Source organism: Panthera onca, chromosome D1 (assembly GCF_046562875.1).
Source record: "Panthera onca isolate mPanOnc1 chromosome D1, mPanOnc1 haplotype 2, whole genome shotgun sequence".
Classification (NCBI taxonomy): domain Eukaryota; kingdom Metazoa; phylum Chordata; class Mammalia; order Carnivora; family Felidae; genus Panthera; species Panthera onca.
Window position 1 is genome coordinate 12,940,512 of NC_138348.1, and position 138,378 is coordinate 13,078,889.

Sequence of the window (138,378 nt, forward strand, 5' to 3'; positions counted from 1 at the left end):
TGTAGCACACATGTTATTGACTGCCGTCTCTTGTCCATCTGAATTCTCTTTTCCCTACAAATGTCCTTGCACCTCCCAGATAAGCTACGTGCACTCAAATCCTGTCTCAGGGCCTGTTTCTGGGGAAACCCAATATAGGACAACATGCTATATGTCCAACTCTATATAAGGCCTGGGAATACAAGACCTAGCCTCCTCCCATTCTGGAACATATGGTTGTTTACAACAGAAGCACAATCTCTACTAATTGTTGCTGCCTATTACACACCCACAATGTACCCCTTACTGTGGCAAGCACCTTACGAAGATGACCTTGTATGGGAAGTAATTATTACCCCATTTTATAAAACCAGGCTCAGAGAAGTTATGGCCCTGTTCAAAGACTTGCCCAAGACAGACCATCTAAATGTGGCCAATGTTGCGATTCGGCTGTCTGCTCCACAGCATGTTCTTTCTACCCTTAGGATCCTGTGGCCACTTCCAGGACATGGTCATGTAGGGATGGGGCACAGTGGAGAGGCAGGGCACACTCCCTTACTCTTGGGTTCATCTTGGGGCCATAGGACTCCAGCCCAGGTGGACAGGAGGGAATCTCAATCAGAGGTGGGGAAGGAATCCTCGCTCCGTCAGGGAAGTGAACAGAAAGTAAGGAGTCAATGCCCTGAAGCCCCTTTCTTCCTGGACTCCTCAAACACATACAATTACAGATGGCTCCAGAGTCTTAGAGGTGAATCAAGAGCTTTAGTTTTTTGAGTGTGGCCCAGATTGGAGAAGCCACTTGCTCAAGTTCGCACAGTTGGTTGAGAAAGATGGAAATCAAACCGAGGTCCATTGTAGCTGCCGTTCTATGACAGTCTGCTGAATTCAAAGATGGTGGAACTCTGGAACGCTATTCCGGGTTCAGCCTTGGGCTGGGTGCTGGGGAGGATGCCAATGAAGAAGAACTTTCACTCTTTGCCCTCACAGACTGTATTCTGCCGTGGGAAGACACGGCTTCCCTTTATTCCAATATGAATAATAAAGAGTAACACTATTTCCCATTTATTAAGCATTTACTAGGTCCAGGTTCAATGCTAAGTGATAAGTGGACTTTGTCTTATTCTTCGTAAGTCTGCTGGAACCGTGTGTTGTGGCAGAAGTGGGCCTTCCAGCCTACGGAGATCCCCTGTGGGGGATTAATGTCAAGAGGAAGCCATGAAGGAGGCATTTGGGTAGCGGGTAACATTCTGTTCTTGATCTGGGCATGGTTCTGAGGGTGCATTCACTGTAAAAATCCCCTGAGCTGCCCACCATACAGCATACTTTATAAGATGCATGCTATATATCCACAAGGAACATTTTTTAAAAAGCAAAATTAATGAAATAAGAGGGCTTACATCCCCAAATATGGGTTTGTGTGTCATTTCTCATCTCCAACAGGATGTTGACTAAGTTCTGTAAAGCCAACTTGCTTACAACAGAATCCCTGGAGTTCCTTACACCATGCAAAGCACAGGGCAGGAGCTCAATCAACACTCAGTGCTTATTTGTTGATTAGGGTCACATTTCTAGTCCTGGTTTCCTGACAAGGGCCACCTCCCAACCCCACGTGCCAGGCAATGTTCTGGGAGCTTTATTAGAGGTGGTCTTATTAGATGTAGCGTCCTGTCATGAGCCTCCACTCATGAGGATGAGAAGACCAAGCCACAGAGGAGCTGACATTAACTCATGATTCTAAGACACGTCACACTACACTGCCCCTCAAGATAGAGAGACCCACCCTCTGTGCAGTGTGGGGCTGGGCTGAATCTTGAGACAGAGTTTCAAATCCCTATGAATATAGATGCAAACAGCAAGCCAGAACATTGGAGTCTCATGGATGATGAAAATGGTGGCCACACTGTCTGGGGCTAACACAGTTGGGCATATCAAAGAAAGCGAGGATGTGGGAGTCAAACAGATGAGGGCCACTTCTTAATAGTTGTGTGAATTTGGGCGAGTAATTTAACCTCTCTGAGCTCGTGCAGTAGATACGTAGACTAGAGAAGGCAATACCTAATTTGCAGGATGATTGTAAAATTAATCAAGTAGGACCATAGATATAAAATCCTTAATGAAACGTAGTCTTTGGTCCGTGGTGGACCTTCAAAAATATTATTTCCAGTTTTGAATCAGACAAGCTTCACTGTGGTCAGTGAGGAAGGAGGTCATTGAAGTCAATGGAATGTCTTTGCCCAGGGTTTGTGTGCAAAGAAAATAGGGTCAACAGGGAGAGGGGTAAGTCATAGAGAAGGGAGGTCAGTGAGAGGAGGCAGAAGGAAGGCAGCTTTGGGGTGGCTAAGAGGCTGGAAGGCCTGGGTTTAGGCCTGTCTCTGACTTGCTGTGTCTTAAGCTCTCTGAGATGCCGTTTCCTCATCTATGAAATGGATGTTCAAATTAAATGACACACATAAAGCTTATCATGGTGCTGGCTCATGGAACTAGCTGACTTTAGTGGTCATCCCAAACACAAATGAAATGATATCCCTGGCCTGGGCCCCGGATGAGTAAGAAAAATGGAGAGAGGGTCTAGCCCTCCTACTAGGGAGGCCTCAAGCTCAAAATCCGGAGACCAGGTTTTTGGGGGCCTGGAATTGGTCCATCCCCCAGCCTCCAAGACAGGAAGAGAAGCTGAGAGTCAAGTCCGTTGGGCCGGGGAGATAATGGCCAAGACCGTTACTCTGCAATTGGGTGCAGAAATGAGCTTTCAGATACTTCTCCATTTGTAGGTACCCTGAGGGAGTTGGGGAGAAGGACCCAGGCCTCTTCACCTTCTGGGTTACCTGTCCCTAGTGCTTTGAGTACTGGAAGGCTGGAATGGAATCCAAGAAACAAATATGCATGGCCCAGCTAGGATGTCACAGAGTTGAGACACCCACCTTGACAAGTCTTCTAGCTCTTGGCAGTGATATCCAGTCAGGGCTCAGCACTTGTTGGCCTTTCCTGTGTTGCACTGAATTTGGCTGGAGCTTGATTGATTAAAAATTTGACATTTTGTTCTTCATGGATTTTTTGGCATTTATTTTGATGTTCACAAAAGATTATATTAAAATATTGTTTCTCTTGGCCACTGAATTCTTTAGTGCCCTCTTAAATTCCACATCTGAGGCAAGTGCCTTGTTCACTTCCCCTAGTTGAGACCCTAGTGGTGATAGAGAGCTGGTGGGAGATGGGGGGTGGGGATGGGGAGGAGGGTGGCCCAGGGCGTCTGAATGACTCTGCATGAAACTTTCCATTCCAACTGCTGCCCCCTTGTTGGAAGATGAGCCTTGAGATTGGACAACATGGCATGTTCTAGATCAATGAACCTCAACTGGGGCAAGTTAGTTCCCCAGAGGACATCTGGGAATATGGGGAGACATTTTTGATCATCATGACTGGGGAAGGTGCTACTGACATCTAGTAGGTAGAAGCCAGGGATGCTGTTAAACTTACTATGATGCACAGGACAGCCCCCACAACAAAGATTTGGCTCTATATAGTGATAGAGCAAAGGTTGAGAACCTTGATCTAGATCCACAGCATAAAAGAATGAGCATAAATTTTTTCACACATTAAAGATGGAAAGAGAGAGAGAAAGGGGGAGGGGGGAAGAAAGAAAGAGAAGGAGAGACACAGACAGAAAGCGACAAAGACAGAGACACAGAGATGGAGAGACAGAGAGACAGAGAAGGGTTTTGAGCCAAAAAGACTTGCAAATCCCAGTTCTCCTGTTACGTGTGCAACCCTGACAAGTTGCTTTCTCTCTCTGAATCTCATTTTTCACATCTGTGAAGTAAGGATAACCATATATAAGGTGAAGGTGAGGATTCATGGATGTGATGCATTTAAAGGACCTGGTCCAGATAAGTGATCAGGAGGGCGGAGGCTCCCTTGGCCAACCACCTCTTCCCCACATGCTCTCCCAGATTCCTGGGATTCCCTACCTCATTAACTGGGATATTCACCAGAGGAAGGCTGCTCCTGGGATTAAGGGGTATTGTTCAGACTGGGGCACTTTAGGGGTGGTAATAATGCCTGGACAGTAGTCAGCTGGGGTCTTTTGGAACACACTGGGGCATCTGGGTGCCCACATATGGAGCAGGCCTTGGGAGATAGGTCTCTGGAGTCCCAGCAGGCATCAGGGCTCAACGGTGAGAGGACTGAGCAAGACTTAGTCTTATCAGCTCCACTGCTCCCCACCCCAGCCTGAAGCAATCATCCTGGCCTCTTCCCACTTCCCCAGATGCCCAGTATAAGAGCTGCCTCTGGGTCCCAGCAGCTAGGAGCACTGAGAGTGGAAGCCTCAGACTCCTGGAGGTGAGTACTTGACCCAATATGGCATGCACCTCGGAAGCTTGTCCTCAGGCCACCATCCTCTCCCCTCATTCCCCAGCATGAATGACAGTGGCCCTGACTCTGAGCAGGCTTATTCCTGCAGGGGCAAGTGTCTGAGCTAAGGGCCGTTCCAGGGAAGCGGTGATGGCACTTTCAGAAAAAGGGACTTTTGTACTTGAGCTGACACCCCATGTCCTTTTCCTAATTCTCCAGCTCAGGGTCTGTTCCCCAGGGGTTGGGGGAAGGGAAGGAATGCTCTAGTTTGTCCCTTAATCAGCCAGTTAACAAGAATTTTGTCTCTTCTAAGTGCCAAGAGCTGTGCAGACACACAGGACACCCACAAGGAAGGAGGCTGGAGTTGTGTCCCCATCCCAAACCTGAGTGGATATGAAAGGCCCACTGCTCCTGCTCCTTCTCCTTCTGGGGACAGTTGCTGCTTTCCATCTGGGTAAGCATCTCCTTCCTGTCTTACCAATCTTTCTCTTTTCTCCTATTTCCTGTATTTTTTTTTTTTTTTTTTTTTTTTTTTTGCCTCATGGGGCCAGGGCCACAGTCACCCCTCTCCAGTTGACCCAGCCCATCTCTGATTAGCCATCTCCTCAACTTAAAATCCACCCACCTGTGAAGATGAAGGGCTTTTCACAGGTGCCTCCACCCACCCCCACAATACACATCTCGGTACCAGCCAGAAGTTAGCATCTCATCCATTTGTGCTTATGACCCAAATGTTCTCTCCTCACCCAACACCAAGGAGATCCAGGATTAGCTCCAGATGGCTCTAGGAAGGTTCAAGTAGGGCCTTTGGCATTGTCCATGGTCCTGGAAGAAAGGAGACCCAGAACTGACAGCAGGTTACCTCTCCTTCCCAGAGAATTCTGCCTGCAGTCCGGACAGCCATGAGATACAAGTGGATCTGAGTCAGAATCTGGAAGGTTCAGGGGAGCAGGGAGAAGACCTGGCTCTGACTGATGAGATCATTCAGTCAGAGGGAGAGGAGGCCAAGGCTTCCAGCTGTCAGGTCACATCTGAGGACGGGGAGGCCATGGATTCGGACCTAGCTGCCCTAGACAAGGACTTTCAGTGCCCCAAGGAAGAAGACGTAATTCGAATTCCGAGCAGTCCTGGGTGCAAAACCTGCAACTTCCTGTTGGTGCGGCAGGCCCAGAAATTTAAACGTGCTCAGGTAAGTGGCAGGGAAGCTACTATGGAGGACTGGGGTGGGGGTGGGGGGAGAAGAGACTCGATTCAACCTTCTGTTCCCTTTTAGATTAGTGGTTCTCAAAACCTAGTGTGCGTCAGAATCCCCTAGAGGTCTTGTTAAAGCACACTTCTGGGTGAGCAAGTCTAGGGCGGGGCTTGAGAGTTTGCATTTATAACAAATTCCCAGGTAATGATGGTATTGTTTGTCTGGGGGGCGGCACTTTGAGAACCACTGATCTGGAAGGAAGGCTTTGGTATCAGAGACGCCTGCGTTCGAGCCTGGCTCTGACTCTCATGGGCCGTGTTACTGGGCGAGCCACTCCACCTTTCAGAGCTTCAGAACCTTCATTTGTAAAATGGAGATAGACAGTACCAACCCATTGGGGTTGTGGTGGGGATTAAATGAGATAATATGTGGGGAGTATTGGGAATAGTCCCGGGGTCACTAAAACTCTCCACAAACGGTAGCTATGACTATTCTGAATATTCGTAGTCATTGCAAAAAGTTCCTGACAACACAAAAGGGAGCCAAACATGGGATTGAGAGGGGCAGACAGGTCTCTGATTTCTGACCTGAAAAGGGATGAGAGGCTCTGTCCTGGAGACCCAGAGACTTGAGAAAAGCCAGCGAATTCTCTACCCTCCGTTTTCTTCTTTCTGCAGCGTATCTGCAGGAGGTGCTACCGAGGCAACCTCATCTCCATACACAGCTACAACTTAGATTATCGCATCCTCTGCTCAGCCAGAGGACTCAACGAAAATGAGGTCTGGATTGGAGCCATCAGCCGGCGCTGGGTAAGTGGGGCACCAACTTCGGGGGACAGGAACTTCTTTCTGATCGCCTCAAAGGAGCCTCTGCTGGCGTCTAGCCTCACCTCAGCAGCTGAGATGACCTTGAGGCAGCAGGCAGTGGAGTGAGAACCAATGATGGTGGGCATCTGGTCTCAGCTCCTTGCTCAGTGACTGCGTGCTTGTAGCCTGAAACGTGCCCCCAGTGGACATATATACACCAAAGAACTTGGCAGTTGTTGTAAATCAGGGTTCCTCCCTCCCTCTGTGTTCTCACCTTCCCCCAGAGCTGGCTGTTGAACATTTACCAGCGCATCACTGGAGTCAGGAGACAGGCTCCATGCTCGGCTTAGTCACTTACTAGCTGAATGACTTCCTCGGGGCCTCAGTTTCTTTATCTCTAGAATGGGGTCCTTCTTCTCTCAAGGCAGGTCTGGGGTCGTGGATAAATGAGTACCATGATGCTCGCTGCTCAGGTGTGGTCCGTGGACCAGGAGGGTCAGCAAACCAGGTAGCTTGTTAAACATGCCCAATCTTGGGCCCTACCCCAGACTTCCTGGATCAGAATTGGCATTTTAACAAGATTCCCGGGAGATTCGTATGCACAGTAAGGCTTGACAAGCCTGCTCTGTGCGACAGTTGGGAGTCCTGGTTGCTCTTGCATTGTCATGGCCTGCAAACCCTCAAGGATGGGTCTCTAGGGTATCTGGCTCCCCGCTGGGTGGGCAGTGAGAGGAGAAAGGAATACTCAGCATTTTCTGGACCCCTGGGTCTGTCTCTCTGGACATCTGTACTCTTACCCAGTCTATCACTTTAGTTCATGTGCCGGAGGTTTCGATGGACCGATGGGAGCTGCTGGAATTTTCAATACTGGGCCTCAGGGCAGCCTTTCCAAGGGCACGGCAACTGTGTGACCCTGTGCACCCCAGGTGAGGGGGACTGGGGCCACGGGAAGGGGAAGGGGAAGGGGAAGGGGTGGGGGTGGAGAGATAGACTCTTACATACTGTCCCTTTGAGTTACCCCAACACACCTCCCCAAACTCACACCTTCCCCTGGCTGGGGGGACATGTCCTCTGTGAGAAGGGCCGGAATGTAGGGATTCCTCAGAGCAAACCCAGGTGATGGGGAGCCCTGTCTGGGAGCTAGCTGGAGGCTTTCCACCCTCACTGACAGAGCTAGGCTCAGGGCCCGGGGACTGCTTTCCTTGCTCTGATAGGCGGAGTGACTAATGTGATAGATGAGAGTAGCAGATGTGAATGTAAGATATGGACGAGGGACCAAAGAGAGATGTGGGAACGAGGGCTGGCTGACAGATAATTCGCCAGCTTGGAACAGCACGGATGCCAGATGTGAGGGAGCTGGCACCACGGCTGAGACCGCATGTGCCGGAGTAAGACGGTAGCCATCCGCCTCCAGCTCTGAGACCCAGGCAGGTTATGACCCCCACTAAGCCTCAGCTTCCCGATCTGTGAAATGGGGGTGAGGGTAGCACCCACCTGCTGGCGTCACCGTGAAGATGAAACGGAATAAAGCAGTTAGCAGCACTCTCCCCGCCCCGGGGGAGAAGAATCACGTTAGCTGGTGGGGACGCGTGGGAACCACAGCGGCCAGATCATAACCCTGGCGGGAACCTGGATCCGGACCCGTATGTGGTGCCTGAGGAGGGGAGGACGGCCACGAGCGGCTGACGTCACTGTGCTCTCCGTTGCTAGGTGGTCACTGGCGGCGCACTTCATGCCAAAGGCGTCTGCCCTTTGTCTGCTCCTACTGAGCCCGTGGCTGCGGAGCCCCTGCCTCGGATCCCCCGCCCTTCGCACCCCCCCTCCCCCCCCGCCGGCCCCCGCGCCCCAGCTCTGTCCCCCAGCCTCTTCTGGCCATAAACCCAGACTTCCCACAGCATCTCCTGACTCCGTCTCTTTATTGCCCACGCTGGAGGGCCCCGGGTGGGCGCGGGGTGGCCAGGAGGAAGGGCGGCAGGGCGCCGGTGGGGGTGGGTGGCGGTGGCCGGTGGCCGAGCCCTGACTGGGCGGTGGGCTTTCCACCACCCTTCTCGGCCGGGGCCGGATTCCCCCCCCCCACCCTTCCCCGCTCCCCCAGGCGCTGGGGGTTGGCCTCATTGGTGCGGGGGGAGACGGGCCCTCCTGCTTTGTTTGGATCCGGGATGGGGAGCCGGGTGGGGTGGGAGGGGGGTGGCTTTCCAAGGTGGAGGCGATGTCGCCCATTGAAGAATTGAGGTGTACGTGGGGTGTGGTGAGAGTCCACCGGGGTAACCACGTGAGAGGGAGGAAGTCTCACCTAGGCCCCCTGCTCCTCTAGACCCGGGTCTTCCTGGCCTCAGATACTGGCCCCTACTTTGTATTCTCCCAGCCACCAGTGTGTGAGTTCACAGTCCCCAACTTCTGAGATGTGTTCTCCTCTCTATTCCCAGGTGTGTCCCCTCCCCCACTGCAATTCCCTCTCCCTCCTCCCCATTCCCAGCTTACCTCTGGAGAGGGAACACATTCTTAGGAGGGAGCTGCTTCCACCAGGAGGGCCTTGGGGGCAAAAGTTAGAGCGTCTGGTGGCCACGCGGCTCCCATCCTGATTGCACAGCCCGGGGGCCCAGCTTCTTTCCCTCACCTCACTTCCTCAGCCCCTGGGGACACCTAGCCAGAACATGTTGCATTTTCAGGCATGATGCTGGGCTCCGGGAAGGATCTGGCCTTGAGAAGCAGGAAGCTCGACCTGGGACTGGGCATTAAGAGGGCACAGAGCCCAGGGTTGTTGGAGGGGTGTGGTGGAGAGAGACAGAGAGAGAGAGAGAGAGAGAGAGAGAGGAGAGAATGGAGACAGAGAGAGAGAGATTGAGGGAGATAGATAGAGGATCCACTTATATGCTTCTTGGGGTATAGCTCTACATGGGGTGCAGGGAGAATGTACAAGTATTTTTGTAAGTGCCCAGCTACACGTGTGTATATGTATCTTGGTGTGTACATGAGTCAGTCTTTGTATATCTGTCTTTATCTGTGTATACGTGAATCTGTATTTGTAAATATATGCATAAATCTGTATGAGTCGGTGTATATTTGTGTGTGGAGTGTGGGTATATTTTCAACGTCTCTGTATATTTATGGATATGCCTGGATGTCTGTGTATCTCTGTATAGCTTTGCACCCTTACATGCCCGATTCTGTGCATGCATGTGTATGTGGGTACTTGTACATCTTCGACCCATATGTTTGTGAGTGTGTATGTATGTGCATGTCTGCCATACCCGTGTACAAGTCTACGTTTGTGTGTGTCCGTGTGTATCTGTTTAAGGCACGTGATGGGATGCAGAGCTTCAGGAACCAAAAGCACAGTATTCTCAGATGTGCTTTGGTTCTGAAGGTGCTGCAGTTAATGGCATAGGACAGGAATGGAGGACCATAGGAGAAGTGGAAAAGCGGAAGGTGGGTCCCCTGAATATCAGCAGGTCCCTGGCAACCGGATAATGAGCCTGGGCATTGCGATGAACGTCACCGATGCTGGACCCAGGGACTACCTGTAGGTACCCGTCTGCCTTAGATGGACATCAGGTAGGAAGCTCCTAATCACAGCATTGTTGGTCTTCCCAAGGGCAGAGAAAGGGGGCTGCCTGGGGGCCAGATCCCCAGCCAAATCCCTGCCTTGCATACTTCAACAAGCTAATTCTTGATGCTCAGCTTCTAAAAGAACTGTGGAATCTGGCTGTGGGTGGTGGGAAGGATGGTCAGCAAGGGAAGCTTTGCATAGGGAGCTCTGGGTCCGCTATTTTGGCTGAATGGCAAGCTCCCTCTTATCAGCCTCCACTTCTCTCCTTGATGGGGAATGAGCTGTAGCCAATGCCAATTGCCCAACATGTTGCCAGGCAATACGAGAGATAGAGAGAGGGAGGGGAATGGAGAGGAGCTCAGATCCTTGCAGACTGAAGCTTGCTTGAGGCACGATAGGGTAGATAAGCTACCCCTCAAAGGTCCAACACTGTCAGTTAGTGGGCCTTAACTTCAACAATTATATATTCATATCTTTGGATGTTTAAGGCCTTTCCATCTTGAAAAGTCCTTGATTGAAAAAGCAAATACTCTCGGGAGAAGAAACTCCTGAGAGTGTTATCTATTAATCCGTCTGGGAGGTTGATGGGTGGCTTGCGGAAAACAAGGTTTTGTGAGAAGGAACACAGAAGGGAAGGAGGTGAGTAACTGTCAGCGGCCACGGGCTGGGAGGGTTGTGGAGAAGAAAGGCCATTAAAAGTGGGGATAATGAGGCAGAGGGTGGTGTCTTCACTGTTTCCTCTTCCTGAGGACCCAGGAAGGCTGTTCCCCAGTATTCCTTGCGGTGAAGTTGGGGTCTTAGTCATGCTAGTGAGTCTGGCCAAGGCAGTGTGGTTGGAAGTGACATAAGCCTCTTCCGAGCCTGGCCTTTCGGTGGTCCATGAGCCTCCAGGTCCCCCTTCCCTGCCGCTCTTGACCTGGGCGCCCATGTGTCTGGGCACACCCACCAGGTGGAGGGAGGGGGCTGTCTGACCCACTTGGTTATATTAAATCATGAGGTTTTGAGGTTTTCTGGTTCCTGCGGCTTAGACGCCTAGTTTAGCCTGACACATAGAAGGCGCCAACAGATTTCCTGGGTTTTCTCAGCTGTGGCATGGAAGTCAACCTTGCAGACCCTGGAGTCCTAACGCTCGGGCTTCGAGGCCTGGCTCTGCCAGTCTAGTCCCTCCTCCTTACTAGCCTCAGCCCCCCTTCTGTACGATGAGGGTTGCAGTAGAGGACATGTGTCGTGCCCTGGGCCCGTTGGGCAGTTAGCTTCTATGCGGAGTCATTCAAGACGCAAGGGACCCGCCAGGAGGGAGCGTGGGCTCCAGTTCAAACTTGCACGGATCCCAGATTTCTTTCTCCATCCGGCAGGATTAGTAACCAGCCACAGCGACCCCTCCAGGGTGGATGGATCTCTCGCCACGATGCGGCAGAGCCCAGCCGGCAGCGTTATCACTACAGACAGCAGCCTTCGGCCTGGCACACCGAAGCCGTGACTTAGCGCAGCGTGGCTTGCCCGTCCGGCTCACCCTTGCGAGTTCACACGCTTGCGGGTGGGCCCAGGGGCGGCCGCCGCACCGAGGAAAGGGAGGACAAGGTTGCTTCAGGCTGCTCTGCAGGGAGCCCCCCGTGAGCCCTGCTGGGGATGCCTGTGGGTCTCCCAGCTCCAGAACCGCTGCCTCCACCGCCGTCTCTGCTGGTCAGATCTCTGGACGCGGCCCAACGCCGGAGGGCACCCCCGGGGAGGTGTTACCCCACCAGCTTGAGGATGAGGTGTGTGGGGGGGGTGATGGGCCTGATGCCTTCTCCCCTGGTGGGGGAGGGGGGAATCACTGGATTCAGGCCTTTGTGAGTGCCCACTGCTCCCACACTGGTCCCTCCCAAGTGACCCCCAAAGCTGCCCCCTCCCCGTCTCCCTGCGCCTTCTGTAGAGGGGCGAGCCCTCCATCCCTAGGCAAGCTCACTGCAGCTGAGACCACAGAGTCATGTCTCCGCTCCAGTTTTTCCAGACGTGGTTTTACTGGGAGGTAATGAAACTGATACTTTGGGGCCTCCCTCTTGCAGGAGCCCCTTCGGTTACCTAATTTAGTATTATTTTAAAAAGATACCCCAAATTGTATATCCTTCAGGCTTCCTTAAGACCTAAATCTGCTCCGGCTGAAGCAGCTGTGGGGAGGGGACAGATGCCCCCGGGGAGTTCACGCTTCCCTTGTGGGGTTGTGGGTGATGGGGTTAGATGTGGGTTTAAATCCCAGCTCTCATGCTTCCTGGCTGTGTGGCCTTGGGCAAATGACTCAGTCTTTCTGAGCCTCAGTTTATCTTCGAAACAGGGAAACTAATATCTACCTCATAGGATTATTCTACAGGTTAAATGAGACAATGTGCGTGACACTGGCGGGCACTTAGTAGTGCCTTGTGGCCACTCGTTATCACTGTTGTTCTCTCTACTCTTGGGAAGGGGGGCAGCTCAGGTGCTACTGCCCTAGGGGTCCAGGGAAGCAGACAAGGGCGAGGCAAGGGGTGAAGGGGAGAGTGAGGTCTTAGCAGGGAGGGCTACCTGTCTGCCAGAGCGCCGCGAGGCCCAGACACCTGGGTCCAGTGTGGCTTCCTGGGGTGAACAGTAGAAACGAAGGCCCCCCTCTCTGCCTCCCCCCCTTGCCTAGGTGGGTGCCCTAGTGGGAGGCCTGGAGCCCAAGGGTGAGCAGATGGAGCCCCGGAAGGGGCCCTAGTGGCCGATGGAGTAGGCCCCCGAATCTGTGGACCGCTTCTCCTCGGTGGTCTGGTCGCTGGGGTACACTGTGTTGGCCAAGGCGGTGACCTTCAGCGTCGTCTCGTCCACCTGCAGATAGAAAGGCTGGCATTATCGTGCTCTAACTACGGGGAAGGTCCTCCTGTGGGGACCCCACTTGGCAGACACAGCAGGTGGGGCTCACGGCCTCCTTATCCAGGAGCTCGAGCAAGTCTGCGTGATCCCAACAGTCTTTCCGTGCACCCCAAGGGCAGACAGGAACCTGAGCTAACCAGAAACGGAGAGGGGCAATGAGTAGATGGGGGTGTTGGCAGTGATGACCCACAGAGCCCCCAAGGGTCTCCACAGAGACCTTTCTTGGCCAAATCCCTCTTTTCTGGACCCCCAACTTGCACCGAGGCCCAATGAGCTCCCCTGAAGAAGTACCCAAAAGGGGGAGTGATTGAGAGTCCCTGGGGCCTAGTGCCACTCTCTGCCCTGTCCCTCCACCTCTCATGCGCCTGCCCCCACCCTCCCCAGCTCACCTCCTCAAACTTCTTGGCTTTGTACTGGTCGGCCCCCTTGAGGAAGTTCAGCAGGATGATGTCACAGAGGACAGTCCCCTGGAGGAAGAGGCAGGGTGGACTCAGTGGGGCTGCCCTGCGAGGGGAGGAGCGGGCTGGCAGGAAGCAGCAGTGGGCATGATTGCCCTCAGGCAGACAGCAGGCCAGGGGCCGGGAGGAGTCCTCCAAAGACACCTGACTGATGTTTCCACTTGGAAAAATGTCCAGGGGCTTGGCAGAATGTCTTCATCACCCGAATCTCCAGCTCCTGGCAGTGACCCCAGACCAAAATGCAGGGAGAGGACTTGATGGGAGAAGCGGAGGGTGAGGGGGTAGGAGTCCCTGGGAGCAGGGCTCTGTTCCTTAGGTCTGTGGACCCCTGGAGTCTCCTCCCTCACCTTCACGGTGGGGAACAGGAGCTCTGAACCAAGTCTGTCCCTCCCGCAAACGGGGAGGTAATGAGCTCTCCGTGACTGGACATGTTCACTCAGGACTGACCCAGTCTGGGGGTGGGGGACAGTCCCCTTGCCAGACTGAAGTATCTGGCAAGAGGTCAGGCTTTACATTCTAGGCAGAAGCAGGGCTTACCTGGGCCACCATCCCCCCCCCCCCCACCACCCCTAGCTGGAGCCCCACCTTGACTGGCCTCCTGTCTGAGCCTGGAGGGGCTAAACTCACCACTCCCACGGAGGTGAAGGCTGCCACAGAGCTGATGATGGTGGGGATGATGTTGAACTTGCCAGCCTGCATGCACAAAGATCCCGGAGAGTGGGCAGAGGGTCAGGTATGAGGTCCTGAGGCCTGAGACTGAACGTGGACTCGCAGCCAGAGAGAGCCCATGGGCGGAGGGTTCTTGGTGGACCAGCAGGCCCCAGCCCTTCACGCCCCAGCCCAGGCGAAGAGACTACAGATGTGACTAGCTGAGGCTCTCAGAGCTGGTCAGTGGCAGGACCTTGGCACCCCCCGCCCCGCCCCCACCAGAGGAGGCTCTTCGGGGCCCAAGACCGGTCTGGGTTTCCTCCCCTGTGCCCCGCCGTCACCCCAGCCCGAGGACTCACATTCCCGTACACCAGCACGTCAAAGCGGATGCCAAAAGCCTTCAGGAGTGTGCGGTATTCGCTGCCATTCTCCAGCTTGTAGTACTTGGCAAACCTGGAGGCCAGAGGCGGCAGGTGGGTCGCACTGGGGACTCCTACCTGAACCTTCAGAGTCCCCTGGAGCCTACAATCCGTGCTTACTGAGCGACTCTTATCGATGGTTTTGCTGGACGCCTGCCACCGTCCTCCCTGTGTGGTTAGCTGGCCCTCTGCACAGACGTCATCTTCGGGGCTTGTTACAAAGGCAGATTCCCAGCCCTCCCCCAAACCTGTGGAATCAGCATCTCTGGGGGTGGGGCCCGGGACTCTGCCTTTTTAAATAATATCCAGAGATGATTCTGATGTGTATGAAAGTCTGAGCTGTGCTAGACTCCACGCGTCTTCAGTTTTACTTGTTTGGGTATCTCAGGGCCCAGCTCTCAGCAGATGCTCCCCTCCCATAGGCTTGTCAGCCTCCTTGGGCTCAAAGCCTGGCTCTGCCACTTATCGGCTGTGCAACCTGGGGCCAGTTCCTTAACCCCTCTGAGACTCAAGTTCCTCCATTATTATTGGTCATAATATAGAAGTCCTGCTTCCCAGGACTGCTGTGAGAATTGAATGGAACCCCACACCCAGGGGTCTAGAACAGTGCCTGGAACACAGTATGCAGGCAGGAGATGTTTGCCGATGTTGGCTGTTATTATTGCTGAAGAAATACATTCGCATTTATAGAGAGGCTTTAAAAAGCCCTTTTAGACACCATATCTCCTTCTACCCTCATCACAGACCTGCTGGGTAGGGACGTGACTGCTCTGTTTTTCAAGCGAGGCTCTGAGGGGGATGAAGTAGCCCAAGTTCAGGACTATATCCTCTACACCTTCTCTGCCCGGGCTGCTGGGTGTCAGGAACCTTGCTGGGGACAGGTAGGAACGATCACCTTCAAAACGGGGGCCCCCGAGCACCTCACTGTGAAGATGCCCCGGGAGGTGAAGGGACTGCCTGTGGCTTCACAGTCAGTAAGCAGGTGAACTGCATTTGTTTAAAGCCAGTCGATCCTCCCCCCGCCCCCGGCCCCCTCCCCACGCCCTGCCCATGCTAGGCAAAACCCTAGTGTCAGCAAAGTGTAATCTCTTAACCCACGGCAGTAAAATGGGCTCCTGATGCCAGTGTCCCAGGAAAACGGTGAGGGTCAAGTGAGATGATGAAGGGGCTCAGAGAACCCCATAGGTGTGTGGACCTGACACGGGTCTGATGTGGTGCCGCGGCTGTGTCCCCATCAGTGTTTCTTTTTCTCTTTCTTTCTTTCTTTCTTTCTTTCTTTCTTTTTTTGTTTCTTTCCTTCTTTCATCTTTTAATATTTTTATTTTTGAGAGAGAGAGAGAGAGAGAGAGCATGAGCAGGGGAGGGGGCAGAGAGGGAGGGAGACACAGAACCCAAAGCAGCCTCCAGGCTCTGAGCTGTCAGCACAGAGCCCGATGCGGGGCTTGAACCCATGAACCACGAGATCATGACCTGAGCCCAAGTGGGAAGCCCAGCAGACTGAGCCACCCCGGCACCCCTCCCCTTCAGTGTTTCTGATCCCCACAGGTTCCCAGGCCTCTCCCAGCAGAAAGAGGAGTCTTGAGAAACTCCTTCCTCAAAGGGGTTTCCCGGACTGCTGTGCCGCCCCTCCCACAGCTGTTTGCATTTGAATCTGTACAGCGGGGAGAGTAAAATGCTCAGCCAAGTGCTGAGACAACAGAGGGATCACGGGTTTGGGAACAAGATCATCTTGGGGAAGAGTCATCTAAACTTATAAAATGTCAGCCACTGTCTGCTCTGGCTGTGAGGAATTTTGGAGTTAGGCAGAAAGGGGTCCGAAGCTCCACTCCATGTTGGCAGCTTGGCCTTTTATGTGGCCCAGCCCTCAGGGTTTCACTTTTCATGTCTAGGAAGAGGGGGTGCTCATGTCCCCCCTGCAGATCTGTTAGTGACGGGTAAACACGGAGACCCGTCCTTTGGGACAGGCACTGCCACGACACTTGTCGCCATCTCTGGGTTGGACACTCTGCCCTTCTCTGCAGGGCCTGGGAGCCTGGTCTGCAGAGCCTGCCTCGGCCAAGCTCCCTACCCTCTGGTTCCAGGTGGGTGCAGCCGTGGGAGGCATCCACAGGCCATCAGAGGAAGAAGGGGTGAACTGGGTCTGGAAGGAGTCTGGGCCCCACATTTCCCATGGGGAAACAGCCAGAGAGTGTGTGTGTGTGTGTGTGTGTGTGTGTGTGTGTGTGTCCCCACATGGTGCACCTGTTGCCCCGGACTGAAAAGTAAGGCTGAAACCTAGCCAGTGAGGGGAAGCTTCCCCAGGGAGCCTGACCTGGGAACGTGTGTCCTGTGGACTCTACAGCCAAAAGGGGAGGCAGGGGAGGGCAGGATGATCTTCTGGAGACAGAGACCCAGAGTAAAAATGGGAGTGGCCCCAGGAAGGAGGCTGAGAGGAACCCAAAGACCTAACCCTAAGAAGCAAAGTCTTGGAGGATGGGGACAGAGGGGAGGGGCTGGACCCACCTCCAAGATATAATAAGATATGGTCTGGGTGGCGGCAGAGGGCTTCACAGACCAGGCAGAAGGGAGTGGACCAGGCCGCACCAGCAGGAGGGGGGATGCAAAATAGACCCCAGAAGGGAAGTCACTCTTATGATGACGAGGAGGTCCAAGAATACAGTGCTCCAAGGAGGCCTCTCAGGAGATTTTAAAGAAGTCCAGAAAAGAAGCATCTGGAATGGACAGAGGCTCCAGGAAGTCCTCACTGTGGCTTTCAGGTTGGCCTGAGAAAAAGTGTAGACCATCACCTTCTCCACTCCTGTTAACTGAATACCATAAAATATGAAAATCTCTTAAGACAAGTATCTCACGCAGTTAATCTCATGAAGAAGGGGCGAGGACCCATTTTGTAGATGGGGAGACAGAGGAGGAGGTGACCTGCCTGAGCCGGGATTCCAGTCTCTGCCCTTAATCCTGAATGTGCTGCCTCCGAGCTCTAGGTGGCCAGTAAGGACAGAAGCAGACCTGGAGCCAGATCTCAAAGCCCATCTGTATTCTGTGTTCTGCTCACATCCCTGGAGAGCTCAGGCACCTGCTGTCCACGGGGACCGGGCCGGAGTGGGACTGTGGGTCACAGGTGTTTGGGGCAGGGCAGAGGCTGGCACTGCGCTCCCGAAGTCTGCATTCCCGGCCTGAGGCTACCGTCATGAAAAATGCTCTCACATTGACTCGGAGAACAAAAAGTCAGCATCCTGGGCACTGCGTTCAAAGCGAGGGCTGGCTAAATTTATCTTGGGAAGGAATGTGAAGGAACAGGGAGAAAAACCAAAGCGGACTTGGTTTTTCTCCAGCACCTGCCTTCCAAGAGGCAATACGTATGATAAGATCATTATCTCACCAACCACCCACCCTCGGAGGCGGGTTGGCAGGGACTGGTTCTCTTCCTGGGTAGGAGGGAGGAAGCACGGTGCTCAGGGAGGGAGGGCCCAGGCTAAAAGCAGGGAAGGGCCCAGGAGTCCTGACTTCTGCTCTCGAGTGTGGCCGGTGAGCGTCACGGCATCTGGCCCAGCCCTGTGGCACCAGGGTCTGGGGTGTCTTCTCTCTTGGCACGTGGCTGGACCATATTGCCCGCCCTCTTGCACTGAACTAAGGTGGGGGCCTTGGCTACTTCTTGCCAATGGAACGTGAATGGAAGTGAAGTCTGCCAAATGTGGGCTGAGGTGTGTTGGAACATCGTACCTTGTTTATCCTCTCTTTCCTCATGGCCGGCCACTGGGGAGCTAGGGGTGAACTCAGGCCCTAGGAGAGACTGATTCAAGAGGTGACAGGAGCCCAGCTCCCCGAACGACTGCGCTGACCCAGTGTGAACTGTGCCATGGGCAGTAAACAAACATTTGTGTGAAGCCTCCGAGCTGAGGGGGTGTTTGTTACAGCAGTTAGCAATATTTACCCTGACTGTTACAAACATCCATAATTTTCCAGCTGAGAGACCTGGGGTTCAGGGAGGAGAAGTTACCCACCAAAGAACGGAGAGTGAGTTAAAATTGGGGAGTTTTGGGGGCGCCTGGGTGGCTCAGTCAGTTAAGCATCTGACTTCAACTCGGGTCATGATCTCACGGTTGGTGAGTTCGAGCCCCACATGGGGCTCTCTGCTCTCAGGGCTGAGTCTGCTTCAGATCCCGTCTCCCTCCCCACCCCCAAATAAATAAACATTAAAAAAAATTAGGGAGGTTTTCAAGAGTAGCCAGGGAGAGAGCAAATTCCAATGATGCCACATGGCTAGGATTTTCCCCTCCAAGAGTCTTGGAGGTCTGGGCGTGGTTCTGTGGTCTTTGACTAATTTTTCCACCCTGGACAAGTGGAAACCTCTCTGAGCTTTCTTCCTCAACTGAGCGGTGAGAACAGAAAGAGCCACCGGGAGGACGGAAAAGTACCTAAAGCTTGTCCCTTTCCTTTCATATCCTAGGATCGTGATACATGAAACAATATCTATCCTGGAGAGAGTCCTACCAGTGGGAAGAACGGCCAGCATGTGCTGAGTGCTTACTACGTGCCCGGCACTGTGCCAAGTGAATGGCACTTACTAGCGCATTGAATACTCAACCCCGTGGAATCGTGCACTGCTGCTCTTCCCATTTTACAGATGAGGAACCAGGATCACACAGGTTGAGCAATTTGTGTAAGGTCCCCAAACCACCAGTCAGTGAGCGAACCTGGGATTCAAACTCAGGCAGTCCAGTGCCACAGCCCACACTCGTAGCCAGCGTTCTAGACTGTTCTTTTCGCTGCCTGACTTCTGTGAGATCCTGGCCAATTGCTTTCAGTTCTCCAGCGGGGGACCTTCTGTGTTGGGAAGGTGGGTCTCTCGACCCAGAGCCAATGACCCGGAGCCAATGACCCAGAGTCACTGGCTGGGAGCAGAACAGGAAGCACACGCCGGCCATGCAGTGTTGGGAGAGGGATGCCCAGCTTCCTTGTCTGTAAAGGGGATGGGCTGAGCTACACCGTGCCCGGCCCTGATTTCTCCCAAATCCTCTGATTCCTACCTCTCCAGCTTTGGTTTTCTCGGCTGGGAAATGCGGCTGGCGAGAGCGACGCCACCAACACCCCGCCGGGCCCAGTCCGCCTTCCTCACCTACTGGCAGATGCTCCCTCGGTGCCAGGCACCAGAAGTAACAGCCACACCACCTGCCTGCCTTCCTGAGCACACCTCATAGACACGGACTTCTTGCCTCTGCCCATGCTGTTCCCCTCCCCTCCCTTCCCACCTTGCAAACTCCTATTCATCCACTAGGGCCCAGCAGATATTTAGAGCACACCTACCCTTTGCCAGGCACTGGCACACTGTGCTAGGCACTGCTGATACCTTGGCCAGCTCTGCTCTCCTCACAGGGAGAGAAATACTAACAGCCACACATTCCCATAAGTAGCTAAAGCCCGACGTCGGGGCTGAAAAGGAGAGAGCACCATTCGAAGAGCTCATCGAGTGAAGAGCTAGGCTGGAGAGTCAAGGAAGGCTCTGTGCGAAGTGACATTAAAGCTGCGACCCGGAAGGAGAGGTGAGACGTGAGCAGGCCAGAGGCGGAGGCAGCTGTCCTAGCTGAGGGAACCGCAAGCCCTCTCGCGGGAAAGGACACGGTGTCTCTGAAGAAGCCGCAGGAGCTCGGTGGACTGGAGGACAGAGACGGGTGGGCCCGTGCGTGCGTCTCTTCCCAAGTCCACACTCGGCGACTTCACGCTTGTAGCTTCGAGTTGACAAGGGAGGCGTATTTACACCGCAGAGATGGGCAGACACGGGGAATCCGGTGTCTCCCTTTTCTCCAGAGCTGCTTTGCCAGCGTGGGGCGGAGGCTGTAACCGTAACGAGCTACCTGTCTTGCCTCCGCCCGGCCCCGGGGTCTCTGCCTCAGCACCTGCTGCCCCAGACTGTGGTTGACAGTTAGGACTTGGAGGCAGACCCCACACTCCGCCGTTGCTCAAGGGCCTACCAAGTGCAGTTGTCGCTGGTTCCCCAGATTCCTGACATCCCACAGACTCAGTTTAGCCACGTCGGCCTCCGGTTTCCCCCTCCTGACTCGGCCTCTCAGAAAGCTCCCGTTCTCTAGGTGGAGCTGCTAGAAGGTGGCAGCATCGGGCTGTTTGTCTCCCAAATAGAAAACATTTAGATGTGGCAGGTGGCTGGGTGGGAGAGTAGGCGCTGTCGGTGGGAACCAGCCCCTGTGGAGGAGAAGCGGGGACAACAGCAGAGACGTCATATGTGCGGAGTGCTTCGTCCTGCTGAGCGCTGGGCCCGAGGCTTCCACACTTCCTGCCTCCCCGACACCTCACGGCCGCCCGGTCCTCTGGCCGTCGGTGGAAGGGCTTTGAAACGACACCGTCCTGGGCTGGCACCGCGGCTCCCAATTAGCCCTCATCAGCTGAGGTGAAGCCCCTCACCTGGGGGCGTCTCAGTCTCCCCAGATGTGAAACAGAGCTGCCAGCAGGTGCTATGGGCTTGTTACGGAGGATTCTGTGAGCTGCTGGGCGTGAGGCACAGGGCTTTCGGGGAACATCATCCCGTGATCATCGGGCTGGAGAGAAGAACGGCCGCTCTGTTCCTGCTCCTGGGCCTGCCGGGGGCACAGACGGGATCTGAGCTCGAATGCCCCCCCCTTGCCGCTCCCCCGGGACAGGGCCCAGAAAGGAGACTTCGTGGTGGCCTCGGGGTGGCACAAGGACTTGCTAAGCTGGTGCCCTGTGAAAACAGCTGCTGGGGAGAGAGAGCGCAGCCGGGGCGGCAAGGAGAGAATGGAGCTGGACGCCTGAGGCCACTGCGCCCGGAAGGGGCAGGGAGCCTGGGGGGTGGCCAGGCAGGGCTGCAGCTGTCGGGGTCGGGAGGGTGTGTGTGCGCGCGCACGTGATCCCTCATGCTGCGAGCAGCAATAGATAAAGAATGAGTAAGTACAAACATCAATTACCGTAATAAATCATTTGTCAGATGTGCTTCTGCTGGGCAGGGTTGAAAGTACGTTCCGATGAGACAGGTCCATAAATAATAGTGCACGCTTCAGCAGCCCGACCTTCCAAAGCCTCTCCCCAGACACCCACAGGCACTGGTTCAGACTTCTAGAGCCTTATCACCTTTGAACAGCCCATTTCACAGAAGAAGAAACTGAGGCCCCCGGAGGGGCTGAGACTTGCTGAAGATCACACTGAGCATCTGGGGGGGGGGAGCCTCAACCACAGCCTGCAGGCCTCCTGCCTCAACCCCCCCCCCCCGGGGCTCTCTCTGTTTCACCTTCATTATTCTCGGCTCGCTCCGGCACAAAAGATTTGTCGTATAAAACATTTTGTTATTTGGGTTCAGGTTTGTATCACTTCCACTTGACCATAGGAACTGGTCTCGTTCACGTTTGTATGAGTCACAAAGCCTGATATAATCTGGAATTGGAAGAGATTTTCAGAGCCCTCCCCTCGTTAGCCACAAGAGGCTGGCCACCGCTGCCCGCTCCCGGGATCCCCCCAGAGAGGCGAAACTCGCTGCCTTCAGAAGCAGCCCAGTTCCAGCCTCGGGTGGCTCCAGCTCTTAGAAACGCTTCTCCACGCTGGGCTGACATTTGCACCAGTCGGCAGTCAATAACCGTCTGCTGAATGGAGAAGGGTTTTATCACAATGTACAAATCCCTTGGAAGCTCTCAGACATCTGTTTAGAAACGATCCCATGGAGTGATGGAGATTCCTTCCTAAAGCAGGGACACGTAACTGTCACAGCCGCAGAAAAAATAGCAGCAAACTTGCGGGATCCGGGTTGGACTTGTAAGGGAAAACTAGGGCCCGGAATGTGAGTTTCCAAGTGAAGGAAGTGGTGTTCCCAGCAAAGCTTTTGCCTGGTGAGAAGCAGTTTTGCCAGCTGAAATACACTTTTACAGTTGATTTTATACTGATAGGAAAATATCTCCTGGCAGACTCACTGCATGGGGAGGGGGGGCAACATCCTTGGAGCTGGGACGCCTTCCCTTAGCGAAGACCCCAAGCCATACTTACTTACTCATATTCTCGGAGCCTAATCAGCTTCAGGGACGGACATTTAAACAATGGTTTGTTGTTGATCTTTTTACATATTACTATTAATTCATCTTTGATGAGGCAGGGAAAGATCAACGGACACACAGTTGGAAGAAGTACCTACCCGAGAGCCAGGTGGCTAGCCGTCTGTTCCGGGAGTAATCTTTGTAGCCTCAGTTTCCTCATCTGTAAAATGGGGGTAACCATACGGTCCTACCGGGATACTTGTGGTTACCAGCACAGGCTCTGGAGGCTGTCAGAATTTGAAATCCAGTCCAGCAGTATTTGCTGTGTGGCCTTGGGCAGATAATGAAACCTCTGAGCATTCAGTTTCCAGCTATAAAATTCTTCAGAGTTGATGAGATAATCCACAAAGAGCACTTGCTAAGTCCCTGGCTCACTGGGTAAGCACTCAGTGAGGGTTAGCCATTATATTCTACAATAAAGTTGGTTGTTGTGTGGATAGGCTAGACAGGAACGTTATACAAGGCTGTAAAAATTCAGGATCGCTCCAGTGGCCTCTCTTCCACTTCCAGCTAAACAAAGGGAAGAGGAAAATGGATCATGGAGAATTCAAGCAAAACACACCCCCGTCGAAGGGGGCCTTCGAGTGTCTCTGGGGAGATGACGGAAATGGCTGCTTTTAACACATGGCTTTTGGAAGGAGAAAAATCCAGATTGCAGAAAGAATGATCAAAGCCAAGGGCACACTTTCGATTCTGTCTCTGTCGATTGGCCTAAGATCTTGCTGATCCACACGTTTCGGCGTGGAAACAGAGCAGGTGCCAGATTTCCGAGCTTCGTGGGTACATTTCCAACACGAAGCGATCACTAGAAACACCTACCGCATGAGGAACATCTCGCAGCTGAACAAGTGTTTTTTGTCCCAGACACCAAGAGAGGAAATCCAAAACCGCCTTGCCTTTTAGTCGCAAAGCTGTCTTAGCAGCGCTCGGGGGGGGGGGAGAAATGCGAATCAGACGCTGCTGAATGCATGTCCTTGCTTCTCTCCCATCATCCCGGCCATCGCTGCTGGGTGTCTCTCTTCTGGTTGCTTCCTTGTTGCAAACGATTTGAAGGTGGCAGGTGTGCTAGGGGCACTGGCTGTAGATCAGGTCCCTGGGTTTGGGCCCTGATGCACCTCTTCTTTAAGCTGTGTGACCTGGGGCAAGTGTCTACTGTGGGGGGGTGTGGGCGTGAGCTGTGAATCCTGACAAAATAGGTGTGAAAAGGCTTTGCAAACTTAACTCTGGGGGGCTCTTCTTCTGAGGTCTGGAGATGGGCTTTTTAAAGATCTTCAAAGTCCTGGAATCTCTCTGCACAGAAACGCAGAGAAAAAGCACTGGAGGGAAGCTCACCAAACTGTCCAGCACATTAACTTCCTGTAAGGGGAGCAAAACTGGAGGAGTGAAAGGGAGTGTCTACATATCGCTTGGATGTATTACTCTGAGGATGCATTTCTATCTTATTTGTGGAAATAAGGTGTTCCTTTTTTTTTTTTTTTTTAAAGAAAATGCCTGTCTATGAACACGTGCATCTTATGGGGCATTTGCTCCATGGGCTCCTCAGGGGCGTATGAGGGTTAGAGACCTCCCTGTGTCCATGAAGGACACCCCTGATCCACACTCCTGCCTCGGGCATCCTCAGTCCGTGGTTTGGGTTCTGGCTTTGGGTGGAGCCTGGCGGGGTCACAACTCCTGTCCTGACAGCGGTGTCCCCAGGTGTCAGTCACTGCTTCCTGCCCTCGCCCCTTCAGACCCGGGCAGTCACCGGCGTCCGGGTACTGGCCCCAGGCTCTGCGCTATCCTTTGTGGTTTTCCTACACCCTGCCCACACCTTTGAAACAGTCCCTTTATTAAACTCTCCTCAAATTACCCAGTTTGCATGTGCCATCTGTTTCCTGCTGGGACCCTGACTGCTATAGTATTTTTAATCCGTCTTTGTAACCATCTCTGCCCATATACTCATGCGCACTCATGTACATTCACTGACAGCGTGTTCACACACACACACACACACACACACACACACTCTCACGGGCACACTCAGGCACACAGTGCACTTGCACACTCACCCGCAGACTCACACTCATCCCCTAACAAACACACCCACTCCCTCAAAACCTTACACAATACTCACATTCACATGCGACACGGTCTGCCTGCTCCCAGCACTCTGGTTAAAATCCTGCTCTGGTGCACCGAGGGTCCACCTGGGATGCAGGGACCTGGCCCTTGTCTACACCGCTGCCACTGGGGTGCCTGTCACCTGCACACCACTACACCGGTGACTCTCGCCAGTTCTTATTTTTGGAAATGCTGTACTTCGTCCACTACGAATCCGGATGGACCCACCGATGGCAACTCTCAATGTACTTGGAAAGAGGCTTCATAAAAATACCACATTAAAGAGGCTCCTGGAGTGTTCAGCCATACAGAATAGACAGAGGAGTAAAAATAAAATCGTTCCACCAAGTTTCAGGTAGGGACAGATGGCAACCTCAGGAGATCACACAAACAAAGATTAATTTAGATGGACGGCACCATGTACTTTGGGTAGAAGTCGAAGGGAGACACATTCTGGCTCAATACGAGGTCACCTTTCCAATAACTGGAGCTGTCAATGAGGGACAGGCCATCTTGTGAGGCAGCCCCACGTCTGGGGCCGTGTTACAGCAAGACTGATAGTGGAGTTGGGACAAATGACCTCTCAGGCTCCTTAAGGTGTTTCTGTAACCTTGGGCAAGTCACTTCCCCTCTGAAATTTCCACTGCCTCATCTGTAAAAAGGCCACCTCAGTCTAGGGGTCTCCCAGGGGTCCTCATTGGCTATACATTCTCTAAATCTCTGATCCTACAGGAGAAGAGCGGCAAGAAGGAGGGGGAGGGAATTTGGAAAGGAGCTGCAGAAGTAATTAGTGATGGAAATGCGAATCTCTAGCTGCCTCTCGTCTGAGTTTGCAGATTAAAACAAGGCTGACTCTTGGCTGAATGATTCCATTCCCTCCAGAGCGAATGGCAACTGTAGGACGTTGAAAAAAAAATCTGGCCTGTGTTAGAGACGGAGCAGCAGGTGAATTTGTTTGGGGGACAAAAGGCCAGACCCTGAATTGTGCCTCTAGCAGCCCCTAGTCCCTTTAGCCTCTGTGGACCTCAGATTCTTTGTTTAAGCGAGGATGAAAATGTCAAGCACACAAGCATGTTTTCCGGAGGGTTAACACATAGGAATGTCCGTAGCTTTCGTGGATGCATGGAAATCAGCTGAGAAAATAGGGTTGTGTCCAGGCTCCCACCCTTCCTGGTTGTGTGGCCTTGGGAAACTTATTTCAGGCTGCAAGCCTTTGTTTTCTCACCTGTGAAGTGGGGATACGGTGGCACCTACATCACAGAGCATTGTGCCAAACAACGTATCGTGCTGGGGAATGAGGAGCTTTGTGGGTTCTTAGTTTTCCCGTGTCAGACACCCAAGTGTGGCCTGTGCCGAATTGGGCTGTGACCCTTAGCCTCTTATCAGAGGGCGGTCTGTGGCCTCCCCCGATGTGGGCGCTTGCTTAGCTTAGCCTTGGGGGTCCATGTGGTGCCAGTAGCTTGACGGGAACATGAGGGCAGTGGGTGGGCACCCAGGGGGAGGGGTTTGGGGGATCTTGGGCGGAGCCCTGTGTCTGTCACAGTCCCCAGATATTCCCCCACGCCAGAGCTATTCTTTGGGCCCCCTTGGAAACTCTTCTAAACTACAGGGGTTGAATTGAGCAGCTTTGCCCCTTCATACTCTGGCCTAGGAGCCTTCGGTGAGGCGGTTAGTTACCTGGGGTCCACACCTCTCACACAGCTCCCCGAAGGCCCCTGCAGAGGTTAGGCTCACAGGGTTCTTGGAGATCCTGGATCTGTCTGCCCAAATACAATCTAAGCTGATTCAGGACCAGTTCTACCTCGTGTCCTGCTGTGCCTGGCGGGAAGGGGGTGCGGGTGGCAGGGCGGCCATAGCACAATAAACTGGAGATCCAGAATGCCAGACCATTTCTTCTTTAAATGAAACAACTTGTTCTAAAACTGGGGGGGGGGGAGGGCACCAGTAGTTGGGGGCTTCATAATACACACATCCTTCACCGGCTCATCTGCCATGTAAGTTATTAGGAAAACTGAAGTGTTCCCACTGGCCAGGGGGAAGTTATGAAGATGAAAACTTTGCATTTTAGATCCTGAGAATTTTATTAATTACGTTGCTATTTTAAGCCACCATACAAATATCCTTTGTATTGATTTCTGTGTGATGTACCCACTGAATAAATATGCCAATTTCTGCCAGGGAGCCGAACAGTATTTTTAACCTACTTTAAAATATGTGTTGTTTCCTATGGTTTTTTAAAGTTTGGAGTTGATTATGAAAGCACTTTCAATTTTAAAAAATTCTTCTTTCCAGAGAATATACATATATATTTTAAACTATTAAATATAAAGGGTAATGGGATGTAGTTTTAGACGTAGTTTTAAAACTACAAATAAAGGTTAAGAAAAAGGTGAAATGATTACTTTTTCGCTTATCTATGCCATTATGTTGGAAAACACCACTATAACAAAGAAAGTTCGAGTAACCATTCTTTGGACGTGTAACTGAAACCTATTCTTACGTGTACCATTTTCCCTGATCGTTGCCTAGTCAACCCGTTTAGTGTATGACACTGTTGTGTGCAATCAAGGCCCTACCAGAGACCTCAGGATCTTCAAAAGTTAAGGGAAAAACAAAACAGAGAGCTGAAACTTTTCACACCTTGCTTACTAGGATCCTCAAGATAATGGCACTAAGGCCATTTCACAGATGGGGAAATCAGGTAGGGAGAAGGTCAAGGGCTTCGTCAGGGGCTTTCAGCTGGTTCCAAATAGTTAATTCTGGGTTCTTCTCTTTCCCCCTCTTCAAAATGGAGGTGATGGTGGTGGTGGTGGGTGTCAGGGAGAGGTTCCTTATGTCTCAAGGACATTGGGAGTATGGACCAGATGGTGCTTAAAGGCTGGTTTGAGCCCTTGGTTGGAAAGGCAAGAAAGAACCAACGGCCACCGTGGTTGTTCTTTGGGACCGAGATGAAGATGGACAGAACGGAAATACCTTCTTTCCATCTTGTAACCTGGCACCACTGTTGCCCTTGCTCTGTGGATTGAGAAACCTGAGAAAACTCAGGTGCCCGACAAGGGCTGCCCGGGCGTTCCTGAAGCACACTCCAGCTTCAGAGCCCGAGCTCAGAAGGGGTCAGAATCACAGACCACACCCTCTGGGAGGCCTTGGTCGTGCGGTCTCACTGCTGACCTGGCCGTGCCATCGCCAGGTGGCGGCACTTAGAAAGCCTTCTCTGATGTCGAGCTGAAGCCCGGGGTGGGGGGTGGGGGGGACCACGTGGCCCCCTTTCTTCTCCACATGCGTTGCTGCTGGAGGCGGAACTCTAGAACGGCCCCTGCCTCCTCCTCCTGATGTCCCAGGAGCCCCGAAATTACCTGAAGTTGTAGCCTGGGGAGACACTGCTCTTCTCGGAAACGCTGTCGAGCCTGGTGAAGGAGTATTTGGGGATGCACTGGTCCCAGGCCCTGTCGAGGTCACACACCCAGCCGATCTTAATGCCGAGGACTCCGCCCTGTGGAAGGGGGCCAGGTGTGAGGAGGCAGGGCTGTCTCCACGGCCTGGGGACAGGGGGTCATGACAGACAGACACGTGATTCTTCCCATTCTCCAGGTGGAGGGAAAGTGGTTCGCCCGTGCTGCTTCCTAAACAAAGTGCTGCACTCAGGGGTGAGGACCTTTGAGCCCATAAATCCCGTTTTTGTCTTCCGTCCCTTTGGCAGCAGGAAGGCTCCACGTGGGCTTTTTCAGAGCTCTAACGTGGAGTGTGAAGGCGAGGATGGCAGACTGAGGCTTGGCAGGAAGGGTGAGGGAGGCAAGGCCCCCGGGACAGGGGTGGGAGACCCCGTTGAGGCACGAAGCCAGTTGCAGACCTGGTATGCCTCCACCAGGTGGCGCTGCCTGGCCACGGCCCCGGGTTCCCGGGACCTCCACCCTCCTCCGCCTGCCAAAGGGCCCCGGGTCCTCCTCTAGGCGCTCACCGTGCTGGCCAGTTTGGCAAAATCCTGCCCTGCAAACTTGACCACGTCCCCCACCCGCAAGATGGGGCAGAAGGGGGCCTTTTCAGGGTGGAAACGGCACGTCTTCATGTCGGCGGCTGTGAGGTTGGGAAGGAGGTTTCCCCTGGGGAGGGAGGAGGAGAGATGAGAAGCAAGGGCCAGGGTTCACACGAAGATGGGCATACACAGCCTTCTCAGAGACCCTCCCGGCCCAGGCAGGGGGGACGGGGACCTGACATCTTGGACACTCGCAGGCTCCGTCACCTCTGTTCCTGCATCCTCCCTGCAACTCCGACTCCCCTCTCTCTGCATCAGAGTTGAGTGTGCCCATGTCTAACATCCCCCAGCACCCAGGCTGGGGCTCCCAGGGGCCAGGAGTCACGCCTGATTTCTCTCGGCACCTCCGTGGTAACTGGCATCGTGCTGCACACGCCCGATGCCCGCGGAGCACCGGCCGAGTGAAGGAGCCAACCAACTCCTAACTAGCTAGCGGGAAGGGACACACCCACTTGGGCTTGATGTAGGAGGAAAGAGGTGGGAACGGGCCCCTCAGGCCCCGAAGGTTGGTGGGATCTGGGTTCCAGGCCCAGGCTGACCTTGTCCCTCACCTGCCTGGAGCAGAACTCCCATCTGGGTTCTGAGCCCCGAGGCGGGAGGCTGGCACAGAGACTGGCCCCAGAGGCCTCCCTACTACTTGGTGGTCAAAACCAGCTGGGAGATTGGGAACAGGAGCCCCAGGGAGATGGGGAGACACCATGGAGAGAACCACGCGCAATGGGCTTCTCCACCCCTCTGAAAATGAGCTGGGGCGGGGGGTGCACTGCTTCCTGCTTTAGGGAGGGAGTTGGGACTCACTTCTCAAAGTTGAAGAGGGGGAAACGGATGCTGTTCTTGATGAAAATAGTGAAGTTCTCGGCTTCCATCATGACAGGCCTGTGGGTGAGAACAAGGGGGCCTTAGCTTCTTGGGAAGAGACAGGGGAAACAAGGTACTTTCGCCCAGGGACCACCTTTACTGCTGGATGTTTCCCACCGGGCACCTGGCCTTGGCCTCTCTGGGGCTGAGGGCCAGAGGGAGAGGAGGGTGGCAGGTGAGGCAGGGGGAAGGTGCCATCCTGAGACCACTTCCCGGCCCTGGACTGGACACCACTGGGGGTGCCTGTGACACCCTCTGCAGGCGCAGGGGTGCAGACAGAGCTCCCCACTTTGGCAACCGAGAGCTGGGGTGGGGTCCTCACATTTCCACCGTGTCCACCTCGGTGGGGCACCAGCCCTGGATCTCACAGGTCCGGAGCACAGAGCTATAGTTCACGCAGCGGCCGGTGAGGATCCCTGTAAGGGGAGCCACGAGTGCTGGGGGTCTTTGCCACTCCCTCACCCCCACCCCACCTTTCATCAGGGGACCCCCGCCCCCACACTCAGGGATCCCACAGGTGGAGGGGAGACACAGGGAGGGCCAGGGAGGTGGACCAATGGCACAGGAGCCCTGCCGAGCTCTCTCCCTCCTCTCCTCCTGAGCCCTAGACCAAGCCAGAGGGAGATGAGTCTCCTTGCTCCCCGGTCACGGTGTGCTCTTCCTTGCCTCTGAGGCTTTGCTGCAGTTGTTCCTTCTGTCTAGAATGTTCTTCTCAAAACCCTTCTATGCTGCCAACTCCTTCCCATCCTTCAGGGCCCATCTAAAATGTCACTGCCTCTAGGAAGCCATGTAGGGCCACCTACCTGGAGCCAATCTCTCTCCCTTCCCCAGCTCCCACTGTTCCTCCTTGACGGCACTTGCCCCCTCATGGCACACCTCTCTGTCACCACCATCCCCGGGCTGTGGACTCCTCTGGGGGCAGCCCCCACTGGCTCTGGCTCACGTGAGCATCTATAAATGCTGGCAGAATTCCAAGAAACAGGCCAATTCCCATGCTCTCTCCTAGGGTGGACTCTCCCCCATGGGGGATGTGCTGCCCTCCAGGGTCCCACTAACACTCTGGGGTTGTGGGGGGGGCGGCAAGGGGAAGGGGTGCACTCACCCCCACTCGGGAAGCGCTCAGGCCCACACTGGCTGTCTGATACACAGCGGTACTTCTCCTCGCTCTGTGGGGAGACAGGGCTGCAGGTGGGTGTAGGACCCTGCGCTGGGCCTGGATGAGCCTCTTGGCTCCCAATGCTTCCCCATAACTGGGGGCCTTTGGAGGTGGAGGTCCCAGGACGCAGCTCCAAGGCCGGAATTCGGACCTCTGCTCACACCCATGCCCCTCCCTGCCACCGCTCCCCACCCGCAAAGTTTTCTTCCTTGACCTGCTTCGTCCAACCTCTCTTCCTCCCCTCACCTCTGGGCAGAATCCTTGCATCTGGTTTTCAGTAACTATCATCTTGGTGATGATGACAAAGACAGAGGTACCCTTGGTAGGAGAAGGGAGAGAAAAAAAAATGCACCAATGACAATCCAGGAGCTGGGTATCACTGTTATCCCCACTCTACAGATGAGGAAACTCATACTTGGGGTAAGAGATTCAGCCAAGGTCACAGGGCTAATAGAGGGCAGAGGTGGGTCCAAGTCAGGTCTAACCATCCACCCGTCCTCTCTTGCCTCCCTCTGCGTGTTGTGCTGATCACAGGATGAGTGTGGCAGAGCCTGAGGGGGACCCTGCTTCCCTGATGCCTAGTGCTGCACTCTGGAGGGCAGGCCCAAGCACCCCACCCCACCCCTTCATCCTCCAGCTGCAGGAGAAGGGCTTCTCTGATCACCGATGCCACAAACCCTGGTTGGGGGATCCCGTCGGCACTCTCCCTACCTTGCCCCAGCATCTGGGCATCCACATAGCGCCCTGGGGGTAGTGGGACTGTACCTGGGGTGGGGTCACATAATCAGACACGTCCATGACTCTGTTGGCATAGCGTCCAAAGCCCTTGACCTTGGTTACGACGGAGGACTCAATGGCTGTGTCCCGCACCTGGTAAGCCTTCTCGTGTAAGAACACCCACCTGGGCAGAAGAGCAGGGATGGAGAGCAAGAGAAGAGAGTCTAGGCCCATCAGACAGAGGCCAGGAGAGGCTTCCTTCCCCAACATTAGACAGCACAGGGTCTGGCCCTGTGGCAGGGGGAAGGCCTGTGCTGGAGGGGAGACCTCACCCTGTGTTGGCTTAGAGTTTTTCCATCTTTCCTGTTTACTGCTTCAGGACCACTTTTAGACTTTTTCCCCTCCCCCGCCCCCCCATCGTGAAATTTTAATACTACAGATATCAGCTTATGTACAGTATGTATATTTGTATTTTACACATAAAAATTTCAAGGATAGGTTTTCACCCCCTTGGGGGCAGCATCGCCCCCTTGAGGGCGACATCGTCCCTTTGCCAACGCATCGTCATTCCCGCTGACTCAGAGGCCACCTCTTTGGCAGGCGACTGGAAAGGGGAGGGGCAGGGGATCCTACACCTCTGACCCTGAGCACCCCAGGCTTTGCTCATGGGTGAGCCTAAGTGCCGGCACATAGTAGGTGTGCGGTAAACAAGTCAGTGAAGGCATCTGGGAGCTGGACACTTGGTAGAGTCTCCACCTGTGCAAGCGCCAGATGAGGCTAGAGGAGGAGGGGAGGAGCAGCTCACTACCCGGCAGGTAGGAGTTGGGTTAGCAGGCGGCGGCCGCTGACCTCATTCCTTGGACTGTGCTGCCACCCAGTGGAAGTTTACCTGTACTGCCTTCTTCTTGCCGCTTCAAGCCATTACTTGGGCCAGGATCAGGGCGGGCTCCCACTCTTCCACCTCCGCCTCTCTCCCCGGACTCCTGGACCCTCGCAGCCTTCCCCAGCAGCAAGAAGGGCCTGCAGGCCACTCTTCCCTCTGCACTCCTGCGAGAGCCCTCAAGGCGCGAGCCACTCTTGGCCTCAATAGCAAACTCCCAGCCTGTAGCCAGTCCTATTAGCTCCGGACAGCACACGGGGAGGCAGATGCCGTCACTGTCCCCATTACACAGATGAGGAAGGGTCATCACACGCATTTGGAAAATGCTGCACACTCCTAGTTTTGGAGAAATACTGGTAACATCTCGTGGAATCCGGGAATGCACTTTGGGAATTGCTGGATTAGGGTCACTTTCTCATGCTAACCGAGGACGGCACAAGGTTGGGGTGGCCCATCAGATGAGGATGAGCAGAAGAAAGGAACTGGAGGCTGTGTAGTGTGGAAAGCACAAAGCTGGGGAAGGGTCAGGCTGGGAAGCTGACCTGAGGACTTTATAAGCAGGGAGTTAGGATTTCAGGCCTGGGAGTTTTCCAACCCCAGAAGGTTGTCTAAGAATGGGCTGCTATGGGAGGTGGTGAGCTCCACGTGCCTGGGAAGACTCAAGGAGATGTTTTCAGTTGAGAGGGGGTATTGGACTGGATGACCTGTGCATTCCCCATGGCGGGGAACAGCTCCGGGGTCATGCTGGGGGTCACAGTCACTTGTAGGATGGGCACCTACCCGTCCTGTTTATGTGAACACAGGCTGACGTTTGCAAGAGACTCTTTGTGCAGTTTTCAGTGAGAGGGCTGGGAGTTAGCCCCATAATGGGGCTTCCCTCACGGGTCTGAATTCCAAATGCTCTCCTGAGTGGGACAGAGGGGGTGGGGTCACAGCCAGCACTGGCGGGTGGCTCCCAACCTGTCACCTGCTTTATTGTTGCCGCCTTATAGCAGGCAACATCCTGATTAATGCAGCCTTAGGAGTTGTTCATATGCTTGTACAGGGCTCGAACGAACACCCTGCCTGTATGGACATCCGTGGTGTTGTATGCTTTACTTTCTTTTTTTTTTTTTTTTTTTTTTTTGCAAGGGGAGGGGTTTCATCAAGGTCTCGTAAGGAAATCTCACACACAAATCTCATCCACCATCTGACATCCAAATGAGTATTATCAGCTCACGGCTGGGGCCCTGCCCAGCGGAGGGAGTGAGGCCAAGGGCCCAGGTCTCCCTGCTCCCAGCTGAGCTCACCACTGCCCCAAGTAGAAGCCACAGTCACAATACGCCCTCTGGAACCTCAGTGTGCCTGGCCACGGAATAGCCACATCTCTGAGTGGTGATCTAATGACATGGTTTCCTAAGACCCCTTGCCCTGTCCATAAAGCCCAGGAACATCTGCTGATGAGAAGCGGGGTTCAGATCATTATCACCTAACCAACACAGCCCACTAAGTGCTCCGTGCGGTAAGGGTTCACTGAGTCCTTACCACAACCCAGAGAGACATTTTTGTCATTATTATTATTTTTTTATGCTTGTTTATTTTCGGGGGAGAGAAAGAGTGGGGGAGGGGCTGAGAGAGAAGGGGACAGAGGATCAGAAGCGGGCTCCGTGCTGACAGCAGAGAGCCCGATATGGGGCTCGAACTGATGAACCATGAGATCACGACCTGGGCCGTAGTCAGAAGCCCAACTGACTGAGCCACCCAGGCGGCCCTTAGGTCACACATAAGGAACCAGAGGCACAGAGGTGTACTGACTTGCCAAGCTGAGAGGTGGGCTCCAACCCGGACAGACTGCTCGGAACACCCTCACACCTCACACCCTGCACGGCTGGTCTTGGGGCTGCTGGCTCCCGGTCACCGGGGCAACAACTCTAGGCTTGGCACAGTCGCAGGAGGAAGGGCCCCTAGGGCTTGGAAGAGTAATTAACCAATTTCTTTCCTCCTCCTTCTCCTCTAAAGCTCCTTCTTGTGCCCAGTGGGTAGGAGACTCCACATCAGAATTCTCTCTGAGTTAAATAATAAGTGGGAGAATTTCAGTGGCCCCTTGGGGCCCAAGGACGTCATCAGGGCAGCTCAAAATAAGGGGATGCTTCATTTCCAGAACAGAGGGACTGAGTCTGTCTCCAGAGGCCAGGGCTGAGGAGATAGGGCAGGACTGGGCCTTCGATTCTTGGCATTTACTCTGCTACTCTGACTTATTTTTTTCTTGTGTTCCTGGTTTATTATTTATAGAGCGGAAAGCGGGTGTCAGCTCCTTGGCAGGTGGGATGTGTGGGAAGGAGGCCAGAGCAGCATCCCAGCCCCTTCTGTCCACCCCCAAGGAGTCAGGGAGGAGGCCGGGGAGTGGGCGTGGGGTGTGTGTGTGTCAGGAGGAGAGGGGTCTCTAAGGAAGGTGTGAGCCGGAGGGGGGGAAGGGGGAGGTGTGCTGGGGAGTCCATGAAATGATCATAGCTGCCATCTATCACTGACTCTCCCATTTCAGGCAAGGCACTTGACATGGCAGCTCGCCTCGCCATACCTCCCTGGGGCGGACATTCCTAAACCCATTTTCCAGATATGAGGCCTGAGACTTAGAGACATAAGGTGACCCGTCCAAGCCCCACTCATAGTTGTGTCAGAGCGAGGCTTCTAACCAGAGGCTCTTCCTTCCATGGCCTCCCCTTCATGGGGTGTGGAGAGGGGAGAGGGAGACCAGAGTGAAAACCACTCCTCTCTCTGCACCTGTAACGTGGGAGGTTCCAGAAGGTCTTCCCACATACTTGCCACCTAGTGTCCCATGGGGTGCCTAGGGTGCATCCAGGGGGGAGGATGGGGTGGTGGGCCAAGAAGGTGGAATTTCAGGCCCTTCTCTCTAAATGAGAGCAGCTCCCCTTTTAACTGCTGTATGTATTGAGCTTCTTTATAAGATTCAAAATGAGGCTGGATATTATGAACCAAATGGGGCAGCTGTGCAAATAGTGAGTCTACGGATTGGGCTGCTCAGGGGGAGGGAGGGACGGGGAAAGCAGGGCTGTGAGGGGTCCAAGGCACCATCAGCCACCACAGGTCCTTCTGATGATGAAGCACCAAAGGGCGGGGGGGGGGTGCCCCTCTGTCAGTTTGCAGGAAGGCACTTCCTTCAAGGAGGTCCTGCAAACCAGACATGGAACCACCAGCACTTCTGTAAACTCAGTCCCCAGGGATCTCCTATTTCCTCCTCAGCTCCCCAGAGGATCCCAAAGAGAGACTGGCTCTTAGGAAGTCCCACCCCACAGAGGAGACAGGGGATTGCCACCGGGGCCCAGGAAGGCCACATGAGAAACACCAGGAAAGTCTTGGCCTCTCTGTGCACCTGGCTGGGTAAAAGAAACCAGGGATGAAGTGGTGTGAACCCCAGACAGGCAGCCGAGGTTGGAGCAGGGGTGAGAGCATACGTGCAGACGATGAGCTGGTGTGTTACTGCAAATGCATAAGAGGAATGGTTGGCTCATGTTACACGTGTCCTAGTAAGGTTGTGCATCTGGTCTACCTCGCAGGGATGATATGGCAGAGATTCAAGTGTTAGTTACATGTTACTATCACAGCATTAAAAATCCTTCCAAATTCTACTGTGTCCAAGCCATCCTCCTCTCTCTCCGTATGACTGCACCACCCTTAACGGATTATCCTGTGTCCATTCCTACCCACTCCAATCCCTTGGCATATGAGCCAGAATGATCTTCCCAATTCAGATCTCATTTGTCTGTCTCCTCTCTCTCTCCCCCTCTCCTTCCCTCCCTCCCTCCCTCCGTCTCTGTCTCTCTGTCTGTCTCTCTCTCTCTCTCTCTCTCACACACACACACACACACACACACACACACACACACACTTCCCATCCATTGTCCTTCTGTACAAATGAAAGCTCTGAGGGTGTCTGAGGTCTGGCTGGGTCTGTGATCCCACTCCTATCTCACGCCACACTCACCTTTGCTCCTTCTGCTCCAGCCATAGAGACCTTCTTTTCTTCTCCCCATTTGCCAGGCCCTTTCCCTTTGCAGAGCTGGGTTTCTCTGCCTTGAATCCTCTTCCTTCCCTTTCCCCCACCCTGGGTTGTTCTTACTTGTCCTTCAGATCTTGCCTTGGGCACCACACCTCCAGAAAACCTTGTCTTAGCTCCCCAACCAGGTCAAATACCTCCATGCTGGCAGCTCTCTTAGCACCGTGTGCCTCTTCTTCAAATCATGGGCCTTGGTTGAAATTTTACATTTGTTCTTGGAGATAGTTTGATTAATGCCCATCTCTTGCACTGTAAGCTCCATGAGGGTGAGGGCCCTGTCTGCTTTTGCCCACTTTTCTGTCCTTGGTGCACAATGCCTGGCATGAAGAAATGCTCAGTAAATTTCTGCTAAATTAATGACAATGGATCATGAAGTCCTAATGGTGCATGGGCTCATGTGCACAGAGATGGGGCTCAGGCCAGGGGGCTGGGCTGCAGACTGCACGGATGTAACTGGAAAGAGCTGCTCCATGGGGAGCTGTCAGGCTGGGAGATGGATGGGGCTGGATATCAAGACGCCGAAGAGCCTCTCCTGCTTGTTCCTGCAGGCTGAGCTCCAGCACTGAGGATCAGAGCATCAGATCGTATCACGATGAGGAAGAGACAGGGGCAGGGGGAGAGCAGAGCAGACTGGCCCAGGAGGCGCTGTCTACCCTCCATCGACCTTCTGCCAGAGCCAACAGAGCCAGGAATGTGCTGAGGCAGCTTTGGGATCCACCTGGACCACCATACCATCTCGTCTCGTGGCTATAAACAGTCACAGCATCGTATATACATGTCAACATGGAACAGTTAAGAACCAACTTCCAGCCAGACTCTGGAGATGCGGACATGGAACGTTGGCAAACATTGTATCTCACAAAACCTCCCAGTTGTAAGTAAACTTCAACACTGCTTATCCTACCCCTTCTGTCATATCCCGGAGAGGAGCACTGGATGCATAGCCTGGTCCAAACAGGCACATAAGTGAAGCCTACTGGCTCCCACAAAGCACGCAAAGCAAAAAAAATCCCTTAAGCCACATCTGCCCGCTTTTCTGAGCACACACTCACACCCTGCTCTGACCTTTCAGGCAAGGAGGCCCATGCACGCACAGCTGCAGCTCACACATGCACCGGACGTCCCCTTTCACTTGCTTGAATTCACTCATGACAGGTGTCACTGGCTAGCTGTCTCTCACACGCAGAGCCATTGTCTCAAGGAACAGCATTGTCTCAAGGAACACCATGAGACTAGAGACCGGCACACCAGGAAAGAAAACTTGAGAGGTTTCTGCCTGTCATTTCTGGTGCCCCATCGGTGTGCGCAAATGACCACGAGAAAGACAGAACCTGTGTTTTCTCCCCAGCCATTGTCTGTTTCATGGCCCTTTGTGTATATATGTGTGTGCGTGTGTGTGTGTCGGGGGGGGGGGGGAGCGCATGCCTTTAAAGGTGGGCACTGGGAGGGAGTCTTCTGACCACTGGCTCTTAAGCAGCCCCCAGGATGGGTTATATGGTACAAAGTCAGGTAGCAGTAGAGAACATTCGCTTTCTGACAAAGGGGAGTGTTTCTGGATTCATGAGGAGGGCCCCTGTATCATATTCAAATGGCCACCTTTCCCCTGAGCAACTCTTCCCTTGAGTGTTATTTGTGCCTGTGTCTCTCCTCCTCACCAAAGAGCAGACCCCCTGCTTTGTCCTACCCTCTAGGAGCAAGGGCTTCTCCCCTTGCCCCATTTTTTCACCATCTCCCCAAAGCCAGGAAGGGAATCCCTCATTCCAAAGTGGTTCAGTTCCCTCCTTCCCACCCCACCATCAACCGGATCAAACCAGCACTGTCTCCCCTATTTCAGTACCTTCCCTTCCCCTTTCCTGTGCTCCCTCGTCTTTTTAGGACCCCAAAGCACTGGTTGAGGAGAACGGGAAGATGTGTGTGTGGGGGGGTCTGTTCTCTGGTGGGGGCAGGATACAAGGGAGAAGCGAGATGGTCACCTGGGACTTCTCCTGGTGGAGGGCGTGGTACCAAGGCAAGAACTCACTCCTTGGGGTGTGTGCCTAGAAACCACCCTCTGATTCCCGAGGATTTACTGGGGAAAAGAACTCATCTGGGGACCAGATTCCTGATGGGAGTGGCCGAGTCCAGTCCATGGGACACGGCTCCATAGAAGAGACTGCTTCCTCCAACAGAGAAGCCCAGGCCGCTGGACAGCAACAACACCGAAGGGACACCAGGCAGCCCTCCCCTGCCAGGACCCGAAGGCCCACAGGACTCACCCCACGAAGTAGGAGATGATCAAAAGCTGGACTGCTCGGTTGATGACCCCAATGGTCCAGCTTTTCACAACCACTGACTTGGTGGTCTCGTAGGTGAAGAAATCAGACACGCAGTTCATGCTGAGAGAGCACTCAGGGGCCACTGAGAAGGGACCCAATGGTGGCCTCAGGAGGGAGGGGTCCTCAGGACAGGGAGACAGAGATCAAAGCCTGGAGGGGACAGCTTGGGGGGGCTTGAGGAACGGGTGGGGAGCCTGTTCCTTTAAGTCAGGCAACCCTAGCTCAGTGCCCAGGCTCTCTCTGCTCTTGATACTCTGGGCTGCCAAGAGTCCAAGGCCAGGGAGGGGGGACCCCCTTTTAGTTCGTCTCCACCCCACTCCCCTGTGATGTCACGGCAGGGGTGGGGTCTCCAGTCCCAGGCTCCTGATTGCCTGGGATGCAGCCGGCTAGGGCCCTCTGGGACTCGTGTTTTATCTGCACTGTCTACCCTTTCTGTTCCGTTCTCTTATGCTGCATCTTTATTCCAGCTCACCAGCTGCTTCATGCTCTTCTTAAAGCCCCTTGAAACATCCCATCCCCCAGGCATCCAGCAGCCTTTCCTGGGCTGAGTGCCCCCTTCATTTTTGAGTGTCCTCCTAAAGTCGCTCGGTTTTGCAGCCATCTACTCCTTTCTTGAGTTGCCTCCAATAGCATGGGTCAGGGGGGAAGGGTCTCTTGAATATTCCTCTTGACCTTCTGGGAGGAGTGAGTAAAGAGTTACATGGTTCACGTTCCTAACTCAAGCTGGCAGTGGCCGACAGTCTATCTGCAGCCTGACCTTATCACCTTGGGGTGTTTTGTTTTGCATTGTTTTACAGTGAGTTTATTTGTCTGAACCTTTTGTTTCATATTATGCTCCTGGAAGGCTGGGGCTGTTTCTATCTTGCTTCCTAGTCTCCTCAAATCCTAGAACTGAGTTGGAGCTCAATATATATTTACTGAATGTATGTCGCTAGATAGTGCTGGAATGGCCTTTACTCAGAGGTTAAAGTCATGAATTCAGGGAGCAACAGTGCATTCTGTCTTTTATCCCAGGATTGAGTTAGCAAACTGGCATAACTAAGGCAGATTAGCGGGGAAGTCTTGAATTTAAATATTCTGTCCTAACGTCTTCGTGCAGGACACATATTACCAATCATTCCGGATGTAGAGTCACCGTGATTAAGAGAGAAGGGAAGTGGACCGGGGTAAGGAGATTTGGGACCCTGGGCAAATCCTCTTTGGGCCTCAGTTTTCCCATCTGCAAAGGGAAGTCGTAGTGGTCAAACTCAAACATCTCTGCCAGGAGGCCAGGCCTCCTCTGATTTTACCAGATGAGCCCTACGACTATATTGGTTGGGGGAGGGGGGGGGGGACGCGACTTCCGAGATCCCACGCTGCTAGGGTTTCGAATCAGCGCCGCCTCTCAGGGGAATCTAACACGAGCACTTGAACTTGATACTGCCACGTGCCAGTCTCTTCCAGGCGACCCCTATACTGCAGTCTGGGGTGTGAAATTTTTGGGCGCCGTGAACTCCTTTCAGAGCATCCAGTCCCCGACGTCAGGGGAGAGCGGTACAAGTCACCGTGACACCGACACCCAGGAGCCAACCAGGAGCCGGGCGGGTCACCTCTCTCCGCAACTCGAAATATTTTTCTTCTTGTACCCAGAGACTCCTTTCTACTCCACAGAAACTGCTCCTGTGCAAGACAGAGGGACAGACAGGCATACGCAATCTGTGGCAAGTCTAACAAGATAAAACTACGCAATTTCCCTCCAGAACTTAGTCCTCCACTGGAGAGATGTAATTTTTAAAGAAAGAGCCCCGAGCGCTCCCATCTTTTTGTCAGGTTCGCGCCGCGCTGCTTCCTCGCGGATCCCCTTCTCTCAGGTCCTCCAGGGCGGCCGACGCTCTATACGACACCCTCGTAGGCGGGCCGGACTCACGTCTCTCTAGCCAGCTCGTCCTCTCTATGGTCCGTGCACGGCTTCCGGTGGCGGGACGCGGGGCCGCGCACGCGGGAAAAGCTTCCCCAGCGTCCCCCCCAAGTCCCCCTTGTCCCCGCCCCCCCTCCCGCGTCCCCCAGCGCGCCCACCGCCCGCACCTGGGCCGTAGCGAGGCTGCATCTTGAGAAGGTGGGTGGTCTCCGGCCCTGTGTCCCCGGAGGGCGCGGGCCCCGCTCCCCCGCGGGACGCTCAAGATGGACCGTTCCGCGTTCGAATCCACGGGCAGCGGGCGAATCCATTTTAGGGGGAGGGGGAACCGTGGGTCCCGGGCCGTGGCGCGGTGGGAGCGCTGGGAGAGAAACCTTGCGCTCGGAGCTGGGTCCGGGCGCGGGCCAAGTGCAAGCTCCGGGCAGGATCCGGGTTCTACGACTCGTTGCCATGGCTCCCGGCGGAGCGCCCGGAGCGGGTTGTGGCCCGGGTGTGAGCGCTCCTCCAGGCCGGGTTCTCCAGCCCCTGCGGGGCCTGACTCCTTGAGAAGTCTGCAGGGCCTGCCTGTGGGTTCCCAGGCAGAGGAGATCCTGAGACATCCCAGGCTCAGCCAGGGGTTGCCACCTGGCTCCGTCCATGGGTCGAGTGAGGTGTCGTCTTTGATGTTTCTCCGTCTCCCTCTTGAATTCAGATTCCCAGCCTGCTGAGTATCTGCACACTCAGCCGGGAGTTGGGGCCCAGCTCCCAGTGGAGGCCACCAGGGGCACATCAGTATGGCGGAAACACTGGAGTTCAACGACATCTATCAGGAGGTGAAAGGCTCCATGGTAAGAAGAGCTTGGGTTTTTAGTACAGGCCAACAGAGGGAAGGACAGTAGACTTTTTGTCCATTTGCAAGAGCTTGCTTTGCTGACGTTGCTACTTTGGAAAAGGAGTCCGAATATAACGTAGTCGGTGTTTTGCCAACAGAAAGCAGTGTGTATAGATCTTCCTCGACTTCCCTTATGTCCCTCCAAACCCACTGTAAAGTGAAAATACCCTTTAAGTCAAAAATACACTTAATACGTGTAACCTGATGAACATCCTAGGTTAGTCTAACCTACCTTACGCAGGGTTTCAGAATGTTTACATGGGCGTACAGCTGTGCAGAATCCTCAGACATAGAGCCTACCTTATAATAAAGTTTGAACACCCCACGTGGTTTATTGCATACTGTCGTGAAAGTGAAACAATGGGTAGAGCACGGTCAGTCAGGGCGCGTGTGTTGGTTGTGGACGCTGGTGATCGTGGGGGCTGACTGGGGAGCCATGCCTCGCTGCCACTGCCCCGCATCATGAGAGAGTGTACCACATGCTGCTCGTTTGGGAGAAGACACAAATTCAAAATTCAGATAACGGTTTCTGTTGGACATGTATCATTTTCACACCGCCATCAAGTTGAAAAATTGTTAAGCAGAGCCATCGTAATTCAAAGACCGACTGTATAGGAATCCCAGGATCTGAGCTTGAGAGGGACCGCTTGTCCCGCTCAGTCCCGAGCGCTGAAACCGAGGACTCGCAAGGGTTTTGGATGCTGGCGTTTGGTGTTAGCATCCAGATTTCCTGGTTATTTGTCTCTTCTTTCTGACTCTCGCCCCTGCAGCTATTGGTCCCACATCTGTACCTGGCCAGCCCAGGATAGGTGTTGGGTGGGACTGTCTGAGCCTGGTACACCTGTGCGTTGTACCCTTCCATTTGGGCCTGTTTTTCCAACAGAATGATGGTCGGCTGAGGTTGAGCCGCCAGGGTATCATCTTCAAGAATAGTAAGACGGGCAAAGTGGACAACATCCAGGCTGGGGAGTTGACAGAAGGCATCTGGCGCCGTGTTGCCCTGGGCCACGGACTGAAACTGCTTACAAAGAACGGCCATGTCTACAAGTATGACGGCTTCCGAGAATCGGTGAGATGTTCTGTGGCCATAAACCCTTTTTACTATGCCGTCTTGTTTGTTTTTGATCTAGAAAGAGTTGGGGCTTCTTTGAGCAGGGCCTTCGAGGCCGTTAAGCAGTGTTCAGCTTTGGGTGTCTTGTGCTTTGACTCCAGAAGCTTTTCTACCGTTATAAATTTTTGGTGGTTTCTGCTCATTGCCTTTATCCAGATTCAGAGTCTTAGTGCTTTAGTTTGAGTTTTCTTTTTCCGTTTTGAACTGCTCGAGTCAAAGGTCTTACTCCGTTTTTTATTTTCTCTCTCGTTAAAGCAGTACTTCTATAAAGTCAGAGGGCACTGTGAGGCCTATAACCAGAAATGTTATTCGTATACTTTCCTCCTCCCCTAGTCTGAGGGTCTGGTCCTCAGCAACAACTTCTTTCAACAGCCTGGGTTTCTGATAGAAAGGATACTGAAGCAGTTTCTCACAGATAATCCCAGCATGCTTAAGTTTGTGTTAAGGCCACCGGGGTTTACAGGGATTGCTCTCTCCCCTCTACCCACAGGAGTTTGAGAAACTCTCAGATTTCTTCAAAACTCACTATCGTCTTGAGCTTATGGAGAAGGACCTCTGTGTGAAGGGCTGGAACTGGGGAACGGTGAAGTTTGGTGGTGAGTCCTGGGAAGACTAAGGTTTGGAAGAGAAGGTCCGATGAAGGATGTCAGCCTTTACCTTGTTTTACTCCTTTCTGCTACTATTTATGGTTTCTTGTCAGTTTGTAATTAATCATGTATTCAAAAAAATTTTTTTTAATGTTTGTTAATTATTTTGAGAGAGAGGCAAAGAGCGCGCGAGCAGGGGAGGGGCAGAGACAGAGGCAGAGAGAGAAAGAATCCCCATCAGGCTCCGTGCTGCCAGCACAGAGCCCGACTCAGGGCTCGAACTCACGAACCGTGAGATCATGACCTGAGCCAAAGTCAAGAGCTGGACGTTTAACCGACTGAGCCACCCAGGTGCCCCTATAGGTCATCATATATTTATCAAGGACGAAGGGGGTATGAGGCACTGTGCCTCGTCTTGGGGGGACAGTGTGAACAGAACAGCCCCAGGTCCTACCCTCAGGAGGTCAGCAGTCTGGTGGGAAGGCTGTTTCTGCACACCTTGAGGGAAGGAGCTTGTGGCTGATAAGCCCTTACCCCTCAGGGCAGCTGCTTTCCTTTGACATCGGCGACCAGCCGGTCTTCGAGATCCCCCTGAGCAACGTGTCCCAGTGTACCACAGGCAAGAATGAGGTGACACTAGAATTCCACCAGAACGACGACGCAGAGGTCTCTCTCATGGAGGTGCGCTTCTATGTGCCTCCCACCCAGGAGGATGGCGTGGACCCTGTTGAGGTGAGGCCTCCCCTCTTCGCCTTGGGAGCATATGGCGCTGAGCAGGCCCTGGCCGGCCTGGGAGCAGGTCGCCGCTGCCTGACTACCAGGGTGCACTTCTGCAGGCCTTTGCCCAGAACGTGCTGTCCAAGGCGGATGTGATCCAGGCCACTGGAGACGCCATCTGCATCTTCCGGGAGCTGCAGTGTCTGACTCCCCGAGGCCGTTATGACATTCGGATCTACCCCACCTTTCTGCACCTGCACGGCAAGACCTTCGACTACAAGATCCCCTATACCACCGTGCTGCGTCTCTTTCTGCTGCCCCACAAGGACCAGCGCCAGATGTTCTTTGTGGTAAGCAGAAGCCCCTGGGGGTGGATCGGCCTGGTTTGTGCCCGAGTCTTTAGTAGATGGATCTTGCCGGTGTTCGGTTCGTCAGCAGTTCTCGTGGTGCTAAACCTTGTCGGCTCTTCCTTACCAGATCAGCCTAGATCCCCCCATCAAGCAGGGCCAAACCCGTTACCACTTCCTGATCCTCCTCTTCTCCAAGGATGAGGACATCTCCTTGACTCTCAACATGAACGAGTGAGTGTGTCCCCGAACTCTTGTCCCCCGCTGTCCTGGCAGGAGACCGGCGTGCTGTTAGAAGGCAGCAGTGCTTGTGACCTCACATTCCTCTGTTTGCAGGGAAGAGGTGGAGAAGCGCTTTGAGGGGCGGCTCACTAAGAACATGTCAGGATCCCTGTACGAGATGGTCAGCCGGGTCATGAAAGCCCTGGTCAACCGCAAGATTACAGTCCCAGGCAACTTCCAAGGGTGAGAGTGCTGGTCTGGGCTCTGGCCCGCCTAGGGGGCACCGTGCTGGGAACCTAATCTCTTGGAGGTCAGGTTGGGTCTGACCATGATGGGTGTCAGCTGTCTGCTTAGGGGTCAGCCTAGTGAGGTTTCCTCACGCGAGGGCCTGAGGATACTCATGTCGCTGCTGAGAGAGGTGCCTTTGGTTCTGTGCCACCTGCTGCTGAGGTAGGCACTGACTGGGCTCCCCACATCCTCCGCCAGGCACTCAGGGGCCCAGTGCATCACCTGCTCCTACAAGGCGAGCTCAGGACTGCTGTACCCCCTGGAGCGGGGCTTCATCTACGTCCACAAGCCCCCCGTGCACATCCGCTTCGATGAGATCTCCTTTGTCAACTTCGCCCGCGGCACCACCACCACTCGCTCCTTTGACTTTGAAATTGAGACCAAGCAGGGCACCCAGTACACCTTCAGTAGCATTGAGAGGTGAGGGCTGCCGCCAGTCACTTCCTAGGCATTCTGGGCCTGTGACTCTTCCCCAACTTTTCAAGCCTTGAGCAGAATTTTTCTTTTGCGTCCCTGGGATTTGGTCCTCCTTGGAGGAAAGCCTATCACTTTCTGTACTTAGATTGTTTCCCATATTAGGTGTCCGGTACTAGCCCTTCTTCTCCACCCCCCCTATGATGGAAATGCTATCTCTCCCTTTCCCGGAATGAGTTTTGTGCCCGGGAAGAGAGTAGCTAATGTTTATTGAGTGCTCACTGTGGGCTGAGCGTCTTACAAACATCTTCAGGCTGAGTCTTCATAACAACCCTGTGAAGTACGAAATTCAGACTAGTACAAAGATGAGAACGTCCCTTTCCCTGACGTTCTACCCCTGCCCTGGGCATATCTGGTGCCTAGGTACACACCCTTCCCCATCCTTTCTTTCCCAGATGCTTGAGACTGCAGGTTCCTTCGAAGACTAGTGTCTGACTCTCCCTCACCGCTGCCCCCAGGGGTCTGTGGGCTGTTAGGTTGGGCAGCGTGCTCGCCAGCTGCAGGCCCCACAGTCCGCCCTGGCCAACGGGTGTCAGACCAGCTCTAGGCCCCACGGTCTGCCCTGACCGACGGGTGTCAGACCAGCACATGGTACACCCCTGCGTCAGCCCCTCCATCTAGTAACACGGTGCCTCTCCCCACACAGGGAGGAGTATGGGAAACTGTTTGATTTTGTCAACGCAAAAAAACTCAACATCAAGAACCGAGGATTAAAAGAGGTATCTGTGTGTGTGGAAAGGATGACCCTCTTCTCCTGTCGGGGGTGGGCAGGGATGGATTCTCCTGGCTTCTTCTTCACTCTCTCTTTTCTTCTTACCCTTATAGAAAAAAGAGGTGCGTGTGACCCTTCCCCCTTCCTGGTGCAGGTTTCCTCAGCATGACCTTAGAGCAGCCTCTGCAGCCCCTCAGGAGCCCCCAGCGGGGCCGGGAGTGGGAGGGGCTGGGACTAACCCAGTTGGCAGGAAGTCCTCGGGCATCGGCCCTGCATGTTGGCTGTGTGTGGACAGTCCGGCCCCAGGGTCTTCTGGGAGCTGGTCTTACTCACAGGCATGGGGGTGTGCTTTTGAGTGTACAGGGCTTCTGCACCAGGGTGAGCCGGCCCTCACTCCCCTCTCTTCTCTGGCTAGGGTATGAACCCAAGCTACGACGAGTATGCCGACTCTGATGAGGACCAGCATGATGCCTACTTGGAGCGGATGAAGGAGGAGGGCAAGATCCGGGAAGAGAATGCCAACGACAGCAGCGATGACTCAGGAGAAGAAACCGGTGGGCTAGCCTCGGCGGTGCTGGGGCTGGGGGTACCAGTGGGCTAGCCTCGGCGGTGCTGGGGCTGGGGGTGGTCAGACTCTTGCCTGGGGCCAGAGCTGGGTGTCTGGGTAGGGGCTGGGGTCTCCGTATGGGGTGATGCTGATGCATCCCGTGTTCTTCTTCAGATGAGTCATTCAACCCAGGTGAAGAGGAGGAAGACGTAGCAGAGGAGTGAGTTTTGGTTCCATTCACGGGGGTGAGGTGGAGGCCTGTAAGCTTGAGGGACCAGAAGATATCTGGACATTTCTCGTGTCCCAGCATTAGCTACTGACCCAGGGTGGGAACGTGGCCTCCAATGAGGTAACACCCGGAAATGCTTTCAAAATCGTCCAGGGCTTTGCAAGTGCAAGGCACGTCGGAAAGCCAAAAAAGCAGTGGGGAGAAAATGGCACTGAGAGCCAGTGCTTGCCCACTCACTAGCTGGGAGTGTTGGGGTCGGTTGCTGAATCTGTGTATTTTATTTTATTTCTTAAAATGTTTTATTTATTTTTGAGAGAGAGGGCATGAGCAGGGGAGGGGCAGAGAGAGAGGGAGACACAAAATCTGAAGCAGGCTCCAGGCTCTGAGCTGTCAGCACAGAGCCCAACACCGGGCTTGAACTCATGAACTGTGAGATCATGACCCAAGCTGAAGTTGGAAGCTTAACCAACTGAGCCACCCAGGTGCTCCTCCCTGTGTATTTTAAAGAACCTAATTATATGGGTATGGATGGACTTGGACTGAAGTTAGTTTTCCTGTTTTTTTTCTTTTTCTTTTAAAGTAATCTCTGCATCCAGTGTGGGGCTTGAACTCACAACCCTGAAATCAAGAATCGTATGCTCTCCCGACTGAGCCCACCGGGCGGCCCTAGATTTTATTTTATTATATTTACTTACAAAAAATTTTCCCTTTTCTATAATGATTGTCCCTTCATCACAAAAGACTCTAGGGTGGATTAAGACAAGTAGCTCAAAGGAGGTAGTGAAGAGGCCTTGGGGCATGTTCTGGGCAAGATGAGACCAAGTATCTGTCCCCAAGAGTATGGGGGTGGAGGAGGTCGTGGGTTAGGCCTTGACCAAGGAGAGCAGCTGAAGCCTTTGTTACTTGGTGTCTCACTGGTTGACTGATGCCATGCTGGGTGTGAAGAGGCAGGGCCAGTGTGGGGAGGGGACCCAAAGCCACCTCAGTGGAGAGGAGGAAGCAGGGTGGAGACCAATGGTGGAGGCTGTCCTGTGGTCCCGCCTCCCCTTTTCTGGGCAGGGAGCTTTAGACTCATTTCCCTCTTGCCCTGAGGCTGTGGGGTGCTGTCCTCACTCCTGGGTCTAAGCCCCCCCTCCCCCCTGGCAGGTTTGACAGCAACGCCTCTGCCAGCTCCTCCAGTAATGAGGGTGACAGTGACCGGGACGAGAAGAAACGGAAGCAGCTTAAAAAGGCCAAGATGGCCAAGGACCGCAAGAGCCGCAAGAAGCCTGTGGAGGTACATGCTTGGGTTGGGAGGGTGTTGGGGAAGCCGTTCCCTTTGCCTTCCGTCCACCACCAGTGGGGCCTGTCAGGTGGGCCTGGGGCTGCTTTTTGTGGCCAATGAATATGGCCTTGAGGAGTATCTTCTTGGAAAGTTTTCTCTCTGGCCTTTGAGATAATTAGCTTCTGGGAGATCTGAATTAGGAGACTGGCTTCTTCTGTCCCAGCAGCCCCAGACAAGGGGCCCCTGGTGAGCTAGGCACTGGGTACTGGGGGGAGGAAAACAGGGTTCCTGTCATTGGGAGCCCTTAGTTTAGCTCTATGCCTATTTAGTCCTTCTCCCCGTTTTTCCTCCAAGTCGGTGTTGTCAGTAATTTCTTTCGGAGAACATGGGGGTGTCTGTGAGAAAAAGATGGTTGAAGGCATTTGGGTTCTTATGTAGGTGAAGAAGGGCAAAGACCCCAATGCCCCCAAGAGGCCAATGTCTGCCTACATGCTGTGGCTCAACGCCAGCCGAGAGAAGATCAAGTCAGACCATCCCGGCATCAGTATCACAGATCTTTCCAAGAAGGCAGGCGAGATCTGGAAGGGAATGTCCAAAGAGAAGAAAGAGGTGAGCGGTAGCAGAGATAGAGGGGGCAGGGATGGGCCTTTGGTGAAACTTTTCTGTATAGATTTTGCCTGTGTCAGGGAAGAGGCCTCATTCTTCTCTCTCTCTTTTTTTTTTTTCTTCGTGTGTGTGTATGTGTGTGTGTGTGTGTGTGTGTGTGTGTGTGTGTGTGCGTGAGAGACAGGAGTGGGATCGCAAGGCTGAGGATGCCAGGAGGGAATATGAAAAAGCCATGAAAGAATATGAAGGGGGCCGGGGTGAGTCTTCTAAGAGGTGAGTGTTGGGAACAAAATGGCCCAGTGATTGCTTTTTCGACATCTATTTTTGCAGGTCTAGGTTGAGAATCAGGGTGCTGAAGATAATAGGTATGCTCTGACCGCAATAGGGCAGTGCTCCTCAAGTCTGGGTAGGCAATTACCCAAGTATGGGCAGTTTGCTAGGGAATTGCTGAAGTCACAGGATAAAGGGGGCCCTTTTCATGAGGGTCAGTTTTATTCAAAGGTATGGGGGAATTAACAAAAAATTACGACGGAACATCATTCACATGAACTTTTAAAGACAAAGCAAGAGATGCCAGATAAGTCTGTGAGTGCAACTGCTTCAGGCTCCGGCCTGTGATTTTTCTTGTTATTTGCTTAGGACGCCCTCCCTTGGGGCTCTTGGGGCTGACCTGGCTGGCTGTTTGCGTTCATAGTGAGATAGCAGTGCAGCCGTGAGTGAGAAAAGTTCTGTTAAAAGTTAGGGTGGATTGGCTTTGGTGGGTGAGCCTGAAGGCCCAGACCCTTCTCCCTCTTGCTGTTATAGGGACAAGTCAAAGAAGAAGAAGAAAGTAAAGGTGAAGGTGGAAAAGAAATCAACGCCCTCGAGGGGTTCATCATCCAAGTCGTCGTCAAGGCAGCTGAGTGAGAGCTTTAAGAGCAAAGAGTTTGTGTCCAGTGATGAGAGCTCTTCTGGAGAGAACAAGAGCAAAAAGAAGAGAAGGCGGAGCGAGGTGAGGCAGGAGTTTGGGATGAGGGGCCCCTGAGGGGTGGTTGGCTGGGGGCCAGGGGCTGTGGTAGGTCTGTGAGAGTAATGAGGGGGGAAGGGAGTGCAGATTGGAGGTCCAAAGGCCAGTGCTGCAGCACAGGGAGAGGGAGTAGGGAATTAGGGGTCCTTCCATCACTGAAAAGTGGCTCCCTGGGAGGGCAACCAGGACGCAACGTTTCTCCTTAAGAGACCTTTGATTTTCAGGACTCTGAAGAGGAGGAGCTGGCCAGTACTCCCCCCAGCTCAGAAGACTCAGCATCAGGATCTGATGAGTAGAGCAGGGGGAAATTCTCTCTTCTGGAGGTTGCCCTGTCACACCTGCAGTCTCTCCACCCGTGTTTTGGTACCAGTTTCTCCTATGAAATGTAGTCCTTGGATTTTGTGCCATCTGGACAAGCTCTTCTGGTGGGATGTGCACTTCAACTGGGGCAGCAGGGGAGGCGTTTTCCCTCTACTGCTTTCCGAGGATGGCTCTTTATAATTTGGGGAGAGACTGGGTGGGGGGCAGGGCAGTGCAGGGTGAAACACTTGGCCTGCTCTCCCGACCTTAGGGGGATGTAGCCGCTGCTTCTCCTGTTCAAGTTGCTGCGGCAGGGGTCATGTGCGATCAGGCCTGTAGCTCCTAACTGGGGTCTATTTCTACTTTTATTTTGTATTTCTGGTCTGTGAAAATTCAACATTTAATAAAGGGAACTGACTTTGGAAACCATGTCCTTATGCCTCCTCTCTAGCCCTGTTGTATTGTCCCCATTGTTTTTGGTGGTGTTTACCGTGCTGTTGTGACTGGGCAGGGCTCTGCTGGCCAGCCGGGAAGCAAGTCTCCAGGTACATCCTGTTCTGTTCCCGGTTGGACAAGCATTGGTTTTCACTCTCTTCTGCCGGGATGGGCCACCTGAGAGTCTAGAAATGAGAGCTGATCTGATTAGGAAGTCACTTTCACAGTTCACTCCATTAGCCAAGCTGAGGGGAGGCAGCTTCTGGCGCAGTCCTCAATCACCTAGGAGTCAAGGGTCTTCCAGGGCTTTAGATAATGGAATCAGGAGTGACTGGCCCCCTTGCAGCGGGGAGAATGGAAACCTGAGCCTGGAGAGTGGTGCGTGCGTGAGTGTGTGTGCGTGTGTGTGTTGAGGGGGGTGTGGGTAGGGGTGCAGGAAAGCTGTGCAGTATGTGTGAAGCTTTTGTTCTTATGGGAGGCAAGGGGTATACCAGATTTTGAGGTCGAGAGGAACTTCCATCCGCGAAGGGGGCAAATCAGAAGATAAACGAGGACCCGCTAGGAAAATAGAGCTTGCAGTCGTCCTCACCGCGGCTCTACCTCCGAACTGATACACGTGGAGCGGCCACGTTGGTACGTTCTCAGGTGTTTGCCACAGGAAGCCTCTCCAGTCCGCCAACGGTTCCCTTCTGTCTCGCCGTGACTCTATGGTGCTGCAATCAGTGCCGGCCGCCGGGCCCCAGTGGTTCGTCCCCAGGCAGCCTCTCTAGGCAGCCGTCTCGGTTGCATTTTGCCTGAGTGTTCCTAGCAGCCTAGTTGCGTCAGTTTCTCCGGGGTCTGAGCCTGGGGCAGGCCCCTTATTTGCAAGACTCATAAATAATTGGGTACCGGGGCTGCGCCTATTTGCATACGGCCCGGTGCTTACGGCCCGGTGCTTTCTGCCCGGGCTTCCCACTCCCGGTTTCCACCGGCTCATGGATATTCATGAGGCGCTCTGGGGGCGTGGGCCTGGGCGGAGCTAGGGGCGGGGCCCCGCCGGGGCTCGCTCTGGCTTGGTCCCGCGGTGACGGCGGCAGCGGCGGCGGCGGCGGCGGCGGCGGGGACTGGCGTCGGGGCGCCGAGCCCGAGCCGAGCGGAGCCGGATCCCGGGGGAGCGCGTGAGTGCGCGGGGGCGGGCAGGAGGGCGAAGGAGGGGGCGGGGTCCGGGATAGGGGCGGGGGAGAGGCATGGAAGGAGTGGGCGCTTTCCTGCCGGGACCTCGGGTTTGAGGTAAAGGGGGGGGGTCATCAGGAAAGTTTGCAGGGGCCGGGGGTGCAGGGGAAGCGGGGGTCACTGGGGAGCTGGCGCGTGTGCGCGGGGGCGGAGGGTGCACGGTCTGGAGCTCGTGCTGCCCGAGCTAGAAGAAAGGGGGGAGGGGGCGAGGGCTTGAGGCGGGGCCGGGGGCGGGCGGAGCTGCTGGAGGGACCCCCGCCTCTCCCTCCCCAGGCCTGTGCTCGCCCCCTCTCCCGGCTCCCTCGGCACGCCCCCAGCCACCCCATTCCGCCCCCACCCGGTCCGCGTCCCCAGTCCCTCGTCTGTTCGCCGGCTGCTTCATATCCAGCGCACAGGTCCTCCGCTTCTGCCGCCGCCGCCCCCTCCTTCTCCTCCTCCTCCTCCTCCTCCACCCGCTTCTCCTCCTCTTCGGCTGCCGGCGTCCCTTCTGTGTCCAGAGCTCCCCACTGGGCCCCTCCAGACGGCCCCTCGCCCCGGGCTGTTCCGTCTTCTCGTTGGCCCTCCCTCCTCCAGCAGTTTACGTGCTGTCCCTGTCGACCTCTCTGTCCCGGATCCGGCCGGAGATCCCAGGGTCTTTAGAGGCGACCCCGCTTGCGCCGGTGGCTGTCTGGGCCCTTGTCATCCGGCTGGAGCTGCCCAGCCTCTCTCTCTAGACCCTCTGGCGGCCTTTGCTCCTGGGGGTCAGCTAGTATCCCCTGACTGCTGGGGGCGGGAGTGCTCAGTGCCGCTGTGATTCTTCAGCTTTTGGCTATGGCCTTGGTCACCTGGGTTTCCTGGCCGGGGCCTCTGAGCTTCTCTGGCCCTCGCATTTGGGGAAGCCGAAGGCCCCACTTCATTGCTGCAGCCCCTCATACTGTAGAGGTGCCCATCAGGGCCCCAGGTAAAAGGGTTTTACATTTCTTGGTCAGTTTGCCCCTATTTCTAACCACCCACACCATGTCCCTTGTAATAGTGTTCAAGGACAAGGAAACAATCTTGTGTTTTTTTAATTTTTTTTTTCCTTGCCGTGTGCCCCTCCCCCATGCACATTGGGACTGGCTCTGCACGGTTCTCATCCACCCCTGGTGTGCAACCCTCCCTTGTAGTTGGCTGACCGAGGATGGATGGTACTGGGTTTCTCTTTATGCTCTTCGTGTTCTCTCCTGTCTTAGAAACAAGCCGGGGCAGGGTCACATGTGAGGGGTGGGTGAATTGTGCAAAGGCTGGGCCACAGAGGTCCCTTCTTGGCATCTGGCGCTGCCTTCCCAGGCCAGCTGGAGTGGGTGCTGAGGAAGGCAGTGCCCCTTGCAGGTGGGAGAGTGTTGGGTGGTCCTCAGGGCTGTGTGCATACCAGGTGATAGGAAACCTCTTCCTTCCTTTGGAATGAGACAGGCAGGGGGCTCTGGAGCCCGGTGGTGGTGGCGGTGGGTTCTTGTGGGTGGGATGGTGCTCCAGGAGTCAGAATGGGAACTGAGGAGGTAGTGGAGTGTCTGAGGAGCAGGTGACCAGACTGGGGCCCTAGGGAGTGAAAGAATGGTCTGGAATGCTGGCAGCTTGTGGCCTGGGGAAAGGAGGAGGTAGTTACCAAGGATCTTCCCTCCTTGGTGATACCCAATGGAATCATGCTGATAGTGGCCGACCTTTATTGGATACTTTTTCCGGGTTAGGCATTGTGCTAAGTTTGCATGTACCTTCTCACCTGGGCTTCCCACCTGTCTCGTTAACTCCTGTTTTTACAGAGGGAAACAGGCTTAGAGAAGGAAGCAGTGTGCCCCAGGTCACACAGCTGGAGAGTGGTAGACCCATCCAGCGTCTGAATCCTGGTATATCAGACCCCCAAGCTCCTGCTACCGGCTTAGAGGAAGGGCATCATTTGGTCCCTGCCATAGGGCTGTGTCTCTTGGTTTAAAAATTCTTCTTCTGTCCCCCTCAATACCCCTCAGGCCAACCCTGGGCTGGTGAGTGATGCCCAATATCCCCTTTTCATCTGCCTTGGTTATCCCGCCCTGACTGCCCAGAGGGGAACCCCAGGGAGTTTCTCCCCCAAGCCACCCCACCCCCCGGATGTTCTCAAGTCCTGTCCCATTCTCCCAGCCCAGGCCTGGGCCGGCTCCTCCTTCCTCTTGGCGAGGCTCTGGAAATCCAGTGGGAGGCCATTGCTATGGCAACAGGACTAGGCCCTGGCTTTACCTCATCAAATTCCAAGCTGAAGCCAAAGCGATTGAGAAATTAAAGAAAAAAAAAATGTATTCCAGATGTTTACTTTTTATTCCTTATTTTTCCGTGTTTGGATGAGACAGCTCCGAGGCAGGCGGGCGGGCGTGGGGCAGGGATGTGGAAGGAGGAGGGGAAAGAGGGGGGAGAGGGAACCACTCCCAGCTGCAGGAGGGGGGGGGCAGGGTGAGCGGGAAGGGGGGAAGGCAGGCGGTGGGGCGGAGCCCCAGGTTGGGGAGGAGCGGGTTTTTCCCGTCTCCCATGAGGTGATTCACGGAGAGACCTCAGACTTCGCGGCCCTCTTGCTCCGGCCCTGAGTGGATACCTCAGGCAGGGCTGCCGGACCCAAGGGGTGCCTTGGCAACGGTAAGTGGGGTGTCTTGGAGAGCTTGCCAGAGGGAGCAGTGGGCGGGTCCCTGAAGCTCCAGGACTCCGGGGTTAGGAGACCGGAGTTGAGAGAGCCGTCTGGGACGAGTGGAGGATACGGCTGCGGGGGACCTCCCTTGACCTCCCCCAGCCCCCTCTGAAGTTCCCGCTTCCGGTCCCACACTCTGCCCCTGCTGGAAGGACGCTTCCCTCAGCCAAGCCTGCTGCCAGCTCGCAGCCCCTGTGCCTTCTCAGTCTCTTGCTCTCATTTCCTGGGTCTCCGGCCACCCCGCTCACACCCCTCGGCTCCCCAATTCTCACGCAGGTTCTGCCGCATGTGATGAAAGTGTCGGCTCTCCGGGAAGGCGCAGCCATGGCTTCCCCACCGCCCCGGGAAATGCAGGAGGAGCCGGTGTCTGCTGGCTCGGAGCCAGGTACCCATGGGTGCTGGGCGGAGGAGGGTGGCCCGGAGGAGGGTGGGGGCGCAGCAGCGGAACCCCTGCTCTGTCTTGGAGGGGGCGGGGGAGCGAGAGTGGGAGGCACACTGAGGCTACGCAGGATGAGTTTGCGAGGTCGTTCGCTCCCGTCGAGCCCTTTCAGACCAGGTTTGAGAACCTAGGTCCCCAGCACATGAGAGCAGACTGCCCTTCGAGGTATGGTGCGGATTAAACCATGTGTTCGGCAGAGGAGGAAACTGAGGCCTAGAGGAGAAATGGTGTGCACCTAGGGGGGTTTGAACCCAGACCTCCTGGCTCTGTGTCTAGACTCCTTTCTTGGGCTGGGTCCAATGAGTGGGTGATACAGGATTCTATTAGCAGGGCCATGGCCATGAGTAATTCCAAGTCTTTTATTTGGCAGTGGAATGCCTTATGTAGAAGGTAGGTTTCTGGTCTTGTTTTTTTCCTGTAGCAGGTTTACTTCTGTTTGGCTTAGGTCAATAGTAAGTTTCATTCCTGATCACACGCCGGATGACAGTGGGAAGGTGGCCTGGGCGTGTACTCTGGGAGGGGGGTGGAGTAGGGAGCCAGAGTGGAGAAGCTGAGCTAGGTTTACTATGGGTGGTGGAGCAGTACAGTGTCATGTAAGAGGAAGGGACAGGACTGGGGACATGGTGGCTTGACTGCTTGATGTGGGCAGGCAGGCATCCATTTATTGGCTCTTTTGTTCATTCATTAGTGTGTTCGTTTGATAAGAACATGTGCTAGGGTGCAAAGGGGGCTATAAGGAGAAATTACATGCCAGCTGGGCCCTTAAGTAGCTTTAGTTTGTAAGGGAGATTGAGTAATGTTTTTGAAATTTGGAGATGGGTGAAGGTGCTTCTGAGATGTGTATGGATGATCAAGGAAGGCTTCATGGAAGAGGTAACATTTACCCTGTACCTAGAAAGATGTGAACTTTCGGAGTTTGTACAGGGTGGGAGATGAAGTTCTGCTTCCTGGATCTTCTGACAGACCCCCAACCAATCCTTTCCTTTCGGTAGGTGACCCTCGGGCCAAACCCCCCGTCAAGCCCAAACCTCGGGCCCTGCCTGCCAAGCCAGCCCTGCCTGCCAAGCCCAGCCTGCTGGTGCCTGTTGGGCCTCGGCCCCCCCGGGGCCCCCTGGCTGAGCTGCCTTCTGCCCGGAAGATGAACATGCTCGCAGGACCCCAGCCCTATGGTGGCAGCAAGCGTCCCCTTCCCTTTGCACCAAGGCCTACGCCTGAGACCTCTACTGGAGGAGAAGCCACTCGAGAGACTGGGAAAGAGGAGGCCGGGAAAGAAGAGATGCCACCTTTGACACCCCCAGCTCGATGTGCTGCCCCAGGAGGCGTGCGGAAGGCCCCTGCCCCCTTCCGTCCGGCCTCAGAGCGCTTTGCAGCCACCACAGTGGAAGAGATCCTGGCCAAGATGGAGCAGCCTCGGAAGGAGGTCCCTGCCAGCCCTGATCGCCTCTGGGGCTCCCGTCTCACCTTTAACCATGATGGCAGCTCAAGATATGGCCCCAGGACGTATGGTGTGGCCACCGGTCCCAGGGATGAGGACAGCGGGACCCTCTCCAGGGGATGCTCCCAGGAGGTGCCAGCAAAGTCTCCCAGCGAGTGCCAGGAAGAGCAGAGCAAGACCCTTGAGGAGAGGTGAGCGGAGGGAGGCATCCTGGAGGACAAGGGGGTGGCTTTATCTGGGACTGTGACCTTCACGGTTAGGTTAGTTTGGGGTCAGTGTGCTATGAGTGCAGGCGGACCCTGGTCTAAGTCACAAAACACTCCCCTGGTGTGTTCTTTTACACCAGTGCTGCTGTGTTCTTTTACAGAGCTGATGTATGTTAACGGTGGAATTCAATGCACTGTATGGAAGTTTATTTTTGGGTCTTTTTATCCGGAGAGTTGAATTTGCCTCATGTGATTCACCGCTATTTGATGGAGAGAATATTAGACCTGTTTTAGAGATGCAGAAACTGAGGTTCTAAACGACTTTCCGTGGTTCCTCAGCAAATAAGGGACAGAGCTAGGATTTGAATTCAGGTCTATTTGATTCCAAAGCTTGTTCTCTTTAGTGCTAGCTCCTACTGAGGTTGGGACAGCGTGCAGGTGCTGGTGTGTGTTGGGGGGGGGGCAGAGGGCGAGGATAGGATCAGCAGGGTGCAGTCTGCCCACAAGGAGGAGTCTGATAGAACAGCTATGACACGAGCACGCCTCGATGCCAGGCCGGCCAGCGTCCGTGCACAGAGGTCACGGCCAGGTTGGAGACTGTGGGACGTGCTACAGTTGTCTGGGGTTGGTGCCAGTGTAAAGGAGGGCTGGCCAGGAGGTGCCCCTGGGAGTGGTGGGCACAGGCTCCCCTCCCCTTCCTACTGCTGTGAAGGGCAGGGCTCCTGTGGTCTGGGCTGAGTCCCAAGCTGAAGGCCCCTGCCCTACCCTGCCCCCCAGCCTGGCCCCATTCTCACCTGAACTTGCCTGGAGGGCAGGGGCCCTAGTTCATCCTTCTTCGTCCCAGGCGTCCAGGAGGTCACACGCTGCCCAGGCCCGTCTGCTCTCAGACTTCCTCCCCTTCCTTGCTCTAAGCAGAACTCAAGAGGAGCAACTTCAACTTTGGAAAATCACTCTTCCCCCTTTTCCTCCCCCTGCAATCCTTGAAGAAGCATTGGCAGGGCAGCCGGGACCAGCTGCACTCTTCCTGGCTGGAGGAGAACGTTAACCCCTTATGGGCTAGGGGAAGGAGAAGTTAGCTTTTTGGGAACCACTGAGGGGCCTGGGCATGCAGGGTGCTTCTCCTAGAGGAGTGGGTGGGGGGGCATTTAACCCTTGATGTGCAGGTAGGGAATGGGCACTGTCTCCCGGGGCACTTTCTCTCTGGAAACGAGAGACACTTTCTCTGTCCTCAGTGATTCCAGGTGGGGCTCAGTAGTAGATGCCTGGGGGGTTTGACTTTGGGGGCTATTGAAGTCACTTCGGCAGACTCTCCATCCAGTCTCCCCCTGGTCATCAGTGGCAGACTGCTCTATTCTCTGCCTCCATTTCTTGTTCCCTTACAGGAATGCCCCTTTGGACCTGGCCTTCAACGGGGACCTGGCTCAGCCAGCCAGCTTGGACCCACCTGCCGATGTGAGTTAGCCTCCTGTTATGAATCAGAATCGTAGTATTTTAGAGCTGGAGGGGTCATCTCTGAGATCATTTGTGTGACCTCCTTGTGGTGTAGATGGGGAAACTGAGGCCTGTGGAGGAGGTGGCGTGCCCCACCCAGGTCTGGCCCCGAGACTCTGATTTCTTGACTCCCAGGCCACTGTTTTCAGTCCTCGAGGTGGTTAAGTGTGGTTCAAGCTGTGAAACTACTCGTTACAAGCAGTAATTATAGTATTTATAACAACCAGCCCTGATCAGGTATCTGCGGCGTGTTAGGCACGTCCCAGGAGCGGTGACTAACTTAGTCCTTATGAGAACTCTGGCTGCTGGGCCCTCCTGGTCCCGTGTGAGGTGTGGGGACGCCACGGCTCACGAAGGTTTGGCACCCAGGGGCTGACGCAGGATCTGAAGTGCCTGATTCCAGTGTTCTCCCTGGTTGGGCTGTCTTCTCGGGGTTCAGATGAGGACAGTGGGACCCTCTCTAGGGGATGGTCCCAGGAGGGGCCAGCAATGTCTCCCAACGAGTGCCAGGAAGAGCAGAGCAAGACCCCTGAGGAGAGGTGAGCGGCTGGAGGCAGCCTAGAGGACAAGGGGGTCAGAAGCGGGTGTTCCCTATTTCCTCCTCACTGCTCCCCATAGCGTGCTCAGAGGATGGTCAGCCTGCTCTCCCAAGTAACTGATACCCCTTCTAGCTCATAGGGCCCTTCTGGCCAAGGGTTGTCCTGTCTCCCCCTCGATGGAGACCCGACCACATTCCCTCGTCCATCCGACAGATACTTACTGAGCACTTACCGTGAGTCGAGTGCCAGGGACACAGCAGAGAACAAAGAGCACGGCCTCCTGCTCCCAGGGAGCTCACCCAGTGCAGGGAGGCAGACACAAGCACAGGCATCCCTTGAACCCGCAGACTGCAGTGTGTCACAAGTGCGGGAGTCCCATCGAGGCAGGGAGCTCTGGGCCCAAGGCAATGAGAGAGGCCTTGCTGCGAAGGTGAGGGAGTGAGCTGCATGGGCGTTTGGGGAACAGCATTTTGGGCAGAAAGAACTAAGTACAGGAGACTTAGTACCTTCCTGGCAAGGAAGCCAGGATGCCTGGATTGCAGTGAGAGAGGAGGAGTTGCCTGCCAGCGAGGTCTGACAGCTGGTGGGTCGGGTGCAGGGTTGGATGGTGTGGAGCCTCACAGGCCACTGGAAACACTTGGCCTTGAGTGAGGGGAAGAAGCCACTGAGGGGTTTGGAGGAGACCAACGACCTGGTGTTGGCCTGGTCGCGAAGCGTCATCTTGGTTGCAAGGAGCCAAGAGCGGCAGCAGGGACCAGTGGGGGCATAAGCCTGGTGGCTGGACCCTGGAGGTCGACTCTGGATAGGGTTTAAAGGTGAGGCGGGCAGGGTTTGCAGGTGGCTTGATAGGAGAGCGAGCCAGTGCAGAGTCACAGATGACGGCAGGGCCTTTGGCCTGTGCAGTGGAAGGGTGGCGAGGTTACCATTCATTCAGGTGGGCACCTGGAAGGGTAAAGCAGGATTGGGGGGATATGAGGAGTTTGTTTCTAGATTTGCTGAGTTTGAGATGCCTCTTCGATACCCCAGTGGAAATATTGAGGGGACAGCTGGACAGTTGTCAGCATACAACGTGGCAGTTAAGAAGGGCAGGTCAACAGGGGGGTTAAGGTCACCAGAGGAGCCGGGGAGGCACAGGAGGGCAGGGGGCCCAGGCCCCATGTGTAGCAGGGGAGACCAGGAGGAGACTGGGGAGGTTGGGGTGCTAGAGGCCACACAGAGCTAGCAGCCACCTTTGGGGCTTGAGGAGGGCATGACCCACGGTCAGATGCTGCTATCAGGTCAAGGCAGGTGAGCCCTGGGAATGGGATTCAGCTACAGGGAGGTCATTGGTGACCTTGACGGTAGCATTAGCTGGCCGGGTGAAGGGAGAAGCCTGTCTGGAGAGGGTTCAGGAGAGAGCGAGACAAGAGGAACTCCATGGATAGAGAGTGAATGTAGGCAACGCATTCAAGAAACCTGGTGGTAAGCTTTGGAGAGAGGTGAGGTCAAGAGTGTTTTTTTTTTTTTTTTTTAAGACAGAAGACATAAGAGCAGTTTGTGTGCTGGTGGAAATGAGCCAGTAGAGAAGGAAAAATCAATGATGCAGGGGAGAGAGAGAGAGCTCTGAGCCAGGACTGCTCACAAGCATAGGAGGGGAGCATGGTGCTTGGGCTCACACGCAGGCAGTAGGGTGTGAGGGCTGGTGGCTAATGGGGGCGGCAGGTGGTGTTGGGGTTTGAGAACACCAAACGCAGAAGCATCCCCTGGGAGTGTGGGCACGCGAGGGGAAGCGTTAGGGGACGGCCGGGGGCTCGGGGCTCGTTTGAGGTCCTGGAGGTTTGAGAGCTGATCAGGCGGTAGGGAGATCGGGCATCTGGCTTGTTTCCTGTCCTGCAGCCACGTCCAGCCCCAGGTACAGCTGCGGGGAGGTGGAGAGCTGGGTGGAAACGTTGCATGGAGGTTGGTGGGGGAATTGTGGAAAGAAGCGACTTAAACACCACCGAGAAGTGAGGGCAGGAGGGGAACAGGGACCATGAGAAGGAGGAGGGTTAGTAGGCTCTGCTTCCTGGAGGCAGAGGCGTTTGAAGGATCAGCGAGGTGGAAAGAGGTAGCGGGACCCATAGGAGGTGGGAGCGGGGAGCAGACACTTGGAGTGGAGATTATAGAGGGGCTGCAGTTACCAGGGAGGACAAGGAGTAGAGTATGACCTGGGAGAGGTGGCTCACAAAGTGACCATGCAAGAAGGGGTCAAGGAACGGAGAACCAGGATGCTGGAGGGCTCTGTAGGGGCTCAGACAGGAGGGGTGGTGGGTGGTGTAGTTTAGGGCGTGCGGTTGAACACTGGAGTTGTATGGAGAGGAGGGAGGATGGGGGCAAAGGAAAGGGACTTGAGAAGCAAGTGGGACCTTCTCTCTCCCAGACCCAGTGGGCGATGATGCGGGAGAAACCGCCCCGTTGGAGGGGGTGGCAGGGGAAGCGTGACCCCTGGGGAGGGCACAGGTCAAAAGGAGCAAGGCTTCCTTCATTGTCTGGGGACAGGCCAAGTGTTGCAGTGGAATGCCAGGATGCCAGGCGCTCTGCCCCTTCCTCCTCTCCCAGACCCCTATCCCATAGCATCTATTTTTTCCATAAGTCCTATCCCGAGAGGCCCTGTGCACAGATCTTATTTATTTGAGATGGATGTTGTTGCCGTTAGCCCCAGTGTACAGATGGGAAAGCGGAGGCTCGGAGATACCACCTCACCACCATATGGGAGGGCATACGGCTCATAGGAGGCAGTGCCGATGACTCCAAGCCATGTGCTTTCATGTCCCTTGGTGCCTTTTGCCTGGATCCCGAGGCAGGACCTGCCTGCTTCCTTGGGTAGCGCTGGGACGTGTGGATACACAGAACGGGGTGGGGAGCGCCACAGCGCCCCCTGTAGCTGCTCCTGTGGGTGGTCTGGCTCCACCCTGGGCTTACAGACCTGTTCCGAGGCAACACCCCTCCTGCCCAGGTGGCAGATTCCCCATTTTCCTTCTCTGTTTGTCAAGCCGGGGTTCTTGACCGATGCACCACAGATTCTTACATCCTTAGGTGAGCTCTGGGAGTTGGCGGGGAGGGAAGATCTGAACCACTGGAGATGCTATGAGTGAGGCTGTGTGCATTTTCTGGGGAGAGGGCCTGGGGGTGGGGTCTGCAGACCCTAAGAAGCATAAGATGCCCCAAAATAATTCTCGGGGCTTCCCTTAGCTGCCCTGAGAGGCCCGCCTTCTGAGTTCCTGTTTCCTCCTCTGGTCTGTGGAGTTGAGAGTGTGAGGAAGCAGCCGACCTGGGGTCTCTGTGGGAGGGGAGTAATGGCTCTTGACCTTTCTCTTGCAGGTCTCCAAGCCCTGGGGCCCCTCGAGTCCAGGCTCCGCCTCAGAGAATGGAGGCTCCGCCAGCCCAAGCCTCCCCACTGAAGTCTCAGGCCTAGCCCCAGAGTCTCCCCGACTTCACTCACCTGCTGAGGGGTCTCCCAGACATCACTCACTTGATGAGAGCTCTCCCCGCCACTCTCAGCTTCCAGAAGCCCAGAGTCCTGCAGTTTCTGGGCCCTCTCCCTGCCCCCCTGTGACCCCAGCAGCCGCAACTGTAGCCCTGCCCGATGAGGGTCAGAGCTCCGACTGCGCCCTGAGCTTAGGGCTCCCTGCTGTGGAAGCCCCAGAGGCCCCTGCAGCTGGCAGCCCGGCCCTTGAGAAGGTCTCAGGGCACCACAGCCTGGGGCAGCCCCCGGCTACCTCTGCCCAGCCCCTGACTGAGGGGGGTGAGTTGCCGGATCTTCCTCGGACGTTTCCATCTGGGGATGTGGCGGCCAAGGGTGACATAGATCTCCGTCCCATCAGCCTGGCTCAGCGCCGATTTTCTGAGGGTGTGCTCCGGCCGCCTGGCCAAGACCAGGAGAAGCTGGGGGGCTCGCTGGCTGCCCTGCCCCAAACCCAGGGGAGCCAGTCTGCCTTGGATCGTCCCTTCGGGAGTGGGACAGAGTCCAACTGGAGCTTGTCACAGTCCTTTGAATGGACCTTCCCCACTCGGCCTTCGGGTCTTGGGGTGTGGCGGCTGGACTCCCCACCTCCCTCCCCCATCACTGAAGCCACCGAGGCCGCCGAGGCTGCTGAGGCTGGTGACTGGGCTGCATCCAGCAGAGAGAAAGGAGTGTCCCAGCAGGGGCGAGAGACCCAGTCGGCTCCAGAGGGGCCAGGAATTCCTGGTTCCTGGGTGCAGGTGGATGATCCAGGCATCTCCCCAGCCCCGAAGGGTGATGGCGAGAGTCAACCTCAGTCCCCAGTTGTTCCCCTCAAGCCCTTACCGACACCAGGGGGCCCACCTGGAGTGGCCTTGCTGCAGGCAGAGGAGAGATATGAGGAGCGGGAGCCCGTGGCTGGACAGGAGTCCCTGCTCCCTCTGGCCACCAGGGAGGCTGCTCTGCCCATCCTGGAGCCGGTCCTGGGGCAGCAGCAGCCAGCACCCCCCGACCAGCCCTGCGTCCTCTTTGCTGGCATCCCTGACCCCCAGCAGGCGTTGCCTGCTGAGGAGGAGGCCATGACCTTGGCCCAGGCTGAGGCCACCCAACCCAGGACAGAAGCTCAAGATCCCTGTAGTGCGTCCCCCGAGCCCGCAGGCCCTGAAAGCAGCTCCCGCTGGCTGGATGACCTCCTGGCCTCGCCACCACCTAGTGCCGGCAGTGCAAGGCGGGGAGCCGGGTCTGAGCTGAAGGATACGCAGGCCCCAAGTGCCTGCTCCGAGGTGAGGACAGGGCCGCAGGGAGGGTGGGGGCCTCAGGGGATGGAAGCAAGGGCTTCGGTGTCCAGAGCCCGGGATGCCGCCGTGAGCAAGGCACCTGTGGATGTGCTCCTCATGGCTGGGCAGTCTGGCAGAGCTGACAGAGCAGAGGGTATGGGATTGATGCTTCGGCTTTAGAGTGAGTTCGTATCCAAGTCGAGCTTCCGCCGGCTGAGTCGTCTTGCTAACCCTAACCTCTAAGCTGCAGAAACCTTTCACCATAAGAACATTTGCCTCTTAGGGTGGTACCGCAGGGAATATGAAGTGTGCTGAGTGCAATGCTTGACATATACTGAGCGTTCAAAGTGCCTCCTTACAAACGGTGTTGAGGAAGGCAACGCAGTGCAGCTGTTTAGAGCTTGGGCTCCGGAACCAGACTGCCTGCGTTCTCTGTGGTTGGCCCAGATGTGACCTTGAACAAGTTACTTTTCTGTGCCTTGGATTCTGCCTCTGTAAAATGGGGGTAACAATGATGAACTCTCCCTCACGGTGTGATGGCAAAGATTAAATAAGTTGTAATACCTGTAAAGTACTAAGAATAGCACCTGGCTCATCGAGAGTGTTTACTGAGTGTTGGCTTTATGACCGTTGTTACCCTTGAGCTCAAGACTTGCCTTGCAGATAGGAAGCTCGGGGCCCAGAGAGGGCAGAGCCTTGTGCAGGGTTGCCCAGCAAGTTGGTGGCTGGGCCTTGATCAGAGCGCCAGCTCCCTGGCCAGTGCCCTTTCTCCTACCGGGCTGCCTCTGAATTTAAGGGCTGGGGTCCAGGTGGCTTTTGAAATGTAGTTTTCAAGGCCAGCCTGGGCTGGTAGGGGCGGGGCTAGAAGGAAGGAGGAGCCGGGAGGCCTCTGGGGGCAGGGGGTGGAGGGGTAGAGAAGGAGGAGCAGGAAGGAGTTAAGACCGGGCTAGCTCCTGGTAGGTGTGTCTGTCCAGCGCTGGGTGACTCAACTGGCTTCTGGGCGGGGCTGCCAGAGCTGCAGCTGCCGTGGAGGGAGCCGGGCCAGGGCAAGCGGGAGCCAGAGTCGTTGGACAGGTCCAGGCGAGGGGAGCGGCCCAGTCCCGTCCCTGCACTCAGCTCAGCCGCACCCAGCAGCCCGGGGCGGGCTGGGGGCAGGGGCCATGGCCCGGCTCGGGGACCAGGAGCCCAGCATGTCTGTCTTGGAGAGGCTTTTAGCCAACGCGGCGCTGCGGGACGAGGCGGGCCGGCTCCGCAGCCCTGAGCCCAGGGCTGACCCGCCTGAAGGAGTGAGTCAGGGAGTATGGGGTTGAGGGGGGGGTGGCGCAGGGGGCCCTGGACCGGCTTTTTCTGCCTGTGGCAGCTCCTGTCCCTCCTGTCTCCTCCAGGGACAAGGCGAGGGCTGTGAGGTCTTCCTGGGAGGAGCCAGGCAGAAGGGCGCTTTCCTCAGGGAAGAAGGGCCTGGGAACTTACAGGGGCGAGTAGGGGCAGGGGCAGGGTCAGACTCTCCACCTGGAAAGCAGGTTGTGGAGGGGCTTTGAGTCTTGACCACCCTTCATGGAAACGTCACTCCTTCCACACCCCTGTGAAGACCACTCTGCTGGCAGCCTTTCTCTTGGCGCTTGGCCAAGTGTTACCCAAGGGCCTGTAAACATGACCATGGGATCATTGATTGAGTGTCCATATTGACTGCCCCTTGCATGCCAGCCACTGTGCTGAGATTTGGCTTAAAATGATCTTGCTTAATTCTCCCAAACCACCCCAGGCAGTAGGAATTCTTCCCATTTAAGGGTGAGGACCCTGGGGCCCAGAGTGGTTAAGTGATTTGGTCAAGGTCACACAGCTGGGATCTAAACCCAGGGTTTCTCTTGCTAACGTGGGGCTCTCTGGACTAGGCAATGCTGATTCTCATTCTGGACTCCCACCCTGATTGACTCTAAGCATTGTTTCTTTGTGTCTCTCTCTTTTTCTGATTCCTAGGGACTCCTTGGCTGGGCCCAGAAAGATCTGCAGAGTGAATTTGGAATTACAGCAGACCCCTCTCCCAGCAGTTTTAGTCCTTCCCACTGGTCTCAAGACACTTCTCAGGACTATGGCCTTGGTGGTGCAAGCCCTAGAGGGGACGCAGGCCTTGGAGAGGGGGACTGGACCAGCAAGCGTGGGCAAGGAGCTGGGGAAGCGAGTTCCAGGGATTGGGCCAGCAGGTGTGGCATCGGCCAGGAGGAGATCGAGGCTTCCAGCCAGGATGGGAGTGGAGTGTCTGCCCCAGGGGGGCCCGGGGCCCAGGACTGGGTGATTGGAAAGCCAGCCCAGCTTGGCACTCAGCAGAGCCAGGAGGCAGATGTTCAGGACTGGGAGTTCAGGAAGAGGGATTCCCAGGGCACCTACTCCAGCCGGGATGCAGAACTCCAAGACCAGGAGTTTGGGAAGAGAGATTCGCTGGGTACTTACTGCGGTCGGGATGTAAGCCTTCAAGACTGGGAATTTGGGAAGAGAGATTCACTGGGTGCTTATGCCAGCCGGGATATAGACGAGCGGAACCAGAAATTGGGGAAGAAGGACCACCTGGCAGACGGGCAGGACGAGGAGTTTGGGAAGAGAGATTCTGCAGAGCAGCCAGATCAGGATTTCGGGAAGAGCGCCTGGATGAGGGACTATAGTGGCTGCGGCAGCTCCACAGCCCCTAGCCCCCAGGATAGAGGCTTCGGAATGAGAGCCCTGAGCGCTGGCTTCAGCCCTGAGGAAGCCCAACAGCAGGATGAGGAGTTTGAAAAGAAGGTTCCGAGTGGCAGAGACGGCCCGGGCCAGACCAGCAGGGATGCAAGCCCGCCCGAAGAGAGAGAATCAGGGGGCTTGTTCAGCCCCAGCACCCCTCAGTCCCAGGACGGGCCACTGGGACAGAGAGACCAGGGCAGCTGGCACGGTGGCGGGGCTGGCCAGGATGCTGGAGGGCTGCAGGGGGCGCAGCAGGCAGGGGGCCAGAGCCCGAGCGATGCTGGCCGGAGTGACAGGGAGGTGGGCCTGCGAGGCTGGGCGGGCGACTTCAGCCTTGGTGTCGTACCCCAGCCGGAGGCTACCTTCAGCCCGGGGCAGCGAGACTGGCGAGGCGACTTCTGCGTGGAGGCTGCCGAGAGGGGCCATCAGTTTGGCATCATCGGTGACGATCGGGCGGGAGGTGTTGGCCTGAGCCCTTCTGGCCAGATGGCAGGTGGCCCCTTTGTGCCTCCAGAGAAGACCCCGACCGGGCCTGTGGACTGGACCGACCAGCTGGGCCTCAGGAACTTGGAGGTGTCCGGTTGTGTGGTTTCTGGGGGCGCAAGTGAGGCCAGGGAGGAAGCCGTGGGACACATGGGCTGGTCAGATGAGCTGGGCCTGAGAGACGTGGACCTGGCCAGCCGTTTGGAGGCTGGGGGATCCGAGGAGCCCAGGGGCATTGGGGTTGGGGAGAAGGACTGGACTTCCGATGTCAGCCTGAGGAGCAGGGATCTGGCTGGTGTCGGGGATGTAGGGGGCCCCAGCCAGGCCAGAGAGAGTGGCGTGGGGCAGACTGACTGGTCAGGTGTGGAGGCCGGAGAGTTCCTTAAATCTAGGGAGCGTGGGGTGGGACAGGCAGACTGGACCCCAGACCTTGGGCTGAGGAGCATGGCCCCGGGGGCAGGCTGCAGCCCCAGAGAGCTTGGGGCGGGCCAGGTAGACTGGGGCAGCAGTCTGGGCCTGAAGAATTTGGAGGTGCCATGTGACCTAGAGTCTGGAGGTTCTCAGGACTCACGGGGGTGCGGAGTGGGCCGGATGGACTGGACCCAGGACTTGGGACTCCGGAACACAGAGCTCTCGGGGTCCCCAAGCGAAGCCAGGGAGCACGGGGTAGGAGAGGTCAGCCAGTGCTTAGAGCTGAGGCTAAGGGACAATGGTGTCTCGTCCCCGGGCCTGGAGGCCAGAGAGCTGGGACCTGGCGGGACCAGTGGGCCAGAGACCCAGGGTGAAGACCACTCCCTCCTTTCCCTGGAGAACTGCCCTGAAGAACCCGGGATGGAGATGGGAGAAACCCCTGGCTTTGGAACCAGGTAAGGGAGCCCCATCCCTGTGTGGGAGGGAAGGTGCAGCCGCTGTATGAAACCCTGCAAGTTTTTTTGAGGAGGGAAGAAACCGCTTTCCCCTGAGGACATTTAGGGTTTGGAAAATGGAGATGGTCTGGACTGTGAAGTTTTAAATTTTTTAAGAATTGAAATGTGACACACCTACAGGTGAGTTCTCTCTCTCTCTCTTTTTTTTTTTTTTGATGATGATTATGATGTCTGAGGTGGTGTTCATTTGCTGCCCATGCTTTAGGCTTCCTCGGTGCTTCGTATCGCGACTATCCTGGAAGACAGGGGGTGTGTCTTGTCTTCTGGTGCCCAGGTTGTGCACAGCACCTATTCCCCAGGCCTCTTGGCCCAAAGCCGCGGGTTTTCCCAGGCCGGGGGATATGGATGCTTTTATGGGTGTCGGAAGGAGGATTCTGCGTGTCCCCGTGGCCTGGGCCACTGCAGGGCAGGACTGGAGTGCACAGTGGCGCTTGTTTCTTGCAGAGATTAGGGGCATCTTGCCTGCCCTGTCTTAAGGCCCAGAAGAGCAGACAATTTAAGAACCTGAAGGTCGTAGGGACCTGGTTCCTGACCCCATGATCTTGGCCTCCATGCATGGAGTTCCTGAAAGGGAGCTTTCCAGAGGAACAGACTGGTAGTTGTTGACGAGCCAGCTGCAGTCTGTCTCAGGGATTTTTACGTTCTGAAACCAGTGGAGGTGATTTCACCCCTAGAAAGGGTACTAAAAAGCCATCGCGTCTATTTCTTTAACATTTCTGTTTATTGAGATTTGGTTTTATTCTCTTGACCGAGTAGAAAGTTCTACATTTCGGAAGAAGCTGGATCTTCTCACTGGGCAGTCGGGTGGGGGCTGTGTTGTAAGTGGAAGGGGCTGGTGGTAGTGGAGGGGACAGGGAAGGGTCCAGAGGGAATCATGGGGTGTGGACAGGTTTAGTTGCGGCTAAGGAGAAGGGAGAGAGAGAGAGAGAGAAAGGTGGGCAGAGCATGGGTTGGTGATGAAGGCTGCAGGAAGGGGTGGGTGTACAGGGTGGGGAGTGCGGAGGCCCCTGGGATCCAGGATGAGTTCCTGGACGTCTCTGAGCCTGGCTTTCGAAGGTTAGCTTCGGGAAACCTTACCATTCCTACGCCCTGTGGTTGCTCCTGGTTTCTTTTCCCGAGACTCCACTCTACAGGGCTTAGTATCAACTGCACATCTTACCTCGTTGACCTTCACAGCTGCCCTAAGACGTGGAAAGGGATTTTTATCATCTCCAACTGGGTGTGACCTGCTTACGGCCGCACAGCAGGGCTTCCTTCTGATTTGCACATTGTAAATGCTGTCAGGTGTGGTTATGTTCAAGACTCTCAGATTACCAAGGAGCAGGACCCACAACCCTCCACCTTTCCCCTCCGGTTGGGTGGCTGTTGAGAAGGGGACAGCGGGAATATCTGGGTTGGGGAAGAGGAAGGTAGGAGCCGAGGAGGAAGGGAGTCCTTAACACTCAGGTAGCCTAGCCTCTATCACACCTTTAAGACGCTCTGGTTTTCTGTCTGTGTTGTACGTTTGGGGAATGCTGTGCACTCTGTGGCCCTGTTGGAGACCTCGAGTGTTTGTGTATGGGCATGTGGTAGCACATGAAAACACAGCCACAAGGAAACCTGTTCGCCTTTCTCTAGTGCAAGGTTTCCCAAGCTTATTTGACTAATATCCAAAGAACTTGTGTTCCGGGCATCTGACTTAGGGAAATTCTCCACCCTGGAAAATTGCTCTTGGAAGGCAATTTTGGAGGTTCCCCTGGGAAGTCCTTGAGGACAGTTCCGAGTAGTCTGGGTTTGGCACCATGTGCCAGGCTTGGGTACTGATTCTGCCACCACCTCTGTGACCTTGGACACGTTCCTTCTCTTCCTCAGGGCCTCCCATTTCTTGTCTGTACGTTGGGAGTGCTTTTCTCCGCAGACTCTCAGGGTTAAGAGTTGAAGACACATGTAAAGTGATAGAAACCTGCCTGACACGTGGGTGAACACTGAAAAAAAAAAATGCTTGCTACTTGTAATTGTATCTGATGTGCAAATTTGGATTGTAAATTTGAGCTGTCCATAAAGTGAGGCCCTTGGGGACATTTTTGTCATCATCTCTGTGGGGGGAAAAGGTACCCCTGATGGCAGGTGGTCCTGTCCAGCACAGCTGTGACAAGACCAGCATGGGGGTGAGAGGTCATGGGGAGCTCCCAGGCCTCTCCTCTGTGTGTAGGGCCACCATTTCCTGGTGGGAGTGGCTCTCTTAGGTCCCCCAAGAGCTCATGCACTTTCCTCTCCTCTCTGTGGCCTCCTGGTCATCTGCTGTCCCTCCCTGGGGCCCCAAGTGGTACAGAGACCTCTTTGTCATTTTGGGGTCTTCATAGAATCTGAGATGATCCTGAGAGATCATTGAGGCCAGCCCCCTCACTTCATGGGTGGGGAAACTGAGGCCCAGGGAGGCAGCATGACACGTACAAGGTTCACAGCTGGTGATTATGGCCCCCTTGTATTCCCTCGGGCCCCAGCCTTGTCGTCCTCTCTGGGCACTTTTCCTGTCTCTCGCGGGTCCAAGCCAGCTTCTGCCCATTTAGACACATCATTCTAGCTCCAGGCTTAAGCCTCCCTCATTTTGGGCCTTAGAGCCTTGAATACTGGGAAGCTGATTTTTTTTTTAATTTTTATTTATTTTTATTATTTTTTAAATAAATTTCCTAATGTTTTATTTATTTTGGAGAGAGAGACAGAGCAAGAGGGGGAGGGACAGAGAGAGAGAGGGAGACACAGAATCCAAAACGGGCTCTACGCTCTGAGCTGTCAGCACAGAGCCTGATGCGGGGCTGGAACCCGTGAACCAAGAGATCATGACCTGAGCCGAAGTCAGAGGCTTAACTGACCTCGCTCCCCACGCGCTCCCTGGAAAGCTGATTTTGTGCACATCTACCACATGCCATCCCCTGGGTTTGCACCTGGAGCAGCAGTCAGGAGACCCTAAGTCCAGATGGGGTGAGGGTTATAGATGGTGCAAAATGAGATAAGTCCTCAGGCCAGGAGCCTGTGTTGAGAAGGATGATTATCGTAAAAATTCGTCAAAATTGAGCACACATTTCCAACATACTGCCTGCAGACCCAGTGAAGTATAGCTACGTTTTTTTTTTTAAGTTTATTTATTTTGAGAGATGGGGGGTGGGGGTGGGGTGGAAAGAGAGTAGGAGCAGGGGAGGGGCAGAGGGAGAGGGAGAGAGAGAATCCCAAGCAGGCTCTGTGCTATCAGGGCAGAGCCCTACTCAGGGCTCGAATTCGCAAACTGAGAGATCACGACTTGAGCCAGGATCGAGAGTCGGATGCTTAATGGACTGAGTCCCCGCCAGGTGTCCCTGTGTAGCCACTTTTAATCTCCCCATTTTGCAGATGAAGACGCCGAGGCTCAGAGTGGACAGGTAACCGCGGGCGTAGTGGGGGATGAGCCCGGATATGTGCCAGTGTAAGCGCTCAGCACAGGCTCCTGACCGTTCTCTCCTGATTCCCTGCCAGGGAGGAGCTGAGGTTATAGGTGTTCCGGGTGCTCAGAGGCAGGAAAGCTTCTCCTGAGATGGGGGTTTACACAGGGATGAGGCATACCACATTCCCCAGTGCTCTTCCCACCCTCCCCTCCTCGTGGCCACCCCCAGAACCCACTGAGCTCATCCCCTGCCCTCTGCCCACGGGACTTAGGGCCAGATCTTGCTCTGGATGTGGATCTTTCCATCCACCCATCCGCTGTTTCACATCCCCTTCACTCAGGGCCTGCCCTCAGCCTTGTCTCGGCCTCACCCCAGGGAGAGGCTCTGGGCAGGGCCTCCTCAGGCTGGGTGGGGTGCCGCCGCTGCCCCCTCCCTTCCAGCCTCCCTGATTCGGAGCTGCAGGGTGAGCTGGCTTTGGCCCCCGTCCAGGGCTGCTCCGTTCTGCCACCACCCCCGCCTCCTCCCTCCTGCCCAGACCGCTTTAATTTCCATCTGTCAGCAGCTTGTGGAAAGACAGACTGACACACGTTCTCTCTCCTGCCCTCCCCTCTTCCGGCTCATTTCTGACTCACCTGCCCCACTCCCCTCCCCTTGGGGAACTCTCCGAGGCCTGGCTTCCAGGCACTGCCCCTGCCAGCCTTTCCCACGCCCGCCCCCCGCCCTGTGTGTGTGTGGTGTCAGTGTGTGTGTGTGTGTGTGTGTGTGTGTGTGTGTGTGTGTGTGTGTATGTTGGGGAGTGGCTTGGCTGTGCTTATGGGGGCTGGGCCCTAGATGTACCTTGAGGGAGGGGCATTGTGTGCGTGGGGTGTGTCCATATTTTAGGGGGTGGCGGCTGGCCCACACACCAGCTCCTCGAGTCGGTGAGCGTGTGTGATGTGCCCGTGTGTTGGTGCTGCTGTGTTTTGAAGGAGTGGCAGGCAGAAGATGCACAGGCCGAGTTGAGAGGCAAGGTGGCCCAGCCTCTTCATCACTGGGCAAACATCTGCCTTGTCCTGCTCCTCCTGGCCAGCCCTGGGCCCACGAGGGGCCCTTCTTGTCCTCTAGTTGGTCACAGACCTGGTGGGAGCTTGGGGGGCTCACAGGGCTGAGGAAAGGTAGAGGCGTGGGGGAGGGGAGCGAGCCAGCTTCAGAAGAGGAACTGCAGGGAGACCGAGTGGAGAGGCAGTGGGGGAGCTCTCCGGGCAGAGGAACGGCTTGTCCACGCACACACACAGCGGTCCAGGAAGGCCCGGCGTGTTCTGGGAGTCCCTGGCTGTTCCTTGAGACTGGGGCACAGGAAGGGAGGAAGTGGGGGCTGAGGGCTGAAGATGTTGCACAGCCAGACCAGCCAGTGCCTGGCTCATCCCAGGGAGAGTTGGCTGTCCAGGCAGGCGCCCCCAGGAGGGGCACGTTGACAGCATGAACAGTAGCTGCGGCAGCAGTAACGACGGCTGGCTTTGTTTGATGGGTGCACGCTGCCACCCAAGTGCCAGGTGTTGCACTTTGTGCTGTGGTTCCCATTTCACGCCCCAGTGACTACAGAGGTAGAGGACCCCGAGACTTTTGTAGGTGGAGGGACTCATCTGAAGCCTCAGTGGGGCACCTGGGTGGCTCATTCGGGCTTCGGGTCGTGAACTTCGGCTTGTGTTCCTGGGTTCCGGCCCCGCGTCGGGCTCTGTGCTGACGGCTCAGAGCCTGGAGCCTGCTTCGGATCCTGTGTCTCCCTCTCTCTCTGCCCCTCCCCTGCACGTGCTCTGTTTCTTTCCGACTCTCAAAAAATAAAATGGTGGAAAGAAAGAAAGAAAGCCTTAGTAAGTGGCAGACCCGGGATTTGACCCTGCCAGGCTGCCCAGCTTGTCCCTTCTGTGCTGTGCTGTACAAGGCTCTGACCGTGTCCTTCTGGGAGGATGCTGGGAAAGCATGGAAAGGAGGGAGAAAGAGAGGTGCGGGTAGGGGGCACAGATACTGTGAAGTGAGCTTTGGGGGAGAGAGGTGTGACCTCATGGGTGACCTTGGCCTCTGGTCTGTCTCTTTTGCAGTCCTGGCAGGTGCCCGGCCCGCTCCCCACCCTCTGGCTCCCAGGGCCTGCTGGAGGGGATGCTGACTGCCAGCAGCTCCAGGGTGGCAGCCCGTAGGGAGTCGGCAGCCTCAGGCCCCAGGGACCCATTGGAGGAGGAAGGAGCCACAGCAGGTGCCGACCAAGGGGAGCCCCTGGAGCCTGGTGGGGACCCTCTGCCTTCCTGGAGGCCGCAGCCTGACGGTGAAGCCAGCCAGACAGAAGAGGTGGACGGCACCTGGAGCCCTTCAGGGGTCGGGCAGGGCGAGCAGGGCCCGACGCGGCCCCCTCGGCGGCCCCCCCCAGGCCCTCCTCCCCGTTCTCCCAGTCAGGACTTCTCCTTCATTGAGGTCAGTGTAGGCTGAGCCCAGGGCAGTGGTTGGGCTGTTGGGGGGCAGGTGGGTGACGCAGCCGGAGCCTCGTCCCTGGAGCCTGAGCCGAGCAGAGCCCTGAGTGCTGTCAGCCTGGGAGGCAGGAAGCGGGCAGCAGGTGAATCAAGTGAACAGGGGCTCTAGGCCGCTGGGGGGAGCAGCTCATAGGCAGCTGTTGCTGAGGTGTCTTGGGGACGGGACAGCGGTGCCAGTGGTGTTGCCCTTGTCCCGAGCAGGACACCGAGGTCCTAGACAGCGCCATGTACCGGAGCCGTGCCAACCTGGGGCGTAAGCGTGGGCACCGGGCCCCGGCCATCCGGCCTGGGGGCACCCTGGGCCTGTCAGAGGCGGCAGACTCGGAGGCACGCCTGTTCCAGGACTCCACGGGTAGGTCCCTGTCTTGTTTCCTGATGCCCGTGTCGCTGTCCGGGAGCCGTGCGAGGGAGGGGTGTTGTGGGCTTGCTGTCTGTGCTGAGTCCCCCCTCTGGGCCCTCGTAGAGCCACGAGCTTCTCGGGTGCCGTCTTCAGACGAGGAGGTGGCAGAGGAGCCACAGAACCGCCGGACACGCATGTCCTTGGGCACCAAGGGGCTGAAAGTCAACCTCTTTCCTGGCCTGAGTCCGTCAGCCCTGAAGGTACCATCTGATCATTCAGCCGGCACGTCCAGCCCAGCTAGCCACCTTGCGTCCAGCCTGTCTTCTGTCCGTCGTTCATCCATCCGTCCATCCCTCCCCTGGCCCCTTCTTCCCGTTCCTCCTGCCATCCTGCTCTCCCTGCTGGCCCCTGTGCTGCGGGCTGAGTGTGGTGGAAGGAAGCACAGGGCATTCGTGTTCCAGAACTTCCCGGGGTGTGGGAGACACAAGCCTTGGCTCTGATTAGCTCTGGTGAAGGGAGAGGGAGAGGGAGACGTGTGACTGGGGAGGCACAGATAAGGGGCTGGGCCTGTTCAGAGACAGAGGAGTTACTTCATGCGGCCACACTGTGTGGGATGAGAGGGTATGTTGGGGAAGGCCTCACATAAGTGTTTGAGCTTTGAGGCATGTATAGGAGCTGGTTGTGGAGGGTGGGGTGATGGGGAGGTATTCTAGGCAGAGGGAACAGAATGAGCAAAGGCACAGGGGTGAGAAATCACCACTGGCTTTGTCCAGCCCGGTGAGTCTGAATCGAGTGTAGCAGTATCTTCTCGAGGACCTACTCGGCGCAAGGCACGGCTCCCTTCTTGGAAACTTGTCTTTAAACGATTTCCCATCGATCTGGGTGAAAGCACTGCAGAGGGGTCTGTGCCCGTTTCTGGGGACTGCGTCCGCTTGGGAGCAGGCCTTGTCCTCCGTGAATCCCCCTGCTTGTTCCTCTGATGTCTCTGCATTCGGGCTCAACTCATAGGCCAAGCTGCGCCCCCGGAACCGCTCAGCTGAAGAGGGGGAGCCTGTGGAGAGCAAGCCGAGCCAGAAGGAGTCCGCAGTGCAGCGATCCAAGTCCTGCAAGGTCCCAGGGCTGGGGAAGCCCCTTGCGTTACCTCCCAAGCCAGAGAAATCCTCAGGGTAGGTGACCTCGACTGGCCTCACTGGGTTGGCCTGAAAAGGGAAACCCTGCTTTATGGAAGAGGAAAGCTGAGGCTCTAGAAGGGGTCAATAGCCCTAAATTCACTGTTAAGTTGGCACGAGAGTTCTGGTTCCTCGGCGAGGCCTCAGCCTGCCTCTTCCGGAGGATTGCTCTCCCTACCACTCCTCCCTCTGCTCACCTTTCCTGAGGTTTGCCTGTGACCTTTGCCCTGTACCATCTAGGTCCGAAGGATCATCGCCCAACTGGTTACAAGCCCTGAAGCTGAAGAAGAAGAAGGTCTGAGAAGTCATCGAGGTGAGGGCGGGTTCCTAGGCTTGGGGCCTGTCTGGGACCTGGGGGTGAGTAGGGCTTGCCCTGGATGGCTCAGGAGGCCCTGTACCTTGTTCTAGGGCTTTCTCTGTGAGGCTGGCAGCAGGCAGCTGGAGCCAAGCTCTAGGACCTGGTGGGCCTCTTGGCTTCCCCTAGATCTTGCCCACAGAGCAGGGTGTTGTCTGGCCTGGGAGGGACTGGGAGGAGGGCGCCCATCCTGCCTTCCTCCCTGGGCCCAAGGACAGTCTTTCCTCCTCCCAGCGGCTGGCCCGAGTGGGGTCAGCCAGCCCTTCTGGTCTGGGACCCTTCTGGTCTGGGACTCCTGGGGGCACTCACCAGGCTCAAAGTCCCCAGCTGGGACCCTCCTCACAACTGGGCCTATTAGCTGGGAGAGCCAGGATGGATGCGGGGAGAGGAAGCCAGGGCTGAAGAGGCCCCTCTGCCCGCCCCTTGCGTCCCTCCCGCTCTGACCTCTCCCCCCTCCCCCTTTGCAGGTCCTTCCCATCTGGCAGTCTCAGGCAGTGCCCATTCCTGTGGGGTCCCCGGCGAGGAGATGACTGGAGCCCCACCATGCCCCAGGCTGCAGCCTCTGTCCCCCTCCACCTCTGAGGAGCGTCTGGGGAGGCACATTTATGCACTTTGTATCCCCTTCCTGACACCGCCCCCCCCTCCCCAACTGACCAGATTCAGGCATTAGTGGTTGAAGGTTTTGGTCCCCCCTTCCCGCCTTGCTCTCGTCACACCTCCCTCTCTGCTTCCTCCTCCAGCCTCCCTTGGGTTTTCTTTTGATACCAATTTATAGCATTTTTTATAAAAGCCTTTGATTTTTGTAATGGGCGGAGCCCTGCCCCAGCCCCACCCCAGGTCTCCCTCCGTCCTGCCAGGTGCCCCACAGAGACCAATAACATTTTGCCACTTGAAACAATAAAGTTTTTTGGGAATTGGTGCTGCCCAGCTTGTGGTGTGTGGTTATGGTGCCCTGTCCCCCATCCAAGGCCATAGTTGGGAAGTTCTGGTCCCGGCCCTGTACTGGGAGCTCACCATGATACTGGTGCTTGCTTCCCTTGGCTCGTAGGCTCAGTGTCCCTGAGGAGGGCGGGTTGCTTTCAAGTAGGCTGACTGCTGATTCAGGCAACCCCCAAATCTCAGTAACTCAACCCTCAAAGGGTTCTTTTCCATTCATGGCACAGCCTGGGGTGGGCTGGTGGTCGGGGGGCCACCATAGTCATTTAGAGCCCAGGCTGCTTCGCTGTTGTGGCTCAGCTATCTATAGGGGCTCGGCGTTCCCTGAGGCACACAGTGGAGCGGGGAGGGTCTTGTGGGAGACCCTTCCCACAGGACCACAGGACCACAGGACCAATGGCCAGAATTCAGCTCAAGGCCTCCGCTAACTGCAGGGGATACTGGGAAGTGTAGTTCAGCTGTGTGGCCAGAGAGGACTGGACGTTGGTGGAGATTCGGCCTTCTTGCCAGGGCTTTGACTTCTGTGATCCCTAAGGGCCCTTTCAGACCATGCATTCTAGAATGTCCACTGGGCCCTGGCCACCGGCATCCTACTGTCCCTCGGCCTAGTTCTCTGTCATCCTGGGTTCCCCAGACTTGCCAGCCTCTTTCTCTGTGGCTTGGTGAGAGGAGAGGCTTGCCTTGATGGGGCCTGGACTGAGTCACTGAGGTCAGAGCTACACCTGAATTTAGAAATCATCCCACTCACCGCCTTAGTTTTTTGTTTTATTTTATTTTAAGGTGTCTGGGGGCTGTTGACCCAATTTGAGAATTTGACCAAAGCTGTGGACTGTCTAGAAAAATGCATGGGTACACAGTTTCACACACCAGCCCGGAATTCCCATCGTAGACCTCCCAGAGCAGTGGTTCTTAACCTTGACCACGCATCGCAATCTCCTTGGGGTGCTTATTAAAATGCACATTCCTGGGCCCACCTCCAGGCTGCCAATCCAGTGGTTGTGCCCAGGAATCTGCATTTCGAGAAACCCCTGAAGTAGACAAGAACAGAAAGGCAGGGGGCCTCACATTGGTGCCCGGCTGCACCCCTGGGTGGGTCTATGCCGGACAACCCCTGCGCCAGCCCTCCCAGGGCCCAGCAGAGCCGAGCTGGCATGAGCTTTGTCTTGTTCTCTCCCATTCTCTTTTCCCTGTAGGAGTAGGACTGGCAGGAGCCCAAGCCAAACACTTAAGACTCATTAGTGGGACAAATGGAGCCTGGGCTGTCCCAGTGCCCGGGCTCTGCTGGGCGGGAGAAGAGATGGGCCCGCTCCCAGGGAAGCCAAGCCAGATCTGGTGTGTGGGTGCGGGTGTCCCACGCTCTCTCTCTTTCCGGGGGACAGTTCAGGGCCTTTGTTGGGAGGCCAGGAGAGAGGGCAGCCCACGCAAGCTTTGACCGTAAAGGCAGGTGTCTGATAAACACCACAACAGGGGCAGTAACATTCTTGAGATGCTGCCAGTTTCCAGACTGTGCCTGGGGTTCTTTGGGAGTGGCCTCAGGGGGACAGGTCTTTGAACCTGGGTTTGGCTTTTGGAAACAGCTGAAAGTCACTTGGAGGCTTGGATTGGGGAATACTTTGGGCAATCAAGAGAGCTGATCAATTTTGATCAAAGGTGGCTCTGAAGGCATTTTCTGAAGAGTTGAATAAGCTCTGGAAGAGTTACTAGAATCTGTGTACAGCCTTTCAGGCTGAAGGCAACAGCTCAATGTGTTTACCAAGGACTCAAACCTTTTTCAACCCTATTCCTACATAACAGAAAGCTGAGGTGTCCCTTCTCAGAGAACCTTGTCTCAATCCCATTACAAGTAGAAATGTCTCAATACCGTCTCTCCCCTCTTCCTTGGTTCCGGGACCCTCACCAAGAGCCCATCCAGATGGATGGATGGAATTGGATACCAGATGACGGGGGGAAGCCTTTGGAAACTGAACAGGAGCCGAGCCCAGGGAGATGTCCCACATTTCCCTATGATCCAGAAGCTGGAATTGGCGTTTGGGATGGGACTGAGCCTGAGAACAAGCTGGCCTTTGCCCATAGTGCCCTTGGGATCTGGGTGATAGCGGTGGGTATTGGGCGGTGGTCTTCTGAAGGGTTTTGCTGCCCACTTAGCTCTTCCTCCTTCCAAATGTGGTCCAGCCCTCTGCCGAGGTCACTGCCTGTCCTGAGAGGGTTGGAGACAGGCCAGTTCTGATGGAGCAGTAACTCCCTTGCCGATGGCTCAGAGAAGGCTGAAGCTGGTGGACAGGACTTCCTGGGGGCTGATTCGCCCAGAAGCATAGGTTCACCTGGGACAAGCCCTTTGGCTACTGCAGCAGCCGCTCTGGCTCCCTCCCTTCCTCTGCCAGAAAGTGCTGATTGATCACAGACAGGAAAAGTGCTGGCAGGTTTCAGAGGCACAACACCCTGCCCTGGGGAGAGCGCCAGGCCCTTGCGGCTAGAGCCTCCTGGGCGCAGAGTGATAAAGTGGGTCTTAATCGCTGCCCAAGAAACGGCTCTAATTATACTTTTATTTATATCGCACTCTGCCTCCAAAGGGCCAAACACCCATTCATTCCTTTTTATTTATTTATTTTAAAGCTGTTTTATTTTAGTTTTTAAGAACTTTGCAGTGAACTTTTTATTTTAGAGTAGTTTTAGTCTTACAGAAAAGTTGTCAAGATAGTACGGGGAGTTCCCATGTATACCCCCACACCCAGCTTCTTCTAATAGTAAGATCTTACAGTATATGGTGCATTCATCACAAAGACTGAATCAATATTGATACATTATTATTATTATTAATTAAAGTACGAGTCTATTTTCATTCACTGTGCCAGGACTTTGGAGACCACTTTCGTTTTGGGAATTCATGCCCTTCATTTCTGGGAAATTTTGTTGAATTATTGATAATATCTTCCCTTTTATTTTCCCGCTTTTCTCTTTATGGAATACTCCTATTTAGACATTAGACACTCTGGACTGACTCCATACTTTATTCATATTTTCTTAGTTTTTGTCTAATATTCTTCCTTTTTTTCTTTTATTATTTGTAGTGTTTATTTTTGAGAGAGAGAGAGACAGAGTATGAGCGGGGGAGGGGCAGAGAGAGAGAGGGAGACACAGGATCCGAAGCAGGTTCCAGGCTCTGAGCTGTCAATACAGAGCCCAATGCGGGGCTTGAACTCACAAACTGAGATCATGACCCAAGTCAAAGTCAGATGCTTAACCGACTGAGCCACCCAGGTGCCCCTTTTTCTTTCTTTTCTTAAAATGAGAGTCCTCTATTTTTTTCTTTAAGGTTTGTTGTTGTTGTTGTTGTGAGAGAGAGTGAGAACAGAGGAGGGGCAGAGAGAGAGTGAGAGAGAATCCCAAGCAGGCTCTGAACTACCAGTGCAGAGCCCGACGCGACCATGAACCTACAAACTGAGATCATGACCTGAGCCCAAATCAAGAGTTAGACACTTAACCGACTGAGCCACTCAGGCACCCCTGCCTAATACTCTTTCTTTCTGTTCCAGGACTCCATCAAGATACCACACTGCAATGAGTTGTTAGCTCTCCTTGTGCTCCTTCAGCAGTAACAGTTTCTCAGACTTTCCTTCTTTTTGAGGACTTGGGCATTGTGAAGAATATTGGTTAGCTGTCCTGTGGGATGTCAGTCAGGATGTGTGTGATGTTTTTCTCATGATTAGATTGAGGTTATGGTTTTTTGAGAAGGCTACAGAGGCGAAGTGCCATTCTCATCATGCCAAGAATATGTGTATATTATCAGCCTGACAATCCTGTTGAAGTTAGTCTTGATCACCTGGTAGTGTTTGTTGGGTTTCTCCCATGTAAAGTTACTCTTTTTCCCTATGAGCAGCCCACACTTCAGTGGTAGGGAGTTATTTTCCACCTCTTCATGGATATTTATTTTATACTTTGGATTATAATTCAACGTATTTATTTTATTGTGCAAATATCCTAGCTTTGGCCATTGGGAGATGTTTTAGTCGGCCCTTTAAATTTTTTTTTTTTTAATGTTTATTTATTTTGAGAGAGAGAGAAAGAGAAAGAGTGTGAGCAGGGGAAGGGCAGAAAGAAAGGAAGAGAGAGAGAATCGCCGGCAGGCTCTGTGCTATCTGCACAGAGTCGGATGTGGGGCTCCATCACATGAGAATCGTGAGAACATGACCCGAGCTGAAGTCAAGAGTTGGATGCGTAGCTGACTGAGCAACCCAGGCGCCCTGGCCCCTGTGTTTCTTTGATGTGCTCTCATCATCATGGTTTTTTTTTTGAGTACTTCCTTACTTGTCGGCACTGTAAAACGCTCCAGGCTCCTCCTGTGTATTTCCAGCTCCAGTTAAAGAATCAACCATTTTCTAAGTAGTCTTGGTTCTTTGTATTGGTGAAGGGTATTAGAAACCAAGGTCTGGGTGCTAGCTGTGCTGGTCACAGGGGTGTTGTTACTTCTCGACCCTAGGGTAGTGCATTTTTTTTTTCTTTTCAAATTTTTATTTAAATTCTAGTCGGTTAACATACAGTGCAATATTGGTTTCAGGAGTAGAATTCAGTGATTCATTACTTAAAACACCCGGTGCTCATCATAACAAGTACCCATCACCCATCTAGCCCATTCCCTGCCCACCTCCCTCCATCAACACTCAGTTCTCTATCGTTAAGAGTCTCTTATGGTTTGTTCCCCCCCCTTATCTCACCCTCCCATATGTTCATCTGTTTTATTTCTTAAATTCCGCATATGAGTGAAATCATATGATATTTGTCTTTCTCTGACTGACTTGCTTAGCAAAATACACTCTAGCTCCATCCATATCATTGCAAATGGCAGGATTTCATTCTTTCTGATGGTTGAGTAATATTCCAGTGTGTGTACACACACCACATCTTTATCCCTTCATCAGTTGATGGACATTTGGTTTCTTTCCATAGTTTGGCTATCTTTGATTGTGCTATCGGGGCACGAATCTGTATTTTTGTATCCTTCGGGTAAATACCTAGTAGTACAATTGCTGGATCATAGGGTAGTTCTATTTTTAACTTTTTGAGGAGGCTTCATACCATTTTCCAGAGTGGCTACACCAGTTTGCATTCCCACCAGTAGTGCAAGAGGGCTCCCCATTCATTTATTTATTTATTTTTAATGTTTATTTATTTTTGAGAGAGAGAGAGTGTGCAAGCTGGGGAGAAGCAGAGGGAGAGGAGACAGAGGATCTGAAGCAGGCTCCCTGCTGGCAGCACAGAGCCCGACATGGGGCTCGAACTCATGAACTGTGAGATTGTGACCTGAACCAAAGTCGGACACTCAACTGACTGAACCACCCAAGTGGCCCCCATTCATTTTTTTTTTTAAACAAAGTTTATCGAATCTTCTTCTGATGGAAAAAAGCAAAACATTCATGGTAGATCACCTAGAAAACACAGAGATGTAAAATTCAGAAATTTTCCTAGAATGTCACCACCCAGATATACTGCTGACATTTTTTTAAAAGAATACTTTCTATTTTAGATTTGTATTTACAGGCAAGTTGCAAAAATGGTACAGAGAGTTCCTCTAAATCCACATCCAGTTTATCCTAATTTTAATAGCTTACCTTTGTATGGTCCATTTGTTACAAACAATGAAAGCAATAGTATACATTATTGTTTATGAAAAGCCACACTTTATTCACATTCCTTTGTTTTTGCCTAATGTCCCCCTTTCTGTTCCGGGATCCCATCTAGGACACCACCTTACATTTAGTTGTCATGTCTCCTTAGACTCCTCTAGACTGTCAGTTTCTCAGACTTTCCTTGTTTTTGTGACCCTGATGGTGTCCAGGAGTCCTGGTCTGGTAACTTGTAGCGTGTCCTTCGTTTTGAGAGGGTCTGATGTTTTTCCTGTGATTCGACAGGGATTAAGGTTTTTGGGACGTTGAGGTAAAGTATCATTCTCATCCTTTTGAAGATACACGCTCTCATCATGACCTAGTGTTTGTTCATTGTATCCCTGTCCGTTGGCCGAGGCAGTGTTAGTCTCTGCTGTAAAGTTACTCAATCCCCTTTCCGTACTGTATTTGGAAGGGAGACCCTAGCTCTGGCATTTTCACAGATGGCCTTCCAGTCTCAGCCTTTCCCCTCTCCCACGACATGAAAGCAAAATCCCAACGGGCACTTGTGAATTCCTGACCCCTATCGGTCTTGTCAGAAGCTGGAATCTGGGTTCTAGCCTTGACACTTTTATTTTCATAATTTCTGGAAATCTTAGACGTAGGCACGTATGACCATTTTGCACGTGTCTGTGCCTTAGTTTCATCAATGAAAACCAAACTGTTGAGTACTTCCTATGTGCCAGTCCCGGTGCTAAATGCATTCCACGCCTTATTAATCTGCAGATGACCCCGTCACAGGGATGATGTTACTGTCTTCATGTTATGGATGAGAAAACTCTGACGTGCGGAAGTGAAGCAAGCTGCCTGGGGTCACACGGCTTGCAAATGGCAGAGCTGGAATTCAGACCTTGGTCTGTGACCTCAGGACTCAGCACTAAACCATGCACAGCTGGTTACGGGCAGTCACAGAGAAGGGGGGTTCCGGGTGCAGGCTCAGGAGTTTCAATCATAGCTCTTCCATTTACTAGCTGTGTGGCCTTGGGTAAGTCTCTTCGTGCCTCAGTTTTCTTATCTGTTCAGTGGGGACAACAACATCTTCCAGATGGGACTGTTGTGAGGCTTAGATTACTTAAAAAAAAAAAAAAAAAAGCTTGGCCCAGGGTAGGCAGTCAGTGAGGGCTATTATTATCGCTATCACTGTGGTATTTTTTTCATTTGTCCACCCATCCATCCATCCATCCATCCATCCTGGAAAAACCCTGCCTGCTCTGGGCCCCAGTTTCCCATCTATAGTGGGTGTTGAACCACTATGGACCCTTCTGGCAAACTGGTAAAACAAGACAAAACATAGGATCACAAAGGAAACTATACTGAAATAAAGCTATCAAAATATTAAAATAAATTTGTGGTATATGTGTTTATTTAGTAACGCATAAAACAAGATCTACTACAATTTTGATGTGCTAGTGTTCACACACACACACACACACACACACACCACACACTAGATTAGTGCTGCGATGACTAATGAGCGATGAGAAAACCTGTCATCGTTTTTAGTGACAAAGCCTTAGGTACTCCGCATTCTACTGTGGTTTGATGTCTGCGTTCAAGATAGGGAAAAAACGCTAAATTTCAGTTATAGATGTGTGAACATTTTTTCCTTCAGTCCAAGTTCGCAGATGGCTGAATTGTTAACACGGACCCCAGATTAAGAACGGAGTTGGAGGATGCCTGGGGTTCCTTCCAGCTCTCACAAGTGTGAGTGTGATCCCCGGGGGTCCGGTGGGTGGGGAGAGGGCTGGGCTCTGAGGCTGTTGGCCCCAGGACAGACATGCCACAGGGCCTTTCCAGCCTCAGCCTGGCTTTCCTGAATTGCTCTGTTTTAGATGTTTCAGAGACTGGCTGGCAGAACCCGTGGAGCCTTTGCCCTCATCGATCAGCGGCTGCTGCTGCAGATCTATTGACCCAGCCCTTTGTGTTCAAGAAGCAACCCGCCTTTCTCTTGTTAACCCCTGCTAGTCTGGCCCCACGCAGGATGTGCTCCGGGCTCGGCACTAGGTCCAGGCGGATGTCAGGAGGAGGGTGGCGCCCCGTGGATGAAGGACACCCACCAAAAGCCAGCGGCTATGCTGGGTCCTCTCATCTCAAGGTTTGGCTCACTGCATCAGCCGGCAGCAAAGGAGCTAGACTTTGAGCCTCGGGCCTGTCTGGACTTCAAATGCTGTGTTCTCTTCAGAGGACCAGAAGCCTGTATCCCTGCTTCACGGCACAGGTGGGTTTGGGGACTTTTCCACCCCAAGATCCATACATAACCATCCCCGTTCCCCATCTCTTCTCTCTCTCTCTCTCTCTCTCTCTCTCTCACACACACACACACACACACACACACACACACACACTCCTTCAGATTCACATACAGGTTAGGGCTGGTCTCACCCAGCATGAGAAGGAGCCATAGACTCAAGTTTTGGGGTGCTGGGAAGGTGGCAAAGGACTTCCCTTCCTGAAAGTCTCCAATTTTCAGCTTCTGGCAGTCTGTATTGTCATCACTAACAACCCATATCTGGGGGTTAAGCATTGCCCCCCGGCCCCCTCCTGGGGTTTTTGTCTTCTACCTCTAAAGAAGTGTTAATTCTTCTGACCTTAAAGCCTTTCTTAGAGTTTGTGCAGGGAGCAGGGCAGAGGCCCTGAAGGGGAGGCCACGGGGTCTGACTGCCGGAGACCCTGCCAGAGCTGTGCTAAGACATTCAGCAAACTCCCTGATTCAGTTCAGTCCAACAGGCATTTTATGGAGCCATCTGTTACTCACACTGGGCAGGTGGAGATGAGTCAGGTACAGCCCCTGTCTCGGGGTAAAAGTCTGGCAAAGGCAATGACTACAGAGGAGAACCCAAAATATGGCGTCAGAGAGATTATGATGATGACATATGCACAGAGCTAGGCTGCGGAGAGCAGTTTGCTGACATGTGGGCTCTGGAAGGGAAATGAAATGCACTGACCGTCTATGGAGGTCTGGAAGGTGGAGTCCGTCTGAGCGTGGGAGGAAGAGGGAAGGAACGGCACCCCAGGCTGGGTCGGGGGCCAGCGTGAGTGAAAGGCCAGGTGTGATTATGTGACAGTCTTGCTGATGGGCACTGTCTTCGTCTGCTCAGGCCGCCATTACAACACGCTGGTGGCTTAAACAACTTCTCACCGTTCTGGAGGCTAGAGGTCTGAGATCAAGGTGCTGGCTGGTTGGTTTCCGCTGCGGCCTTTCGCCTTGGCTTGCACATGGCCGCTATCTCCTGGTGTCTTCGCGTGATCTCTCTGTGAGAGTCTGTGTGTCCTTGACTCTTCTTTATGAAGACACCAGTCTTACTGGGTGAGGGCCCACCATATGGCCTCATTTTACCTGAATCACCTCTTTAGAGACCCTGTCTCCAAACACGGGTAGTTGAATTTGAGGTATTGAGGTTAGGACTTGGACAAATGAATTTTGGAGCGGAACGCAATTCAGCCAGTAACAGGAGTTGGCGGTGGGACGCGGAGAAATGGGCCTGGGTGGGAGGGGAGGTGGGGGTGGGAGGAGTCAGATCAAGAAAGGCCTCGACCTTCAGGGTTGGGCTTCACAGGTCGGAACTTGAAGATGCCCGCACCTGCTCTGGCCTCGGAGGCCAGCTGGAAAGCGAAAGCATCTCCTCTTCCTGTCCCCTAAGGAAATGCTGGGATTGGTGAGATTGCACAGGCCCACTTCCCTCAGGGCTGGTCACTGGGGCCACGCCCCAAGGAGGGGCCAAGAGGGGCTCTCTGCCCCGCCCTGTGGGAGCCCCGCCCAGCCGGGTGGGTTCCAGCAGCCTATCTAGTAAGTAGTAAACCTTCCTGCTTTCCAGAAACTCCCATGTGGGTGGGCGTGGTTGTACAAAGACCCCACTAATCCGAGTCTGATGGGCCACGGAGAGCTCAGCACCATACCCCCCCCCCCTCCCCCCGCCCCCCACCCTCCACACTGGGAGGGAAGGAAGCAGAGTTCTGCTATCTGGCCTTTTCCCGTGTGGCCGCCCTCGGCTGGAGTCCAAGAGGTCTGTGGCCTAGATGCCTCTCCGGGTGCACATGCAAGCCCCACCACCCTTCTGCTTCCTGCTTTCCTCCTCCATAAAATACCGGGGAATAAACTCCCTGAGGGTCTGGCCCTTCCAGCACTGACTTGGGGATCCTGAAACTGAGAAGGAAGAGGGGGCAGAAGGTCTGGGGCCTGGGGTGGAACAGACTGGCCCCTGGGGAGAGCCTCCTCGCTCCACCCACCAGCCTGGATGAGGAGGCCTGGGAATCTACTTTTCTAGGGCGTGTAAAGCTGGCTGGGGCGCGATGGAGCGCGGGTGCTCCTGCTGGATAATTCTTTTTAAAATCCTTTATGGACCTCGTGTGTCTGGGGCATGAATTCGAAGTGTGTAGCTTGATGGTGTTTTAGGTAGCAATACATTTGTGAAACCACCCGTCACATCAAGATATAGAACATACCAGAGCTCAGAAGGCTCCCTTCCTGTATCCCTTCGAACCCCAATTCCAGGAAACCGCTATTCTGACCCTCAATTAGATTTGTCCTTGACTGTCACGTACATAGAATCACACCGTGTGCGCTTATTAAAAAAATGTTAAATTGAAGTATGACCTATTATATTAGTTTCAGGGGTACAACATAGTGATTCAACAATTATACACATTATGAAATGCTCCCCATGAGAACTGTACCTAACCACCTGTCACCATGCAAAGGTATTACAATATTGTTAACTATATTTCTTGTGCTATGTTTTTTATCCCCGTGACTTATTTATTTCGTAACTGGAAGTCTGTACCTCTTGACCCTCCCCCCTTCACCTATTCCACCCACCCTCCCTCCCCTCTGGTAACCACCTGTTTGTTCTCAATATTTATGAGTCTGTTTCTATTTGGTTGTTGTTTTGTTCATTTGTTTTTTCAGATTCCACCTATAGGTGAAATCATATGGTATTTGTCTTTCTCTGTTGGATTTATTTCACTTAGTATAATACCCTGTAGATCCATCCATGTTGTGAATGGCAAGGCTTCATTCTTTTTTTGTGTGGGTAGTATTCCATTTTACACATATACACCACATCTTTTTTTTTTTTTTTAAATAATATTTATTTATTTTTGAGACAGAGAGCAAGAGAGCATGAACAGGGGAGGGTCAGAGAAAGAGGGAGACACAGAATCTGAAACAGGCTCCAGGCTCTGAGCCATCAGCACAGAGCCCGACGCGGGGCTCGAACCCACGGGCCGCGAGATCATGACCTGAGCCGAAGTCGGACGCTTAACCGATTGAGCCACCCAGGCGCCTCACACCACATCTTTTTTTAAAAGGAAGTTTCACGCCCAACATGGGGCTTGAACTCACAACCCTGAGCTCAAGAGTCACATGCTCTACTGACTGAGCCAGCCAGGCATCCTTACGCCAAATCCTTTTTCTCCATTCATCTAGGAATGGGCACTTGGGTTGCTTCCATATCTTGGCTATTATAAATAATACCGCTATAAATATAGGGGGTACGTTATCTTTTCAAATTAGTATTCTCGTTTTCTTCAGGTAAATCCCCAGAAGTGGAATTACTGATCATATGGTAATTCTATTTTTAATTTTATTTTTTGAGGAATCTCCATGCTGTTTTCCAGAGTGGCTGCACCAGTTTGCATTCCCACCAACAGTGCAAAAGGGTTCCACTTTCTCTGCATCCTTGCCAACATCTGTTGTTGCCTGAGTTATTAATTTTAGCCCTTCTGACAGGTGTGAGGTGATATCTCATTGTGGTTTTGATTTGCATTTCCCTGATGATGAGTGATGTTGAGCATCTTTTCATGTGTCTGTTGGCCATCTGGATATCTTCTTTGGAGAAAGGTCCATTCAGGTCCCAGTATGCACTCTTTCGTGTCTTGCTTCTTTTGCTCACTGTTAACAACACCTGAGAGGTTCTCCCACGGGAGGAGAGGAGAGGACCTCACGGGGTGAAAGGATCCTTCAGGAAACAGGGAAGATCCTCCTCAGTCTGTTCCACATATGCCCCTGAACTTGCCTTTTCCCTAAAACGTGATGCCCAAATTCCTTGGTATTCCTCCCATCAGGACATCTTTAATCTGGGTGGGCTTGTGGCTGTATTGATCAATAGAGCATGCGAGGAGGCTACTTGGGACTTCCTAGGCTGAGACACAAATGGTGGTGTCGCTTCTACTTCCTGTGCTGGGGCACTGGGGCTTGGGGCATTGGGCCACCTCAGAAGACTGCTTCCTACCCCGAGGCTGCCATGTTCTGAGGAAGCCAAGCCGCGTGGGGAGACTACACGTAGGCATTCTGTTGTTAGTCCATCCTGAGCCTACCCAGGCAGGGCACCTGACGTGCAAGGGATTGGTTCCTAGAAGATTCCAGCCTCCAGCTGTCCAATCACGCCTCACCTCCAGATCTACCCAGTTGAAGCCCCGACATCATGGGACAGAGACAAGTCATCCCTCGAGTCACCTGTGCACTCTGTGCCCTGTCCAAATCCCTGACCCATGGAGTACAGGTGCATAATAAAATGACTGTTGCAAGCTGCTAAGTTTGGGGATCGTTTGTTACCCTGATAATAACTAGTGAGAAGTGCCTGGACCTGGGAAGGCAGAGTTAAGCCTTCTCACTGGTTGGGAAATGGCAAGAGAATCTCCTTTCCTGAGCTCACTGCTGCCGCCCGGCCCTGCCGTGACCTCATCCTTGCTCCTTTCTTCAGACCTGCTCTGATCTGTTTTAGGCCAGTTGTCAACTAATTAATTCTCTGCTTCCGCATCGCCCCCAAAACAAAAGGCATCTCCTGTAAGGGTGTGATTCCTCCCACACATCTTTGCCTCCCTATCAGAGCCTCCTGAAGAGGGAAGCACATGGACTATCTCCAAGTACAGTCTCGTATGTGCAAGAAAAATGTATAGCCCGGCCTCCAGCACACTCAAGAGATGTTCGTTACAAAACGCTGTCACTCAGTCTCTGCAACCGATGGTGTTGGGGAAACTGGACAGTCACATGCAAAAGAATGAAACTGGACCACTTTCTTACACCATCCACAAAAATGATGAAAGACCTAAAGGTGAGACCTGAAACCATAAAAATCCTAGAAGAGAGCACAGGCAGGAATTTCTTTGACATAAGCCATAGCAACATTTTTCTAGATATGTCTGCTGAGGCAAGGGAAACAAAAGCAAAAAGAAAGTATTAAGACATCAAAATAAAGGGTTTCTGCGCAGTGAAGGAAACAATCAAAAAACTAAAAGGCAACCTATACCATGGGAGAAGGTATTTGCAAATGACAGATCTGATCAAAGGTTAGTATCCAAAATACATAAAGAACTGATACAACTCAACACCCCATAAACAAATAATCCAATTAAACAATAGGCAGAAGACACAAACAGACATTTCTCCAAAGAAGACATCCCGATGGTCAACAGACACATGAAAAGATGCTCAGTATCATTCGTCATCAGGGAAATGCAAATCACAACGACAATGATACACCACCTCACGCCTGTCAGAATGGCTAAAATAAAAAACACAAGAAACAATAAATGTTGCCGAAGATGTGGAGACAAAGGAACCCTCGGGCATAGTTGGTGGGAATGCAAACTGGTGCAGCCACGGTGGAAAACAGTATGGGGGTTTCTCAAAAAGTTAAAATTAGAACTACCCTATGATCCAGCAATTGCACTACTGGGTATTTGCCCAAAGAGTACAAAAATACTAAATCAAAGGGATACACGCACTCCTCTGTGTATAACAGTATTATTTACAATAGTCAAATCATGGAGGCAGCCCAAGTGCTCACTAACAGATGAACAAATGAAGATGTATATGTCTATGTGGAAATGGAATATTCCCCAGCCATAAAAAAGAACGAAATCTGGCCATTTGCAAGAAAATGGAGAGAGCTAGAAAGTATAATGCTAAGTGAAATAAGTCAGTCAGAGAAAGACAAATACCACGTGATTTCACTCATATGTGGAGTTTAAGAATCAAAACAAATGAGCCAAGGAAAAAAGAGAAAGACAAACCAAGGAACTGACTTCTTTTGCTCAGCATAATCTTTCCAAGATTCAGCCACGTTATAGCATATGCCAGCACTCCATTCCTTTTTATTGTCAAATAATACTCTTTGTGTGGCTTTACTACATTTTATTAGATAGACACGTGGACTGCCTTCACTTTTTGGTTGTTACCCATAATGCTTATATGAACACGTGTGTATGTTTTTGTGTGGACATAGGTTTCATTTCTGCTGTGTTTATGTCAAAGAGTGGAATTGTTGGGTCATATGTTGACTCGATGTTTAATCTTTTGGGAAACTTCCAGATTGTTTTCTGAGCAGTCGCACCCTTTTCCAGTGGTGTCGTGAGGGTTTTGATTTCTTTGCATCCTCACCAACACCTGTTTTCTTGATTCTAGCCATCCTACTAGGTTTGCAATGGTATATATCTTTGCGGTTTTCCTTGGCATTTCCCTGATGGCTAACGATGTTGAACATCTTTTTTTTTTTTTTTTTTTAAGTGTATTTATTTTGAGAGAGAGAGAGGCAGAGAGAGAGAGGCAGAGAGAGAATCCCAAGCAGGCTCCACACTGTCAGCTCAAAGCCCAATGCAGGGCTTGATCTCATGGTTCAGGACCTGAGCCAAGATCAAGAGTCAATGCGTTAACCGACCGAGCCACCCAGGCACCCCACGTTGAACATCTTTTTTTTTTTTTTTTTTTTTTTTTAGTGTTTATTTATTTTTGAGAGAGAGAGAGAGAAAGAGAGAGGAGGAGGGGCAGAGAGAGAGGGAGACACAGAATCCGAAGCAGGCTCCAGGCTCTGAGCTGTCAGCCCAGAGCCCGATGCGGGGCTCGAACTCACGAACTGTGAGACCATGACCTGAGCCGAAGTCGGACGCTTAACTGACTGAGTCACCCAGGTGCCCTGAACATCTTTTTATTTGCACATTGGTCTCCTGAATATCCTCTTTGGAAGAATGTCTCTTTAGACCCTTTTCGGGTTTGTCTTTTATTTTGAGTTGTCAGAGTTCTTTATATATTCTTGATTCAATTGATTCAATTCCCTTATCATGGTTTACTTTTAAGAATCTTTAGGAAAGGTCATTTCTTAGCTTCCCTGTTTACTGGCTACAGAATTGCTCCAGAAGTGAAATATTAGCTCACCCACAAGGCAGAGCAGAAAAGCCTTGGAAGCAACAGCTTACATGCATTCCTGGTGTTGGTGAAAACGGGATCATCCCGATTCTCTTTTCCCCTCATTTCTTGTTTCTGGAGCTTTGCCTCGGTCCATGGGTCTCTAACGGCACAGCATGGAGGGAAATGTCAGAATCACCTGCGGGACTTTTGCAACCCTTATAGTCTCCTGGCTCCCCGAGAGTCAGATGTGCTTTCCTCTTTCCTCCACCCCCACTTCCTTTTCAAGAACCACTGTCCTAAAAGGGACGCTTGGACGGTAGCCCTGGCATGGCGTGAAATGGCCCCTGGGTGGCAGCAAAACTGAGATGAAGACCCAGGGGGTTGGTGGCGATGGCCAGTGCTGATCCCCAGACAAAGACAACAGCATGGAGGTGCCTCAAAAAGTTAAAAAGAGAACTTTTTCTTGATTCAGCAATCCCACATCTGGGCGTGCAACCAAAGGGCTGCACATCAGGATCTCAAAGAGATATCAGAACTCCTATGTTCACTGCAGCCTTAGTCATCATAGCCAAGACATGCAATCAACTTAAATGTCCACTCATAGATGAATGGATAAAGAAAATATGGTATATATGTATAATGGAATACTCAGCCTTACAAAAGAAGGAGATCCTGCCATTTGCAACAACAGGGGGGGACCTGGAAGACATTATGCTAAGTGAGTCAAGTTAGACACAGAAGGGCAATGCTACATGATATCCCTTATAAGAGGAATCCGAAGTAGTCAGACACATGGAGGTGGAGAGTGGAATGGTGTGTGTCGGGGGCTGGAGAGAAGGGAAAATGGGGAAGTGTTAATTAAGGGGTACAGAGTCAAGATGATGCGAGATTAGTAGGTACTAGAGATCTATTGTATGTCAGAGTGTGCCTCTAGTTAGTAACACTCTATCGTATCCTTAAAACTTGCTAAGAGGGCAGATCTTGTGTTAAGTGTCCTCATTACACGGGGACACACACACACACAGAACGAGGGCAGGAGAAAGCTTTTGGATGTGATGGATGTGTTTATGGCTTACACAGGTTGGAGCGATGGTCTCATGGGTATATACTTACTCCCACACTCATCACATTGTATACCTTGAATATGTACAGCATTTTGTATGCCAATCATACCTAAGTAAAGAGTTTGTTTTTTTTGTTTTTTGTTTTAAAAGGAATAGTCTCTTTTTGTAGGAAGCTACATGTGAAGCTGGGTTAGGGGGTCAGACTGTTCTCTGGCTGAAGCCAAGAGTGTAATGTAGTGACACACGATCATGCCCCAGGGAGGAAGGAAAGGATACTGGCATCCTTTCGTCTCTAAGAAGGACGACGGCATCATTCAGTGTTTATTAAGCTCTAATGTTGAGTGAGGCATTGTGCTGAGCATTTGATATTCCTTATTTCATTAAATCTCCACCACAACCTTATGGGTTAGGTACCGTTCATCCTCATTTTTCAGGCGAGGACAGTGAGCCCAGCGCTAGCAGGTGACAGAGCTGGGACTCACACCCAGGCTGTCTGCCTCCAGCACCTGTATTTCTCCACGCCCGGAGCACCTGAGCTCTTGAGTCCAAATTCTGTTAATGTTCACTTCCATGTGGTCAGTTCCCTTGGAAATTTGCATGGGAAGCAGCTGAGCTGCAGAAGAAAGTGTCCTGAGCGTGGGCTCAGAAAGCTGGCAGTGAGAACTACTCTAGCACGCACAGGCTTTGTGTGACTTAGGTTCATTACATCATCTTTTCTCTGTGTTTCCTTACCAGACAATGGAGATGAAATACCCACGTCACAGGGTTATTGTGAAGGTCAAATGAGATTTTGGCTGTGAGTATGATTTGTAAACTCTAAGGCTTAGAAAGTCAGGGATTGTTATTCTCATTTCATTGTTCCCTTGATTCAGGTCAAATCCTGTAATTAGCAGCCTCAGACCTAGATAAGGAGAGTTCCGAGTCTTAGCCAAGTTCAGTGGTGGCTGAATTCTTCTGGGCAATCCTCAAGATGATAGAAATATGGCACCGCCCGCCCCGAGCTGGAGTCTGGAGTTGGTGGTACTTGGTCAGTCCCCAAATCCTACCCACCCGTCCCTACTTCCCAAGCCCCAGCCTGGATCTTGGACCTTTTGCCCTCACCCCCACTCCCATCTGTATTGGCTGGCTCTCTTTACCTTTTGCTTGTCCCTTGGCAGGAGCTGTGTGGTCAATTTGTGGCAGAGACAGAATATGTTCACCAAATGTCCACATACTCTTGGTTGGGGTAGTGAAATGTAGGCAGAAATGACGTGTGTGTGTGTGTGTGTGTGTGTGTGTGTGTGTGTTTTCCCCTAGGCAGAGATGGTTAAGAGCCAGTGTTCCCCTTTCGTGTCTCCTGTCCCCTGTTGGAGGCCATCTATAAGGTAGAGGAAGGCCACTTGACCCACATGACATGAACAAGAAATGAATCCTTGTTGTAATAAAGCCACTGAGATTTGGGGGTTAATTGTAGCCTAGCAGTGCCCTCACCAATATACTTCCTGCTATGGGTCTACACAGAGAGGAGGAGGAAGGACCCTATTCTGGGAGAGCAGCATGAGTAAAGGTATACCGTGTATGGGAGAAGGAGAACATTGGTGTGGATGGAGTTGAGGTTCCTAACATAGCGGTTAGGGTCACAGCCTTTGAGTTCTGGCTCTGCCATTGACTGGCTGTGTGCTTTGGGCAAATTACTACTGAGGCTTGGTTTTCTTAACTATAAATTGCAGACAATAACAGCACCCAGACCAGCCGTGGGGCTGCTGTGAAGATTGAGTGAGTGCTTAGCTCAGTGCCTAAATTAGGGTAAGTGCCTGATAAAAATTAGCTATGGTAAATCTCAGTCACTGTTATGCCGAGGAAGCACTGGGAAGCTGATTGCAGGGCAAAGACAAGTGTTTTTTCTGTTCTTACAGTAACCTAGAGCCTAAGATGGTGAAAAGTAGGAGACAAGGACATAGGGAGTCCTGCGGGCACCTAGAAGTGATTCATTACCCTGCGTTGCATCCCTCCAACAAACTAAAAAATTAAAAAAAAAATACATCATTCTCTGAATCTGTCAAGGAGTCTCTAGCCAACGGCACAATAGAGGCTGAAATGCTGGGGTTATTGGGGAAACCCTTTTCTAGTCCCGCTGCCTCCTTTTTTTGTTGGAAAAAATAGCAAAGTCAGGAAGGGAGCCAAGGCCAGTGATATCTTGGTAGGAAGGGCAGCAACAGGAAACTACATCAAGGCGAAGTGCCTGTCCTTGGGGCCGGCTCCCTGCTGTGTGAGGAGCTTGGTGGGGAGGGTGGTGGAATCTCTGTCCCTGGGGAATTCTGGTCCAGGGCTCTCGGGCTTGCAATCCACAGGCCTGGGTGAGCAGGGGAGCAGGATGGTGGGAAACCAGGTGGTGCTTTACTGAAGTTCAATCTCAGAGCCACAGGGGGTGGGGATAAGTACCGTGAGTCTGCAACCGTATTTCTGGCAGCCTCGTAGGAGCACGGGTGAACTGAGTTGTATTGGAAAGGCTGGTCACAGCGGACATGGTGGGTCTTGTCTGCTCAGCATCCATTTTCCCGTCTCCTGGTTACGGAGCCAGCTCTAAATCCCTGGGTTCAGCGGGGCCGCCTCCCTGTCCAGCTCCAGGGCAGGGCAAGCGGTCTAGGCCTGACCACCCACTCCATATTAATTCTTCCAGGCTGCTGTGATTGGTTCAGCGGTGGGCATGTGACCAAACTTGTCCAGTGGGATTCCATTTGTGAACTTTCTTTTGAACTCTCGAGGACTAGACTGTCTCTTTTCACTGGACTCACAGTGGGGAAGGATATGGGCCTGGACCTTTTGGAAGCTACTCAGGCCAGGGAGAAAATCTGCCTAAGGCTAATATAGCAAAGCAAAGCGCTGTATCCTGATGCCATTGTGCGTGAGCCCCCGGATCCGGTCATGCTTGAAGGCTGATGGAACTTTTCAGTTATTCGAGAGTCGTGATTGTTACAGTGGTTCTCCAAAAAGCATCTCTGGCTGTCTGAACACTGTCAGATGTGGGGTGGGGGGGGGGGGCGGGTCTCACCACCAGGGTGCATTTCCGCTCTCCACTCTCGCTCTCAGTTCACAGTGGACTGCTTACTCTGCACCTGCTTGTGAGCTGGGCTCTTGGGATTGACACATGAATAGGACTTGGGCCTCATCTCCAGAGAGTCATAGTCGGGAGAGGGTGACAAATGTAGCTAGAATGGTTCAGTGCAAGATGTGCTGTCGGGGGAAGTAAGAGGAGAAAGGAAACCTGACTCCTGGCGGGAGAGGCGTGTTAAGTAAGGCTGTTGAGAGGAGGTAATATTCATTCTGTTCAACAGGCATTTATAGGCTATCTGCTGTGTGCCATATACTCTGCCAGGCAAGGACACGGTGCCTGACCTCAAAGAGCCGACAGTCTGGTGACAGTGGGGGCACCTGACTTCTCAGAATAACCTGTGCGTACCGGGCAGGATCATGGAGCTGTTAGAACAAATAACCAAGAAACTAGACTTGACTTTGGGGTATAAGGGAGGCTTCTCCAGAGAGGAAGGAGGAGCAGGAATTAAGGGGGACAAGTGGGGCGGGGGAGGCATCCTTGGCAGAAGGGAAGAACATGTGTGAAGGTCTGTGGTGGGAAAGGGGCGAGGCCACCAACCAAACACGACAGATTGTTGGGCTGTGTAACTGGGAAGTTAAGACCCATGGTTCTTAACTCCAACGGCTTTCTCATGCCAGGTAGTTTTTTTTTATTATTATTATTTTTAAAATTTATTTAAAAATGTATTTAATATTTATTTTTGAGAGGGAGAGAGAGAGAGAGAGAGAGAGAGAGAGAGAGAACAAGTGGGGGAGGGGCAGAGAGAGAGACACACACAGAATCTGAAGCTGTCAGCAAAGAGCCGGATGCGGGGCTTGAACTCACCAACCATGAGATCATGACCTGGGCCAAAGTCGGACGCTTAACCAACTGAACCACCCAGGCATCCCGTCGTACCAGGTGGTTTCTAAATCAAGCTGAGTACCACTTTTCTCATCTGTGACTCGGGATAACAACACCCGCTTTTCAGGCTTGTTGCGGGGGCTCACTGAGGAGAAGTGTTTAAAGGGCCCGGCAGAGGGAAGGCAGTCACCAAACAGGGACGATCACCAGTGTCCTCCTCCCGCTCAGGCCCGACCAGATCACCGTGGTGGAGGTTGGTTTAGGCGGTCTTAGGGTTCCCAGAGTTTTTACTTTCCTTCTGGGGGCCCTTCTCCCCATTCACCTGCTCCCTGCAGCTCTGCCCCCAGGGGCCCTTGCACCCAGGGGCCCTTTGGGGACCAAGAAATGGGTCAGGCAGGGTGTGTTACAGGCTGCACTGTGTCTCCTCACTTCCAAATCCATATCGCCCCGGACCTCTGCATGTGAGGAGACAGGGGCCTGCAAGAGGTAATTAACTTAAAACGAGGTCACTAGGGTGGGCTCTAACGGAGGATGTGTGTCCTCATGAGCAGAAGGGATTGGGACACAGACACGTACAGGCGCGTACAAGCCAAGGACAAAGGCCCCAGAAAGAGCCGAGCCAACCGATGCCTTGATTTTCACCGACTCCTAGCCTTCAAGGCTGAGAAAAGAAACGTCTGTTGTTTGAGCCGTTTGTCACGGCCGCCTGAGCAGACTGAGACGGAGGCGGAGGGAGAGGCACAGAAAGGCAGCTGGGCCCACGGGTCACGGCCGCGCACCTAGCGGCCACCTCCTAAATGCTTCACCTCCCACCTTCCACCTGAGGCTGGGAGAGGAGCCGGCATGCTCCTCCCCTGGGACACAGTGATAGAGCAGGAGAGAGAGAGACAGAGGCCTCGGGAACAAAGGGGCTTTGTCCTGCTCCTGCTTCATTCACCTGTGCCGGGGCGTGCGTCAGTAAAGTGGGACATCTCTCGAAGCAGGCTGGAGTCAGACATCCTGGGTTCTCGTGTCCTGACTCCACTACTTCCTGGCTGTGTGACTTTGGGAAAGCTGCTGACCCTCTCTGTGCTTCATCTTTCTCATCACTGAGATGGGAATAATAAGCATATCTACCCCACTGGGTTGTTGTTAAGATTAAATGAATATTTAGCGCAGTGCTGGGCACAGACTAAGGGCTAGAGAGCACTGGGATTACTCCCTTCTTAGAACCTCACTCTTAAAATGAGAGGAACATTCCTGGCCTCTTGAGATTAGGCTAAGGCTGAAGTAGGACGTCCTGAGATGTTTCAAGATGTTGGACATGAGAGAATCCACAAGTGTTAGTTGTTGAATTAGTCACTCAGCTCGAGTCGTGGCTCTGTCACCCCTGGGAGAAGTCACGTCCTGTCTGGGTCTCAATTTGCCTCTCTATAAAATGGCTCAGCTGACTCATGTCCCCGCCTGTCTCATACTCATGGTGAAATGCAAATAAAGTAGCAGGTGTGAAATCGCTTGGTAAGACTGAAGCCTCATGCCAACATGATAAGAGCCAGTGTTTGGGTCTCTACCATTATCTGGCATTCTTCTGCGTGTCTGGTGTATATTTTGCATTTAGTCTCTGAAGAAGTCTGTGAACTTGGCCCTATAATTCCCCGTTTTATAGATGGGAGAACCGAGGAGAAGGACGTTCAGTAATTTGCTTAAGACTTCCCGTAAACTGGGATTTGCCTCCGTGCGTCGAGCGTGGGTGCTCACACCCCTTAACCACAGGGCAGTGCTGTCCAGTAGAACCCTCTGCGGTGACGGAGATGTTCCATAGCTGCCTATCCGATACCTAGAGCCCTAGAACCCTTACATGTGGCTAGTGTGACAGAGGAACTGAATTTGTAATCTAATGAACTTTCAACTAATTAAAACGAGAATTTCGATAGCTGCACGTGGCTCCTGGCTCTTGTATTAGACGGACGCAGCACTAGGCTATACTGCTTCCTGATTGAGGTGCTAACGCTACATTTCAGGTGGCATGCAAGTGAGTAAACAGGGGATTCTCCAGACCCCCACAGCTACTGAGCCATGTTGCAATGCACTGCTCCTGGCCTTGAACCCAGGCTTCAAGCCAGTCCTGACTCTTCCCTGCTGGTGCTGTAGAGAACAGACTGCCCCTCCCTGAGAAAGGGTCAGAGGATTTTTCTGCAACAGAGACCAGACCTCCCATGTCCCTGGTGGGTGGTGGCAGGGGAGGCTGAACACCCTTCTTGGATCTCCTTACCTCTCACCTTTCCAGGCCCTGAGCTGCTCCGACGAGAGGCGGGGGGGGGGGGGGGGGGGGGGCGGGGAGGGGGGGAAGCTGGAGGCAGAAGGGGAGCCCAAGCTCCTGCATTTCCTCTCTGAGCTGGAAGCCCAGCTGGCTGGCACTCAAGGCTTAATTAGCTGAAATAACTGAATAATAATCTTTAAAACGATAGCGGGAAAGCCCAGGCTGCGCTGCTTCTGATCATTCAGCGGCCCGGCATGAGCATCTTGTTGCCAGCTCGGCTGTGACAAGTTGGCCAGGCTGAGCAGGATGACTCCAGTGTGCCCCGTTGAGGCGCTCTCTGCCTCTGCGTGATGGGAGAGATGAGGTTCAAGGTCTTTGGGGGGGCCTGGTTCTGCATCTGTGGGATGGAGACCATACTCACTGAGAAAGACGGTTGCGAGGAGTCAACAAGAGGCTTTGCAAACAGGAAAATACTCCCAAGGAACTAGAGCAGACAGGCTGCGTGGATGACAGGGGGACACTGGCACCTGCTGCTGAGTGACCTGGGGCATGGCACTTCATGTCCGTAAGCCGGTTTCCTTCTCTGGAAGGTGGAGACCACCCACCTCTGAAGGTCGTCCGGGAGGACGGAATGAGCACTGTGCAACAGTGCTTCGTCCAAGTGCCCAGCGCACAGCAGGCACTGAGCAAATAGCACTTTCCTGTTTTTGGTTTTCTCTCGTCTTTCTGCTGGATCTTTGGAGACATTCCTAGTTTGGGAGGAGAGGGAAGGACTTGGTCGGGAGGTTGGAAGGAGCTGATGTTCCCGAAACAGCTCTCTCCCCTAATACCTACCAGGACTCTTCTGAGTGGTGTAGAGTTTAGGGGTGCTGGGGCCTTTGAGGTTTAGGACGAGAGCCGAAGAGGCATCGAGGAAGCCTCTTTCGAGGACCCGCCATGCGTGTTCTTCCCTGGAACCCAAGCGAAGGAAAGTCCTCCAAAGATAACAGGTTACTTTCCCTGGAACTATCAGCTTGGACAAGACGAAATGGCCATTTTTCTAGGTCACAAGTTGGCTGAATGTAAGCAAGACTCGCGAAATAAATAAGGTCATTTCCCTTGACTTCAGTTAATTAAGTCTGCGTTAAGCAATGTGCTGTTTCTATGCGCCTATTTAAGGACCTGGGGGGGGGGGGAAGGTATAAATGTTTTACTAATGAGATTTAAATAGCCCTTCAAAGCACAACAGGAGAGAGGCCGTCAGGCAGGATATAACTGATTGCCAAGTCATTTATCAGAAAACGATTAGTGCAGGATTTGAGAAGAGGGAGAGGCTCCTCCCCAGTGAATGGGGTGACGGGCAGGTTGAGCAGAAGGAGGTGGGGTTTCAGTTGTGTCTGGAAGGATGGTTAGCAGCTTCAGTAGGTAGAGAGGGGTCAGACTGAGGCTCCTGGCAGAGAGAAACAGCATGACCAAGGCCTGGGGACTCACCGGGGCAGGGAGACCGGGTCTGGTAAACACTTCTGCACCTAACACAGAGTGGGTACCGGTATATATGCGATAACGGAATGAATGAATGAGTAGATGAAATGTGTGTGAAGATGAGCAAACAGATGTTATCTGGGGGGGGCGGGGGTGGTCAGTGGGAGATGAAGCAGTAAAGTTTGGTTGCGGGGAGTTCTGAACACAGAGGAGTTCGGATATCACTCAGAGGACACAGGGGTTCCCTAGTATGAATTCGACAAATACATATCATGTGTCAAGTGAGTTCTAGAGGTGAGAGAAAAGCCCTGGGAGATCTCCTAAGTTGCTGATTTTAAGTTGACGTGGTCGTGGAAAGCAGGGGCCACTCTGATTAGTCGGCATAGGTTAGATTACGTTGCAGTCACAAACAGCCCCGGATTCCAGGGGCTTAAAGCAATGGAGATCTGTCTGTTGCTCACACTGAAGTCCCACCCCAGCTCGGCTGTAGCATGACCCCGTGGTATCTTCGCCCCAGGATCTGGCCGATAGGGCAGCCTATATCTGGGGCATGACTGCTTTTGGAACGGAGGGGGAAAAAAAAAAACCCTGGTAAAGTACATGCTGGGACTCACAGCTTCTGCTTAGAAGTGACACATTTCCTGGCTAAAGCAAATCACACGGCCAAGCCAGATGTCAGTGGGGTGGGGCAGCATAATTCCCCCTTCCCAGTAAATTTATTCGAACGATAGAACTACCACAGTGTCTTACTGAAATTTTGTGTAAAGTAAGACGCAGCAGACCGGGGAGATAGACAGTAGGGGGAGAGATGGTCTGGGGAGACATTCTTGGGTTAATCTAAGTCTGAGCTTTGTAACCCTGCCCCCAACCCCAGCAGTACAGAAACCACTTTTGCTTGTGTAGCCATTCTTAGCCATGTTCTGGATAGTTCTTTGTAGGGTGGGACAGGTTACCTCATTTGTGGGACCCAGTGCCAAATGAAAATGTGGGGCCCCTTGTTTGGAAATGATTAAAAATTTCAAGACAGTGACAGCAAAGCAGAAAACCACACGTGGAGAATTTTTAAGTGTAGGCACTGGGCCACTGTACCAGTTGCACACTCGTGAAGCTGGCCCTGCATATAGGTGACCTCTGGTTCTATCAAGTTCCGGCTGGCTTGAGCTTCCCTCTCTTCTGCCTTTCACTCAGCCTTTCTCTTCTCTGTTGTGCAAGGCCGTCCATTTCTCATTGGCTTGAAGACCATTTCCCTCCCATCCCCCATAAATGCTTATGCTTGAGACGTCCTCCATGAATTGGGTGCAGGACCAAAGGGAGAAGCAGGAGACAGGGGAGCTAGGGGCAAGACTGTGAGGTGACATCAGGGCTATGGCATTTCCAACAGCCTTCACCCTCGCTCTCCACCACAACTGCTTCGTACCTTCTCCATTCCCTTCGAACCCCCGACCTGCTCCCCTCTGTCTTCCTGTTTGTCCATCAGATGAGAAGATACATCTTCCCAAACCCAGGTCTTCAGACCTTCCAACACCGGTACTGACCCCAAACCCCCCAGGGAGACAGGGCTGCTGTCCTGCTGCAGAAAGTGAGTCCTCCCACCTCTGCTTAGGATCCCTCCCTTGCCCTACACTGTCATTTATCCCTTTCTGCCTTCATCTGTTTCACTCCTTCTTTCAACAGGATCCTTTCTGTTGGCTTCTATTTTTTGAATAACAGCTGTATTGAGATGTACATCCCATCCCACACATACAACTCACCTACCTACGTAAGTGTGCAATTTAATGGTTCTGAATGTATCCAGAGTTATGCAGTCATCACTACAATCAGTTTTAAAACATAATATATATTTGTGTCTTTTAAATGCTTATTTTCAGAGTCTTTAAATGTTTATTTATTTTGAGAGGGAGCTAGAGAGCATGTGCACATCAGCGGGGGGGAGGGGCAGAGAGCGAGGAGAGAGAGAGAATCCCAAGCAGGCTCCGTGCTGTCAGCACAGAGCCTGACTTGGGGCTTGATTCCATGAACTGTGAGATTATGACCTGAGCTGAAATCATGAGTCAGACGCTCACCGGACTGAGCCACCCAGGTGCTCCCAATTTTAGAACATAGTTAAAACTCTCTGACCACCTCCCCCCCCCCCCATAATTGTACCCCTTCCCACCTCCCCTCCCAGCTCTAATACACTTTCTATCTCTATAGATTTTCCTATTCTACACGTTTAAAATAAGTGGAATCATACAATGTGTGATTCTTTGTTACTGTTTTCATTTAGCATCGTGTTTTCAAGAATCATCCGGATTGTAGCATATATCAGCACTTCATTCTTTTTTATTGCCAAATAATATTCTGGTGACACGTCATTTTACTTGATAGACTTTGGGTTGTTTCCACTTTTTGGCTATTAGGAATAATGTTTATATGGACATTTGTGTGCAAGTGTTTTGTATGGACATGTCTCCATTTCTGTTGGGTATATACCTAGCAGTGGAATTGCCTGGTTATATGGTAATTCTGTGTTTAATCTTTTGAGGAATTGCCAGACCGTTTTCCAAGGTGGCCGCACCATTTTACATCCCACCAGCAGTGTGTGAGTTTTCTGATTTCTCCACATCTTCACCAACACTTGTTATCGCTTTTTTATTACAGCCCTCCTTGTGGGTGTGAAATGGTATCTCACTGTGATTTTGCTTTGCATTTCCCTGATGGCTAATGATCATCATCTTTTCACAAGCTTATTGGCCGTTTGTATATCTTCTTCGGAAAAATGTCCATTAAGATCCTTTGCCAATTTTTAATTGGGTTGTCTTTTTATTATTAAGTTATAATCTACATATTCTAGATAAAAGTATCTTATCAGGTATATGGTTGCAAACATTTTCTCCTGTTCTATGGGTTGTATTCTTACCTTTTGATGGTGTTCTTTGCAGCACAGTTTTCAATTTTAATGAAGTCCAAATGATCTATTTTTTGTTGTTGCTGCTTGTGGTTTTTGGTGTCATACTCAGGAAACTATTGCTTAATCCAAGGTCATGAAGACTTATACCTGTGTTTTCTTTGAACAGTTTCATAGTTTTAGCTCTTACATTTAAGTTTTGTCCACTGTGAGTTAATTTTTCTCTATGGTATGAGGTAGGGATTCAACATCATTCCTTTGCATATGGATATTCAGTTGTCCTTGCATTTGTTGAAAATATTTTTCTTCCCCCATTGAATTGTCTTAGCACTCTTGCCAAAAACCAATTAGCCATAAATGTGAGGGTTTATTTTTAGAGACTCTATTCTAATCCACTGAGATGTATATCCATCCTGTCTTTATGTTAGTACCATGCAGTCTTTATTACTGTGGTTTGGTAGTAAGTTTTGAAATCAAGAAGTGTGAGTTGTTCAACTTTGTTATTTTTTTTCAAGATTGTTTTGATAATTCTGGAATTTCCATAAGAATTTTGGGATCATCTTGCCAATTACTGAAAAGAAGCCAACTGGAATTTTGATTATGATTGTAGTGAATCTGTAGATCAGTTTGGAGAGTAGTGCTGTGTTAACAATATGAAGTCTTCCAATTCATGAACATGGGATGCTTTTCCATTTATTTAGATATTCTTTAATTTCTTTCAACAATGTGTTATCATTTTCAGAGTGTAAGTTTTGTATGTCTTTGTTAAATTTGTTCCCAAGTGTTTATTCCTTTTGATGCTATTGTAAATGGTTTTCTTAATTTTATTTTCAGATTGTTAATTGTTAGCATTTGGAAAATATAATTGATTTTTGTATATTGATCTTGTATCCCACAACTTTGCTAAAGTCTTTTGTTAGGACTAATAGTTTTAAGATGGATTCCTTAGGATTTTTTATTTATTTAATTAATTAATTTTTTAAATGTTTATTTATTATTGAGAGACAGAGAGAGACAGAGCATGAGCATGGAAGGGGCAGAGAGAGGAGGAGACACAGAACCTGAAGGAGGCTCCAGGCTCGAGCTGTTAGCACAGGGCCCGACGCGGGGCTCGAACTCACAAACCCAGTGAGATCATGACCTGAGCTGAAGTCAGAGGCTTAACCGATTGAGCCACTGGATTTTTTAAATAAAAGATCATACCATCTGCAAACAAGGATAGTTTTATTCTACCTTTACAATATAGGTGCTTTTTATTTCATTTTCTTTCTTTTAAAATTTCATTTTCTTGACTAATTGCTCTGTATAGAGTCTATAGTGTAATTTGGAGTAGAAATAGCAAAACCGGACATCTTTGTCTTGTTCCTGATCTTAGGGGAAAAACATTCAGTCTTACCATTAAATATGATGTTAACTGTGGATTTTATTTTGTAGATGCTTGTTCAGGTTAAGGAAGTTCCCTTCTATTACTAGTTTTTGAAATGTTTTGATCATGCTGAGGTGTTGAATTTTGTCTGATGGTCTCTCTGCATATTTGGAATGATTGTGTAGTATTGCTTCTTCACTCTGTTGAAATAGTGCATTACATTAATTGAAGTTAAACTGACCTTGCATTCCTGGGATAAATCCCAGTTTTGGCTAATGTTTGTATGTTGTTGTATTTTGTTTGCTGTTTTTTTTTGCGAGGGTTTTGTTGTCTGTATTTGTAAGAGATACTGGCTTGTAGTTTTCTTTTCTCGTAATGTTTTTGTTTGGTTTTGGTATCAGAGTAATAACGACCTCATAGAGTTGGGACTGTCTTTTTTCTTCTTCTTCTTTTCTTTCTTTCTTTCTTTCTTTCTTTCTTTTTGAAATTTCTATGGAGAATTAGTATTATTTGTTTTTCTTTTGCTGTTTTTCATTTTTTCTCTTTACCTTTGGCTTTCAACATTTTTATTATGATGTGTCTGGGTGTAGAACTCCTTGCATTTACCTTACTTGGAGTTTGTTGAGATTCCTGGAGGGTTTTCATCAAATTTGGGAAGTTTTCAGGCATTATGTCTTTGCATTTTTTTCTTCTTTATATCCTCTTCTAGTAATTCCATTATGCAATATTAAAATTTTTAAAAATGTTTATTTATTTTTGAGAAAGAGAGGGACAGAGTGCGAGCTCAGGAGAGGCCAAGAGAGAGGGAGACCCAGAATCTGAAACAGGCTCCAGGCTCTGAGCTGTTAGCACAAGGCCCGACACAGGGCTCAAACTCACGGACTGCGAGATCATGACCTGAGCTGAAGTTGGACACTTAACCGACTGAGCCACCCAGGCGCCCCTTGATAGTCTCTTTTTGATGGAACATTGCCATCATATCTCTTTTACTTCTTTAAGCATGATTCTTTTTACTTCCTTGAACATATTTATAATGGCTGCTTTGGAGTCTGTTACATCTGACATCTGGGCTGTCTCACAGATGGTTTCTGTTGCTGCTTCTTTCCCTTCCCCCATTGCATGGAGGAATGGAAAAAGTGCATACACTTTTTACTTTGCATGTCTTGTAATTTTTTCTTGAAATCTGGACATTTTAGGTAATATATTGTAGAAACTCTGGAGACTGATACCCTCTCCCTCCCTGGTTTATTTCTGTTGTTGTTCATGTGTTTGTTTAGTGACATGGTTGAACTATTTTAGCAAATTATATTTCACCCTTAACATGAAGCTTCTTATGTTGCTCTTCACAGAGTATAGCTTTGGGCGTGCACATAGTTGCCCTAGGATGACTAGTTTTAGCAGGATTCTCTTCTCTGGTCTCTCTCTCTGGTATCTCTATTAAGCTGCTTGCCTCTGTTATTATCACATCCCACTCTTAGCCTCCACTCATTTTCTTCTGATTGCTCTATTGTTGCTGACAATGCCTTGGGGCATACATTGCTCTCCAGTCTGATCCAATTAGGTTTGGGCATCTTTGCAGAGGTAGATTTAAAGGCAAGTCTTTGAGGTTTGTTCTGACCCAGGAGAGCCCTTCTTGGCTGTCTCTTACCCTGATTCTTTCTGGTAAGCTAGTTGGCCTATGGTTTAGCTTGTTGCTTTAATGGATCTACTAGCTTCTTAATTACCACCAAAATCCTCATTGTTTTTGTGAGCACTCTTAGGTTTGAAATTCCCCACATTCCATTTCAAATATATTCAGTCTTTCTGGGAAGAACTTTGGAGGTTTCCATTTGTATTAACTGCTTCCCCTCCTGGACAAAATCTTTGAACCATTTCTTCAGAGATGAGGGCTGGGACAGTGTTACTTTAGGAGTGACAACGAGCAGAGCACTGAATGATGATGGTAGCCTGTAGTTTTCTTGGCTTGCTTCTCCTTGTATGGAACCTCCACCCTACGACTAAACTGGGGTAAGGGCAATCAGAGCCTCCATGTTCTCAGTCTGCTATGCCTGAGGTTAAGCCCCTGATCTATGAGTGAGGACTAAGTGGAGGGAGTGAGCCCCTGATAGTTTGACCACCTTTGCCAGGAGGTTAGCCTCTGCACCTTAGAGTTTGAGGAAATGAGAAATGCTAGTGGTCTGCCTTTACCCATGAAATACTCTATCCCTTGGCCGGGAACTTAGAGGAGAGGGAGGCTCATTTTATTCAGACAACCTGCCCAAATTGGAGCTTCCATTGTCTTGTTGAGATGAAGAGTGGGTGAAGGAGACCCAAGTTTCACAGACTCTCACTGTACCTACTGAGATTTAGTTCTGAAATCTTTATTCGTGTGCTATACTCCCTTACAACAATTTCTAGAGACTTTAAGTGGTTGAGTGTAATCATTGTCACCAGTGATGGTTCTTTCCTGGGGAGTGGGTCTGTGGCACTCCTCACCCTGCCATCCCAGAGGCCTCCATTGGCTTCTGCAGAAGCTCAAATCTTTGCCATTAAAAAAGTTCTGTCCTGCTCTAACTTCTTTTTGTCCTGCTCTATTTCTTTTTGGTTTCACTGTCAAAGTTCTAGTAAAAGTTCTATATTTCCTCCTTTCCAGCCTTCTCCTCAATCATTCCAAACAGACTTTCCAGGCCCATGGGTCCTGAGAGAGCTGCTTATAGCCCAAGGTCAATGGTGCCTCCACATCTTGACGTCCATCAAGTACTTGTCTCTCATCTTATTTGATCTATCAGCAGCATCCCAACACTGCTGACTATTCCCTCCTTACCTTCTCCTAGGTTCTGTGACTTGGCACCTACCTGGATTGCCTCCTATGTCCATGACTGTTTGCTCTTGGCCTCCTTTATAAGCTTGGTCTCTGTTGCCAGCTGTTAAAGGAATAGAGATCCTCAAGTCTCTGGCACGAGTTCTGTCTTAGTTACCAATTTCTCAGAAGCAAATTACCCCCAAATCTCACAGCTTAAATAACAAACATTTATTATCCCATGGTTTCTCTGGGTCAGGAATCTGTCTGTGGCTTAGCCAGGTGTCTCTGGAGTAAAATCTCCCAAAGCTGCAATTAAGGCATTGGCCAGGGCTGATTAGTTATCTGAAAGCTCGGCCAGGACTGTAGAATCTGCTTTCAATCTCCCTCATATGGTTATTGGCAGGATTCATTTTTTTCACAGGATGTTGGAGTAAGGGCCTCAGTCCCTCACTGGCTGTTGGCCAGAGGCCTCCTTCAGGTCCTTGTCATGTGGATCTATCCATAGGGAAGCTTATGGTGGTCGACTTCCCTCAGAGCAAGTAATTGAGAGAGAGGGCATCCAAGACGGAAGCCAGACTTTTTGTGACTTAATTTGGAAGTGACATGCCATCACTTTTACCAAATTCTACTTTTTAGAAGTGAGTCGTTAGGTCCAGCCCACATCCCAAGGGGTTGCACAAGGGCATAAATACAGAAGGTGGGGATGACTGGGGCCATCTTAGATGTTCCCTCCCACAGGCTCCCTTCTCTTCTCACACTCTACCTTCTCCCTAGACCCCCTCAGACACTTTTAGACATTAATTACCAGCCACGCAGAAGAGGAAGGCGATTCATAAGCTTATGGTTTCAGACCAAGGCTCCTCTCTGACTTCCAGGCTCACATCTCAATCACCATTTCTCTTGGATGTCTCAAAGGCTGCTCAAAGACAAAGCGTTCAGAATTGGACTCATGGGTTTTCCCCAAACCTGGCCTTTCCCCATGACTTCCTACGAGTTGGTTATAGTACAGCGAAGCTGTGAGCCACAGGCAGAGGTGTGGCTCAGCTCTCCTCCACGAGGTGTCCAGCTGTTGTATCATTCCTCCACCTGTTGTCTTCATCTACATGGTCACCGTTGGCTCACTAGCCCCATGCCCCTGTTCCGGGAAGTGAAGGGGAAGCAATGTCCTTTTTGAAGGATGTGACCCAGGTGAAGTACCTATCACTTCTATCCATACCCTGTGGACAATTAGAGAGTAAGGTGTCGTGAGGGAGGCTGAACATGCCAGTCTCTAGTCACATAGCCGTGGCCCCAGTTAATACATGGTGGGGGGGGGGCAGTTTATCTTATTGTCTAGACTGGGTTCCCTCCGGGACAGAATCTGAAGCAGGAGGCTTGTGTGCTCTTATTTTATGAAATAAGAGAAGTCCTTGCAGAGCTGGGACAAGGGCAGGGGAGCCTGAGAAGATCTGAAGTGGCCTGTGAGAGGACTCCAGTATAATCCCTCAACAGAGAAGGAGAAAGTAGATCCTGGGGTTCACTTACCACTTTCTGCCACACCCTGTTTCCATGAATGACACCCCATTCATTTAGCTCCAGCAAGTGAGACGCATAAGAGACACCCTGATGTCTCCCTTTTCCTTATCCCTATATCCAACCCAAAATATCTCTGAAATCTCTTCACTTCTTTCCATTTTGACCACCACACTCTTAATCAAAGCTTCTATCGTCTCTTGTGAGAACAAATGTCTCCTGAATGAACTCTTGTCCTTCTTCCTTCTCCACACATAGTCTCTCCACACAGTTGGAGTCTGTAATGCCAGTTGGATCTTGTCACTATGCCCTGCTAATTAAAACCCTTGTACAGTTCTCTATTGCTGGGCGGATAAGGGCAAACTCCTCAAGGTGGTCTACAAAGCCCCATGTGGCCCGGCCCTTAGCCTCCTCTTGGGACTCAGTCTCCAGTGTCTGCACCTACTTACTTTCGGCCTCCCAAGCTCTAGGCTGCCTCAGGACCTTTGCATATGCGCTGCCCGATGTTTGCTGTAATGGTTTGTCATCCTTTTCTTCTACCTGCCTTCTCATCTTGAAGCTGTCAGCACCGTGATCATTTTCTCAGGAGAATATTTCTTGTTTTTCCTGACTCGGTCAAACCCCTGTTACGTATGTATTCAGTTCTGGATTCTTCAATAGGCAGACTAAGTATGTATTTTGCATTTCAGGTTTTAGTGAAACCGAGTCATTTCTAATGTTTTTGGCATGCTATTTGATTTTTCAAAAAAATAGTATCAAAGAAATCATCGTGGGAAAGACAAGAATTTGGGGATTTCATTACACTTGCCTTTTTGATTGTTTGTTTCTTTAAATTTTGAATTGATTGTGGAGAACCTGTAAGAGTCAGACTCTAAAACTCTGGCTGTAGATGTAACTCGCATTCCTTGCTTTCCACTGCTGGAGCTTAACTTTTTATTTTTTATTTTTTTCCTTGTCATTAGTTAGCCGATGTTGGGCTTCCCTGCTAGTCTCTGTTTTTTTTTTTTTTTTTTAATTTTTTTTTAATCGTTTTTATTTATTTTTGAGACAGAGAGAGAGAGAGAGCATGAACGGGGGAGGGTCAGAGAGAGGGAGACACAGAATCCAAAACAGGCTCCAGGCTCTGAGCTGTCAGCACAGAGCCCGACATGGGGCTCGAACCCACGGAGCGCGAGATCATGACCTGAGCCGAAGTCGGACGCTCAACCCACTGAGCCACCCAGGCGTCCCTAGTCTCTGTTTTTTGAGGGTAGAGGCCTAGGTAGTATTTGGGCTCACCATCGAGCCTAGCACAGGTGCCCCACAGAGGAGAAACGTAACACTCATTCATTACATGAGGGAGTCACAGGAGCCCAGAGCGGCCACTGATTGGCTCTTTCCTCCTCTCTGCACCCAAGTTCACCTGTCCTAGAGCATTTGCTGCCCGAGACACAGGAAAATATTTCCGGGAAGAGAAAGAGGAAAAGAGAAAAAGCACACACACATTAGGGAAAAAAAAAAAAAAAAATAGATGAGTTAAATTTCTATGTAGCCTGTAGGGCCCCAGGGCTAAGACTGCAATAGCTTGGAGGGGTTGTTAGGGCCCACTCAACTGTGGGTCCGCCTGTTTTCCATGCTAAACTTTGTGGGTATAGCGGGAGAGATTTCAGTACAAAGTTCATTGAGATAAAAGGTTCAGATAAGAAACTCTCAGTCTTTTTTTTCCCCTGCATGTATCACAGTTTATTCACTTACTTTTTTTATTTTTTATGAATATGACTTCGTGTCAAATTTGTTTACATACAACACCCAGCGCTCATCCCAACAAGCGCCCTCCTCGGTGCTCATCACCCGTTTTCCCCTCTCCGCCCCCATCCACCCTCCGTTTGTTCTCTGCATTTAACAGTCTCTTGTGGTTTGCCTCCCTCCCTCTCTGTTTGTAACTATTTTTCCCCCTTCCCTTCCCCCATGTCCTTCTGTTAAGTTTCTCAGGATCCACGTAGGCAGTGACCGTGGGGAAGGCTGCGATCGTTGTTATGCGTGGGACCACAAGGTGGCGCTAGGTGCTCAGAAATAAGATTCTTGCCTCCAGGGACGCGAGGACCAACTTTTTTTTCTTTTTAAATCGGTTGTCAGTTTATTTTAAAAAGTTTCGTTAGTCTTTTTCTAGTCCATAATTTTCTTTAATAAAGGAGTTACATTTTCCCCCTTTATATGTCTTTACAGAGTGACATGCTTGAGGAAGTGTGATGAATAACATTGAGGATGATTCAATGTCTGGTTTTCACCCTAAGTGAAAATGACAAGAACATTTCTTTTCCTACGTGAGTGTCATAATGTGATATTGGATAATATCAGCGCAATGTAACCACATTTCAGGAAATAACATGTAGCTCAAAACACTGAGCAGGGTGTAGGGACCTAGTGCTTGATTTTTCAGGAGACTGGGTACCCAGGCTGGGTTCTCAGATCTGTTCAGCCTCGGAATCATCAGCTGATTGGACTGTGGGTAAGTCCCCTGTTCTAAGGATTCTTAGCATAGCCCCACAGCTGGAAGATTCTGGGGTTGGCAATTCCAGATGCCACGGGAGCCCAGAGGAGGGAGAGGTCTGGCTTACCTGAACCCCTGGGGGACTCACCCTTCAGGATCTCTGCCCCCAAGGCAGGGCCCAGAAGCCAGAGCTGGGAATCAGGCTCAGGGGAGGTCAAGGCTGAGTACCAGCTCATCCCCAGCAGATGTCAGCATCTCCCAGGTCAGAAGAACAGTAGATCCCAGCCTGGCCAAGATGTACCTTGGGAGGCAGCTCTGTGCTCTGGGTCTGGTAGTGACATCAGTATTCAGTTCTATCTCCCCAGACACCCCTTGTCCCTGAGCAGTTACAAGGGCGAGAGATGCCACAGGACCTGTGTTATGGCTTCTTGGCAAAGGCAGATTGTCACTGGATACCTGTGGCACCTGTGGAGCCCTAGGGCTGATGGGTAACCCATCAGCCGAGCTCTGTGGCATCCAGAGGCAGCTGCCTCTCTGCACTCACACCGAGCTGTTGACTGTCCCACTGGCTGCCGTCAAAGCACTGGGCAGGTTGAGCAGCCTCAAGAAGCTGAGATAGTGTCATTTAAAAAAGAACAAGGAAAAAAAAAAAGACTTCACAGATTGTCCAAAATCATGAGCTAGATGTCATGGTGTTAAGACTACAGACCTGGGAACCAGCCATCCTAGGTCTGATTCCTCCTTCCAATACTTAGAAATCGAGGGACTTAGACAAATTAATGTCTTTGTGCCTCAATTTCTGCATTTGTAAACTGGGAATATCATTCTTCCTATTTGTCTTAACTGGCTCTCTGGGTCCCATAGGGTAATTATGTGGATTAAGTAAGGAAACTGTAATAAGCAATGTTTGCTAGGCAATTGTTCTCGGCCAGTTGGCCAGGCACAGACTTAGTCTTTTTGTCTAGTATCTCATAATTCTGACGACTGTTATCTCATAATTCTGGTGATATGTTATTACCCCCATTTAACAGTTAATGAAACCAAGGCTTGGAGGGATAGAGTAGCAGAGCTAGGATTGGACACTAGGCGTTTTGGCCTCAGAGTTTACTCTCCCAACCATTGCAAAGCATGTTTGTCTTGCAAACTATTCTTCTGCTGGCATGGCCCCGTGAATTCCTGCGGGCCCTCGATGGCAGCCGTAGGGAACTTTTTCTTCACTTACCCTCATGGTGCAGACTGTTTACAACCAGGCTAGGGCTGCAGTGCCGCGCGGGAGAGCCTCCGAGGTCCCTGTCGGTGAAGCACCAGCAGGTTCTGTTTGGGTGCAGAAGCAGGGCCCCGCATTGGGAGAGTATATCTGGGCTGAAGATATGGCAGCCTTCTCGAGTCAAAGTCAAGGGTTCAAATCGCCCCTCTGTCACTTGTAAGCCAAGTGCTCCCGAGCCAGTGATGTAACTTTCGAAACCTTGGTTTACCAATCTGTAAAATGGGAATGATAACAAAAATTATCTTATGACTTTTTAATGAATGTAAAAAAAAAACTTTGATGAAAATTGCACTGGGGGAGGCATTTAAAGGTGCTTATGCAGTGCTTGACAACCTTTACCTATCAGGGTGGTTGGTTTATCTGGAACCCTAGTTTAGGAAGAAGAAAAATCACATCCCTATTGGATTGTGCCTTGGGACCAAAAAAAAAAAAAAAAAAAAAAAAAAAATCTGAGTCCTTCCCCTAAAACAGAACTTTGGTCTGAACAATTTGCATCCATTTCCTGATGAACTTCCCCTTTCTAACCTACCCTCAGAGGTGCCTCCAGAGTGAACATCTAATTTTTTTAATGTTTTTATTTATTTTTGAGAGAGAGAGAGAGAGAGAGAGAGAGAGTGCATGTGTGCACCGGGGAGGGGTAGAGAGAGAGGGAGACACAGAATCCAAAGCAGGCTTCAGGCTCTGAGCTATAAGCACAGAACCGGACGCGAGGCTCGAACTCACGATCCGCGAGATCATGACCTGAGTTGAAGTCGGATGCTCCACGGACAGAGCCACCCAGGCGCCCCCAGAGTGAACATCGTACAGCTTCCAGGTGATCCTTTAGCTCAGTGTGGTCCAACAGGAATATGATGGGAACTGCATAGGCAATTAAGTTTTTTCCAATAGCCGCAATAGTAACATAAAAAAAAAAAAAAAAAAAAACCAGGTAAAATTCATTTTAATAATATATTTTATTTAGCCCAATATATTCAAAATATTATCATTTGGATGTGTAATCAATGTAAAAAAATTACTAATGAGACGCCTTACATCTTGTCTTTGCAACCCGGTGCGCACTGCGTGCCTGTGGCTCTTCTCTGCTCTCTCTGACCGCGTTTCAAGTGCCCCATAGCCACTTGCGCTGAGCGGGTGACGTACTGGGCAGCGCGAGTCTAGCTTTTCTGGGTCACCTTAATGGCCACAAAATGGTGGTTGGCTTTCTCCAGCCATATGTAACTTCAGCCCCAAGACATCTTAAGCTCTTCATTTTGCATCTCTGCACCTTTGCCACATCTTTCTGCCTCCGTGGCTTCCCCCGCCATGTTGGGTACCTTCCCGCTTGTGGAATTCCTCGCACCAGCCCCCATGAGGCAGATGCTATAATGGCTCCCATGTTACAGAGGGGCAAACCGAGGCTTGAAATGATGGCTCCTTCGCCTATGGCAACGTGACTTGTGAGCAGCACCCCGTGCTCTCCTGAAGATAACCCTGTCGGATGAGCAGCTCTGCCCACTGTTGGGGCCGAAATGGGCTTCTAGGGGCAGGAGTGAGCATCTGGTCAGCAGAAGCATTCAAGAGGCCCCCGGATGGCCCTGAGCCTGGGGGGCACTACAGGAGATGTTCACGCTGGAGTGGAGCAGGGAGGCGGGTTGATGATGCTCTTGGCAGTTGTGAGGGTCTAGGAAATCTTCCTGTTCCTGGGGCAGCCGGGATGGGGGGGGCCGTTGTCTGCAGTGCCTGCTCTGGCCCCCGGGGGTGGAGGGCTTAATTTCCTCCTTTGGCGGTGTGCACAGCGGGCCTTCCCCAACCTCCTGGGCCCTCGTCTGGCCTATGGGCTGCTGCTGGCGTTGGTCTTCTCCCCTGGAGGGCCCGGCCCCACATCCTCCTATTGTTAGAGCTGATACAGTACCTCATTAATTTAGACTCACTGTAAATATTTTTGGAAACACCCTGTTGCTCTCCTGAAGGCTGGTAGGGCTGGGCGTGAGCAGGGTCAGGGTCCTGTCCACCTCTTCCTGACCTCCTTCCGGCCTCTGCTCTGTTTCCTGTCCTAGCTGCCTCCTGCCCCAGCCCTCCTGTTAGGCTAACAAAGGCGAGTGAGCTCCAAGGAGAAAGGCTTCCTCCGGACTTGATCTTTAGGGGTGGGAGGGGTAGGCGGAGTGGCACAGGGGACAGTGGGCCTGACCCGGTGGGGACACCTGGATGAATTCCCTTTCTCCCCTTGGGCCTCCCTTTCCTGATCAGTGGAGTCAAGCGTGTGGAATGGATTCCCGGCTGCAGACTTTTCACCAGCACAGGCGACTTGGCTTGCTCTCCATTCTCCCCTACCAGTGCGTTGTCGTTTTGGAAGGATTCTGTTTACCTAACCCACTCTGTTTGTTAAATAATAATTAATTCATATTCTCAGTTCTTATTCATCAAAGCCATCTTGAGCACCAGGGAGTAACCAGAGCCACCATATCGAGCTGTGCAAATCTAAGCCTGAGGGGCCGCGACTTGACCTTTAGAGAGGGTTGTCTTATTAAGGGTGTGTGTGTGTGTGTGTGTGTGTGTGCCATTTCCAAAAGGTTTCATGAAATGCTGATGCTGCCTCTGTGGACCCTCCTTGCAGCCCACCCTCTTACTGTCTTCTAGCTTGGGTGAGGGGCAGTCAATGGCCTGGGTGAATTTTAGGAGTCTTTCCTATGTCAAGTCGCAGAAGCCATCTAGCTCCCGTCTAGGTGGTCCTAAAGAAAGCCCTAACTGCTCCCAAGGTTGTAGAAATTCTAGTCCTTGTGGCTGCAGAGAAACGGTGCCCACACACTTACTAGAGACCCACTTTGTTTAGGGAAGTGTGCTAAATAATGGGGATGGGTAGTGTCAGGGGAGGGGTGAGGGGGTGGGTGAGGAAATCAGGAAAGGCTTTCAGACCCTGGTTACCGACAGCCTAACAAACACCCCATAAGGTGGGTCCCGTGGCCAGGAGAACGGATTCTGGTCTGATTTTGCCCATCGTCGACCTGCTACACGGAGTCAGGTTGCCTCCCTCTTTTGACTTCTTTAGCAAGAAATCCACTTTTCCAGCCTCCTCTGTGAGCCACTGCCACTGTTCCAGAATCACCAGCTGCTTCACCGTCCTCACGTACAGATGGGGAAACTGAGGCTCAGAGAGGGAAGAGCCTCGTCCAGGCTCCCACAGGAACCTAGACATTCAGATTTTAGCTAGAATGGCAGCCACTCCAAGAAGGCCCTCTTCTGGTGGTCCACCCTCTAAAACTGCCCCCTTCCTATTTATCCTGTGTCATTACCCGGCCGAGCTTTCTCTGCTGCTCTTATCACTATCTGAGTTCATTGATCTATTTACGGTTCAGCTGTTTTGTCTCTCCTCCACCTGGAGGATGCATGTGCAGGAGGCCAGGGACACGCTTTGAACTGTTGACACAATTCAGTGTGAGCCCAGTGCCTGGAGTAGAGTCTGGCCAATAGTAGGTGCTCAATAAACCTTTGCTGAGGGAATGAAGTAATAGCCAAGATGGGACTGGAGCTTATATTTCCTGGCTTCGGGCCCGTTGATTTTCCTGCCTTCGCTGTCCCCAGAGCCCAGGGTCTCCTAGGCGTTTGAAGTACGCCTGGGAGTTTGAAGTGGCACCAAATGGCCAGGGGGAGAAGAGGGGCTGCCGAGAGGCAGGGGTGGGGGGTTTGCTTTCATTGTCAGGAGCAGCTGGCCATTTGGTTCTGGTCAGATAAGCTGCTAAGGCAGGGCTGTGTGTGTGTGTGTGTGTGTGTGTGTGTGTGTGCAGGGCTGGGATGGGGAAGGGGGTGTTGTGTGGCAGAAGAAATGGGAGAGGAATCCCAGAGTGGGCTGGACAGCCCAGTTTCATCCTCTTCCCCTGTCCTCCCCCCCTTCCCCTCAGATAACACCACCAGCTGTTCAGGACACAGCTGTGCTTTCTCTTGGGAAGGGGAGAGAAGGGCCTGGTCGCCCTGGGTAAGTTCAAAGCAGACCTGTGAAGTGAGGAGGCTGGAGCAGGGCTGGGGGAGGAGGTGAGAAGTCAGCAAGGGGCAGAGAAAGACCAGCTTCCACTTTGATGTCCTCCACCCAGAGCCTGGGGCAAGGTCTGGGCAGGTCCCTGCAGACCGGGGAATTTGGGCTTTCTCCCTCACCCACCCACCGCAAGCCCTTAGAGCGATCCAATTAACCACTCTTTCCTGTCCCACAAGGGGGAGGCTTACCCAGCCCCCGACCCAGGTACACACTGGCGCATGAACGCATGCACGCACCCAATATACACTCGTGCTCCAAGAGCACGCAAGTCCCGTATGCTCACAAGCGGCCCCGCGGCACACACAAACCCTTCCCGTTTGTGCACACAGCCACACACAGTCACGGGCTTGGGGCCAAGCCAGTCTCTCTTGCTTTCTAGGCCAGGAACAAACTCGGGGCTTTGAATCACTGACTCCAGAGGGCCCCCAGCAGTCTGGGCTCTCCTCAAAGGGATCTGCAGCTGGCCTGGGGCGCTGTTCTGCCTGGAGCCCTTCATGCCAAGTCCCTCACAATACCCTGAAGAAATCACCCAGGAGAGAGCCGAGTCCCCCAGGAAACCAGTCGGCCTCTCCAGGGCAGGCCAGCCCCTGGGGACACTGGCCAACGGCCCTGCCCTCGCTGCTGGTTTGCCAGATGACCCAAGGCAGATTATTCTGGAGCAACTTAGCAAAAAGATGTCCTTGTTAATGCAGTGGAACAGCCCCTGGAATGAAGAAGACCCAGTCTTTCCCATCCTTTTCCTGCATACATTCCCAGAGCTTTAATTCAGCAGGCATTTACCAGGCACCCACTTGAGGCGGGGAGTGGGGGCAGGGGGGTGGGTACCAAAATGAAAACAGGGGTCTGGCCAGGTGCTCTCTGTCTGGTGAGGAATTGCTTCTGAGCCCTGGGGACACAGAAGGTCAGGCTTCAGCTACTGGTTCTGTTTACTAAACTTTCATCTCGATGTTGCATGGACAGGGACCTTAGGTGTCAGGCTGGGTGAGGAGTGTGACGCTAGCTTGATTCTCCTCCTTTCAGGCTGTCATTGCTGTGGGCACTCAGACCCCCTGGTTCCAGCTGGAGCTCCAGCTTTTGGCTGGAGGTCAGATCTTTTCTGCGCTTCACCCACTCTGGCCCCCCTATCAGTGGCCCCCTCCTAGTCTTGCCTCCCGATTCTCTCCCGTTTTGACCAGCTTGGTTCCTCAGGTGACATTAACCGCTTCTTACCCCCTCAGAGGTACAGGGCCTGGAGACCAGAGCCCTAAAGAGATGAACCCACATCCCCTCCCACGGGGTCTCTGTCTGGTTCACGATCCAAATGGGAATAGCTGTGGGGAGAAACATGATTTTGGGGACACTCTGAGCTCGCTGGCTCTCCTTCTTCTATGTTCTTAGCTGCAAAGGGCCCAGGTGCCTATGTCTTTCTGGGAGAACCAGAGAAGATTTGGATTACCTGGGGGTCTTGAACTTGGCCTTTATCTTGGCGTGTTCTGAGCAGCTGTTTGTATTCATAACAGGTGCTGTCAGTCGTGACCTGACCTGAGCCAAACTGGTTCCTGTGCACCTCAGGTCTCTTTTGATAGGTCAAGGTTGGGGTAATCTGACATGTTTTCACCCAAGCTTACTGTCGGATGAATGAAAGCCATTTGGCCACCTGCACAGACTTCTATTAGACAAACATGCCAGGGCAAGCAGGCCCTAAGCAGTTCCAACCCCTGTGTACCATGAGGTCAACCTAACTCCCGCTCTGGGTCGTATTGGGTGTCCTGACTGCCATTTTGCAGACTGCCAAGATTCCAGATGCTGGGTCCTGTTAGCTTTCCTGCTGGCCTCAGGCGACCAAGAATCTTTATTGGGAATGACTGGCCACAGAGCAGTTTCTGGATCAAGCTATGGTTCCATCCCTAAGGTACAGTACAGACTATTGTCTGGCCAGGGTTCTTGTAACCTGTTCAACCATGGGAGTAGGGGAGTGGAGAGTATCTCTAAAATATTTTAGTCCATCTTTTAAAAATTTTGCTCGAGAGCTTATTTTATTTTTATATTTTTAAGTTTATTTATTTTGAGAGAGAGAGAGAGAGAGAGAGAGAGTGCACGCGTGAGGGGGGGAGGTAGAGAGAGGAGAGAGAGAGAGAGAGAGAGAGAGAGAAAGAGAGAGAGAGAGAATTCCAAACAGGCTCCATACTGTCAGCGCAGAGCCCAACTCAGGACTTGATCTCATGAACACTGAGATCATGACTTGAACCGAGATCAAGAGTTGGATGCTTGGGGTGCCTGGGTGGCTCAGTCGGTTGAGCGTCTGACTTCAGCTCAGGTCACTATCTCGCGGTCCGTGAGTTCGAGCTCCGCGTCAGGCTCTGGGCTGATGGCTCAGAGCCTGGAGCCTGCTTCCGATTCTGTGTCTCCCTCTCTCTCTGCCCCTCCCCCGTTCATGCTCTGTCTCTCTCTGTCTCAAAATAAATAAATGTTAAAAAATTTTTTTTTTTAATTAAAAAAAAAAAGAGTTGGATGCTTAATGGACTGAGCCACCCAGGTGCCCCACTGAGAGCTTATTTTAAAGTAAATGACAGGTATCCTGGCATTATTCCACATTTCTATAATGCTCAGCAGATGACAAACCCCTAATTCGAAAAGGGTTGGGGGTTTTCTTTTTCTCTTCTTTCTTTCTTTTAGGGGGAGGAGAACTTAAGAGGTTTTAGTTCATGTGCTCAAGCCGTGGTTCAAATTCCGGCTCTGACAATTCCTAGGTGAGTGACCTTGGCCAAGTTACCTCACTTCCCTGTGCCTCAGTTTCCTGGTCTGTAAGTTGAGATTAATGACAGTGCCTACTTCCTAACACCGTTGTGTTGACTGAAAGAGATAATAAACACATATAAAACGCATAGCATGTTCAAAGAGCTCCTGGCAGGGAGGAGGTGCTGAATAAGGAGAAACACACCCAGTTCTCCATCCAAGACCCGGGGTCTGTCTTGTCCTGCTCTCTCGCCATCTCCCCTGGGTCTCCCCATTGCACCCCGAGATTTAGGCCGTGTTGGCTGTCATTTCTCTGTCTTTGCATTTGATGTTTCTTGTTCCTGGCCCATCCTCCCTGTTGCCCTCTGCCTTACATTTTTGGCCAGCTCCTGTTCAAAGAGCACAGAGTGGGAGTGGCAGAGGACAAGCTTTACTTGTTGCGACCTTTGCTTTTTTATTTTTAAGTGTTTACTTACTTTTGAGAGAGAGAAAGAGAGAAAGAGCACGCGCACATGGGAGAGCAGCAGAGAGAGGGAGAAAGAGAATCCCAAGCAGACTCCGTGCTGACAGGCAGAGCCCTACGTGGGGCTCGAACCCACAAACGGTGAAATCATGACCTGAGCTGAAATCAAGAGTCAGTCACTTAACCGACTGAGCCACCCAGGTGCCCCACCCTTTGTTTTTGTTGTGTTTTTGTTTGTTTGTTTGTTTGTTTTTTAATGGGATGAATTTCCCAGATTTGCAAATCTGGACATTTCTCATAAAATCCAGAATTTCAAAATTATGTAGAAAATCAGAACGCTTGGCAATGTTGGGTCCCATATTTCTGCATGGCAACCAGGGACTGAAGCTTAGGAGGGCTCCTCTTGATGGGGTGTGCTTGCTCTGGTTTGCCACAGACTCTACCACTCCTTATTGTCCCATAATAGCTTTTTTGCCCATGTACACTCTTCACCGGGTCCTTGTGGGTATTTGAGTTGGGGGCCCCTACTTTAAGGCCCCGGCAAGGTTTTCTGACCAACCCTCCCTTGAGACAAGGGATTCTTGTTTGGTAAGCCCTTTGTTTTGGATGAGGCCAAGACTTATCTCCTGATTTTGTCTTGTTTTATCCCTGCCCAACCTGAGATCGACTCCTCCAGTCTTGGGGGGCACAGTTTTAAATCGTATCTTGTGCATCCTTCTCTCCTTCTCTCTTCCCTGCCCAGAGGTCCTGGAAGGGCAAGCAGACAGGGCAAAGTGCATTTGTATGGGACTATGCCCACAGCATCCCCTCAGTGACCGCCCCTTTCTCTGCCTCCCTCTCTGGCTGCATGGTCTAATAGAGACCTGGTCCCCAAAGGGCAGGAAGAACCTGAACACTGAATGTACCTGGGTTCTTCTTTTCCCTCGCCCACGAGTTCGTCCATTGTGCATTGCTTCTCTCAACAATCATTTAATGATCACTTACTACATGGCAGGAGCTGCGGGTGCTTGGAGACGAAGAAGAAAAGCGAACAATGGAACTGTAACAAAATTCATCTTGTGACTTTGAGTAAGACATTTACCTTGTTAGGCCTCAGTTTTCCCACAGATTTAACAACTTGATTTCATGACTTTTGTCTGAGGTTTCTTCCTTCCGGGACTTTGTCCTCCACCCTCTAAAACTTCCAATGCCATCTGCAAACGGCAGTCTGCTAACAGATTATGAATTCTAGAGAAATCCCCTTAACCGTGTCTGTAAAACAACAAAAGTTCCCAGAGGGAGGGTCAAAGTGGAGGTGTGAAGGAGGATGACCGTGGAGTGAAGTCTGGTCTGGGTGGGGGCTGGGAGGGCAGGAGGGGAGGGTGGGGGCCAGACCTGCCTGCCAGGAGGGCTTGCCAGATGCTCAGAGCATCCTGCGAAATCTCACACCCTCCTTGCCCGCCCCCCCCCCCCCCCCTTCCTGGCTCCAGCTCCAGCTGGATTTCAATCTGCATAATTTGTCCCATTTAGAGGGGAGGGGAGGGGGTGAGAGTAGGAAGGTGGGGAGGGTTGGGGAGGGGGTGCTCCAAAGGCCAGAGGAAACCAGGGACTAGAGGCTGGGGAGAAGGTGGGTGGTAGCCAGAGGGTGGAGGCGGGGCTTGGGAGGAGAGCAGGCTGCAAACCTCAGATAACATTCTGCCCAGCTCAGCTCGGCAGGGCTCAATTGGGTCCACTTGCCCGGGGACAAGAGGGAAAAAAAAAAAAAAAAAAAAAAAAAAAAAAAGTGGGCTGTAACTTAAAGATCTTAAGACTCCCAAGTGAGGGGTGGGTCTGGAGGTGGGTGGGAGGAGGGAGTGACCAGACAAGGAGGAGACAGAGACTCAGGAGGGCGCGCAAGGAAGCCTCTTAGCTGAGGCTGGGGCCAGGCGAGGAGAGGGCGGAGGGACGTCTGCAGGGGCAGGCACCCTCCAGAATCCGGAGGCAGCTTCTCCTGCTTGCCGGGAAGGGCTCTGGACACCCTCAGCCCCTTCTCGCCTGCCCCCTGAGGCTCGGGCCAGAAGCCCAGGGCGGCCGCCGGGGTCGGGGCCGCAGCCACGGAGCTGGTACGCGCGGGAGCCCCTGCCCCGTCTTCTGTCCGCCGCCCAGCATGGAGGAGGCCGGCGACTTTGACACCTACTACGGGGCAGACAACCAGTCTGAGTGCGAGTACACGGACTGGAAGTCCTCGGGGGCCCTCATCCCCGCCATCTACATGCTGGTCTTCCTCCTGGGCACCACGGGCAACGGCCTGGTGCTCTGGACCGTGTTCCGCAGCAGCCGCGAGAAGAGGCGCTCGGCCGACATTTTCATCGCCAGCCTGGCAGTGGCCGACCTGACTTTCGTGGTGACCCTGCCGCTGTGGGCCACCTACACGTACCGGGACTACGACTGGCCCTTCGGCACCTTCGCTTGCAAGCTCAGCAGCTATCTCGTCTTCGTCAACATGTACGCCAGCGTCTTCTGCCTCACCGGGCTCAGCTTCGACCGCTACCTGGCCATCGTGAGGCCGGTGGCCAACGCTCGGCTGAGGTTGCGGGTCAGCGGCGCCGCGGCCACGGCCGTCCTGTGGGTGCTGGCCGCCCTCCTGGCCGCGCCGGTCATGGTGTTCCGCGCCACCGGGGACCTGGAGAACACCACCAGGGTGCAGTGCTACATGGACTACTCCGTGGTGGCCGCCTCCGGCTCCGAGTGGGCCTGGGAGGTGGGCCTGGGGGTCTCGTCCACCGCCGTGGGCTTCGTGGTGCCCTTCACCGTCATGCTGACCTGCTACTTCTTCATCGCCCAGACCATCGCCGGCCACTTCCGCAAGGAGCGCGTCGAGGGCCTGCGGAAGCGGCGCCGGCTGCTCGGCATCATCGTGGTGCTGGTGGTGACCTTCGCCCTCTGCTGGGTGCCCTACCACCTGGTGAAGACGCTCTACACGCTGGGCGGCCTGCTGCGCTGGCCCTGCGACTTCGACCTCTTCCTCATGAACGTCTTCCCCTACTGCACCTGCGTCAGCTACGTCAACAGCTGCCTCAACCCCTTTCTCTACGCCTTCTTCGACCCCCGCTTCCGCCAGGCCTGCGCCTCGGTGCTCTGCTGGGGCCAGGGCCGCCGCGGGGCTGCGGCCCACAGCGGCAGCGGGGAGAAGTCCGCCAGCTACTCCTCCGGGCACAGCCAGGGGCCCGGCCCCAACTCGGGGAAGGGCGGAGAGCAGATGCTCGAGAAGTCCATCCCCTACAGCCAAGAGACCCTGGTGGTGGACTAGGGCTGGGGTCGGAGGGGAGCCCGGTGCCCTCCGCCTGCCCGGGCCTCTGCCCCCGCTCTCTGAAAGTCAGGTAGCATGATAGCACCTTCTCCCTTGCACTTGGCCCCCTTCCCTGCCGCCCGCCTCCCTGCCCGCTCCTGTGGTCCTTCCTCCTCCAGTCTTGTTCAGATGTGTGCAGTTTAGTGGAAGGAGACTGAGCCCTGCAGACCCCTGCTCAGCCGCTCGGTGTCGGTGACATGGACCTTGCACCAGTCTCTTGACCTCTCTGAGCCTCGGTTTCCCCATTTGTATAAAATGGGGGAAGTCACGCCGGCTCAGCTGACGTGGGTTGCCCCCACCCCTTTTCACGGCTCTCCAGCTTTTTCTTCTGCCTCCTTTCCCCCTAATTTTCTCTCCCCATGTCCCTGTCCCTGCTTCCCCTCTCTCTGCACTTTCCGTTCTGAATCCTCTCCGGCCACCTCTCTCACAGCACACCCCCTCCCTCAATCCCTCCTTCTTCCCCTTTTTACCTCCCGGGTCTGCAGGGCTCCTAAGGGTTAAGAATCCTGAAGCTTGCACACAGGGCCCCTGCTGCAGCTCTATCTGGTTCCCTGAGAGTGCAGGAGGGGGAGAGAGCAGCAGGGACTGGGACTGGAGGGCTGGTGCCAGCCAAGAGTTAACTCCAGGCTCTGCAGCTGGGAGCTCCAGAACTTTCCCCCAAACTGGATCAGTTCACTGTGATTTCGGGCCCTAGGTTATCCCAGAAGGGTGCCTCCCTTCCTGTGTCCCCCTCCTTAATGCCAACAAGATATGCTTTTTACAGATTTCCTCAGACCCTCTCGCTCAGTCTCTTCATGGCAATCGGAAGGCTACCATATTTGATGCAGGGACGGCTCCTTGTTTCATTATATGAGTGGGGGAGGGGTTGGGAGGGGAACATGGAGGAAGAAGGGAGTCTGTATTTAGTCTATATGCTGCTTGGTTTCCCTCTCTGATTCCTCACCCCTCCAGCCTCCTCCAGAGTTGTGAGCTGCAGGTCTTATCCCCGTCTCCCCCCTACACCCTGTCATCCCCAGACAGGAGGCTTTTTTCTTGAGCACTGGTGCTTCTTGGTGCCAAGAGGTGTGTGCGTGTGTGTGTGCGTGTGTGTGTGTGTACATAGATGAAGTCATTTGTCACTTGGGTGAACTACCCCCTACTCTCTACCACACCTCCACTCTTCACACAATATCCTTGGGGGAAGAGGGACATATTGAGGCAAATGTAGAGTAAAAATGAGTCCAGCCCTCACTGGATTTGGGGGCTCTGACGGCTGGTCCGTGCTTAAAGAGAGAAGAGTCTATGTTACTGCTGGGGCCCCTCTGGGGAGATCTGTCCCCAGGACAGTGGCGCCCAAGACCTGGGGAAACCCAGTGTGGTGGGTCCCATTCTTCCTAGTTCCATGAGGGAAGCAGGAGGTGGTAAAGAGCTTCCCGTGGCCCCCTTTCCACACTTCCCCACCCTGCTTCGAGTTTAGCCTTTTCCCAGGTCTGTGGCCCTCTCTCTAAGGAGCCTGCCTTCTTGCCTGGGGTGAAAACAACTGGGTGGGTTTTTTTCTCACCTCACCATCTGGACAGGACCCCTCGGCAGGGCTGAGGGCATGACTTCATGGCACCCGAGAGGCCTCAAGGACAAAATTGATGGTGGGGCCTTTGTGAGCTAGGGGCAGGGGTGTGTATATTCCAGGTTTTGTTCTCAGAGGACTCCGGATGGGATGTGAAGGACGAGATTTGTACCACGGAGGCAGGAAGAGCCCAGCTTGGTGTAAATGGAGAGCTTGACCATCCCTGGGATGGCGCCAGCCCTGGGAGCAGAGGAAGGAGGAGAAAGGAAGAGACTCCTCTCAGCTCAGTCTCCCCCTCACAGGCCAGAATCTTCCCTTCCCAGCCCAGCACTGCCCTCAAAGCATGCGGTCAAGGCTGGAGGAAGCTTCTAGAAGGGAAGCTTCCGAGACTCTCCTCGGTGATCCCAGAGACCTCTTTCCTGGAACTCATCGGTGGCCCCGGACAGAGGGTGGAGGCTACCCCATCCCCTACCAGCCCCTTCTTCTTCGTAACGTCTCTGCTACTTTCTGACTTTGTTAGTCACTGAGGTTCATTAAATAAATCTGTTTTGTGTAACTCTTGTGTCCAGAGCTTCTTCTCACACAAGTGTCTTGGGATGGGGAAAGGCCCTCAGTTTGCAAATGTTGCAGTGGGAGGTGGCGTGGGCATGGCTGAGGGGGCACAGGAGGAAAGTAGGAGCTAATGGGAGTCAGGTGGGAAACTAGAAAGGGAGGGGGGGAGGTGGGAAGAGCACAGAGAGATACACGCCAGGGCAGGGCAAGGGTTGGGAGTGAGACCAGGGGAGAGCACAGGAAATAAAGCAGCTCAGTTTTTGGCTCTGAAAAGCTGTGGAGCCAATGGGCCCATACTTTGGAGTGCACAGTATTCATTCATTCACTCATTCACTCATTCATTGTTCCGTGAGCATGCATTCAATTTAGATCAGAATTTCGGGTGCTTGGTCTCCAAACAGTCACTCCGGATGTTTTCAGATACCCACTCCTGAGCGGCACCTCTGACCTACAGAATCAGGATTTCCTGGACTACCCCTCCAGAGGCTCACAACTGCTAAAAACTCCTCACATGATTTCTGGAGGAGGCCAGGTTTGGGGATGTCCGCATCCACACAGTTTCTCTGGGCAAATTAAGGTGGGCACCAAAGAGCAGAGAGTCAGAGATGGATGGTCACTGATTTGGGGGAGGAAGAGTCTGAAATGCAATCCTTGGGGAGGGGGACTACTCAGTCCAGAGGTGTTCCTCATCTTCCCTGAAGATTTTGGGCACTAACAGCGTCTGCAGATGATGCAAATGTGGTCACTGCAGCAGGATGGATGGTGACGAGAGAGCCCGCGTCTGCTGTGATTTACCACTGTGTGTGTGAAGCTCTTCCAAATATTATCTCATTTAATCTGAGCCGGGCATTTTTACCTCATTTGGCTGGTAAGGAAGCCAAGACTCGGAGAGATTAGTCAGGTGCCTCGACCAAGGTTGCACAACCAGTACATGGAAGAACGAGACCGGGGAGAGCTGAACCTGACCATTTCCAAAGCCCACGCTCTCAAGCACGAAGTACAAGTGAGGCAGGGCCAGGTGGGCTGGAAGGAAAGTGAGGGCCTCAGCTGTAAGGCGCTGGCACACGTGGGGAGTGCTCACCACATAGGGACTGGTCCGGATGGGGAGGTGAGAGGAAGGGTGGGGGATGTGAGAGAGGGAGAGAGAGAGAGAGAGAGAGAGAGAGAGACAGAGAGACCAAGAGACAGAGGCAGAGAGAGAGTGAAGGGAGAGACAGAGACAGAGCTGTGGAGAAAGAAATAAAGAGGGTGAGGAGGGGGGCGCCTGGGTGGCTCAGTCGGTTGAGCCTCCACCTTTGGCTTAGGTCATGGTCTCCCGGTTTGGGAGTTCAAGCCCCTCATCAGGCTCTGGGCTGACAGCACAGAGCCGGCTTAGGATTCTGTGTCTCCCACTCTCAGCCTCTCCCCCCTCACTTTCTCTGTCTCTCTTTCTCTTAAAAAAAATAAACTCAAAAAAAAATGTTTAGAAAACGAAAACAGTGGGTGAGGAGGGAGAGGGTTGCGGTGGGAAGGAGGAGGGAGCTGGAGGACTGGGTGTCGCTTGTTTTCAGCCTTTGGAACCACACCAGGGAAAAGCTGCAGGAATTTACAACTGCTATGAGCTATTCAGGCTTTTTTTTTTTTTTTTTTTTTACAGATGCTGGAAAAAAAAAAAACAAAACAAACCCAAAAACAAAACAACACAACCACCTCACCAACCCTCCAGGGAAATTTGAGATAAGTTATCCAAAAATTGTAAGATTGTAGAACAGTTAATAATTCATTCATCCACACATTTCTTCCTTTCTTTAGTAACTCACTCACTCATCTGGTTATTCATCCAGTCCTTATTTACCATTTTGGTGACAAGAAGCACGGTGGGCACAGGATAAATGGTGAACAGGACTCAGTGGGCTCCAGGCAGATGGAGGCAGCAGCGAGAGGGGTGATGATAATCAGCAAGCTCTAAGGAGGGAGTGTACAAGGTGTTCTGAGTGCTTAATGGAGACGGTGGAAGGAGTCTAGGCAGGGTGTCAGGGTAGACTTTAGAGACAGTGCCTTTCTTGCGAGGGCTGCTCTGGAAGGGAGGAGGGTGAGCGGTTGGTGGGGAAATTCTCCATGTAGCGGAATTATCAGAGAGGAGACAGAGAACAGCCCCTCCAAGAACTGCAAAGCAGCTCATCTACTCACCAGTGCTTTCTGCCATCTACACCAGCTCTGGGAAGGAAGCCAGGCAGAGGCCCAGAGGAAAGCTTGCCCAGGTCTCAGAGCGTGGATGACAGCAGACTGGGGCTGGGGACCATGGTGCAGGTCTCTAGACAACCTGGGGGCCAGGGATTTTTTAGGGGGTGACTTCCTGTTTCCCCCTGCCTGGGAATGAACTGTTTTCTCTTGAAGATATCTGCCAGGGTCTTAGCTTAGACAGAGGCTGGGAGCTTTGGTCCTCTCGTACTGTGCTTGTTGGAGAGAAAGATGCTAAAAGGGGCTGATGGATCCCTTGGGAAGACCACACCTGGAAGCCAGGATGACACAGCATGACCGGAGCTGGATGTGACATCTGCCTTTCTCAGCTGGTTCCACTCTGTCTGAACTCTGGGGAGTTGGAAGCTGGCAGGGCCTGAAGCAGCAGGTGCAGCCCTTGTGAATTATTACCCAAATGCTTACACAGTCCCTGTGAGCAATGTTGGAGAAGATTACAAAGGGGGCTTACAATCAGGTTGACAGTCAAGGAGATTCAGAGACCTTGGGCTGACTACTTAGAGTTAGACTGTGAGAGTTTAAGCAATGTTCATTGATTTATTCATTCAACAAGCTTTTGTTCAATGCCTACTATGTTCCTGCTGTCTCAGAAGGTGGGGATGCTAAGAACCTGACACCATCCCTGCCTTCATGGAGCTACATGGAGAGCTTCAACTTCCCATTGAATAGATGGGAAACTAAGGTCTTGGGAGGGAGAGGGATTTATACACAGTCAGACAGTGGGAATACGGCAGAGGTGGGACTAGAACAGGCACTTCCTGCTGTGAGGCAAGAGCTGCCACGTGAATTTTCAGGGGAGACATTCAGTTTTTGGCTCCAGGTTTAGAAAAGAGAGAAAGTCGTTTTGGGAGAATATGAAGAGTGAGTGAAGAGGGTCAGAGCAATGATGGACCGCCAGCTGGGCAGGGGGTGGGCACAAAGTCGCTTGAAGATGATTATCCATAGTTCTGTCACTACATCTTTTGCTTTAGACTTACAGAAAAAATTGCTGATTTAATACAGAGAGTTCCCATCTATTCCACATCGAGTGTCCTTTATTATTAACATCTTACATTAGCATGACCCATTTGTCTCCATTAATGACCCAGTATTGATACATGACTATTAACTAAGTCTATATTGTATTCAGACTTCTTCACTTTTTACCTAGTGTCCTTTTTCTGTCCCAGGATCCCATCCAGGATACCTCATTACGTTTAGCTATCATGTCTCCTGAAGCTCCTCTTGGCTGTGACAGTTTCTCAGACTTTGTTTTTGATCACCCTGGTAGTTTTGAGGCATACTGGTCTGGTAGTTTGCTCCATGTACTTTTTAAACAAATATATTCTTATTTCCGTATACCAGGCACATGCCAGGTGATAAAGATAGAGCAAAAAATAATGTACAAGGGATTCCTGCTCTGTTGGAGTTCAACAGTGAATAATAAATAGCATCATTGCAGGGGACACAGAGGATGCTGTGGAGACACACATCCATCTTCTGGTGTTCACCGGAGTGATCAGAGGCAGGGCTGATGCACTGGCCTAAGTCACAGGTCCATCATTGTCTCCCACCTGCAAAGCCACCCCAGGACTCATTTTCTTGCCTGAATAACTAGAAATCTGGTGCCATGAGACAATATTTGTGTTCAATGGACACGTTGCCCATGTTGTTTCACGCTTTATTATTTAGCCATGTGGCACATCTCTTTCTACACAAGGCTGCCTCCTGTGTGGACAGAGGATAATCAGAAATGGATTTCCCAAACTTGCTTGAACTACCTTACTTGGCCAGCACACTATTTCTCCTCCACTTCGTGTCCCCCCAGCACTGGGATTTGGCCCCACTATAATAGCTCTGTGTGCTGGTCTGCCTCCTCTGTTGTATGGGCAGCTGCTCTAAGGAAGGGTCTATGTTTACACATCTTTGTATGCCCAGTGCCTGGAATGTGGCAGGCGCTTAAAGGGTATTTGTTTAAGTGATCGAATAAGTGGATAAAGAATGGGCAGGAGGAAAGGTGAGAAAAACTGATTTTTGCTTAATAAGGTGATTGCTTTTAAAAGTGCCCAGAAAAATGAAGTAAAGGCTGGTGCCTGAAGAGATGAACTGGAATTGACGACCGCTAAGATTCTTAACCACTGACTCAAGTAAACCAAATAGCATGGTCCTCTTAGAGCTATTGCTTGGGACCCACAGAGCCAAAATCCAGGACTAGTTGGACCATGTTCCAGAGGGCACTTCTAATAGTTTCGTAAGTAGGACCCTTCAAGTTACAGCACTGAAACACCTTGTTCAGTGTTTGTGATGGAAACTGTGTCTTCAAGTTTCTTTGGCTGGATGATGCTGTGCAAGGCTGGTTGGCTTCCTGGGGAAGTTATCAGTGAGCCAAGTGGAGCCGACACTGAGTCAAACAGTTTCTGGGAATCTATGCCTGGACATCCCTGTTCATGGAGGAAGGACTCATAATGGTGGGGATGTACCAGTTGAATGAACAATCACCTCTTGGACTTCCCCCCCTCTATAAAAATACTCAGGACAAACTTCTCTTCCGGTCCCTGAGAAAATCTGGGCCAGACTTAAGAGCATCAGAGAAGATTTGGCAGATTTTCTTCTGGGTCTGGAATATGTCCATAAGTTCGAGAAGTTTTCCTGTATGATGGGGATGAAGTGGCCTCTGGTGACAAGAGTGACCCAAGGCTTCACTCTAAGTGGGCTGGGTCTGGCATCTTTGGCAAAGAAAGGACTTTAGTAGCAGGGACAACAGTGACCCAGAGTTTGGGAACTGTCATTCCAAGGTTCCAGGATTGAAGAGCATGGATATAACCCTTGCCTTAGGAAAAAGGATGCACCAACATGGTAGTTAATTGGTTTCCGGGATGAGACCTGGAAGCCCTTGAGTATCCGTGGGATCCAGCTGGTTGCAAGCTCTGTATTGGGGGTGCTGTTAGGCTGTCAGGTCCCTGGAAGGTGGTGGTTATTTGATGTACTACTAATAAGCTATTTTTATGTTTGGGAAAAGCAACACAGCAATTACCAAAGGAGTGGCTAAAGATAGATGCCTTAAGCTGGAGAAGGAAATGGTTTCCACTCTGATTGTGTCAGGAGACCAGTCAGCCCAGACTGCTGGCATGGAAGTCACAGCATAATCGAGCTGGAAAAGAGTGTTCTTACCTTCACTAGTGAAGGAAGTGAGGCCTTCCTAATGTCATTGCTAAGTGGTGGCTGACTTGGTTGGCTTACTTCTCTTGATTCTCAGACCTGCTTGCTTTTCGTGTCACCAAGTTGTCTCCTTTCTACATTGTGATGGCTTTGGAAGGGATACTTATCAGAGTAGACAGGCAATCGAATGCAGCACTGACATGTCCACCTTGTGTTAGTGATGACTTAACTTGTTTTCTTCAAAACCATGATTGTGTCTCTGCTATCCATTCTGTTAAGAGCACAGTTAGACAAGTAAAGTTTGAATCCCAATTCTTCTCTTATTTATGTTATCAAGACCAGTGCTTCTTAAACTTTAGTGTGCAGAAGAATCACTGGGGGATGTTGTTAAAATACAGATTCTGGTGGCGCCTGGGTGGCTCAGTCGGTTGAGCATCCGACTTCAGCTCAGGTCACGATCTCAGGGTCCATGAGTTCGAGCCCCGCATCGGGCTCTGGGCTGATGGCTCAGAGCCTGGAGCCTGCTTCCAGTTCTGTGTCTCCCTCTCTCTCTGCCTCTGCCCTGTTCATGCTCTGTCTCTCTCTGTCTCAAAAATAAATAAAAAACGTTAAAAAAATTAAAAAAAAATAAAATACAGATTCTGGGGGTGCCTGAGTGGCTCAATTGGTTAAGCCTCTAACTCCTGATTTCAGCTCAGGTCATGATCTCATGGTTTGTGGGATTGAGCCCCAATTTGGGCTCTGTGCTGGTGGGGTGGAGCCTGCTTGGGATGCTCTCTCTCCCTCTCTCTCTGCCCCTTGTCTGCTCTCTCTCTTTCTCTCTCAAAGTAAGTTAAAAAAACCAGAACAAATAAACAAACAAAACAGGTTCTGATTCAGTAGTTTAGGGTGTGTCCCAAGAAACTTGTTTCTGAAAGACCTCTGACAGTGGTGGATGCTATTAGTCCAAGGAACAAACTCAGAGGAACAAAGATCTGGAGCACAGTACTCATCAATGGATCGTTTTCCTATCTGTAAAATGGGGTAATAAAAGTAGTTATCCCATAGGACTATTTTGATGGTTCCATGGGGTACTGTCTACAAGGGTCTTGCATGGTCTCTGGCACATAAGAGGCGATCAATATGAATTTAACCCATTCAGGCTGCTATACCAAAAATATCATAAACTTGGTGGCCTATAAGCAACGAACATTTATTTCTGAAGCCTGGAAAATCCCATATCATGACCCTGGCAGATCTGATGTCTGGTGAGAACCTACTTCCTCGTTGACAGCCATTTTCTCACTGTCCTTACATGGTGGCAAGGGAGCTCTCTGGGGTCTCTTTATAAGGGCACTAATCTCATTTATTAAGGTTCCACCCTCATGATTAATCATTTCCCAAAGGCCTCACCTCCAAACACCATCACATTGGGGGTTAGATTTCAACACGTGAATTTTGGGGGGAAACATTCAGTTTGTGGCAAATAGGTTTTAATTTTCTTCCATTTTCCCTTTTCACCTTTCCTATTACAAAAAACAAGTCACTTGATGACCTTTCCACTACAGAAGGCTTGGAGGATCTTTGCACTGTAAAAGAGCCTAAGGAAGGGGCGCCTGGGTGGCGCAGTCGGTTAAGCGTCCGACTTCAGCCAGGTCACGATCTCGCGGTCCGTGAGTTCGAGCCCTGCGTCAGGCTCTGGGCTGATGGCTAGGAGCCTGGAGCCTGTTTCCGATTCTGTGTCTCCCTCTCTCTTTGACCCTCCCCCGTTCATGCTCTGTCTCTCTCTGTCCCAAAAAAAAAAAAGAGCCTAAGGAAGAAGGGGGTGTTCAACTCCAAGACTGTGGTTATCAGTAATTCTTCTTGTATTTAAAATATTTTTATCTTGGTGGTAACAACAAAATAAAACTACAGACTTTTGACAGAAGTTTGCATATAAAATTAATCTGGTCAGAAGTTTGTTGGAAAAGAAAGATTAAAAATAATATACTGCACATATATTTTTGCATTTAAAATTCACAATCTCGATAGTCTTTTAAGTCAGTGTGAGCCCCAGCTTCTCTGTATGGGAATGTAAAAAGGGCCTTATATAATGCCACACCAGTGGTCCGGGGACACAGTTGTGTTCTCAGTGCTGTCCTGGAAAGCCACCCCCTGTCCCCCAGGCCTGAACATCAACTTCCCCACCTGTAACTTGAGGAGACTGAATGAGATCAAGGCAGATGTCCCCTTCCCATTGTAGTGGATGGTCTTTCTTGCTTGATTATGGCTCTAGCCAGCACTCTGGACATTTGGAGCAGCAAATGTGGTTTTGGATTATCACCTTTAAGAACTGACATTCAAGGATTTAAGAATTGCTAATGGCGAGATCTCAAACATTAGAATTGAAGATGGGCCTTGAAGGATGACTAGGATTTTGGCAACTTGAATGGGGAATGGGATTGGTAGGAAGCTATCCAGACTGACTGGACAGTGTGAGCAGAGGCAAGAGGGCAGGGAAGAAGGCATGAGACATTTGAGGAAAAGGTCTAGCCAGCTTGTGTGTAGGGCATACATAGAAGGGAGTGTGAGAGTTATTCATTCAACAAGTATTTACTGAACACTTACTGTATGCCAGTCACTGCTAAGCACTCTGATTACAGTGGAGGATGAGATAGGCATGGTCTTTCCTCTTGGAAAGTTATCATTTTGGGGGGGGAAGATAGACAATAAACAGGTGCATAAGCAAATATATTAAATGGTGGATTACAAAAAAAATGCTGTGAAGGAAATAACATTTCAAATAGAAAATGATGTTGAGGATAATTTCAGACAGGGTGCTTAGGAAGGAAGGCCTTCTTGGAGAGTGACCTTTTCAGTTGACACCTGACAGATGAGAGTGAGCCCACCATGCCAAGGGCTGGCTGAGAGAGTTCTGGATGTGGAGAGCAGCAGGTGCAGATACTCTGAATCAGGAAAGATCTCAGTAGGTTCTCGGAACCACTGTCAGGGCCTTTGGAAGACTAGTGAGCAGGGGGCCAGGGAGAGGGTGGCATGAGACAGTGTTAGACAGGCAGGGGCCAGCTCATGCAGGGCTTTGAAGGCCATGGTGAAGAGTATGACTTTATTCTAAGTGCAATGAGAAACCATCAGAAATATGACATCCAGTTTGGATAAAATTACCTTTCAGGCTGCTGCATAGAGAATGAATTGAAGGGGAGCAAGAGGGGAAACAGAGAGATTAGTTAAGAAACCACTTCAGAGGCCAAGATGAGAGATGATGGTGGGTTGCATGAGGGTGGGGTCCAATGAGACTGAGAAGGGAGACACATTTGAGCCATATTTTGGATGCAGGATGAATAGGACTTCTGATGGCCTGGATGTGGGTGAGGGGATGGGGAGAGGAGAGATAGAGAGAGAAAGAGGCAGGGAGGGAGAGGGAAAGGAAGAGAGAGAGGGAGAGAGGGAGGGAGGGAGGGGGAGAGAGAGAGGAAAGGAGGGAGAGAGCTTGAGAGAGAGAGAGAGGGAGAGAGAGAATGAGTGTTATCGTAAGTTTCTGACTTGAGTAACTTGGAAGAGGGTGGAGCCAGTTCCTGAGATAGAGAAGGTAGGAGAAAGAATAGTTTAGTGCTTAGTGTGTGTGTGTGTGTGTGTGTGTGTGTGAGAGAGAGAGAGAGAGAGAGAGTCAAGATTTCTGCTTTCGCCATGTCATACCTGAGATGTTCATAAGATATCCAAGTGAAGATGTCAAGAAGGCAGTGTGACATGCAAATCCGGAGCTCTGAGGAGATGTCAGGCTGGTGATAAGATCTGAGCATAGTAGCAATGGAACAATGAAGAAAGCTGCTGAGAGGTCAGATAGGGGGAGACCAGAACATTGTCTTCTGGACTTGGTGACATGGAGGCCAATGGAGACAGGGACCGGTCATGGTGGGTTGTGTTGGTATAAAGAGAGGTTGGAGGTGGGGCATTGGAGAATGCTTACAGAAACCACACTTTTCAAAAACTTTGTTGGGAAGAGGATCAGAGAAATGGACGGTAGCTAGAAGAGGAGGCGGGACGAAGAGAAGACCTCTAAACAATCGGGGCTGCGGGGCCATGTTTGTGTGCTGACAAAGATCTGAGAGAAACCACAACTATGAATGAGAGCAAGAGTAAGACATAAAGAGGATGGTTCTTCCACAGAGAGGGGATGATCAGAGGAGAAAAGCTTTCAAGAAGATCAGAGAGGGTGTGAGCTTGAATACGTGGGAAAGGACCAGTCCGATAAGAAGAAAGAACATTCCTTCGGCACATTGGGAAGGAGGCAAGGAGCCAGTAAGTTGCTGGGTTTTGGTGGCAGGAAGGTGAGGAAATCCTGGTTTGTGACTTCGTTTTTCAGTGAATTGTAAGTTGAGGCCATCAGCTGTGCCTCATGAGGTAGGGAAGAGTATATAAAGTTTTGAGGGCATAGGGATGCCTGGGTGGCTCAGCTGATTGAGTATCCAACTTTGGCTCAGGTCATGGTCTCTCAGTTCACGAGTTTGAGCCCCATACCGGGCTCATTGCTGTTGGTGTGGAGCCTGATTCTGTTCCTCTGTCCCCTTATCTCTCTGCCGCTCCCTTACTTGTGCTCTCTCTCTCTCTGTCTCTCTCTCTTTCCCCCTCTCTCCCTCATAGAAATAAATAAACACTAAAAATAACAAAATAAAGTTTTGGGGGCATAAAGTATTATCTTGGGCAATACAAAAATCAAAATTCCCAGTACATCTCTGATTCTCCCCTTTGAAATTTGGGCCCATGAGTTTAAAGCAAAATCCCTTAGTCAGGCTGTGTGATTTTCCTTGACAACACTTCGCTGCTGTGGTTTCAGGCAAAGAGGACGTACTCAAGCAGGCGTTGGAGTTTTGCAAGGTGACTGTGCCAGAGGAAAGAGGTGCAAGGGTGTCTGGGTTGTTTGCAAAGGAGTGGTTATCAAGAGGGACAATGGCATTTAATTTATGTAAGAAAGGAGGCAAAGAGGGGAGGCAGTTGCCAGCTGGTGGACCGTGGGATCAATGGGTTGGTGGTCAGGATACTGAGACAAGAAAAGTTGGGGGGCACCGGGGTGGCTCAGTCGGTTAAGTGTCCACCTCTGGATTTTGGCTCAGGTCATGATCTCACAATTTGTGAGAGCAGGATCTTTGCTCTCAGGGCTGCCAGGGAAAATCACACAGCTCAAGTCCGTGATGAAGGAAGGGTGATGACCAAGGAGCGTAGCATGACCTCAGCGAGGAGGAGGGCACAATGGAAGGAGAGCCATAGGAAGCCTCTATGATACTTTTGTGCAAATTAGGAAAACAAAGTTCCACCTCCAGGGAAGGAGCCCCGCCCCGGGACTCACCACTTTGGGAGTGTAGACTGTGTTTTACTTACTCCTCAGGTGGACATCCTTGGCCAGGACATACCTCACTTGTCCGATCTGTACAGCCATGCCCTGCCGCCCTGGTTGAATAGCCTAGGCATGAAAGGAATCAGCTTCCTGCAGGAGAGATGTCCTGACAGAGGCAATGTGGAGCAAAGGTCAACCTCTCATTTTGCAGACAGGGACACTGAGGGCCAAAGAAGGGAAAGAACTCAAACACACAGGAGGTTGGTGGCAGAATTGGAGCAAAACTCTGTTTTCCTGACTCTCAGCACCACCCTACCATGGGAGTGATGTTTTAGCAAACACTCCAAATTGCAAATTCAAAAACATGTTGTCCCTCAAAGTTGCTTCTGTGGGAGGTGGCAGACTTCTTTCTAGTGATGCTGCCATTGTTCCAACCATTTCTGGAAACTCCGTCAGAAAAATGATCTTCAGAGCCAGCTTCTGAGTCACAACGACAGCCCACTGTACTGTAGAGCCTTCTTTAATACAAGGCGTGGACCTTTTCCTTTGCTGGTGCTGGGTCTGAGACCCCAAGACGCAGCCTGGAAATATGGCCTCTCTTCACTTTATTTCAATACATACTTTTTGTGCACTCAGTATGTTCCAGGCCTGTGAGATCCCCATCTAAGACAGCGTGTGTGTTGGGGAAGGGTGTCAGATATTGCTGTGAGGTATAGTTCAGTCCAAACAGGTTTTGTTTTGCAAGGCTGGTATGCATGGGGTTTACATCCTTCTGGCATCTTCAATGCAAACAACAGAACCTCCTCCAGCTATTTATGCAGAAAATGAATTTAATAGAGGAGATATGTTAGGTGGTTTGCAGAATCTCTGGAGAATTAGGCTTCAGGAAGGAGCCTTCCTTGAATTATTTGGTTCTAAGGGGGAGTGCACACTGCGTGCACCATGAAGTTCTGTGTGGGACCAGCACAACAATTCCACCACTGCTGACTCCCCGACCTCTCTGCTTTCCTGCTGTTCCCCCCATGTCAGCCAGAAGAGATGTTCCATGCAACTCCCGGGTCCCTAGGTTGTTCTCCAAAACAAATTCTCTCTTGCACGTGCAGGATTGGTGGAGCCCAGGCCTCCTGCTGACAGAAGCTGCAAAGGAGGGGGGTATGGAGAAAGTGGAATCAGCCTCCAATTTGGGAGGCGGTGCTCAGATTATGGGAAGACCCTTAGACATAGGGAGTTTGTGCAAAAGAACAGTGAGTGTTGCAGACGTGACAAAGGTTGCCTACTAGGCCTTCCTTGGGCTATGATGCTTAGAATTTGGCCCATCTCCACAGAGAGTGATCACCAGCTCAGAGATGCCAGTATAACTAGACTCCGTGTGCTAAAAATTTAGAGTTTCCTTTCATAGTTAGAAACTGAAAGTTGTTTCTCCAAGCCCTGCAAATGGGTGGTTGTCAAGGTCAAATCCTCCTGCCAGCAAACCTGTGTTCATGGAGAGAGCCGAGACAGTCCGCCTGGAAATGCTATTCCTCGGTGATCCAGAATTCCTTCTCTCTAAGTCTCTAGAATAAAAAGGACAACCCAGCAGCTCCCTGTTTTCCCCTGTCTTTTCCATGCTGTGAAAGATGCATCTGACAGGCCTCTATGGAGTGCTTACCAGGTACTGGGCTTGAGCCTGGGTCGAGGAGGCTAGGACTTATTCAGAGATGAGTAAGATATAGACTCTGTTTCCAGGAAACACAGTCTAGTGTTGGAGACAGACAGGCTTAGGCTTAACTGTGTGTCACTGGGGTACAGGGAGTGGAGAAAGGGGCCTTGGGGTCTCTGAATCTTGAGGCTGTGTCTTGGGACTTGTAAACTTGTTTTCCCATCTGCAAAGTGGAGATAATGACTCAGCTCATGTGGTTGCTTGAAGGAGTCAACAGTATAAAGTGTGTGGAGTAGCCAGCGCTTAGCACATAGTAGGCACTCAGAAAGTATGGTTTTCCCAGTGCCTCCAGACCCCTCTTTCCCTCCTTTCAGTAGGAAGTGTGATGGGGTCATAGAGAAGGTGGGGGTAATTCTTGATGGATTTGGGCTGGGCTCCTAACGATGACAAGGTTCTTTAGGCAGAGGGTGAGGAAGATGCTTTGGGCCCTGGAAGCGGTGTGATCAAAGCCATGGAACGCTGTGTTTGGGGAATGGTGGACTGAACATCTGGCTGGAGGTGTGAGTGGGAGGGCAGACTGACTGGAGGGAGGTTAGGGGCTCTGTGAGTTACGCGGGGGGTCTGGATGTTCTCCTGTAAGCCTGGGTGGTCAGTGAAGGACTTTAAGGCAAAAGACCATTCCCAGAAGGCCAGAGCAGCTGCTCTTTGGCTGGTGAAAATCTCTCTCTTTTATTTACCCTTGCTCTGGACGTTGGGAGTTCTCCACATCTCTGCTTTGAGATAAGGTTGGAGGAAGAGGACTGTTTCTTGGCCCCCATTCAGCCTGGGGATGCGTGTGGTTGGATGACTTGGAGAGTGTCTTAACACCATGACTCTTTCAAATGAGAACGATAATACTGCTATTTGGTGAACATCTACACTCTCAATGCAATGTTAAGTATTTTGCAGCACTAATCCCACATCCTTTAACTTTGTAAAGGCAGATACTGTCATTTCTGTTTTGCAGAAGGGGAAACCGAAGCTAGAAATGTTAGGCAATTTGCTTAACGTCATGTCGCCAATATATAGCCCTGCTAGGGTTCAGAGCTGTGTTTGTCCAGCTGTAAAATCTGAGGTGGTTTCACCACACCATGCTCCCGAGTGCTGCTAGGTTATTTCTAATTGGCATGAAAACTCGTGACATGAAAACTCCGTGTCTGTATACGTCTGCATGTCTTTACCTCTCTACTTGTATCCATACTCATATCTATTTCTTATTTCTCTCTCTACCTATCTATCTAACAAAATGGCAGGAATTTACCAGTTCAATTTCTCTTTCCTTCTCTTCCCCAAATCTCTGGGAATTCAGGTACACTCCCTTTTCTGGATGGGGAAACTGAAATGTGGTCAACTTTTGCCATCAAAGATGTCCTAGAGTGAGGGTGTCCTGCCCGCCACCTCAGCCGTGGGCAGACCCAGAACTGGTTCCACAAGAAGAAAGTTTGGGGAGCAACTTACATGGTGTGGTAGATTCCCTGGACTTTGGTCTCTCCCTGCAGATCCTGCCAATCTCTTGGCAATGCTGGAAAACCTTTTATTCAAGTCATTTGTGGTGTGGTGAAATGGATACGCCTCACAGAGACCTGAGTCCAAATATCAGCTCTGTCTTCACTAGCTACTGAGGTCTTTGGGTGAGTTATGAATGTCCTGAGCCTCATGTGTCTAGATGTCAGCCTTGGGGAATGGTTAGTGTACCTCTTACAGGCTGCTGTAAGGATAAAACAAGATTCCTGTAAAATTCTGGGCACACAAATGCTTATCTGGTGTCTTCTTTAAATTTTTCTGGCCTGAGGTGGAAGTGTATTCAGTCACATTTGATGGTCATTTTGAATAATTATCCCCAGTCTCATCTTTGAAAAGACAGAATGGAATTAGATTGTAAGGCTGGTTGGCATTGGCAGGGAAGAGGTAGAAGAAGGGACGAAAGAACAAAGAAAGGGCATAAGCAGAGTTCAGTACCTTTATAATTTATTCAGGATCCAAGCCAGATATGCCAGAGAAGGCAAAGGCAGTAGCAGATGGGCCTGGGGGAGCCCCTTTGATGCAGACTGTGTCCGTAAAAGGTTGGATGAAATCTTCATCAAGCCATAAATA

At 52.2% G+C, this 138,378-nt stretch overlaps 5 protein-coding genes and 1 long non-coding RNA gene across 9 annotated transcripts; 4 read left to right on the top strand and 2 right to left on the bottom strand.

Moving 5' to 3' along the window:
- Window positions 1-721: 721 nt before the first annotated feature.
- LOC132661764 (uncharacterized) lies at window positions 722-8,021 on the bottom strand. The gene is made up of 4 exons (XR_009602399.2): window positions 7,822-8,021; window positions 7,125-7,263; window positions 5,076-5,154; window positions 722-918 (listed from the first exon to the last, which is right to left on the bottom strand). It is a non-coding gene; the product is annotated as an uncharacterized LOC132661764 (long non-coding RNA).
- On the top strand, window positions 4,245-8,218 carry LOC132661762 (proteoglycan 3-like). Its single transcript, XM_060606691.3, has 6 exons — window positions 4,245-4,317; window positions 4,643-4,783; window positions 5,205-5,518; window positions 6,199-6,330; window positions 7,142-7,253; window positions 8,038-8,218. The coding sequence occupies exons 2-6, from the start codon at window positions 4,723-4,725 to the stop codon at window positions 8,094-8,096; spliced, it is 678 nt and encodes a 225-aa protein (XP_060462674.3). The 5' UTR covers window positions 4,245-4,317; window positions 4,643-4,722; the 3' UTR covers window positions 8,097-8,218.
- Window positions 8,219-12,037: 3,819 nt separating this feature from the next.
- Window positions 12,038-40,281, bottom strand: P2RX3 (purinergic receptor P2X 3). The gene is made up of 12 exons (XM_060606690.3): window positions 38,372-40,281; window positions 31,231-31,366; window positions 30,712-30,783; window positions 30,412-30,475; window positions 29,632-29,725; window positions 29,250-29,327; window positions 28,377-28,518; window positions 27,775-27,911; window positions 14,211-14,304; window positions 13,831-13,896; window positions 13,135-13,212; window positions 12,038-12,700 (listed from the first exon to the last, which is right to left on the bottom strand). The coding sequence occupies exons 1-12, from the start codon at window positions 38,488-38,490 to the stop codon at window positions 12,587-12,589; spliced, it is 1,194 nt and encodes a 397-aa protein (XP_060462673.2). The 5' UTR covers window positions 38,491-40,281; the 3' UTR covers window positions 12,038-12,586.
- Window positions 40,282-40,414: 133 nt separating this feature from the next.
- Window positions 40,415-50,035, top strand: SSRP1 (structure specific recognition protein 1). Of its 2 annotated transcripts, none has more exons than XM_060606687.3 (17): window positions 40,415-40,526; window positions 41,017-41,152; window positions 42,080-42,265; window positions 42,798-42,903; window positions 43,436-43,626; window positions 43,731-43,961; window positions 44,089-44,192; window positions 44,295-44,423; window positions 44,667-44,888; window positions 45,589-45,661; window positions 46,070-46,208; window positions 46,376-46,421; window positions 47,577-47,706; window positions 48,133-48,303; window positions 48,485-48,573; window positions 49,105-49,291; window positions 49,531-50,035. In XM_060606687.3, exons 2-17 carry the CDS (start codon window positions 41,099-41,101, stop codon window positions 49,600-49,602), a joined length of 2,130 nt encoding a protein of 709 aa, XP_060462670.1. In that variant the 5' UTR covers window positions 40,415-40,526; window positions 41,017-41,098; the 3' UTR covers window positions 49,603-50,035. The 2 variants fall into 2 exon arrangements, with proteins under 2 accessions (XP_060462670.1, XP_060462672.1); XM_060606689.3 differs by lacking the exon at window positions 40,415-40,526 and adding an exon at window positions 40,659-40,891.
- Window positions 50,036-50,891: 856 nt separating this feature from the next.
- CNOT12 (CCR4-NOT transcription complex subunit 12) lies at window positions 50,892-75,571 on the top strand. 3 transcript variants are annotated; one of them, XM_078433483.2, is made up of 12 exons: window positions 50,892-51,198; window positions 54,198-54,306; window positions 55,353-55,986; window positions 57,384-57,453; window positions 61,371-62,774; window positions 64,746-66,829; window positions 72,366-72,732; window positions 72,990-73,140; window positions 73,252-73,388; window positions 74,137-74,294; window positions 74,538-74,610; window positions 75,120-75,571. In XM_078433483.2, exons 2-11 carry the CDS (start codon window positions 54,213-54,215, stop codon window positions 74,596-74,598), a joined length of 5,160 nt encoding a protein of 1,719 aa, XP_078289609.2. In that variant the 5' UTR covers window positions 50,892-51,198; window positions 54,198-54,212; the 3' UTR covers window positions 74,599-74,610; window positions 75,120-75,571. The 3 variants fall into 3 exon arrangements, with proteins under 3 accessions (XP_078289609.2, XP_078289610.2, XP_060462668.3); XM_078433484.2 differs by lacking the exon at window positions 50,892-51,198 and adding an exon at window positions 51,242-51,310; XM_060606685.3 differs by lacking the exon at window positions 50,892-51,198 and adding an exon at window positions 53,737-53,872.
- A 44,750-nt stretch (window positions 75,572-120,321) lies between these two features.
- On the top strand, window positions 120,322-123,926 carry APLNR (apelin receptor). Its single transcript, XM_060606684.3, has one exon. The coding sequence runs from the start codon at window positions 120,646-120,648 to the stop codon at window positions 121,786-121,788; it is 1,143 nt and encodes a 380-aa protein (XP_060462667.1). The 5' UTR covers window positions 120,322-120,645; the 3' UTR covers window positions 121,789-123,926.
- Window positions 123,927-138,378: the final 14,452 nt, after the last annotated feature.

What these genes read in the sequence shown, in the direction of transcription:
- LOC132661762 (XM_060606691.3), top strand. Translation starts at nt 4,723, where the DNA reads ATGAAAGGCCCACTGCTCCTGCTCCTTCTCCTTCTGGGGACAGTTGCT. An exon ending in AGAAATTTAAACGTGCTCAG is followed by an intron (nt 5,519 to 6,198) that starts GTAAGTGGCAGG and finishes TTCTTTCTGCAG; the next exon opens with CGTATCTGCAGGAGGTGCTA. An exon ending in GAGCCATCAGCCGGCGCTGG is followed by an intron (nt 6,331 to 7,141) that starts GTAAGTGGGGCA and finishes CTATCACTTTAG; the next exon opens with TTCATGTGCCGGAGGTTTCG.
- P2RX3 (XM_060606690.3), bottom strand. Translation starts at nt 38,490, where the DNA reads ATGAACTGCGTGTCTGATTTCTTCACCTACGAGACCACCAAGTCAGTG. An exon ending in CCCCTCTTCAACTTTGAGAA is followed by an intron (nt 28,519 to 29,249) that starts GTGAGTCCCAAC and finishes CTCCCTCCCCAG; the next exon opens with GGGAAACCTCCTTCCCAACC. An exon ending in CCTTCACCTCCGTGGGAGTG is followed by an intron (nt 13,213 to 13,830) that starts GTGAGTTTAGCC and finishes CTCTTCCTCCAG; the next exon opens with GGGACTGTCCTCTGTGACAT.
- CNOT12 (XM_078433483.2), top strand. Translation starts at nt 54,213, where the DNA reads ATGAAAGTGTCGGCTCTCCGGGAAGGCGCAGCCATGGCTTCCCCACCG. An exon ending in GTCTGCTGGCTCGGAGCCAG is followed by an intron (nt 54,307 to 55,352) that starts GTACCCATGGGT and finishes TCCTTTCGGTAG; the next exon opens with GTGACCCTCGGGCCAAACCC. An exon ending in ACCCCTGGCTTTGGAACCAG is followed by an intron (nt 66,830 to 72,365) that starts GTAAGGGAGCCC and finishes TCTCTTTTGCAG; the next exon opens with TCCTGGCAGGTGCCCGGCCC.
- APLNR (XM_060606684.3), top strand. Translation starts at nt 120,646, where the DNA reads ATGGAGGAGGCCGGCGACTTTGACACCTACTACGGGGCAGACAACCAG.
- SSRP1 (XM_060606687.3), top strand. Translation starts at nt 41,099, where the DNA reads ATGGCGGAAACACTGGAGTTCAACGACATCTATCAGGAGGTGAAAGGC. An exon ending in AGGAGGTGAAAGGCTCCATG is followed by an intron (nt 41,153 to 42,079) that starts GTAAGAAGAGCT and finishes TTTTTCCAACAG; the next exon opens with AATGATGGTCGGCTGAGGTT. An exon ending in GAGGAAGACGTAGCAGAGGA is followed by an intron (nt 46,422 to 47,576) that starts GTGAGTTTTGGT and finishes CCCCCCTGGCAG; the next exon opens with GTTTGACAGCAACGCCTCTG.